This window comes from Barbus barbus (genome assembly GCF_936440315.1).
Source record: "Barbus barbus genome assembly, chromosome: 3".
NCBI lineage: Eukaryota > Metazoa > Chordata > Actinopteri > Cypriniformes > Cyprinidae > Barbus > Barbus barbus.
Genome location: NC_136731.1, coordinates 39484336 through 39606439, shown reverse-complemented (window position 1 = coordinate 39606439; position 122104 = coordinate 39484336). Strand labels below are relative to the sequence as shown.

The window sequence follows — 122104 nt, the reverse complement described above, 5'->3', positions numbered from 1 at the left end:
GATCGGCGGATGCATGACACATCACCATTACAAACGTCAAAGTGCTGGTTATGAATTCTGTTTAGCCTATATATGTAATAAGTTATACCTTAATCCCTGCACAATCTTATACAGTTATTCGCTGTGTTTATGTAATGTTGTGCTGTAATGTTGTTTTTCGTACAGTGCAAACTGCAAATGTTCCGACAGGATTTCGTTAACAGCATGCATTCTTAAAGCGGCAAGGCGTAGGGCGTTGGTTAAATGAATAATTAATGCAATAAAATATGTAACGATTTACTTCAACTGAAACTGTAAGGTAGCAAAACGCCACAGAAGTCTTGAAGAGTCTGAAATGTTACTCAGTCAAGAAATACAATTCACGCACCACAACATAATTCAGAGAAATAACGCTGAACTGCCTTCTATTACCACCCATGCACAAAATAAAATGTCATTCATTTTGCCTTTCTACTTTTGAGTTGAAAATACGCTAATAGCTTATTCTGCCTATTTTTAAAATATTTAGTCAATTCTTTTAGTCCCAAGTTACCCTCATGCAAAGGCGTGTTATAGACTAAATTAATGGTGCTCATAAAGGGCATGGACCCAGTATTTGTCCCGTCACGATTTATAGCCTACATTATTTAATTTAAAAACTAATTATTTTTGGTAACAATATCATTTAGGCTTCTCACATCCTATTTAATACACTTTAATTTAATATAAAATACACCTGTATTGTCGACCTCAGAAAATGTTATTTTAAAAATTGTATGATCATAACTCTGTGTAACAAAAAACGAAGAACCGCGTATAAGTACAGCAACAGCGTATTATAAACGTGAATAGGCTACATACCTGTTAGTTTATCAGTAAAACGCATGCAACACTGCCATCAAATAGCCTACTCCTGACTAACAGAAAAACGATCAGTCACGTCATTTATACAGAGCCATTCAAAACTACACCTTAAGTAAATATAATTATCAATATAATAATCAAAGACTGCCTCCAGCTCCCGTTTAGTTTGTGACTGCGGTCAGGCCAGCCTCCACTTTGAAAAACACGGTCATTCTAGCCGCCTCGTTATTTTGTGATGCGCGCATATACTAGGCGTTGCGGTAATAACCTGTAAAAACTCAGATCAAAGGAAAACCGATCTCTGGCATTCATTCAGCCAATGAATGAATGAATAAATTAATTAATAAATAAAAATAATAAGTTTAAAACGGTCTGATACAAATAAATAAATAGACCAATTAATATGAAAAAACAGTCCGATGAGAAATAACAAAATAAAAGCCTTTTACAACTTGCATTTAACCATTTTTCTTCTGTTTAAACACAGATATAAAAATAAAAACTAATTAACAGTATTCACTAATGTAATATATAACGAGAATGAACATTCACAATATTGTTATCGTGGGCACTTAAAAATACTGTGAAAATTATTTCTTACAAATTATTCATATTTTTGGATTGAATTCATTTGATACTTATTTTTATTATGTTATCAAGTTTGATTGTGGCAGTTAGCTGTATTTGTTAGTTATATTTTTTTTTACCTAATCTAAAAGACTACCTGTCTTTTTCAGAAATGTCCTGTTCACTTTCACACAGTTACACACCTAAGGGTCTTTCTCTAGGGCACCACAGTGGTATTGAAGAGGGAGTGGAGAAATGCTGTTTTTTTCACAGCTAAAATCTAACACGCATTTAATGCAGAAAAACTTTTACTGACATCAGATTATTGTAGAGTAAAATATCATATAATACACGTTGATTACTTTTTTCTAATGCTTCGTTCATAAAACGGATGCAAAATCTTGTTCCATTGTATTTTAAAATTAGTTGTAGGACCATGAAGACATTTTCATGTCCCAGTATTTGTCCCGTCACGATTTATAGCCTACATTTAATTTAAAAACTAATTATTTTTGGTAACAATATCATTTAGGCTACTCACATCCTATTTAATACACTTTAATTTGATATAAAATACACCTGTATTGTTGACCTCAGAAAATGTTATTTTAAAAATTGATCATAACTCTGTGTAACAAAAAACGAAGAACCGCGTATAAGTACAGCAACAGCGTATTATAAACGTGAATAGGCTACATACCTGTTAGTCATAATCAGAAAAAGGATCAGTCACGTTATTTATACAGAGCCATTCAAAACTACACCTTTATTAAGTAAATATAATAATCATAGACTGCCTCCAGCTCAGTTTGTGAAAGACGTTCCGGAAACATCATATCAAGGGATTGAAATTAACTTTTTCACCCACCAGCCAATTTGGCTACTAAGTTTTTTAAGTTACCGGCCATTCATTTTTTCTACTAGCCAAAAAAAAAAAAAAAAAAAAAAAAAAAAAATATATATATATATATATATATATATATATATATATATATATATATATATATATATATATATATATATAAACAGGGAAATAAGCCAACAGCTTGAGGCTCTCTACACTGGAATCATTTTATTTTGTGTCAGTATTAGGGGTGTGCGATATTGACAAAAAAAATAAAATAAAATAAAAATATCTCAGTATTTTCTGGGATTGTATTGATAAAGATAATTAGACAATATTTTATTTTTGTTATTGTGCTCATATCTTAAAGACAACTGTGGACAGCTGACTCCTAAAGTTTTTGATATTCTTGAGTCAAATTCTAATAATAATTATTATTTTAAATAATTGAGTCAATTATAATAATAATAATACATTTAGGCTGTTACTAAACAAATTAAATCAGTATCAAGAAATTTCATATTTACAGAAGATGCATCTGAAGTGGCATTTAGATGTATTTACATATATTAATGCAGAGGGACATGGAATGCTTTAACCTGCAGTTACAAATGCATAAATAATGTTTTAATATTTTAAACATGAAATGTTGAATACTGATATTTGAAATTATTCAAAAAAAATGGAAAGATACTTTAAATGTGAAATTAAAACCGCCAGTCTTTGCGATTGAATCGAATCGTTTAAAGGGTCGATTCATTCAGCAAAACGCCATCATGTTGCTCAGAGACGCAAAGCATTGGCATAGCTGTGTTTGGAATGGTTTTTTTTTTGGCGAAATAGAGCAAAAACAGCCAATATGGTGTCTAAAACATAAGTCTCTTGATATTAACTTATTGTTTATTGAACTGTTGTATAAAGTCAATATCACATTTGTAACCTGATTTAAGAAAAAACGGCACTCTTCGTGTGATATTCATTAACTATATGAACTGATATAAATATTAAATATATAGCCTACAATTTCTGCCCCCTTATCTTGAATTATGTGATTATTTTTCATGCATATTAATAGACTGAATCATGCAGTGAAAGAACTAAGTTATGTATCCACGCCCTCATTGTGTGTGCCTGTTCTAATCTGTGTACGAGATGAATGTAGATTCAGTTATTAACACTCGATCATTGTAGCCATATAATATATAATAGTTTCAGGACGCAGAAAAAAAAAAAAAAAAAAAAAAACTTTCTTGTAAACATCCTGTGCGCGTCAGTTGTATGTCAAGTCACTATAATAAGTTTGTTTTCCTTTTATCACTTTATTAAACCTTCAAATAACAAACAGGCATTGTCATTTTTCCTTTGTTAAACACATTAACAATAAATCCAAGCAGCATAAACAAAATAATACTAAAATAAACATTAAAATAATACTAAAAGCAAATTATAATGATATGATTGTTTTGTACAGCACTTTGGTCAGTGTAAGCTGAATTTAAATGTGCTCTATAAATACAATTTACTTACTATAACGCAAATTAAATTACAGTTTAAGGGCACTCTTCGTTTTTAAAATGTTTTATGGATTGAAATAAAATTCTGAAATAATTTTCGAGGAGAAACGTCAAATCTACATATTATTGCACAGAAACTCAATCTCTTTATATGCACTGTATAAACAATCATCCATATTCTGACTTGGTGAGAAAACATTTTATCTTAAGGGAACTTTCAGTCTTGTGTCTGACATGGTGATTATAGCAGCCGTGCTATACCTGCAACAAAACGCAAGAGCAGATGTATTAAGCTCATATTCTCAAGGAGCAGAATACTTTAAAATTATGTTTTTGGTTCACCACATGCATCAAATGCCATTCAAAAACAACACAACTGTGGCATGCAATAGATTATGTTTGGTACGCTGTGTCAAGCATTGAATTTAACCATTAGTCTTGTTTGCCACATGAATAAGCTGCATGTGACTTTACATGAGAAAGTTATGAAATGCAAATTTATAATAGTTTTTTTTTTTTTTTGCGTGGTAAAATTTATTTTTTATCTAAGCAAGTTCATCCTGGTCTGAACATATTGGTAATTTATTATTTAAAATGATTTGCTTCAGGAGTCGTAGCTAATCTTCAGCCAAATAAAATTTGAAAGCAGGAAATACAGTTACCAATAACATAACCATTTATGTGGGGAAAATATTCAAATAGTCCAATATTAATTCACTGAATTATACAAATATAAATTTTTTCTATTTATTTATTCTCATTTCCAATAACTCAATATTCTGGTTACATGGAGAAAGTTGTTTCAGGTTGTTTTTCTTTTGCTGTACAGGATAATTAATTTAAAAATTCAAATTTTATTTGTCACATACATATACATAAGTAGTACGACATGTAGTGAAATGTATTGTACGACTGTCCAACAAATTGTCCAACAAAATTAAGAAAAACCTCAAGCTTACAAAAATACAAATAGAAAAAGCACAGTAAACACAGAAATAAACTAGCAATAAAATAAAATAACAAATAGATATGAGAATAAAAATAGATATGAAGAATAAAAATAGAATATGATTCTATAAAAAGTAAAGTGTATGTCAGTGATAAAGTGTCCGTGTGCTGTGCAGTGCAGTAAAGTGTATAAGTGAGTAAAGGAATACTAAAGACAAAGACAAATGGTATGTAAGTCCCACTCATTTATCCTTACGTAACCCTTCTACAAATTAGTGCAGATTGTACTTGAAAAATGTGCAAAGTGGAAGTGTGGGGTGATGTGATTATAGTGGAGAGTGGTTAAGACTCCGAATGGCCTGCGGGAAGAAGCTCCTCCTCATTCTCTCTGTGTTCGCCTTCATGGAGCGGAAGCGTCTCCCTGAACGCAGCAGAGAAAAAAGTCCATTGTTGGGATGGCTGAGGTCCTTCACTATCTTCCTGGCCCTGGTCAGGCACCGCTTGCTGTAGATCTCCTGCAGGTCAGGGAGCTCGGTGTGAATGGTACGTTCCGCTGAACGCACCACCCTCTGGAGGGCTCGTCTGTCCTGCATAGTGCAGTTCCCGAACCAGGAAGTGATGCTGCCCGTCAGGACACTCTCGATGGTGCAGGTGTAAAAAGTCTTAAGCACCCGAGAGGGAAGTCTAAAGTCCCTTAAGCGTCTCAGATGGTACAGACGCTGCCTGGCCTTCTTCACCAGGGTGCTGGTATGACAGGACCAAGTCAAGTCCAGGTATCTGAAGCTGTCCACTCTCTCCACTGGAGTCCCGCTGATCGTGATCGGCTGGTATGACCGCTTCTGCTTCGTACTGAAGTCCACTATCAGCTCCTTAGTTTTGCTGATGTTCAGGTGTAGACTATTCACCTGGCACCAACTCTCCAGGTTCTTAATCTCCTGTATGTAGGCCGTCTCGTCGTTGTCTGAGATCAGGCCCAACACAACAGTGTCATCAGCAAACTTGATGATGGTGGTGGAGTTGGAAGTGGCCACACAGTCATAAGTGTACAGTGAGTACAGCAGGGGGCTCAGAACACAACCTTGAGGGGCTCCAGTGCTTAGGGTGTTGGAGGATGAGGTGTGTTTACCCATCCGTACGGCTTGCTGTCTGTCCTTCAGGAAGCTGGAGATCCATTGGCACAAGTATGTGCTGAGACCAAGGACCTCCAACTTGGAGGTGAGTGTGGAGGGAATTATGGTGTTAAACGCTGAACTGTAGTCCACAAACAGCATTTTTACATAATTCTCTTTTCTGCAGTCCAGGTGACTTGTTGTGGTGTGGAGGAGGTGTGAGATGGCATCCTCCGTGGAGCGGTTATGTCTGTATGCAAACTGTAGTGGATCCAGTGTGTCTGGTAGTGATGCAATGATGAAGTCTCTGACCAGTCTCTCAAAGCACTTCATCACCACTGATGTGAGGGCTACAGGGCGATAGTCGTTTAGGCAGGTGGGCTGGGGTTTCTTGGGGACAGGAACAATGGTGGACTGCTTAAAGCATGAGGGGACTATGGACTGTTCCAGGGAGAGGTTGAAGATCTCGGTGAACACCGGTGCTAGCTGGTCAGCACAGGCCTTCAGAACCCAACCTGTGATGCCATCTGGTTCTGCTGCCTTCCTGATGTTCACTCTCCTGAATGGGAGATAAAAAGGGCGACATTTGATGGTCAGAAGTTCAAGAGTCGGTGTGCAGGAGCGTGAGAGGGGTACAATGCTCGCGCTGTCGCACCAGTGTTTGTTCACCATCAGACATACTCCACCTCCCCTAGTCTTCCCCGAGTCCAGCGTTCTGTCCATGCGGTAAACCGAGAAGAACTCGGCCGGCTGGATGGCGTGGTCTGGTACCGCTGGGTTCAGCCATGTCTCGGTGAAGCAGAGAAGGTTGCAGTCCCAAATGTCCCTCTGGAACTTGACTCTTGCCCTGAGGTCATCGAGTTTGTTATCCAGCGACTGGACATTGGCGAGCAGGACACTTGGTAAGGGAGCGCGGTGTGCGCGTGCCCTCAGCCTGTTCCTGACGCCGGCTCGTTTCCCTCGAGGACGCCGGTACGGGTCGCGTCCATTGTTCCTCCTCAGGATCTCGCTTGGCCAGGATGGGTCCGGGTTCAAAATCGGCGAAAGGTTAGTGCATTGTGCACCAATAGAAATAAGAGTGGCCCTGTCGTATGTAAGAATGGCCATCTTACAAAAAGAAACCGGTGTTTATAGTTAACAATACGAAAAAAATAACAAAAGACAAAGTTTGGTCGGAGCAGTCGTGACGGCAGCCGATCTCACCGGCGCCATCTTAGGAACAGAAGGCTTGCCGTTCAGAAACAATGCCCTTACCCCTGAGACAGGTAAATGGAATGCAGTCTACCCTTGAGAGAAGCTATATAATCCTCTCTCAGGTTCTTTTCAAAAGACTTGTTAATCAGTGCCAAGAGACGGTCAGTATCAATGTCATCCAGGCTACTGTATCTGTGAAGAAAGAAGATCATCAGATGAGAGATAACCTACTAAATAGAAGAATGATTAAGCAAATCAGAATTTACTCGTCCACATGTCAGTCCAGTCTCATATGCGGATATTTGTACCACTGAACAGGAGACATTTTGAAGATTATTTATTCATGTCTTTTCCACACACAGTTTGTTTTTGCAACTGTGGTCATATTAAGTAGCCTATTACAATAGCTTTGCATGAAGAACAGACCACAATTGAAGTTGTTATTCACTGCTAAACTTTATGCCTGATATCAAGGAGTGAGTAAATAATGACCGATAATGGTATTTCTTTATATACACAGTGAACACAACATCTTAAAATGTTTGTTTAATAGCCAGTGGTCAAATGATACAATACTTCTGACTGAGAAACCCGACACCTGTTGTAATGAAAAGTGCTTGTTCATTCTTGATTATTTCATGACCCCTAAAAGCAAGAAGTGATTATGAAATAAGAAAAGCTTGAGTTGTACATTTAAACAGGTGAAAGGTTCCATGTGGTGGATGGATGGAAAGTTGCGACTCTTTTCTGATTGGGCAACATTTAAAAAGTAAACACTGAATTGCATCAATCTCATACCTGTGAATGGGATCTCCATTTTTAAAAAGGGTACCCGAGCCTGAAACACGAATAATAATAAAAAAAAGACACATTGTGGGTTTACGAAATACAAATAAGGAAAAACTTTGTTCTTTTTATTGGCCCGATATTCTGTTATCACTATCTCTAAATCGTTAGGCTGATGGTCGACCGTGTAAAATCCAGCAGCTGTAGTGGGTCATATGTGTGCCAACAACTGATGCCACGCCGGTCTGCGAGTGATCTCCTTTGACTTTGATAAGTCGTATTTGTCTAAGCAGGTGTGTGTTTTATCTCCCCTCTCACCCTTGTGGCTGAAGAGCTCAGTGAGAAGCGTGTCCGCCGAGGTGAGGACAGCCGAGCTCTCCCCTGGAAGCAGGTTGAGTAGCTGCGCTATGGCACTGATGCATCTGTGCTCCATGACACCCAGCCATTTCGCAGAACTCAGCCCTGACAGATCTCCTGGCAACGACACCAAACCCAACACCTGAACAAATAAAGCATAAATTTAAAGCGAGACACTGCAGGTGAATAGGGTAAAAAAAAAAAATCTAAATAAATAACTAATAATTATCGCCTTACCCAGCTGATTGATTACATTTATAATTGCAAAATGTTTTCTAAAATGTTAGGTTTACAAAAACCATTAGCTCTCTGATAAGCCAACCAGCGGGTGCTCTATGCTGATGTATCAGCCTCAAGCAGCCTTATGCCCGGCTAGTCCTTCCGACATTTGCCACTGGCTCTGATGTCTCTGTAGTGATTAAACGAGAATCAATTTGTTTGGTGTATATTTAACAGGCATTTGTGGTCTCGTGAATCTATTATTTGTTCTTGGTCATATCGTTTTGACTGAGCACAGAGTTTAACTTTATATTTATTTTGAACAGGTATTACAGCGCTGAATTTGTAGCAAACGTTTGAATGTGAATTGTTTGCTTTTGTCTTTATTTCCTCTTCTATAAGCCTCTTATACTTTGTACTTATACTTTTATAATGGCTATTATTGTTCATTTAAAGTGACATAAAAGAGGCAGAGTTGTGCTTATTGTCGCGCTTTATTGTCGATCGCTACTTTCTGGCATACACCACATATATCAAGTAAAGGGTACTGCTGGCAGTGGAAACGCAAGCCTGATCAGGGTTACCCGTGCCGAATCGTACTGTACTGAACTGTACCGTTCAGTGGAAACGAGGCACAAGAGGCTACAGGGAAATAACTCTGCCCTCACTACAAAACTTCGAAAAAAAATAATGTGCTCATGATTCAGGTGGGATACTTACATGGCACAAAAATCATCTAAGGTACCTGATTAAAATGGTTAAAATTGTGAAAATTTACTGATTTGGCTTGAAGTAAAATCTATCCTGCCACAGAATAATCTTTACCTCGGTGCTGTTTAAATTCATTACTCTCCCTGTTACCAAGAAGATCGCTTTCTGCAAAGAGACATCCTACACTTTCAGTCCAAAGGAAATATTCTCATATGTGGTAACCTAAATGCAAGGACTGGGAGAGAAATTGATTATGTAAATACCACAGATAAAGGTCTCATATTTGGGGACATCATATCTCAGTCAACACCAGTCATTACTCTGAGCTCCAGCTGTGACAATGTAATCAACGTAAATGGGAAGCAGAAATTAAAGTTTTGTAAAGGTCTAAGGCTATATCTCATAAATGGCAGAATCGGGAGAGATTCTTTTGGTAGATTTGCTTACTGCTCCAAATTAGGAGCCAGTATTGGTTATTCAGTTACAGACATTGACCCAAATTTTTATTAATGCCTTTACAGTTAGACCTCAACTTCCCATTTCTGACCATTGCCAAACAGTACTTTACCTGAAACGGTCATGTGACCGGGTCAGAACTCCTCTCTTCAAACATGAAACACTGGTTCCAGTTGAATTTTGGTTTTAAGGGGAACAATCTAATGCTGAAAATTTCAAAAGAAAACATGAGCAGCTCTGTAATACCAAAAATACTAATGGAATAAACTCAGCAACATTCCTCTTAATAATATATTTTAAACTTTGGCCAATACATAACATTAAACAATAAAACTAAATAAAAAAAGAATACGTGGTTTGATGACAAATGGAAATGTCTTATAAAAGACCTTCGACGACTTGCTAACAAAAAGCATAAAGAACCAGCCAATCAGACATTATGGCCTTCCTACTCCAACTGTTTGAACAATTATAAAAAAGCTCATTTGCATCAAAAGTATGGAAGCCTGTTTCCGCCACTGAATACAAAATAAAAAAAAGGTTATTGCGACTTTTCATTTCACAATTCTGTCTTTTTTTTACAGAATTGTGAGATATAAACTCGCAATTGTGAGTTAAAGTCCAGTTTTGAGGGGGAAAAAAGACTGATATGTTCTCAGAATTGCGAGTTTATATCTCACAATTCGGAGAAAAAAAAGTCAGAATTGTGAGTTTATCTCTCGCAGTTGACTTTATTTCTCAGAATTGCGACTATGTTGAAAATCAATGTTGAAAAGTGTTGTGCTGCTTTATATTGTTTTGAATAGCATGAAACTTTTTTTTTTTTGGATGAACAGAAACTTGAAAAGAACTGACCTCAAACTTAAAAATGGTATTATGTAACAGAGGGCAGATAAACTTTACACCCCGCACGCACGCACACACACACACGAATAGTACAATGCTTTCTGTTAGTCATATTCACATCTTCACCCTACCTTGTGGTTTTGGTTGCGGATGCCCCCTGAGCTGTTCAGGAATATGACTTTCAGAGGATGCAGTGACTGCGAGATGGCTGCTGTGACCTGGATCGGACTGAGCACAGAAGAGCGGCCAGCTGCGTCGCGGCCCACCGGACAGACCAGAGGAATCACCCTGCAGTCCAGAGTCCACTGCAGAAGAGCCAAGTCCACGGCAACTGAGGGACCACTGCTGATACACGCAGACAGAGAACACACAGTGAGAGAGATAGGAGACGCCATTATCGGCCCATTATCACTCGGTTAAAGTGGCTGCTAAACCTGCTCTCATCCTGAGCGTGCTGCAGTTGTAAGAGGGCCTCTGAGCTAAAGAAGGGCATCACATTGGCTGAGTTGTGCTGAAGTGCTTCTGTTAAAGCCTGACAGTGTTTCGCCATTGTAGTCCTGGCGAGGGAGGATTTAGTCTTGGTTTTGGCGCTATCCTCTTCCTCCATCTCAGGAGGCAATCCCATCACCACCACAAGCTTCATATCCATCCGCTGCAGAAACGAGAGCCCAAAGGCCAGACTCTGAACCATCTCACGGCTATCAAACACTGAAGGGTCAACCTGCAGACAAAGCAAAAATCAGCTTCAGACTCTACGTAAAAATAATATAATTTTAATATAAATAAAAGTCTAAGATATGTACATGGTAGAAATGCATTTTCCAAGTTTATTTATGAATGTTTGAAGATTATTGAAGTAATGTTTTACAAGAACATACTATCTCAATTTTTCTATGTGTTACTTGCAATTTTTTCTGCATCAAACTTTTTTTTTTTCAGTGTAAATACATTTTAATATTTGAAATGTCATGACCCCAAGGAACAGTTTTTAGACTGCAAAGTCTGCTTTGAAAGAGTCTGCTATTAAAAGGTCAGATATCTGCAATGTAGTCTACCTGATTAGTTAATTTTGTTTGACCAGTGATCCTGAAACAGAAAAAGGCTCAATTGTCTACAGAGTCAACAAACCAAAAACGGATGGCAGAAAGGATCTGTACACTCATGCACAATTTGTTCAGTAGCCTGGATGAATAGTCAGCCAAGATAGAATGAGTCTTCACATAAAATGTTCAAATTCAGCTTCTGATTAATCCTGGTTACAACACACAAATATTCCACTTTAAAACAATTAGACTTAATATTTATATGAATATTTATTACAAATAAATTTATATACATTTATAGTAGGCCTATATAAAGACATGAGATATAAACATTAAAATGTTATTTTATGAGCTATTAATCAAAGTACGTTGAATATATCAGGATGGATATAAGTATAACTGACAGTAAAATATATCTTACATTTTAACGTAATTGCAAATGTATTTAAATGTAAACGTAAATTTATGAAATAATTATAGAGAGGCATATATATATATATATAAGCCTATAATTGACATTATTGAAATCTAATATAAATATTAAAATAAAGACATGTAGGCTATTTAGTCAGTCTAAATTGCGTTTGACTCTCAGGTTAACTTTTTTTGAGCAATGGTGCTTGGGCACTTGGCACTTTCCTATTGAGAATGGGTAACAAATATCTATCTGGAGATTTTCAGATCAGTCGTGGGCCTTGTGTCTCACCTGGTAGCCCAACAACATTAACCAAATGCCCAGCAACATTGCTCAAAAAGTTGCCCCGTGTATCATCAGCCTCACTCTGGTCGCAGGACACGCACCTCCAGAACCGCAAACGCTGGAAATGTTCCGGCCCGCTGGAAGTGCGTTAACCAGTAGCGAGCCTCCTGTGGATCTCCTCCAATTTCATTGAGAAGAGCCTTTACATCTCTGTAGATCAGCGTGCGGTTGGACCAGGCGTAGTTGGGGAGCTCCTGCTGGCTCCTCGCCGAGTTTTTGCCCCCGTGGCCCGCGGCGCTGGATGCCCTCATGCGCTGGTTCACTGAGGCTAGGCTCCTCTGCTGCCTCAGGCCTGGCGGTCTCGTCCAAAACTGACCAGCCATGACCACGGCCCTGCAACCGGACAACCCGCTATTGACTTTGGCCATGAGCAGAGCCGCTGAGAGAGAGAGAGAGAGAGAGAGAGAGAAAGAAAGAGAGAGAGAGAGAGAAAGAAAGAGAGAGCGAGCGAGAGCGAGCGCGCGTCTGGTGCAGTCGGTGTTACGAGATTTTTGGTTTCTGAAATTTTCGGTTTCAGTGGGAGGAGCAGACATGAATATTTATCAATTCTAATATGATAATTAGTTTAATTATTTTAAGCTTTTAATTGCTTAAATAGACAGTTCAAAAAGAACATTGCCAAGGGACCACACACAAATCCATAAAATAATGACCAGTTATAAATGAAATGATCAAAAATCAAAAATGGTTAAAAAAATAAAATAAAAATAAAAACCTCTTAACATTGTGAATGACAGAAACATTTCAATGAGATTCAAACAATCATACATAAGGAAAGCATCTACATTAATGGATTAAAAAATAAATAAAAATAAATAGGCTATACTTCTCTAATATTTCAAGAATCTTTTTATTAATATTCTTTATAAGATCAAGAGATCAAGATCAATTTAAAAGTTTAATTCAGTTTTAAAAAGGAAATAGGATGGGGAACTATTTGCAAAATTTTTGTTTGTGAATGAAAAATTTACCATATAAAATTAAAAATAAAATGATAGTAAGTTCCAGGGGTTTATTTTTACTATTATTATAATAAACAAATATTATCTTTTAAACTAAAAGTGTCAGTCCTCTATCACGTGTCATGTGTTCCCGCCTCTTGTATCCATATTTGGTTTGTTTCCATTCCTTGTTTTATGTGATTATTAGTTCATTCTTGTCCAGCTGTGTTTGTGTAATTAGCCTGTGTATTTAAGTTCCTGCCTGATCAGTTTCATGTCTGCTGGTTTACTCCCCGGTGTTCGGTGTGCCTGTCTGTGTCTACCTTGCCTTGTTTGGAGTTATTAAAGAATGGAATTTGATTTTACATCCTCCTCTCGTGTTCCTCGTTGATCCTTGCTGTGTGTACCGTGACGAAAGGAGTGTACAACAATGGAAATATCAAACACATGAGAACCTCAGACCAAAACTGCTTGGATATAAGGCAATTAAAAACTAAATGAGTTCATGTCTCCTCTGCTTGTCTGCAAAAAGAACATGAGCTGTCTATGTCCAAATATTTAGAAACATTAGAATTGACAGGATATATTTGATGTAAAATGCGTTTAATTTGCCTTATTGGAAATATATTTGCCAGGTTCTTTTCCAGTCTATATCATCATCCAAGGAGGCACTTTGAAATCATTTTACATTTCTTATCTAACGAATCTATGCCTTCCAAGAGCAAAGCAGACCGAGTAGTAACTGTGCTCCTTAGATTAAATATAGAGTGACTTAAGGTAAATTAATCCATGTGAAATTGCTTTATCCACCTTATTACCTCTTTTGGAGGAATTGGGAAACTCTGGTATCCCATGAATTGCTCATATAGAGAATAATTCCTTGTCATCAAATAAGCAAAGGATACAATTAATATTATTTTGAAACCAGTCTGGAGGAAAATAGGGTAAACAAATAAATTGTAGCTAATTCTCTGGGACAGTCTGACACTTGCATATTATGTGCATCTTCTAAGATTTGGTTTCAGGAGGTTCTTTTGTAACAGATGTTGAAGTCAATCCCTAACCTCTCAAAACCCTCTGCATAGTTGATGTTTATTGGTGTAAATATGTTATATTGTGGACTATAATGCTAATTGTAAATGATTTGATTATCTGTATTGACTATTTGTCCTAAGCAGCAAATATTGACAAATGTTCAACAACATATGAGATTTTTGTTTGCAGCTGTAGTTTGTTGGTTATTATTTGCTCAAACGTTAGAGTATACCCATTCATGTGTGTCAGACAAAAAGGAGCAAAATGAATCTTATTTAGGCCATGTGAATTCAACTTGAAAGCTGTTTTTTCCCTGAAGAACGAGATATGCCAGTCCCCAGTTTGGTAAGCTGATGCTGTCAGTGAGAGCTCCATATGGCACCAAACACTCCCTGACCTGTATTTCTTCACTTTCTCTGTCCACACAAATCTGCTTAAACTCCAGAGGTTTAAAGCCCTGCCTGTGCCACAGCAAAACAACTGCAGATACAAGTCTTATTTTGTCCATATTTTGTTTTAATACAGATCAATGTAATAACCCTGAGGAGTTCCCCAAATGCAACGACACTAAATCTATCATTCAATTCTGATTTGAAAGTTCAATCAGGGTGAACCATGTGCATTAGCTGATGTGTAATCCTTTGACAGCATCTGCAGAGATTTGAGCTTTGAGGCTTTACAGCCAGCCAGAAGGAAAAGAATTTAACAGGATGTTTTGAGCACATAAGGACAGATAGATATCTGTCGGCAGAAAGGGTAGGAAATACGTTGTTTTTATTGTACTAAGGAACATAATTATTAACATGCATTCATTTTCTATTGAATCTCAAGATTGCAACTGAAGGGAAAAGCATTTGTTATGTAAAAAAAGAGAAATGTTAGAAGGCAAAAAACTGATCACAGGAAAGGAAAACTATTAAAAGAAAAGGGTTAGTTTTTGAAAGAAGTCTCCTCTGCTCACCAAAGCTGCATTTATTTGATAAAAAATACAATCAAAACAATAAGGAAACAGCATTTTTCCACTGTAATATATTTCTAAATGTAATCTGGGATGCAAAGCTGAATTTTCAGCATCATTACTAGGGATGGGTACCGAAACTCGGTATTAAATCGGTCTCGGGGCTAAATTATGAAAGACCGGAGTATCGATAAGCTCTGACGTTATCGGTACTTCTGTCGGTATTGGAGAAATTAAGAAAACACACATACATTTATTGTTTCTCTCTCTCTCTCTCTCTCTCTCTCTCTATATATATATATATATATATATATATATATATATATATATATATATATATATATATATATATATATATATATATATATATATATGTCGCCAGCTGTTTTTATGTGCAATAATATTCAAACATTTGTCTATGATGCATTTTTGCTATGCGCAATTCAGAAGCCAGATCGCGCTCACGCGGAGCTTCAGCACACGCAACATGAAAGTCCTGTTTAATTATGATAGAGGAGAGAACCAACTATTCAAACATCTGCTCACACTTTAGGCCTGTGGCTGTTATATTAAGCTAAGTATTTTTTATTTATTTTTTCGATTTTGGCTTCCAAGGATTATAGCCGCATTTCTTCTAGCACAACTCCCTTCCCTTCATAGCGGCGCGGATTCGTTCCTTCGAACCAAAACTTAACATCTGAATCAGCTCAATCAGTGATTGTTATAAAATGCCGTCTTTACTGTTGCTACATTGCAGGACATATTTGATAGTAAAACGTTGAAAGTACAATCTGCTGTTCCCCAGGCTGAAATGTGTGTGCGCGCGTGTGCCTGCGCGGCGGCGTGCTCCAAAACGGACAAGCACACTTTGAGCTTCGGGCGCGTCGAAATAACACACAAAAATATGCCAAAAAATACACACACAATGTGTCAAAATGGCCGGTTATGAGAGTCTTCACTTTTATGTTTTAAGTGGACGAGAACAGTTGGGAGAAAATCCGATGCGTGTCAGTATATTGTCTTAAAGGGTCAGACTGGAGCTTGAGCCATCAATGTTAATCAAAGAACAAAATGCAAAGAGAAAATCACCCACAGCTCTTAATCTGAACAACGTTATAGCTTTAATAGACATAAATATATCAGTACATACAGTGAAAACTAGGCAGTGCTCATTAACATTTGATTACTTTTGTAACTATTACTTATCTGAACTTTAATATTAGTAGACCTTCATGGAAAAATGAAAGCACTGTTTATTTCATTTCGTTTGTGTCTTTGTTTTATTGTATTTGTCAGTTTGTTTTACTTTGTTTCTTTGTTCATGTTGTTACTGTATCTTATCTTATGTATATAAAACACTAAAAATACCTGCACACTGGTGTATTTACAAATTGATGAAGTGCAGGCATTTTTAGTGTTTTATATACATAAGATAAGATACTGTAAGAATATGAACAAAGTAAAACAAAAAGTACCGATAAGAATACCGTTAAAGTACCGGATCGATAAGCAGTATCGATAAGAGTAGTAATACCGTTAAAACCTTAACGATACCCATCCCTAATGATTACCCTTCAGAAATCATTATAATATTCTGAGTTGATGTTCAAGAAACATTTATTATCATCAACGTTGAAAACAGTTAATAATTAATTATTGCATCATTTTCTTTCATGACCCTTAGATGAAAAGAAAGTTCAAGAACAGCATGTCTTTACTGTCCTTTTCTGATCAATTTAATGCATCCTTGCTGAATAAAAGTATTAGTAAAAAAAGTTCAAAAACTTTTGAACGTTATAGTGTAAGATTTGAAGGTTTAGCTTTTAATATGAGTTGCAAGCGGCAAAGAGATACACGACTAATTGGTTATCTAGCACAGTTTCTAATCTGAACACATCCTAGTTTACAAAACTTTCTATCAGATCTAAGTTACCAAATACTTTTGTTCAAAGTTTGCGAATTGCATCTTAAGAGTCTCAATTTCCATCACCACATCGACTCATTTCAGTGTATCAATCCAGTTTCTTGCTTGAATCAGGGTATTTGCTCTTTGTTGGGAAAAGGGATTTTATCTGTGTTACCTCATGCCTTACTGCTCTTGCGGTTCACCCTCATTCTGTTCCCAGTACTTTTGCTTCTTGCGTTTTCTCTCCGCCATGACCAAGGCACCAAACACGGTCACAATCACAGTAGCGGTGATGACTAACACAGTAACGGTCTCAGCCACGCACAACTGGCTGTCAACCCAAGCCAAAGAAGCTCCGGCGAGCTGCCAAGGCTCCCGACAAGTTACGTTGCGATAGTCGTCCACGTAGAGGTGCCGCACACTGAGCAGCTTGCTGAAGACACGGTGCAGGTCGCAGTCACAGTTCCAGGGGTTCCCAGCCAACTGCAGGTGTGTAGCAGCCGTGTGCAAGCTCAGGAACGTCTTGAAGTTCAGGTGCTCCAGATGATTGCCCTCCAAACCCAACAGAGACAGACTGTGCAACGGTGCTAGTGCATTGACCTCGATCCCAGAGATGTTGTTGTTGCCCAGGAGCAGGACTTCCAGGGCAGGCAGCATGGTGAGGGATCCGTCTCGCACAACACCCAGGAGGTTCCCTTGGAGGTAAAGGTGGCGCAGACGGGACAGGCCACGGAACGCACCTGGCATAAGAGATCGGATGCGATTGTGGCTGAGGTCCAGCTTCTCAAGGTTCTCCAGATGCTCAAGATCTGGAGGTTTCAACAGCACCAGTGCATTGTGGTCCAGACGGAGCTCACGCAGGGAAGACAGGCTCTCTGAGAAGTTAGGAGGGATCTGAGTGAGGTTATTACGGCTCATGTCTAGCTTCTCCAGGAAGGACAGAGAGAAGAAAGCCTGTGTGGGAAAACAGACATTTGGGTAATCCATGTATCTTCAACTCATAACTAGATTTCACAGTGCAACTCCCAATTGACAAAACTGGATTGAATAAATCAGGGGTGTCCAATCCTGTTCCTGGAGAAGTGGAGATATAACTTCCTGCAGAGTTCAGTGCCAACAACCTTGTCTGTTATCATCAAGTGTTTCTAAAGATCTTTAAGGAATAGTTCACTCAAAAATGAACTACTATTGACTAATTATTATACAAAAAAAAAAAATTCATCCTCAGGTCATCAAAAATTTAGATGAGTTTGTTTCTTCATCAGAAGAGATTTGGATAAATTTAGCATTACATCACTTATTTGCCAGTGGATCCTCTGCAGTGAATGGGTGCCGTCAAAATTAGAGTCCAAACAGCTGATAAAAACATAATAACCCACACGACCCTAATCCATCATCCAAAATAGTCCATAATCCCTAACAACACTTCCTCCAGTGCAACAGTCCATCCCTTGTCCTCTCAAAATCCACCACATTGGTTTAGAGCTGCTTTAGCCAGTTTTCACTTGTAAAGTCGTGGCCTAATGGTTAGAGAGTCGGACTCGTAATCGAAAGGTTGCGAGTTCGAGCCCCCGGCTGGCAGGAATTGTAGGTGGGGGGAGGGAATGTCCAGCGCTCTCTCCACCCTCAATACCACGACTGAGGTGCCCTTGAGCAAGGCACCGAACCCCCAACTGCTCCCCGGGCGCTGCAGCATGGCTGCCCACTGCTCCGGGTGTGTGTTCACGGTGTGTGTGTGTGTGTGTGTGTGTGCATTTGTTCACTACTCACTGCTGTGTGTGTGCACTTGGATGGGTTAAACGCAGAGCACCAATTTCGAGTATGGGTCACCATACTTGACAATACGTCACGACCTTTAAACTGTGCATATCTCTCTCCTAATTCAAACAAGATAACCTTTTTTTTCCAGGAGAAAGATCATATCAGGAGATAAAATCATCTTGATGGATTTGTTTCTTACAAACACACAGCTTTTTGTTTCACACAACATTACCTGATGGAATGGAGTGATGAGGATTACTTGTGTATTATTACGATCAGTGTTGGAGTTAACGCATTACAAGTAACGCGAGTTACGTAATATTACTTTTTTTCCAAGTAACTAAAGTAACGCATTCATTTTTAATTTACAAGAAAATATATTTAAAAAAAAGTAACGTCAGTTATTTTTTTCCCCATTTATTGACTGACAGTGCACTGTGTGAACATGCTGTTACTGTAGTTCTAGACTAAATGTGAATGTGCATCCCACTTGCAAAAAACTGATTTAGTATTCATCAAAATTAATACTCAGAATATGACACAAACCTGCAATAATTAAATGTTAAACATCACAAATATATCTAATCCCATTTTATTAACCAATGTCTTTGCTGCTGACCTTTGATGATCCAGTTCAACCATACTAATAAGCAAAAATGACTTTAGATAAACTAACAATTTTGGTTCATTGTTTTTTATTTTGCTGAAGAGTGTTGAGCCTTCTACACTTCTTGGTGTGAAAGGGCTTTTACATTTTCTATAATTAGAACTTCTTGTATTAAAAAAAATCAAGCCCAGCTCATATTTAAAAAGTAACGCAAAAGTAACGTAGCGCATTACTTTCCATAAAAAGTAGCTAAGTAACGTAATTAGTTACTTTTTTAGGGAGTAACACAATATTGTAATGCGTTACTTTTAAAAGTAACTTTCCCCAACACTGATTATGATGTTTTTATCAGCTGTTTGGACTCTCATTCTGACGGCACCCATTCACTGCAGACTGCAGAGCATCCATTGGTGAACAACTGATGTAATGTTAAATTTCTCCAAATCTGTTCCGATAAACAAAAAAAATTTTTTTAAAGCAAATATTCATATTTTTAGGTGAACTATCCCTTTAAATGGCTGGTTCAGGTGATACTTTGATTGAGCAACTTTACAAGGAAGGTAGATGACAGGATTGTGCACCCCTGGAATAAGTGATCTTACCTGTGTTTGAAGAGCTTGGATGCTGCTGTCTGAGAGCACAAGAATACGCAAAGACCAAAGGCCAGCAAAAGCTCGGCTCCGGATCTCCCTGAGCTTGTTTCCTCCCAGGTCTAGGAGCCAGGTGCCATGGGGAAGTCCATGCGGGACATCCTCAAAACCTCTGGCGTGGCAGTCCACCAGGTCTGAGTGTTCATAGCACCGGCACAGGTGACTACACAGTCTCGAGCTCCTCGACGGAGACAGAAAGAGGAAAAACAATGCGATGCACAGCAACATGATGTGATGACAGCTTCAAGAGAGAGAGAAATTGTTATCGGATCATACAGCTTTCTAAGGGAGATGAACGAGATCCCTGTGATAAACGCGTACAGTTTCTATTAAATGCATTCTGTGTCGAGACGGCAAATACAGATGTGCAGTGCAGCTGAAATGTCTATCAGCAGCATTTAATCGCCTTAAAACCATATGTGACTCGGTTTCTTTTTGTTTTTTCACTCTCACAAACGCAATAACACAGATACAAGAAAGTAGAGGAGAACTTACTGTCTTTGCCAAGGGAAAATAAAAACTGTGCTACTATAGTAGGGCTTCAGTGAATGCGTAGAGCATCGAGTCGTTGAAAAGTTATTGTTTTATTCCATTCCTCATTAGAAAGAAAAACGTGGTTCTCTTAGTCAATAACACCAGTCTGAGTTCTCAGTTCTTCAGTCCCGCTCCGCTCCAAGATGCGCAGCGTACTAGTGATGGGATGAGACTCATTTCTGCTAATCGGTTCTTTCAATCATGTTTCAAAGAACCGCTTAAAAAAATAAAAAAATACTGATTCTACTGCACGCTCCAAATCATCTCACAAAGCTGCATGTATAGCCTACAGGCTATTTATTTTGTGTCAGCTCAGTTGGGTGCAGACCACGGATTCATCTTAAAAAAAAAAATATTTAAAACAATTTACATTAAATTGTACAAAAATACTTAACCATCTGCTTTTGCTTGTTTATAAACAAGCTATTCTCACATTTGCTTCGATAAAATGTCAGACCTTGTTATATGTAGCATGCATTTCAAGATTTATTAAAAAAGATATGACTCAAAATAACAATTCGTGCACTCAGAAATGCAGCGGTCACATTTGGTCATAATCCAGCACGCATTAGGCCTAAATCTCGAGTGTCCTTGTATTACCCTTGTATTGTTTTCCTTTTTGCATTACGCACTATTGTCTAAATTTAGAAACATGTCAAGACCACACGTCTCAAGTCTCTTCTAATACATTTATTACATAACAATGAATTACTATTTTATATCCCTGTCTCAAGTGCGCGGATGACTGATTTCACCTCGTTATGAAACTTGAACGATTTTAAACCGGGCCGCCTAATATAGCAGCTTAAAGGAACAGCACACCTAAAATGATAAATGTATTATTTATAGTCATCTATATGCATTAAATGCAAACACATTTGAATTTCCTTTTTTTACACAATGACAGCCTCAGTCATCATTCATTGTATGTGCGTAAAAAATAAAACAGGGCCTACCAATAAATCTTGACTGAGACTGACAGTGCCAAGCTTTCTGACATTTATTTTTGTGTTTGAGCTATTGAAATAAATGGTACAATTGTTACATCTGAGTGAACCACATGCTAAATTTATGTGCTCACCTTTAAACTGCAAACTAAAGTGGCCCAACACGGTGTCCTAATAACCTGGATGTGCGATGGGGGCCAGGGGCAGAAACACGAGATGATGCATGATTAAATAATGCATATGTTTGTACGTGAATAATGGAAAAACTTTAGCATCAATGATTCATTCCAGCCAAGGCTGTAACTATTCATTCAAACTCAAACAATAACAAGGGATTCCCTTTGATTCCCTGACAAAATGAATCACTAACTTTTTCTGCACTCTCTACATGACCATATTGATATACCATTTTAATTATATATAGTCAGTGGTGGCCAAAAGTATAAGAACACTAGTATTTTCACCAGCTTAAAAATGGTTTTAAGTCAGCTGTTTTTATCTTTTGCTGTAGTGTCAGTAAGAAATATAGTAGCTTTGCAGGCAGGTTTCTTGAAGCATCTCGGAGACATTGCCACAGTTCTTCTGGATTTAGTCTGTCTCAGTTTGTTTCTTCATGTCATTCCAGACAGACTGAATGATGATCAGATCAGATCTCTGTGTGGAGCTCTGGCTGTTCTCAGACTCCTTGTGCAAACAAAAATCTCACTGGATTATTACAATTAATGGCAAAATGAATGTTTGGAAATGTAAACTGATATTTCCTACTGACGCACTACAGGAAAAGATAGAAATAAATTACTTAAAACCATTTTTAGCTGGTGAAAATACATTCTGGCCACAACTGTATGTGACCCTGGAGCACAAAACCAGTCTTAAGTATTTATTTGTAGCAATAGCCAACAATATATTGTATGGGCCAAAATAATAAATTTTTCTTTAATGCCAAAAATCATTAGGATATTAAGTAAAGATCATGTTCCATAAATATATTTTATAAATTTCCTACCGTAAATCTCAAAACTTAATTCTCATTAGTAATATGCATTGCTAAGGACTTCATTTGGACGACTTTAAAGGTGATTTTCTCAATATTTGGATTTTTTTTAACCCTCAGATTCCAGATTTTCAAATAGTTTTAACTCGGCCAAATATTGTCCTATCATAACAAAACATATCGCAATATTAAAAAAAAACGGACCTTTATGACTGGCTTTGTGGTCCACACACATATAGCTATATACCTCCTCATAACCAAATATTGAAGAATATAAATGATTAACACTCGTACAAGAGCGATTTTTCTCTTTTTTATTCCTTCATTACTATTTAAAAATAAAAAATAAAATACTGCGAAAGAAACCTATAGGCGAACAGCAACCCCATTAACACAGTCATATAAACTGGTATGTAACGCGGATGCCCGTCACAGCTTGGCGCCACTGCTAGAGCCTCCACCAGGCTATAAGGTTCACGAGGCTGGGACCGGGAGGATTTCTGCTTTGAGCCAGTGCTGCCCATGCCCCCTGTCCCAGTCTCTTAACATGGCAAATTTTCGCTTAAACATTTTCTTTTCCCAAAAAGGTGATTACAAATATTCCCGTTCAGAAAAGAGATCAGTCCTGTCACGAGAGATGAGCAAGATATGAGCCGTCTAACGCTGACACCGAAGCTGCAATAACGAAGAAATGCGAGTCTCTCATGGGTCACTGCATGTACCCTTCCAGTTTGGATGTGATCGGAAATAATAACAATAATACAAACATTGCATCATAGAAAATGGTCCCACTATGGAAGAGGTATTCAAAATGGCAAGGACCAAATACGGAAGAAAATTGCAACATAATATATTACACGTAAACTGAAAGGATGCTTACAGTACTCAAGAGTGTTACTCCGTCTATCACTTAAAAAGTGACATTTAAAAGTAAAACAAGGGAGTTTTATATTTAAAAACATGTTTGGGAAAATGAGATGCTATGGGTAGATGCTAAGTTCAATTTCCCCGTACTCTACCTTCAGCTCTCAGTCAATCTAAACCTAAAAATTAAAAACCCTAAACTCTGTTTATCCAGTCTGAAAGGCTTTATAAGCTAGGAAAATAGTTTTTGTTCTACCCTCACACACTTAGTGCCACATTTCGTAATGGTAGAAAGGAAGATTATGGATTAGAAGAGAAAATGCGATTTCTTTGTTGGCTATTCAAGCAGATGAAATGAACAAGTGTTTTATTTGATGACGGGAGGGGGAAAAAAACAAGGAGATCCAACGGGGTGGGATTGGGGGGTGAGTGATGTGATTCTAAGATGGCACTCTATTTTTGCCCTCTCTTTTGTCGGTGGAAGCAGTTTTTCTCTTCGGATGTGTAGGACCGTCATCCCTGCTCAAAACGCTGAGTATCAGCTATCTCAACCTTTGCCTGGCGATTGGTTAAAAAAAAACAAACACAAAAAACATTAATTTAAAACAAACAACACTTCCTTTGTCAGCATAATGTTCCCTCTCTGAGCCTGGGCTCATGATGATAAAGCAGAGTCTTTCTGTGTTTGTTGAGCTTGCTGTGAATGCTGCACTGATTTTTGGCTCTCCATCTCTCGAAAATGTTTCTCCACCTGTGGACAGAGCACAAAGATTAGCACAGCAAAACACCAAAACAGACATTATATCAATTCATATTAATAGTAAATGTTTAGGCCATCTGTCATTTGCATGGAATTGGAATGAAAGCTTGCACATTGTTACAAAATCCTGAGGCAAATAATACTGGTACATTTTTTATTTTAAAATTAAAAGCTACTTTCTCCAACATTAAGGACTCCTATAACAACCTGATTAATGGAGTTGTCTATCCTGTGCCAACGTATTTCTAAAATAACCTTTTTTTTTTAAGCCAGTAGTTTTTAAATGTAAATAATATAAATGAACCAACAATTTGCTGCTTGTCCAAGCAAACAGAATAACCATTTTAGTTACATTGAAAGGGAAATAAATGTAATAAAAAGCTACCTATTTGACAAAACGAATATCTTCGTGCAGATGAATAAATACTTCTGAAATGATATTTCAGAGAAAAGCAATATATTTTAAATGCAAACCATCTGATAAAAGTTTGCATCAAAGTTAACCAAGTACTACACTATCTAAATATTATAGAGTTAAATTCTAATTGACATGGGCGGAAGCTCACTAAAGACCATTTTTACAAGCATTTTGTTTTATACACTAATGTTCAAAAGTTTGGGCCAGGTAAGGTTTTTTTAAACGACGTCTGGATCTATTTGTTCAAAATACAAACACAGTATAACTATAATATTGTGAAGTATAATAAAATAAAACTTATGAATGCATTTTATAATGTAATTTATTCCTGTACTGGCAAAAATCATTCTAATATGCTGATTTGGTGCTCAAGTAACATTTCCAATTTTATCACAGTTTAGAACAGCTGCTTACGTTATAATTAAGAGCTATCAATTTTAACATTTATTAGACTTTAAAAATAACTTCTAATTTAAAACAATCTTCACATAAACCCATTATAATAAATCTCATTTATCTACCTGTGCCCTCCAGCAGAAATATACAGACATTGAATAAAGTTATCAAACATTAAATTCTAAACCAAATTCAAATGAATCTATAAAAGTTATTAATTTCCTGTTTTTTCATTTGTTCTTGATGAACAGACATCACAGCAGCTGGTTATTCGGTTGTTTTGGCTGCTGTTTCTTTAAGAGCTGCCGCTACCGAACATGAGGCATCAGGCATCATATTTTCATATTCAGGTCGGACCCATTTCAGTCACTTCTAATGAGCTGACGAGTTGAATCGAGTGTGTTAGATGAGGGAGACAGTGCTAGGATGCTCAAGGACAGTTTTGGAAAACCATTTCAGAGACATGTTCTATATAACATATATAATATAACATATTACATGCATGCACAATTTTATGGCAGCTTTAATCGCCTTTTTGGTAACTTCATGACTTAACGGATCACGACATTGCATGTTCGTAGTTTCTTTTGCGATTTGATATGAAATGATACAGGCTATGCGCGCGCTGGCACGCTATGTGCGTGTAATGAAGTACAGTTTCCGCGCTCGTTTGACTCGCGTCTGACGCTGAAGTGAAGTTGAAGCTGAAACATCTCCTGTTTTGTGTGCTCGTAAAGATGTTCTGCGACTGAATAAATGCACTTGTCAAGAAAAAAAAAAAAAAAAGAGACAGAATTAGCAGTTATGAGTGGGGTGGCCAACCCTAGGCCCGCCCCTGCATTAACGGCGTTAAACTGAAAAAAATAAATAAAATTAAGCAGCTACATTTTGAATGTATTTTATAATGTCATTTATTCCTGTACTGGCAAAAATCATTCTAATATGCTGATTTGGTGCTCAAGTAACATTTCTTATTTTATCACTATTTAAAACAGCTGCTTAATATTTAGCGATACATTTTTTCCACAAGGATTCTTTGATGGAATAGAATCAGTCGCAAGCACCCTTGCTGAAAAAAAAAAAAAATCTTAGACACCACTAGTGTGGAACAGACTTGAGACGACTTACTATTTTCCGCACGTGGCTTAAAGCGCTGCCCTCTTTGCCTTTACAGTTGTCCACTTGATATGGTGGACTGATGACCACCTCGTCCATCACTATGATGTTTTTCTCCTGCCATTTGCAGTCTTTGATGCTGCGGGTGAAGACGAAGAGGAAGAAAGTAGTTTTATCCACAAGACAGACAATTGTTAATAATAGTACTTATTATAGAGCTCTAACCCAAAGATAAGCATTTCAATAGTCCCAGCACTTACGTTTTATGAATGGTCTGGAACAGCAGTTGGCCCTCTACAGATACACCAGCACTAACTGCATAAGCTTGCGACAACTTGTCTTCCTTTTCAGCCCGTGCTCTATTTACAAGCTGCACAGGGATGAAGAAATAGAAAGATATTACAAATAAACAACACACAAATGGAATAGGTCATCATTTGACCTTACCTTGTTAAAATTAAGAGATGCTAAAGGGGGAGGAGTTTCAGCGCGGTCACTGATGACGACTACATCCGACACATAGGCCAGGTTAACAAGCACCACATCGCTCAGATTGGGTTTACCGCTGGACGGGGCACATTCTGATCACACAAGTCAAGGAAGCTGTTTGGCAAATATGTATTTATTAAAGCAATGCATGAGAGATGGAAGCCACCTAGATAGCTATTATCATGGGATCAGTGTTGCATATTAGCTGAAAGACACACTGTGTGTATTTCTCCACTCTAGTTTCATGTTTAGCATCTCATGTTAACAAACAGGATAAAATAACATCAGTTTCTGTCAGTAAGGAGATGAGTGTCATGGTGAAAGCTGCTTACTAGCTTGACAGCTTGCAATCAGATACGAGCCGCGTTCTCAACTGAGGAGAGAGTGTCCTGTGGTCACTCATGCTGACTTTAAAGGGGTCGTGAACTGCCTTTTTTTTGTACTGTTCTCTGAGGTCTGTTTATAAAGTTATCAAGATTTTTACACTAAGAAACATCATAATTTAGAATAAGCTATTTTCTGCGCTGTTTTGACCCCCCTTATCAGAACGCTCTGTTTGAATAGGCGTGGAGGATTGTAGACGAGGAAGTAAACGCCCACTGCTGTGATTGGCTAACAGTTGTGTATGTTGACAGCCTACGTCCTTCACAAATCAATCAAAGACTATAGAAATACAAAGACGGTTCAGTCCTATACTTATGAATAGGAGAAATATGGCGGGATAGTCCTGCCTTCTAAATGAAGATTGAATCAAAAACGTTGATTGGTAAAGTCATTGCGTCACTGCAGTGGCCGTTAGAAACGCCGGTTCCCATAGAAACTTGAGGCTGGACCACCCAATGCGCGTGTTACAAAATAACTTAACATATAATAATAACATGTTTTTTAAAATAGGCTCATTTTACAACTCTCCTAGAGTTGTACAGTTGAGTTTTACCGTTTTTGAATCCATTCAGCCGAACTCCGGGTCTGGCAGTAGCACTTTTAGCTTAGCTTAGCATAGATCATTGAATCTGATTAGACCATTAGCATCTCGCTCAAAAATGACCAAAGAGTTTCAATATTTTTCCTATTTAAAGCCTGACTCTTCTGTAGTTACATCGTATAATAAGTCCGACGGAAAATGAAAAGTTGCTATTTTCTAGGCCAATATGGCTAGGAACTATACTCTCATTCCGGCGTAATAATCAAGGAACTTTGTTGCCGTACCATGGGAGCAGCAGGCATAATAATATTACGTAGCACCTGAAAGTAGTCCCCAGCTAGGTAACTAGTTACGATAAAGCTGGGGACTATTTTCAGGCACTGCATAATATCATTGCGCATTGGCTGGTCTAGCCTGAAAAATAAGCTTCTCTGAACACTATTTGAACATAAGAAACAACATTCATGGGGCAGTTCATTTCAGATTTTGTTGCTGATTTGAAATATGCAATTTAATCGTGAGCTCAGCTAGCCGTTTTTGAGATTTCAGGATTCCCCCATTCATTCAGATAGGACTTGGTCTTGTTTGAGCTGCCCGGAGGCATTGTAAATATGGCGGCTGAGTGAACGTACTTGCCTTGAAAGGGACTTTGGATCAATGCTGCAGTGAAAAAGCATAAATACTTAATACATATCAAACGATCTGTTTAAAGCAATATTGATCACGTAATAAAAACAGTTAACTCACACTTGTGTTGCAATATTACTATCGGATCCAATATAGTCGGAACAGCATCGTCTTTTAGTTTCAATCTTTCTGAAAATCCCACGTCGAACTGTGCCTTATTTGTAAACGAATCCGCGGTAAAATGAAGTGAACAAAGGATCAAGTTCTTACTGATGTGGTCTGGATTTTCATTAAAAATAAAGTTCATCCGCTCTTTCCTAATGTTGGGATTAGAAGGAAGGCAATGCAAAGACTGCTTTTTTTCCACAGCTTGGCACTGCACAGCGTCTTGTTGTCTTCAGAGTTATCTTTATCGTTTGGTTTCTACATAGACCTATGAGCGAATCGGCGTCGGGGCTAAACAGGCAGTGATGTAGAAGCAGGCGTTGATCATCTTCTGCGTAGGTGGAGTTTATCCACACTATTACACACTATCGTTTTGGCAGATTGGCTTCAATATAAGCTGGTTTTAGACTAACAAGAACTTTTTGATTTCTGAAACTTACAAGATGTTTTTAATAGTACAATGACCTCTTATGTATCAAAAGATCAAGGGAAGTTCGGTTTCTCAGTTCATGACACCTTTAAGATATATTTAAGAAGTTTTGTAATGGTTTAAACATAACCAACCCTGTCTCCTGTCCTAAACCCTCAGAAGTAGATATGATGGTTTTGCTGAAGCATTAGGTAAACAAGTCGTCTTAATATTTTAAACAGAAAGAAAACTGAAGCAACAGAGCTAGTGATGATCATCACTGCTTAAGTTTTTAATTTTAAAACAGACCTGTCACTACTTCCATGTCATCATGACTTTAACATTACAAGATATGATTTCATTAGGTTTTCAATGGCTTTGGGAATCCTGACAATAATATCAATGCCATGGAGAGAGAGAGAGTTGTGTAATCGACAAAACGTAAATTCACAGAATTTCTTTAAATAAACCAATTTATTGTTTAATTGAATTAACCTGTGCCCAATGACCATTTAAACTACCAAAATGAGCTTCCTTTGGTGATTGGGTTAGGGTTAACTAATGCACTAGCAGCCTTAGCTAATCATCTGACAACAAAATCAGTTATATTACATATAAGTTTCTGAAATCTCCTTAAGGGCTTCTCGGCCAAAGTGTTCGGAGATATAGTGACAGTTATTTGAATGTTTAACAGGAATTACAGCATATCAGCAGGTTAGCAAGCAAACCACTGGGAACAACTCAATGTGACCAACGCCTGCATTGAACAAAATAGGGCATGATGCATGGGAGAAATAAAACAGCATATGTAAAAACGCACTGAAATGCTTCATTAAGATGAGTTATTGCACATCAGGATGCGCATTTCGTGTCAGGCAGAGAGACTGGGCTGTTAGCGTTCAGGCTAGCTGACGCCCCCTGAGCACGAAGCACGCTGGACGACAGAGCAGCAATGCTGTATTTGACAGCCTGTCCACTCCCATTCACTTCCATTATGGCTCGGTAACTGCAGTTCAAAAGATATCAAATAAATGCAATTAAACACGCTAAAACCCTTCGTTTAAGTCGGAAGCATGCAGGTAAAAATGACTACTAAACATGACAGATAATCATAAGGACGTTAAAACTAAAAATATAATTTTAGCCTATTTTGTCGTAATTTCTTCACAATTTAATATCCATCACTTTACAAAAATTGAGAAGTTAATAAAAAAAAAAATGCACGAAAAAAAAGCTGAGTTAGGCCAGCGAATTGATTCAAAAGATTCGACTCACTGAGATGAATCAAAATCTCCGCAACTAAAAAAAATGTCAATTTGACATCACCACGGCTTTGCATCCAGTTAATGCTCAACACAAGTGAGCAAAATATACCAACTAGACAATATATTCATATTCAGTACAGAAATTCTCCTATTAACGCGCATATTAAAAAAATCCTAATACTTCCAGGTGTTCCACGAGAACATTACTATCGTCTGAAACACTACAATACTTAAAAACAACCCGGCTAAATGCCCTGCTGTGTTATGGAGAGGATGCATGAACTAAAGAGCACGCGATTACCAATCGGAGGTTCAAATGCGCAGCACCTGACTCAGCACGCGCTAAACCCGGAAGCGAAGGGCGAGTGGACTGTCTTCGCCGCGCTGGAAATGTCTTTGGCTTTAGCCCAGACCAGGCCTCTTGCAGTGGAGGATCCCGATGACTCAATGACAAGCCGAGACGACAAAAGGATACTCAAAGTCAGCATCTTGGAAGGGTAGTCAAAAGCGACGACCTCTCCTTGCAGGCGCTGCCCCAGGCAGGTGATGCAGGAGACATGGCTCCCGACGCTGAAATACTCCCCTGGACCAGGAGCCGCCATCTTCTCCGCCAGGAAACGGGAGCCGTCGCCTCACGTAAACACGCGCAGCCGCATCAGCACTGGAGGGAGCGCGAGGAGGCGTTCCGCGCGAATGAATGAAGTGACGCTGCGAGCCAAGCCACGCCCACTTTACTACAGAGTAGTAGATCAGGAATATCTTACTAGTGCACTACACGCCCTCATTCATCCCCTCCTCACTTACTCATCTTCCTGGTTTATGCACAATGATGGTTGAAATCATAGGAGAGTCTGTTTTTACCTTCTGTGACCTAAATCAGGCCTTTTTAAAAGGTTTTGTTGCTCCAGACACCCAAATATGATGGTCACACTTGTAAAGGATCTCCTTAAAAGGCAGCTGAAAAAAATCCAAACAAACCCACATCAAAATAAAAATGTTATTTTATTGCATCAAACATTTTTTTTCCTATCCACCATAAAAGTAGGCTACTTTTAGATGAATAGGTAGAAACATAAAATGTTGAGTAACATGGTTCTCATTACTTCTGAAGAAAGAAGAAAGCGTAATAATGTCAAATACTGTAGTCAGCAATCTGCAATTTTTTAAAAAGTATTATTTTTTAAATTAATTTTAATAAATTATTATTATTATTTTTTTCACTGTAATTTCATATGGACAATTTTAAACCCCCTGACCTAAATGATGAAAATAATAATAATAATAATAATTAGAAGAATAACAAATATATATATATATATATATATATATATATATATATATATATATATATATATATATATCTGCTGCGTGATTATTTTGTCTAGCAATATAATATAATAAACAATTATTATTTACATTATTATTTAAATAATTATTAAAATACTTTTATATAAATTATACATATAATAAAATAGTAATATTTTATTAAAATTAACAGTGATTTAATTATTTTAAATAATCACTAAAATATTACATTAAATACATAAATGAAGCTGAAAAAATTAACCTAATTACACATCAGGAAGAAGGTAAAAAAAAATTATTCCGTGCATTGATTATTTTTAACCAATTTAAGTTGATATGACAATATTGCAGGAAGATAAAACAAAAAGAAAAATGTCTTGTATCTGCATGGCCACTGGCTCCAGTGTTTCCCTGTATACGTTGAGCTGTATTTAAACAAACTGGGGAAAAACACACACAAACAAACCACCAGCAGGATTCAAAGGGACAGCAATTTTTAATGATTAATAGTCACAGTAATAGATTGCTCAAATAGCGTGTATTGCACATGTGTACACATATATGCACCCTATATACACGTGTGTAGCAGTTAGTATACACACCTTTGTATTGTCGCAACATGAAAGCGTTGAAAGAACACAACAAATCAGGGAATGTGCTTTGATAATTTCAGATAACTTCTGCATATCAATATGACCAGAAGATAGACAAGAAAGAGAGGAGAGAGAGAGAGTCGAGAGCGAGAGAGAAAAAAGATCTTAAAAATCCAAGGTTAAAAGATCTCACAAATCGAAACACCCAATCACAACGAGTGATGTAGAACAGCAAAGAAATGAAGAGACAGTGAAGGAGACACAACCTCTCTTTCAAAAAAAGTCAAAAAATATACAAGCACTCTTTGAACCGCGGCGATCAAAGGTCACTACATATACACAACATATGAATTATCAATAAATATACATATTTACCCAATAGCAAAATATGTGGCAGAGACAGTAAAGTTATCTTCCACGGCGAATGTCGATGTCTTTACACATACAGAGGTTTCCCGGTGTCCATCGTAAGGCCCTGTTCATGCCGTTGACATAGTTTTCTTTGTCGTTGCGAAAGATAACGCCGTGGAAAACGTCCATTAAAAAACCCGAACCGTCTCCCTCAGCGCCTCGTTTAAGAAAGCCAAGCGTCGTACTGTATTACATCTGAGCGATCATTCCCCCTCTCTATGTACTGCTCAACCCAAAGAGAAGGTTTAGGTCTCTCCAGGTCAGCCGATTCATCCAGAAAAGTATAAAAGGAACGGAAAAGAAAAGGAGTAAAAGCGTTCACCACCAACTGCACGGTCAAGAAACTGTTCGACGCCATATACGGTGAAAATACAAAACTCTGCACAAATGGTTGGTGATCTACATCCAAACGTTACGAAACCTGATCACAGTAATTCCTGATTCAGACAGCACATCCCATAGCCACATAGAAGAGGGAAATTCTCTTAGTGTATATTACAGTATCTAAATACAGAGGCTAGTGTCAGCCTGATTTTCACAAAGTGTTTGTTTCCTGTTTCTCTTTAACCGCAGTTTGATGATGATAAAAACGACTGAAACCACACGGTTAGAGACTGAATGAACAGCTAGTGTTGAAAAAAACAGCATGTATAAATACTTTATCAGATGGTGACGTAACAAACAGACGACTGTTGTTGTGAAAAAAAACTGGCCGTTCACTTGTAGCTATTGTAATATATCTTTTAAAAAAGTTAAAGTTATTGCCCAAAGGCTATGAGGCCGTCGAAGAGACGTGATGTAATTTTTCATCGATTTACAATGAGACAAACATCGATCCGTAAGCAACGCAACGCAACTTTCAGCAGTCATTTCTGACTCCAAATAAATAAATCAAAAGTGAGCAGAGTCGAGAAATGTGCGGCGAAGTTCATCGGCGAATCAATGAACGCACAAAACGAAAAACGAGAGTTCACACGTCGCTTGCTGAGACAATTCAATCTGCTTTTAATGCCTCTTAATTTGCATCTGAGAACCGAAAAAAACAAGGTTCGGACCTACAGTATAGTTATTAGTGCAAGATGCTGGAGGCCCACTTCAGTCTCGTAAAAAAATAAAATAAAAAGTACTTGCCATTAGAAACGTCGTCACCTCTCAGACCGAGCAATGCTGCTTCTGTGACACTGCTAAAGGAAGAGGGTGACTTTAAATAAAGACGCAACGGATTCAATCGAATTTGGCCCCCAAAAAGCTGTTGACACACAGTGAAAATGTAATGAAGGATCATTATTTCAGGGTCATAAACAAGCCATTGCATTTCATCCACAAGTGCACAAGTGATTAACCAGCATACAGCTATTAGACGACTGTCAACAGTTATGAACAATACTAATTAGTCTGGTGAAAAATAACCGTATCCATAGCATAAAAGCTATATCAAAAGATGACGGAAATGTAACCAAAAGTTTGCAGAGTATTTTAGTGTCAAAAAAAAAAAAAAGTGGTAGTCACTCTTATTGCCGAAAAAAAAATATTGTTAAATCCTGAAAAAGGACAATGCCAAATGCACTGCACAGTGACATAAATCAACATCATTGATAATATCTGAACCACGCTGTACATTCCTTATCAGAGAATACTTCAAATCAAACGACGAAATTAACACTGATACAGACGTTTTTGTTTTCTTTTACATTTTTGTACAAAAAAAGGAAATGTAATTAAAAAAACCTCTCCGATAACACTCTCTCGCCAAAGGAAATAAAGTAAGTTTCAAATAAAAGAGCGTAAGGGAGCCAAACAAATAATTGCACGAAGGAAGGTGAGGCTAAACAAGTTGGTCACAACATCGTCAGTGTTTCCAAACAATCATGTCATGTGCTCGTCTACGGCACGGGACTGATAAATAAAACAATCACTGAATTTCTTTCGTTCGTTCCAAAATAAGTCAAATAAAAAAAAAAAAGTATCAAAAGCAAGAACACGACATTTACATCCCCTCCAAAAAACGGACACAAAAGAAAGAAATGGAAAGAAAGCGGGGCAGGAGGAGGATGATAATCATTTTGTGCTCTCCGTCATTCATGGCTAAAATTCGTTTTCTTTGCAAAAAATTAAGGCAATTTGAAAAACAAACAAATCAATGAAAGTTAAGTCTGAGGATTCTCGATTCGTTAAGTATTGGTGTAGTCAAATGTTTTCCTTAGTATAAAAGGCACCAAGTTCTTGGAAAAAAAGTCTTTCTGGAGACATTACCACAACGCGTCAGTCCTTGTTCTCCACCGAAGGTCGAGATGGACGCTTTGAAAATCCTCTCTTCGTATTTTACACCTTTGTCGTAAAACGGATGGGTTGCCGTTATTTACCTTTATGTGCGAGTATGTAATAGCAAAGCCGTATATTCCCAAAAAAAAAGTACTGTTTTCTCCGAGAGAAAAGAAATGCTTCTGGGAAAAAGGGCTAACCACCGTTCTTCCACTTCTGGATAAACGTCTGCAGGCTCTTTTACTGAATGTACAACCACAGCTGATAAGAAAATGTTCCATAGGGGATATAAAGTACTTATATATTTTTTTGTATATTCAAATGTGTATACGGTACACACAAACCTACATATATATGCTTATATATATATATGTATGTATATTAATATATATTATATACTTAAAGTTCTCGTATGTTTGTGTGCTTTTCATAACAGGCTATTATACAGATAAACAAGTATACCAAAAAATCGACACGGTACGGTGTAAACGAGTATACTTGTCTGCAAAAAGTGTTTCGACACAGCAGGTTCCTCTTTTGGGAACCGTGTTGCTTGTGAATGAGTGTATATGTGTGTTTTGTGCTGAAGTATTTTTGCTGCTTGTTGGCTTTTTTGGAACTTTGTACATATACTTTGTACAGAAAACAAAGCTTTTCGCGGCCCTCTGAGCGACAACATCCCTGTGCTGTCGCGTTGTTTTTCCCTTCCTCCTCTTCTTTTTTTTGCATTTTCTTCTTGACGTCCTCAGTCCAATACAATGAGAAAATGAAATCAAAGGCCTCTCTCGGAAGAGCAATCCATTGTTCGGCCGGTCCAGCTGCGCAACCCTCACTGGAGTGGTCCTGTAATTACTCATGCCTTGTCTTCCCCTTTCGGCAACAGTTTGCTATGCTTTAACCTCAGAAAAGCGAAAGTGGGTGGGCTGTGAACGTGTCAGTCAAGCACCTGGAAATGAGTGAAGGACCGAGGGAACCAATCAAAGAGCTGGGAGGAGGAACATGAGGCGTGACGTCAGGGTGACCAGTGCCGAGCACGCGTGGACAAGAAGGTTGGAGCAGTGATGCACTGTACTTGCTCTTCTACAACACAGGCTCCTCCTCCATCGGCTCCTCTGCTGATCTGAGGAAGGAGTGATTGGTTGATAGTTAATGAAGGGTTAAATTAAACAGTCTACATAACAGCGGACAGCAGGTTGTGGAGTTGCAGTACCTGCTGGTTTCTGTGGAGGTCTTTTGCTGATCGTTGTCCACAGTGAGAGAGGCCATGGCGGTCAAAGTGTCTGCCTCGTCCTTCTCCCGTCTCTGAGCGTCCAGTAGAGACTGACCCACTGTAGGAGCCAACCTCTGCAGAGACATCCAGTGTTTACCTACAGACCACGATAAAGATCGTTACGTCATCAAGACCTCAACGACAGAGTTATTATAGTTAACTAAAACTGAAACTAAAATCAAAACTTGAAAAAAAAAAAGCTGAAATATTAAACTTTATTAAAAAAAAAACAACCACCCTCTAACACTAGCATTCTCTTATTATTCTTCTGTTCTTTCGACTTGTTTCCTTTTATTTATTTAAAAAAAATTGACCTTCTAACACTAGCGTTCTCTATTATTTTTCTATTCTATCTACTTGTTTTCTTTTTATTATTTAAAAAATAAAACAAAAAACAACAACCTTGCTACGTGTACTGCATTAGACTAATCAAGACTTGTCACACCATTTACATATTATTGCTCGGTAACACTTTAGTATAGGGACCAGTTCTCACTATTAACTAGTTGCTTATTAGCATGCATATTGTTAACATATTGGCTGTTTATTAGTACTTATAAAAGCACATATTCTGCATGACCATATTCTACATCACTAATCCTACCAATACCTAAACTTAACAACTACCTTACTATTAATAAGCAGCAAATTAGGAGTTTATTGCAACAAAAGTCGTAGTTAATGGTTTGTTAATAGCAAGAATTGGACATTACAATAGAGTTTGACCTATTGCTCTTTTGTTGGTTCGAATGCTTCTATTGTCCTCATTTTTAAGTTGCTTTGGATAAAAGCATGTGCCTTAAATATAAATGTAAGCAATACAATCTTAGCCAAGTTTTCTTCAGTTTCACTTACTCTGAATCTCAATGACCCTCTCTAGAGAAGCTGTGGCTTTTGGACATGGTTTCGGTTGAAGCACTGTCAGTGGTAGAGGATCCAACTGCAACACACAAAAACATGAAAGTTAAAATAAATAAACTCATTTATGATTATTTCATAAATAGGAAAACTATTAAAAACTCATGTTCTGCTCATATTGACCTTGCTGTGTTTTTATGTTGAGGGTCCCAGAGACTTTAATAATGTATGTGTAAAAATAATAACACTAATTTTGAAAATAATTTGTTTTTTACCCTGCAAATTGTTCAAATATGTTCCTCTGGCCTAATTAAACCCAAATATTATTTAAGCTTTAAACTTTTGTTTTATAACCGAGACCCCAAAACGGAACATAAGGGGTTAAAACAGAAGCACTGAGTTATGCAGCTCAAATATAATAACATCATGTACTGTTCAGATATGTGTGAATGAATGACGGGCACCTCGTCTCCAAGCAATGCAGCCACGCAGGACTCGGATGCGTCACAGATGGCGGTGAGGTCGTGACCTCCTTCCAGCGCCAAAACCACACGGCCGCCAGCCAACTTCATCAACTGCTTAGTGAGATGGCCGAAACCTATGCAGAAGGCCAGGAGCATGCTGGGTAATTCATGATCTATAAAAGCCTTCAGCAAACCTTAACGCCCCCAATTTTAACAGAAATGTAGGTTAACGGTGAAAAAGACTATCATTCTATTGGTCTAGTTGTACAACCAGTGTGACACCAATATTTACTGCTCCCCCAAAGCAATGACCCAGAGCAACTGAGGTAGTCCAAGTTCAAATAAATAAATGGATTTTTTGTGTATAATGCAACCCATCTATGCAATCAAGGGGTACAAACAGCGGTTGTGCCATCTGACCTCTGGTAGTGGAAACAGAGAAACAGCAAACTCACATTTGGCGGTGACATTATATCCACCCAGGGGGGACTGATGGCCCTCCACAGCGTCAAAACCAGCTGACACTAGCACTACATCCGGGGAGAACTCATTGGCTATGGGCATCACCACCGTTCTGCAAGCACACAGACAGCAATATTTTTTTTTGCATTTACATATATTATTACGTAATTAAATATACACTGCCGCTAAAAAGTTTGGGATCAGTAAGATTTTTCATGTTTTTAAGGGAGTCTCTTCTGCTCATCAAGACTGTATTTATTCTGTATATGAAATCGTATTGCAATTTCTAATATCGGTTTCCTATTTTAATACACTTTAAAACAGAATTTATTTCTGTGATGCAGACTTTTCAGCATCATTACTCCAGTATTATTATCATATTGTTTTTTGGAACCTGCAATACTTTTTTCAATTGATTCTTTGATGAATACAAAGTTAAAAAGAGCAGCATTTTTTCAAAATAGAAACCTTTTCTAGCAATATAAGTCTTTACTATTACTTTTTATTCATTTAACACATCCCTCCTGAATAAAAATATTAATTTCTTAAAAAAAAAGAAAGAAAAACTGTACTGACCCCAAACTTTTGAATAGCATTGTATATTGTAACAAAATTTATTTTTTAAATAAATGCTGTTCTTTTGAACTTTTTATTAATCAGAGAATCTTAAAAAAAAATAATATATATATATATCACAGATAATAAATTATATTATAATAAAATCAATAAAAAAAACAAACAAAAAAACATCCTCAAACCATTTCATGGGGTCTAAAAATATTTTCAATGTTGAAAGTGGGGCTATATTTTGTATAAGGTTTCTTACATTTTCTCTTATTTCTCTGTGACAGACAGGAAGTGCAGATCTCACCTGAAGGCAGTTAGATACTCCACATCACCCATAGGTAGCTCCACTCCACCTGTCCAGGCAATGTTGACATTAAAGCCCTCTCCTGGACCTACACCCACCTAGAGAGGAGCCATAAAAGACAATTTTGGTCATGTGACTACAGGAGGCCACTATTCCCACAGTGAGTGACATGTTGTTACCTCCTCAGGAGCTCCGCTGCCTGGGAAAAAGTTGCCATCGTCATAACGGTGCAGGGAAATGTACAACACATTGGGGTCATTATAGAAGGCCTGCTGGGTCCCGTTTCCATGGTGAATATCCTATTAAAAGGATAGGAAGGCAGTTTTGTAACACTGAGTCTAGTTAGGGCCCTATTGTTTTTCTAAGGACTATTATTATTTTATTTTTTTTAAACATTCCAGGGGTTTTTGGGAGCCTTAACGTGCTCAAAAACTCTTGAAAATTGGCACACACATTGGAATCTGCAGACTCCATTGGAATACATTAGGACGCCGCAGAGGCTGGGACCTAGGCGTGGCACAGGGGCTCTACAGCGCCCCCTGGAACACAGTCAGAAAACGTGATGTATATCTCACACATACTTGCACGTATTCATATGAAACTCAGTACACATATAGAGCTCATTGAGCTGAACAACTTTCACGCTGCATGTCATCGGCTCCGCCCAACAGGAAGTCAGCTATTTAGGGCTGTTTAAAAAGTGCATGCTCTGGAATTTGATATACTCCTCTAAGGATTACCACCCGATTGCCACCAAACTCAGTGAACATGATCAAGACATTGGGGGTGCTAAATTGCGAAGGGATTTTTGATATCTCGAACGGTTTGCCCGTGGCGATGAAATTATGGCGAGAAATGAGTACTTGAACGAGTACTTTTCAACTAAATGAGTATGTTCGTTGTATGATGCCGATTGCATAGATGTGACTATTATGACTGAAAGTTATAGCGCCACCAACTGTCAGCAGGAAGTGTGTCATTTTCAAAATGCTTTGAATTCAGCATCTTAATTTAACTCAAACTTCATCAGAATAATGTCAAAACGATGAGAGTCTGCAAAGGGGTCCTTGATATATGGCCACGTACACACTGCAGCTAAATTCGGTTGTCAGTTCACCTTTTACTCCTTAATCGCGTTCTGTACACACATAATTCACTAAAGTACGGGATTGACAACCGCATTCCACAACCGCATTAACTCCCGAAAAATACAGGTAGTGACAAGCGCATTTAGAGAACTTCTACGCAGTGTGTACAGTGGCCAAATGCTTTATAAAGTATAAATAGTCCTCACTTTAGATGAGCTCACACAAATAGATGGCTGGCAACTGCTAAATGTTTTATACAGTAACTACCTGACTTAATCATGAATTACAGCAGGAATATTTGTTAATAAAGCATTTATTAACACACTGAGCAATTATTATGATGCGTCTAAATAATAAGATTTATAAATGTACATTTAAATAGTTTACTAATCATTTACTTACACTTTCTAAATGATCTTATGAACCACTGACAACTCCTAAATAACTGGTTTGTAAATAACGTAATAATTTAGAAATGTTAAATTGATCATTAATAAAGTATGAAAATACAATTATTAAACATTATATATATATATATGCTCAAGAACAAAGCATTTATAGCGGTATTTATAAAATGCTTACTAATGCCTATTAATGCTGGAACAATGCTTTATAAAGTACGGATTGCCTACTTACTAATACTTAACTAATGATTCATAGTGTGCAGTTATTATGTGTTACCCTGTTAATTAATCAAAATGTTCATGTTAATTCACAGTGCATTAACTAAAGTTATACGTTTATGTTTATAAGTTTTGAATATTAACTAACATTAATAAACCCTATATAAGTATTGTTCATGTTAATTAATATAGTTAATGTTAGTAACTGAAACTTTATTGAAAGTGTTACCAAAGTTTTATGTATTGTTGTGTGTCTTGATGGTTTGGATTAACTCTTTCATTGCTGAATCCCTCAAATCCAAACTGCCAGAGGGTTACTGTAATGCAGGTGCTGGCTGTGCACCGTTTTCCTGATGCCACCGGGGTGGCGGTTGCACTGACGGCTTGTGCCCGCCATCGCTGCTTGCAGCTATATTATGGTTTTATTCTTTGCTGTTCTATTAACAATCATTTTTCGTCTCTAAAATCAGCTAAACTGAATGAGTACAATAATATTGCTCATCACAAGTGGACTGTAACATCACGAGCCGCTCCTAAAAACTCACCCAGTCTATGATCAGGATCTTGCCCACTCCGAGTTTCTGCTGCAGGAGTTTGGCAGTGATGGCCACCGAGTTGAAGAAACAGAAACCCCTGCCAAGATACACACAGAGCAGTGGACGGTTACACATAAATGATTTATCCATCTAGATAACACAAAACTCACATCGAGACATAAAAGCCCACACATGTTAATATGATGAAGTAAACAACTTTCCATGATGCACAGACTACTTACATGGCGGTTGATTCCTCCGCGTGATGCCCTGGAGGACGGACCACTGCAAACCCGTTCTATCCATCAAACAAAAACAGAAGACAAGGGAGATGAGGACCACATAAGAGATGCGATATAATATAAGCACTGAATATTTATATCAGAATATCAATTAAACATGAAGCTGTGGTAAGAGAAATAAATCTGAACCTTCAGTTCTCCAGCAGCAACTTTGAATGCCAGCTCAATGACGCAGCCCACCGCCATCCGGACGGCACCCGACGAGTGCATCTCGTTCCACACGGTGTCACTGTCCACCTACAGACCATTAAATCATGTTACATACTGCCACAAATGGGTGAACTGATCCTGTTTACCTTAATAAGTGTCCATGGTTTTATTGCAGGACAATTAATCAGTGCAAAAACCCAAGTAATAATAATTCATATATTATAAAACATTATTATTTAAAAGTTTTGTTTTATTTTAATATTATACTGTAATAATACTACTAATAATGGTTATTATTTAGAAGTTTTATTTTATTATAGTCTATATATCTGTATATTTATTATATATAATGTATATTACAATCTAACCTAACAATAACAATGCTAATTTATTTAAAACAAGATGAAACATTTAATAATTTATCAAATGAATATATTATAAAACATTATTATTTAAAGGTATTGTTTTATTTTATTATAGTCTACAGCGTGTATATTTATGTATATAAAGTACTACAATCTAATCTAACAATAATAATGCTAATTTATTTAAATTAAGATGAAACATTTAATAATACTAACACTAATTATAATATTGATAATAATAATATTCTTATTCAAATATTTTGATATTATAATAATTTTTAATGTTTTATTTTAATATTATACTTTGATAACAACAACAATAATTTTGATGTTTTATTTTTTTATAATCTACATATTTATTATAATCTAATGTAACAATAATAATAATAATAACTAGTGTTGGGCGATATGCTCCATAGTCATATCGTCAGCCTGTGAGATCGCAGATACACAATATAAATATTGCTAATTTATTTGATTATTTACTTACTAAGTTTCATGGCCGGAGAGTGAACCAACTCCAGGGTAAGGCTAAACGAAGCCTAATGCTACTGTAATCGACTTATAATTAAGTATATGGATGTCATGTCAAAGTATTTTTCAATATGACTGAATTTGAATTTAACATGCTAACAATTTAGTAAAAACATTGTAAGTTACTAATTATAATGCTTACATTTCCTCAGTTATTCAAACAGCAGCTACAGAAAAGCAAAGAACATTTACATTACCAAAGAACATCATCACTGATTCCCGCTATAATCAGTGAAGCTATCTACATTGCATGATGAATAAATCTCTGATACTTACATTGCACGTGCATTTGCACTTTGTTGTTTATGATTAGAGAATTCAGTCAGCGCACGCGCAACGAACAACAAAACTCTGCTATTTCAGCGATGACTAATCTGAACGCCTCTGATTGGCCATTGCATTTGTAAACTCAACGGAATCGTGTGTGATTGGTTATAACATGCAACACTGAAAAAAATAGCTAATATTACATAATAATACTAGCCTGATGAAAATAATAATAATAATAATTAGTGCTGTCAAACCATTAATCGCGATCGCATCCAAAATATTTATTTTGTGTATATTTATTATGTATATATAAATACACAGCACACATACATATATTATGTAAACACAATTTTTTATTTTGGATGCGATTGATCGTTTGACAGCACTAATAATAATAATAATAATAATAATAATCAGCCACAGGCGATATCTCTGACTATCGTCGATACACAATACTATCATCTATCGGCACAATCCTAATAATTATAATAATAATAATAATAATAATAATAATAATGATGTTACATTATTAAAAAAGATAAAAGATCTAAAAACTACTACTACTACTAATAATAATAATAATAACCAAGTACCAAATGTAAGTAAGGTTGCACAGTCAAGGACAAAAATAATATAACTAATAACACCATAGCCTACTTTCACAATCCAAACAGACAAATTCCTGCCTACATTATTCTGTTTTGTTGGGAAATATCTCCAATGTACATTTACAAACATTATGAAAGCCTTTCATTCTTTATTAAAGAAGTGTGATGACTGCACAGATGAACGGACAAAACGTACCCCAATGCCTCCACATGGTAGGACAGCATACATTTTCTGACTTATTGGACCTAGAAAATAAAAATAAGGCGAATTAGGAGCTGATATGAAGGAGTGTTATGTTTAGGCCCACATCTGTTGTTCACACATTATATATTCAGTCAATGGCATAATTGGCTATGCTAATTTAGTCTCAAGGATGCTCATTGGATGACGCTGACGCATCATCTGTCTCGCTGTTCTACAAAGAGCACTCAAGGTCAAAACAGCCTGCACTTCTTCAAAGTGTGTCTCACATAAAAGTGGAGGTGGTGGAGTGATGGCAACTCTGTCCGCAGCTGAACCTTCTCACCCTCACTCACACACACACAAAGGCACAATCGCACACACTTCGCTGGTGACTCAGAAGCGGGGGTGGGCAAATGTCTAGAACCTAAAAAAAGCCTAGGCATCTGTCAAAGCAGATTTGCTTAAGCAAGCCATCAGATTGGAAGCAAGCAAGGGAAGCTTTTTGTGGATGGTGTACTAGGAGGAGAATCCTGTTTTGGTGTCCTAAAATCAAGACAGCAGCAACTACCTACATCCCAACAGAGAGCCACTAAAACACACCTAAAAGTTTCTTGCTGTCCAGCTTCTGTCGGTTCAGTGGACTGGTGCCGTAGAGCAGCGTGTGATACTCAGAATGCACAGTTTGGATTTCATCTAGCGTGGCTTTCCTTCCCCTGATCCTCTGCACACAAACAAACACAGAAACACATTAAGGTAACGTCTATGAATCACCAAAACAGTTCCCACTGTTCTGACAAATGAATTTACAGGACTCTTCAACACGGCACGTGCAGAAGGGGGGGCTTTGGGGGCTCAAGTCCCTGCCCTTTTTCAAAATTATTCAAAAAAGTCCCATTCAGACAAATAGCAATAATATTGTAGTCAATAAAACCAAATGCATTTGAATTATAATTAACATTACAATGTGTACAAATCGCTCAAAAGTCGGAAAGTTCCTGTTTATTTTTACAAATCTGTCAATCTGAGGCGTTGCTATGGGTTGTGTGTGTTTTGCTCGACTGACTGATATTCCAGTATGTTCGGAAACCTAGGCTCTCAAGCCATATATGGCTCTTTCAGTGAGTGGGTCGGCAAGGAAAACAATAAACCAAACAATATTTGAAACTTTTTTCATCAATAATCAAAGCTAGCGTGTCGATTTAATTACAAATCCATATATTATAGGCTATATTTTTGAATATTACATAATTCATCAATGCCCGTTCGTCATGTAGTTATAATACACCAACCAATCATGATCTGGCACAAGTTCAAATTTCATTGGACAATAATGTGAAGAGGAGCGGTCATTTTCCGTTCTTATTCATAAATTGGTTGAAAATGACATGGGCCAGACAAGCTTATTTGTGGAGCGATCCGGATTGGCGGTTTGTCTCATTTTATAAATCAAATTACTTCACTGAGAAAATGTATGCTAAATGACTACAAAAGCATGGCACAAAACCGTGCAGCGTCAAAAGTCGCAATAATTGTAATCAGTATTCAATTCACTTATGTATGATGCACTGTTTACTATTTGATGAAACTATCATAGTTATTTAAGCCCAACTGCCAACTACAGGCCTGTTATGTGAAGTGTAGGCTGGCGAACTTTATCATGTTACCAATTATGCAGCATCATGAAAGTGTCTCATCAAGCCTGCATTTATTTGATCAAAAAAACTGTAATATTGTGAAATATTATTCCAATTTAAAATAATGTTCATCTATTTTTATATACTTAAAAATATAATTTATTTCTGTGATGCAAAGCTGAATTTTCAGCATCATTACTCCAGTCTTCAGTGCATGATCCTTCAGAAATTATTCTAATATGCTGATTGATGATCAATATTGGAAACCGTTATTTTTATTTATTTAATTAATTTATTATTATATATTTTTTTGGAACCTGTGATACCTTTTTGGGGTTCTTTAATAAATAAAAAATAAAAATAATAGCATTTATTCAAAATAGAGATGCTTTCTGACAATCTTTACTATCACTGTTTCTATCGATTTAGCAAATCTTTGCTGAATGAAAACTAATTTCTTAAAAAAATAAAATAAAATAAAATACTGACCTCAAGCTTTTCAACATATATTGTAACAAAAGTTATATTTTAAATAAATACTGTGCTTTTTTAAAACTTTTTTATTAATCAAAGAATTCAGAAAAACGTATAACAGGTCTCCAACATTGATAATAAATCACAATTGCATAAAATGTATTTTAAAGTTTATTAAAAATTAGAGCAAATAAATGCAGGCTTGATGACCATAAGTGACATCTTGAAAAAATATATAATGGTAATGTATCCAGCCTTTTTTTTTTTTTTTTGCATTGCCCCTATTTTACATTTGAGCCCCTGCCCCTGAGGAACTCTCTGCACGTCCCTGCTCTTCTATGGTATTTTATCTGTAATTAAAGATTTTTTAAAATCATTTTGGTTCAGTGTCACTATAAATAATGCTTAAAATCTAATGATATTTTCAAGTTTTCATTCACTGAACTCTGGGGCTGTTAAATTGGCTGAAAAACTAAATTAGAATTTTGTACTAAATTATGATCAAAATTCGAATTATATTCGAATTTAAAAGGCATCATTTCTGTTAGGGGGAAAAAAAGCTTTTGGCTTCTCTCCTGAGGCCACAAGAGGGCACATCGAGCAAAGAATACCCTACTAATGCATGTTTCTTCAAAGCAATAAAAAACAACACTATCCTTGAAAAAGTGCATAAAAAAGTGCATATTTAAAATAATGTTTATAAACCATATATAATTAATTACGTTGCTTAAACAATTAGAAACAACCAGCATCATGTAAATATGTATAGTTTAATACTAAGGACCGAAAACCAATCACAAAGAGTAGCCTGCTTTTTCATTTACAAACATGAGATGCAGAAAAACTGTCTCGAGACATGTTTTTTAAAAGCTGTACTTACATTAATGGCTAAACATGCTGCTCTCGTGCGAGTGCAACGGTGATAGACGTCGCTCTAGAAAATGCAATAATATGCGTTCTGTGTGAACGGCTTGGTTCTAGTTGAGGTAAACAACATCTTCCCCACATTGATGTTCTCTTTTTCCGCAATATTTTGAACGAGCAGCGCCGCATCCAGTGGGTTAGACTAAAAAAAAAAACATTAAAATGCAACGACACCTACATCGTCATCGCATCTTGTGTGCCACATAAGGCTGCCTGACGCACGTCTAAAATTCAAATGCAGCATTTTTACATTAAAATGTGGATTTTTATTTTTCAATTCGACGAATATTCGAAATTCGATTTTTTGTGTAGCTCTGAAATCTTACCACTACATGATTGGTTAAATTATCTTGTATTATAAAACCATGATGCTGAAAAATATTTAACAATTGTGTACACTACCATTCAAATGTTTGGGATCAGTAAGACTTATTAAAGGTTTTTAGTAGTTCTTATGCTCAGCTAGGCTGCATTTATTTAAACAGTAATATTGTGAAGTATTATTAGAACTTTAAATAAAAATATTTCCTATTTTAATATGCAATTTATTCCTGTGATGCAAAGCTGAATTTTCATCATCATAACTCCAGTCTTCAGTGTTGCGTGATCCTTCAGAAATCATTCTAATATGCTGATTTATGCTGACTTTTCTCATCATCAATGTTGAAAACTTAATTTTTTCAGGCATTTGTTGGTGAATAGAAAGTTTAAATTACAGCATTTATTTGAAATAGAAATCTTTTTTAACATTGTAAATGCCTTTTCTGTCACATCTAATGCATCCTTGCTGAAAAAATTATTTATTTGGCTGACCATTCCAGCAGGTGGCACACTCACCTCACAGCGACCAAGCAGCCCTGTTTCCTGTAGCCTGGACCAAACACTCTGAATGCGACCGGCGTGTTCGGGATGGATGTTTGTGTTCCCACATACGCACTGGTGCTTTAGCATGAAGGTGTCGTACACCAGCCCTGCAGAGGGAGCGAGGAGATTATTACAAATTAAAATCTAGCAAGCCTATCGATCCCAGTATCAGTCCCACCCGAGTACAAATACAACGAAACACGAACTGAGTTTAATCCACTACGCATATTGTCTTTTAGATCAATTCTCCACTCTGTGACTGATGGACAGCGGAGCAGTATACCTGTCGTGAAGAGATGCTTAATGGGCACCTCGTTCAGGGGCGCTCCTTTAAGACTAGAAGTGACGGGGGACGACTGTGCCCTTCCCAGGGGTCTGTGGGGCATTCCCGTGATGGACAGAGAGGCCTGGAACACATTCAGTTGCTGCACATGCTGCTGGTCCAAATACTGCAGAAACAGCACACAAACATCATGAATTCAGTGGCTTTGAATCTGTTCTGTTCAGTACAGTTTAATTCAGTTTAGCAGTTTAAATGAGTTTTATTAAGTACAATTTAAATCAGTTCAGAGCAGTTTCATTCAAGTTTCAAGTCCTATTCAGACCAGTTTTGTTCAGAAGAGTACAATTTTTTTTCTGTTCTGTTCATTTCAGTTCATTTAAACAGCAATTTGATTTTAGTTTGGCTAAAAGAATAAGCTTTTCTTTCAGTTCTGCTTAATTCAACTGAATATTAGTAATAAATATAATGTTACATAATAAAAAATATTAAAATAAACATTGCCATGTTAAACTGATGGTAGCAGATGGTAATAGTGGCATGTAGACCTTGATACTATGGTATTTAAACTGTATTTTGAATGCAATTCAGTTGGGTTTCATTTACTTCGCAATTAACTAGTTTTAATGTAATTCAGTTCAATACATTTTTTTTTCTTCAACTTTCTCTTTTTTTTTTTTTTAAACCTTTGGTTTTTGTTTTGGAGTTAAGTCACGCCAAAGTGTTTGAAAAGGGCACCAGCCAAGATCATTTTCAATAATTGAAATGATATAAAATAATGAAATGACACAGATTAAGTAAATAGATTAAATAAAATTTGAATTTTATTTTATTCGATGTTTCATACAAGATAAAAAACTTAAACTTGCACAACAATGTTGCATTGGCAATTGGCTGAAATAAGGTTAAGTTGAAGTAATTAAAATGACTAAAACTAAAAAAAAAAAAATTATAAGTTTATCAAATAAATAACTAAATTTACGTTATAATATAAAAAAACTAAAAACGAATAAAAATGCCAAAGGTGCTAAAATTAAAATGAAGACCTAAACATGAAAAAAAAAGTTAATTATAAATATTATTAAACACTTATATAAATAAAACTAAAATAGCACTGGAGTATGTGTGCAAAGAGTAAGTTAAGATCATAGCAGACTAAACATCAGTCCAAGCACACGGTCTGGACCATCTCACGAAAGAAGCTCAGCAAACAATTGCCAAAAATCTACTCAAAAGTCTCCAGCAGTAAACAGCCTCAGCGTCTGCTCTATATCAGATGAGCAGAATGAATGTGTGTATGAGCAGCGAGACAGTCGCTGATGCAGGACAACGTGCGATGGCAGTACATGCGAGATGATGGGATTCTTTTTTATTTCTTGCATGAGACCTTGAGGTTGAAGGTATGCCAGCACACACAAATTCTCACAATTCGCTTTTTCATGCCAACTCCCTCTTTATTCGAGATGCTAAAGCCATGCAGCATCTGTCTCACTCACTATGGCAGGTGACGGGGGCTCAATTTGTATTCAAGACACTCAGGCAGACAAGTAGAGGCATTCGCACACACAAGGACGTAGGTGGGGGTGTTTTAATGAGAAGGAGAGGCCAGCTAGGGTCTGTGACTGACTGAAGTGACAACGAGTGTTTCGTGTATCGCTGCCTCAATGGTGACTGCATGTCACCGCACAACAGACACACACAAACACACACTGCGGCGTGTCACGTCACCAAGGTGGGCTGTGATTGGGTGTGAAGTGCAGGGCAGTGAAGGCGGGCGGGGTCCGGAGGAGGAGATGAATCACCAAGGAGAGATGAGTCAGAGATGGTCCATTCACAGGGGAGTATATGTGTATATGTGTAGATGTGTGTGTGTGTGAGTCTGCCACTGTGCGAGGAGGATGCAGTCTGAATTCTAATGCTGTGCTCTTTTGAAATTTTTTTCTGAATGATTGCAGGCAGAGTGAGCTTGAGCGAGGAGGAGGGTGTTGCTCTTTTTCCAATAACTCTCTCTCCTGCTCATTCACTCTCACTCATTCATTTGTTTTTCCTTCCTCCCTCCCTCACAGCAGCAGTGTATGTTTGTGGGGTCTCTGTTAAGATCAAATTGAGCTCTTTTTGAGGATCAAATCTGCCAGGATGTCATGCAAATGAATGGGCTGTAATACATAACGGCATGAATCACCGCAGTGGCACTATCAACAAAATATATATATATAACAAACAAAATGACGAATAAGAATTGAGCGATCAAAACAATGCACATTTCTCAATAGATTAATTACGTATCACAAAATTGCACATACATGAGGTACAAAAAGCCCTTATGAAAAGTATGATGAAGTATTTGCTGTACAGTGAAAATAAGTAGTTTGTAAAAGACTTTAATGGTAAAAAACAAGGTAATACCATTGTACTTTTAATAAGATGCAGAGTTATTATTGTGAACTAAAACAATTGAAAAAATGTAATAAACCTGAAATAACGTAAAATATAAATATTAAATGAAAAACTGAAATAAAATAATGAATAAAAATGACAAGCACATACTAAAAATGAAACTGAAAAATGAAAAATATAAATGTAATATATAAATAAAATATTAATAAAAACCATAACAGCATCATGGTTACAAATAGAAATAATATATTAAAAATATAACATTAAAATGTTTAATTGATACTATGGTATTTAAACAGTACTTCGCAGAATACCATGGTATTACTATGAGAGTTATGTAAAAAATAAAACAGTATAACCATTGTGCCAAATCCAAAATCCATGGTAATACAACAAAACATTTTTTACAAGATAAGAATAAACCTACTCAGTAACATTTTCAAAAGAACTCTAGTACAGTGCTTGTACCATGGTACTTTTTGCAAGATAAGAATATATCAGCTTAAGTGCAGCTCTTTGACAAATACTGATTTGACACTTCCTGAATAAAATGTGAGTGGCGCTTGAAGCTAAAAAGTGTTTTTAGAGCTTTGCTACGTGGTTGCTTACTGGCTCAAGTCACAAACGTTTACCTCTCCTTCCTATATGCTAGAGATTCACATTAAAGTTTAATAATTTGGAATAAGAGTTTGTTAAAAACTACGTATTAGCAATAGTAATACCTCAAGGCTAAACACTAACTAGGCAAACTTTAGTTCTCGGAGGAACCCCCCACCATCGTTCCAAAGTCAATTTCATTGTGTCTTCCGATCTAGCAATTATTTATGTGTCTCTCTTCCCCTCTTCTCGCCCGCTCCCCTTCTGCCTGCAGTAGTGAGTCACTGGTGGGAGGAAGAGAAGAGAGCAATCTTCCTTTTTAATCCCTCCTTTTCAGGGGGCGAAAAAGCTGCAAACGCTCTGGTTGAGAGGGATACCCTCGATCTCCAGTCACCAAGCCCCCGCATGTGCGTCCCAACACTCATCAGGAACTTGCCTACGCACTTAAGCCCTCGAAAAGTGCAGGGACAGAGTCATCGGAAAGACATCAGATGCATCTTAAAAGTCTAAAGACAACACAAAATCCAAACAGCTGCTTCTAGTTCAATAAATACAAAATAATACATTTAAGATAAAAAAAAATCCATCTTGTTTCATAACAAATGACGTTAAGCTGTGTTACGTGCATAGGTTTTGCACGGTGACTCATACAGTCACTACGCTGCTTTTTCATAACTGAAATTCGCTCAACACTAAAGCCGAAGTAAAATAGAACGGGGATGGGAAAAGACGATAAAGGTGAACGGGGGAAATATAGAAAGCTGTCTTAACATGGTAAACAAAGATAACTGCAATTTTAGAAGGTCAGTGATCCTTAGAAGTTCAAGAAAATAAATAAACCACGCAAAATACATGTTGGCAGCTCTGTAAATTACTTTAGAGGTGAAGTGTGTAATTTTTTCTATTTAAAATAGCAACGCAGCAACCTTGGCGTGGGACTAGCAGTTTGTGAGACAAATGGCAGGCGGAGGCAAGCTCAGGAAACCTTGTTAAAAATAGTCATTATTATTTGTTCACAAAGAGTTTGATTGACAGGCGATCTGACCAATCATAACGGTGAATCCACCATCTTGCCCAACAAACAAATCAGTCAGGAGAGTAGATTAACTTTGGTGAATTAAACTTGAAAAATGTTGTGCATTGATGTCTATCCACGGTTGTAATAAAATACGTTCTGATGTTCCTTCATGTTTACTTGGTGTTTTCAGTAAATATGAAAAGACGATTGGTTCACGTGGCACTTGAACTGAAGCAATACGGCAATCTGTCAAGACACATTAAAGAGCCACAAAACGGTATTTATTGTTTGAATTTCTTAAATAAAATGACAAAATTTAAAGACGAGACCTTGTTTCATACCAGAAGTAGCCTGCTTTGTCTTGTCTGTTGGCGTGTTGCCAGTTACCTCTTTGCTCCGCAATGTATTTTTTACTGCATGAGAACATGATGTGTGGCGTGTGAGCGGCATGACTTGTCGGACATAGCAACAGTAACTAAGGAGAGTGGGTTTTTGCAAAGAGTCAATTCCGTTTGGTGACACTAATAGCACAAAAACAACCAAAACTTTCAGTATAAAAAAGCTATAATTTCTTACCTGGCCATAGGGGGCGCCCTCTTCATCACATTCCCTCAGTTCAATGGCTTCGTCGTCATCATCATCTTCCTCCAAGTCACTTTCTGTGCTTTCTCCCTTCAACGGAACAAGACGTTCCGAAGGGGGTGTGGTCTCGCCGGAGCTCTCTTTCTGTAGCCCCTCCCTCACATGATCAAGCTCCTCCCCTCGCTCATCCTGCATCTCTGCGGTTTCTGTAAGCTCCTCCTCCGTCTCCTCGGGGTGCGTGGGAGGCTGCCTTGGAAGCTCCGCCCCTTTGGAGAGGATCTGAAAGGAAGTGAAGCTTGTAAGTATTTTTTTTGCTAAATAGCTCAAACAGCATCAAATATCTGATCCATATACCTTATTTAGCTGGTAGTGTTTCTGTTTCTCGAGGAAGTGCTGGTGCTGCTGTTGCATTACGAGGTGCTGCAGGGCCTGTGGTGTTTGCGGCAGGGGCGCTGATTGGGTACGGCTCAGCGGCCGGTGCCTAGGCAACTTATTCACTGTACGCATGCTGTTGGACACCCGTTCACCCGTTACCAGCGGAGATTGCCCGTACATGGGAACTATGGGATAAAGATCAAGATGAAAAGTGTAAGCTGTTACACCTACACATCAAACAATGTTTTTAACATTAATTTTCTTGTCAACTTGATATCGTAGTACCGTGACTTTTGACATTCCTTGTTAGCACACTGCAGACCTGACCTGCAAGCCCTGAAATGTACTTGAATGTGCAAGTGCAATTACTTGAATGTAGACCGTTCTAGCGATGCAAGTTTAATTTTGCACTTTGTTTTTTCCCATGGTGTACATTAGCATAATGTCCATTATAGTCCATTTGTATCTGCATTAGGTGTGGGTGATATGATCTAAATCTTATATCACGATTTGAGTCATTTTATTTCACGATAATGACATATATTCAATATAGTTATTATTGCTTTAAATAACATCTTTATGATATCAAAATTTGTGATACTATAGAAATTTCTTAATTTTTTTCACCAGTGTCAATATCACAAAAAACCTAATACCAGCCTAAATAAAAAACTCAAGCTCACTGAACACAAGTAAACAGCCAGCAATTAAATAAGAATAAGAAACTAATTACAAGCATTTTAAAACATAAGTGTAAATAACTCCATTTAATACTCCGGCGCTCTATGAGCACCGTCTTCACGTGTGCGCCTCTCTGACAGTACTCAGAAACAGTCTCTCAGACAGCGCACACATATAGCAAAATTAGTTTTCTTTCGCTGCTGATTGTGGCTTAAAGCCACTTGTTTTTAAACAGCCATGCTTAAAAAACGCATGTAAACGATACATTTTTGTGACCACATAGCACAGCAATGTCACATAAATGAGTAACCGTGATACAGACGATAGTTGAAAATCTCGGCCGGTTGACACATTTCTACCGGTTTATCATGTCTACCAGTATATCACCCACTCCTAATCCACATACTTGTGAAAAGTATGTTTCTTGCCTTAAGGCACTGATGCATGTACATTTACATTTACATACAACTAGGGCTGGGCGATAAATCGATAACGATAATTATCGCGATATAATTTTCCTCGATAAAATGATATGAAGAGTTCGATAAATGTTCGATATAATGTTTATGCGCCAAAAGCAGAACGAAACAGAGGCGTGCCACACGGACCATTTATCTGCTCGATCACAGTTCAAGCGCATTCTGGCTTCCCAGTACATTACAACATCAGCGATGAGAAAAAAATTAAATAAAAGTGGACAAACCATTCACTCTTGTTCAATGCGAGTGCCGTATGCTGGATTATGAGCATTTATTCCGTCATCACCCGGGTGCTGATAGCACGCACACATGTGAGACCTGAACAGCACACGCTGATATCGGTGTTTAAACTAAAGTCATGTAAATTTTGCCAGTTTAAACATTTAGAGCCAGAGGACGCGAGCTCGAGCGTGCAGTGAGAAGATTTGTGCGTGCGTTCATCCGAAGCGCAAACCCGTGCCTCAGAACGCGTGAAAATATGAAGCTCTCTCTGAAGTATTGTGTTTGAATGGACAAATTCACACAAAAAGTCTGTCAAAATGCCCATTTTGGTAAGTATCCTATAGCAGACATAGCCGGCTGAGCGTACAGCATCAGTGCACTGGATCAGTGCATTCTCTTAAAGTGACAGCACTTTCTTAATATTAATCAAACAGCAACAACAAAGAAATCACTCACTGCTCTTGATTGAATCGCTTTTGTAACTTTAATAAAGATTAATCTTTAATTTATACAGTCAAATATGCAATGCTGTTTTACATTTGATTACTTTATTCAATTTCTGTACCTAAAAACTAATGCTATAGACTTACCTAAAAAAAACCTGTAAATCACTGATTATTTTATTTGTATCTTTACTCTATTGTATTTTTATTTGTTGCTTGTAGTTAGATAGATTATTCTTATTTTCTTTGTTATTTGACAGTATAGTGTTTCCCTAGACATACCGAACCGTACCGAAACGGTGACTCTAAAACAGTGATACAAACCGAACCGTGAAAAAGTTGAACCGTTCCACCCCTAATTTATAGATAAAGATATTTATTTTATTAAGGAAAATTAATGGTCTGGTTTCTACAACTTTCACTTTGGAGCAAAAATCTGGCTTTAAACTTGAAATAAATAAAGATTGACATTTATCATGATAATTTTTTTAGCCATTTAGATGTATGCGTTTATAGCTTTTTGCAGTGCATTCAGGGTAACATGACTGTATTCTATGAATTTATGTGTACCTGCGAGAAGTGCGCTCTGTTGACGAGCCTGCTCCAGCAGTAGGACATGCTGAAGCAGCGAGGAATGGCTACTATGGCTATTAGAGGCGGAAGGGGGCTCAGAGTCATGGGGTGCCCCAGCGGGAAGCCCCGTCGGCAGGGATGATGTGCTGATGAACTTCCCTGTCAGTGCCCCACCTTGACGCAAACTCTGGATTGTCTGCCGCTCTGCCTCCTGCTGGACACTGAGTTTCTGAGGAGCCTAGAGTAGAGTTGAGAGAATGAGAATTTATTCTGCAGACTTGGGAACACTGAGCTGCTTAAAGCTGCAAGCAATGTACCAGCAGTCTACAAGGCTTTTTTCACACTGGGTTCGATAGCTTGGTCCAAACCAGAACCAGTTTGATTCCATTCCCTTCTAATGCCCCGCTGCTCAGCTTTCACGTTGTACTTTTGGGTCACCACTGTGAGAGCTTGTTTTATACCAGAGGTGTCCAATCCTGCTCCTGGAGGGCCAATATCCTGCAGAGTGTAGTTCCAATTTGCACTAACACACCTGCTTAGATATGTCAAGTAACCCCCGACGACCTTGATTAGCTGGTTAAGGTGTGATTAATTAGGATTGAAGGTAACTCTGCAGGACAGTGGACTTTCCAGAGAAGAACTGTACATGCTTTATACTATAATTGTGACTAGAAGTGTGCAAAGATGCAAATTAGGCATCATCAAAAGTGGTTCACTTATGCAATTTAGGACAAATAGCATTCAAACCAACTGTACCCGAGAATGGACTAGGGTTTGGATCAATGGTGTGCATCTTCTGAAAAACACTTTCACATCAATCAAACTCTTGAGTCCAGGCCAAAAGCTCTAGTGTAAAAGCATCCTAATGATCTAGCAAGCCCACTAGGGTTCAGCCTACACCACTTGCTAACTCTGAATCACCATCACGAAGCCACCAGGCTTTAGCTGAGGACACTCACCGTGATGTGCGCGTTGGCAGGCAGTCCAAGAGAGATGTTGGGCAGAGATGGAGAGGTGTAGAGGCTAAGGGGACTCGGTGTCCCATCTCCAGTCAAAGACTGATGCAGAGAACGCAACTGCTGCCGAAACAGAAAAGGAGAGAAAGACGTGAGTCCCGAAGGACAAACAGCAGACCTATATTTCAGGATGTACACTTCAAACAGCACAAAGAATCTGTTTTCTCTCGGGAAGGCATCCCAGACAAGGAGTTTCAGCTTGACTTTGGAAATCCTTACTAAGCTGTAACGAGTTGTGACGAGCAAAGCAGCATGTGGGAATGGACTGTCTGTATTTGGGACTGGATGAGCGCCACTTGAAGAAGACAACAGTTCCAGTTGCCATGTTAAAGAAAATGAGCTAAGCAGTCATAAAGATAATTAAAATGTTTGCTTTTTCTAATTTCTAAAGATTGAAAAAATGTCCCAAAAGAAAGCCATGTGAGAAATACGGAGGTGTTAGTGAGTACTGGTAATCCCATCATCTGACCCTATACTTGGAGCGCAGCCAAGCTAAAGAACAAAAACGAATGGATCTGCTTTTACAAGGCAACGTTTATTCATCCCCAAAGACCCAATTTAAGCCTTTCATTATAAGTTGTTCGTACAATGTACGGCATTCTCACTCAGACTCAAAGGTTACACTAAGAAAAGACGAGGAAGAAAAAGACAAAGCGGATATTCTGTGGCAGAGCGCCCTACCTGCAGAAGAGATGATTCAGCATTCTATTCTCCTTCACATTTATCCATCACTTCTCTCGAGGTTGTGCTGCTAGGCTACAGAGGCTCTGGAATAGCGATCTAAGACTTTTTGGGGAGTGGTGCGCAGCCTTTGCATGCTGGACAGAGCTAAAGAGGTGATTCTTAAGTCATCTCCACTGGAGCCTATAATTTTTTTCTCTGGTTGATGAGACTGACGAACTCCATTTCTTTTCTCTTGGACAAACTCCAGCACACTTTATCCTCTATCACATCCACTGGCAATAATGTAACACGTTAAAAGATGCTATACAAAGGGATGCTAAAATCAAATGTTTTGTACCCTTAAGAAAACAGAGTACCACTAGTAGAACTGGTTCAGAAAAAAAGTGAATGTCATCCAATTTCTTCAGCAAGCATGCAAAATTCACCCAAAATTTAAACATGGACTGCAATAAGGTTGGCATGACCAATAGCGTACATCACACTATGAGTAATAGTATACAGAGTGTCTATTTACACTAAGTGCAAATCAAAAAGTTGAAAAAAGTATCGGGTAGGTGTAGGGAGGGCTTTATTGTCCCAATAAGGTGGCATCCATTTAATAATTTGAATTAAAACTATAATTTACACTCAATACGTTATTATTGCGTACTGTTTTATAATGTACTACAATACTGAGGTGCAGATAATTGCCACTATTTGCAATAAGTAGTATAAATTGCAGAAAATCTTGCTATTTTAACAGTGTAAATAGAATCTATAGCTATTTGTTAAAAAATACTGCTATTTTCACTGTAAATAGTATCTATCGCTAAGAAAACACGCTATTTGCACTTAGTGTAAATAGAATCTATCGCTATTGCCAGTATATATGGTAAAAATGCATATCACAACATTAATTGACAAAAATCAAAAACATACATACAGATTATTATTATTAAAAATAAAAAATAAAAATGTATATAATTTTAGAATACAAGCAATTTAGCATTTTTTTTTAATTATTACAATAAAAATAGTTTTTTACAAAGTCATAAACTACATGTAAACATTGTAAATGGCATTATTTGTTTGTTTATATTCTATTTTAAGGTCCAATTCTCTCTATTAACAAACCAATAACTGACTTTTGCCTCAATAAACTGCTAATTTGCTTCTTATTAATAGTTCGTAAGGTATGATTAGGGATATAGAATATGGTCATGCAGAATATGTGCTTTATAAGTACTAATAAACAGACAATGTGTTAATAATAGGCATGCTAATAAGCAAGTTACAACTAGTTAATAGTAAGAATTTGTCCCTAAACTGAAGTGCATCCGTGTTTAATTTTGCATTTGATATGCTGGTCATTCAAATTTAAACACAAACTGGTTCATTCAAATTCAGCGTTCTTACAGCTTCAAGCCCTTGGCATGAGCACATACAATTTAATTCTCTCTGGCTTTCAAGGTTAAGGTGATCCTCAAGGCTAGCTGCTTAGCATGCAGAGTTGACCCCAGGCAGCTTTTGCTGCTGTCCATCCAGAGCAGCTGTGGCCATTCTTGAGCCTACAGATACAACTCACTGCAAGACTGACTCTCGGAACATGTGTTTTTTTGTCTTTTTTTTGGGATTAGCATACCAGTGTTATTCCAGGCCATCACAAGACTCCGTACGATAGATTGTTTCCATAGAAACAGTGTCATTATCTAGGTGAAGCCAATTTATTGTGTCTTTTTTCATCCCTATCCTATTGAGAAGCGAGGGGAGTGAGAGAGCAGAAGAGAGGCAAACGTGTAGGGGGTAAGTCTCTCACCTCAGCGTGGATGTTTGGGACGGATCCACTGGAGCCGTTCTCGGCAATGGCACAGTTAGAGCTGTTCGGAGAACTGGGACCTGAGCCAGGAGCACTGCTGCACATAGAGGACACTGAAACACACACACACACAAGGATTTCAACAATCACATTTTAGCTGCACATCGTTAGAAAATATAGCTGATGATTTCACAATATTTTGTGATTGATTAAACCATTTTTAATGTATCAGCAGGATGTTCAAATGTTCCCTTCCTCCAAGCTGCAGTTATATTAACAGCACAGGAATCACACAATACCTACGTGTTCATTACTTTTGTTTGCAAATCTTCACACATCTGACAGCAGAGGTCTTATTTGAACACAAGTCAGGTGCTGACATATAAAAGATTACATCTTCCATATAAACTCTATGTTTTGTGAAGCTTAATGCACAACTATGCCAAAACTAATGTTTATTTTATTGAATTTATAGAATATTTATATTAGTATTTTAATAATAAAGTTTTCTTTGAATCTAAATAGTGCAAAAAATACATTAATAAAAATAATAAAACAAAGGTAAATAAGTTCAAATTTACACAATAATGCCAAATTTACAGAATTGTGAAGAAATACGTGCATTATTATAAATGCGCATTATTACAGTGTTGTAGTAGAAAGCAAGTATTTTCCATATGTGACTCTGGAGCACAAAACCAGTCTTGAGTCGCTGGGGTATATTTGTAGAAATAGCCAAAAATACATTGTATGGGTCAAAATTATCTTTTTTTTATGCCAAAAATCATTAGGATATTAAGTAAAGATTATGTTCCATGAAGATATTTTGTAAATTTCCTACTGTAAATATATCAAAACTTAATTTTTGATAAGTAATATGCATTGCTAAGAACTTCATTTGGACGACTTTAAATGTGATTTTCTCAGTATTTAGATTTTTTGTTAAGTTGCATCTCGGCCAAATATTGTCCTATCCTAACAAAACATACATCAATGGAAAGCTTATTCATTTTTCTCGCCCTGGACCAAGGTTTTGTGGTCCAGGGTCACATATAACATTTTAAAGATACTTATGGGCCCCATCACAAAACATATATAATAAATATAATGTAATATAATATAGATTAAATATAATGTAAATACTTTTTCCAAATATATTTAGATGCCTTTATATTTTAATACAGGGGATCTGTCAAAGAAAGATCATCATATTTGGAAAGTCCTTAGCATAAAAAAAGTTTAAGCCAGAAAGTGTAGTTCTTGGTTCAAACCTGTTTAAATACTCATGAGGTTATGCAAACAGTTCTGCATTCACACATATGGTTTACCCGAGATCTCAATCGCCCTTTTCTTGAAGGTGCTGATCACAGTACCATCTTTCCGTCTAAGAAGTGGGCTGCTCCTCCTCTCAGCCACCTTCTGTTTTAACCGTGAACGTACCTTCAGATTGGGCTCAGAGGCTGAACAGAAGAGAGAAAGAAAAAGATTCAATCACTTAGAAAAGAAAAGCAAACCCAGCATGATTTGAAATATCACATACGGGGTGTGAGTTAAGCAAACTTCACTATATATGCTCAGGGGCTTGTTCGATACTCTTCACCCTAAATATAAGCAATTACAATAGTGATGTTTCACTTAAGCACCACTAATGAGGGTTTGCATCTGTCGTTCTTGTGCATCAGGACCATGGACAGCAACCGTCTGTCCCTTCACATTTCTATTTCTCTCATACACTCACACACACAAACTGAGCTATAGATAAAAGTTACATTTACAGCATGCCGATTTGATCTCTTGTTGATTCCGGAGACGCCAGGCCAAATTAACTGATTGAAGTCTAAAGGGATTTGAAAGAGAAAAAAAGAAAGGAATTGGGGCAACTATCCAAACACGCCGCATGTAAAGCGGCTTGACCGAGCCCTGTGTGTTTTTCTGGGCCCGTTCGTGCGTCACAGCCACACAGGGCAGAAAGGACTTTAGCATCTAATGCTATCAGTGACTTTAGTATGGATTTAATTAGATTTAAAATAAAAGCGTGAGACACGGAGGAGGGGACAGGATGGAAAGACACACACAAACTGAGGGCACGTTATGTAAGGAGATTGCTGTGGTGTTGCCATATCAGTGGTAATATAGAGTAAGCGCTTCACCCACAGTAACAGACCCGTCTGCGATTACTTTATCAGTGTGCTGAAGTCCATGCTAGAGGGCACGTGTGTGTGTGTGTGTGTGTGTGTGTGTGAGACCTCCTATTGTCCGGCTGGTATATGTGTGTCAGTTCTATTATAGAGAGCTTTATAAAGCAGCGTGGATGTGACAGTTTAAAAGATAGCAGTGTGTAAAAAGCAGATAGCAGATGTGTGTGTGTGTGTGTGTGTGTTTGCGGGAACAAACTCACTGAATCTGTGTGGGAGTTTTGGAGTATGGCTGGCGGCTATGAGAGTGAACAGCAGATGACCAGCAGTACTTTGAAAAAACCCTCACAAATATAGTCGAAAACATGTCAGAAATGATTTGAGACGACGTTTGAGGTGGCTTTCGGTATTTGAATCTCTCATAAACTAATGTGTGAAGGTTAAATTGCGAGGTAGACAATAATAAATATCATTATTTGTGTATGAAAACCATTCTCTCACTAATGTAGCTACTAATATGCAGTGCTATTATAGTTACCTAGAACCATGATATATGGTTATATTTATTTTAATATAAAATAGGGCTGAACGATTTTGGAAAATCATCTATTTGCGATTTTTTGTACCAATATTGCGATTATTTTTGAAAGCTTTTTATATTCTGTATTATTCAATAAAGACAAGTAATAAATCATTGTATAGTATGCAGTTTAGGGCACGTTACTTTAAAAAAGTAATTAGTTATTTTACTAGTTACTTCTCACAAACAGTAACTGAGTTACATCATTATAAAAGAAACTAATTACCAGGGAAAGTAACTATTGTTACTTAAAAAAAAAAGAAAAATTCAAATATGTCAAATAAGTTGGATGCCCCCAATATTAAATATGTTAAATGAATGAAATGGTCACTAAACAGAATCAATTATTATTATAAAACAGGGTACACTAATCTACACTATTTTAATGTTTGTGTACAACCTGAGACAATGTGAGAGACACCTATCAAATTCAATTGATTATTGTAAATATTATCAACCCTCAATAGACAGCTTGGCAATAGAATCTCCATTGGCCTGTAATCTCACTTCGCATCAGTCAGTCAAACATTATATGATATTATGATAATTAAATGACGATAGAACTTTAGTAATTAGAATAACCATGTATGAATGCATATTTGTCATGTTGACTGAACTTAGGTCTGGTTATTGTTTGTCATTTAATGTTTCTATAAAAAAAGGGGAAAAACTACAAATAATACTGATAAGATAAAACTACTACGAATTCTACAACTAATAAGAACAATATAAAACGCACTAAGGATTATTGAGCTGCTGGGTTCATGAATATTAATCAGGTTGTCTGTGTTCGCTTGAACTGATTCGCTGAAATCAAAACAGGGAGGATAATAGGTGAGCGCCAGCCAATGAGATTGCCGTTTGCGCATTAGCCCCGCCCACTTCCGGAAAACCCAGCAGTTCTTAAAAGCTGAAGAATTCCAAAGAAACTCCAAAAGACAACAAAGGATATCATTTACATGTAGTGCGTTAATTCTGCATGATATGCAAGACCGCTTAGACTGCTAAGGAAGACTGAAGACTGCTTAGATGTGTTCGACTTGAAGCAGCGCAGCTGGACCGATCACTGTGCGTCATCAAATACTGCGAGAGCTATAAGAGAGTGGACGTCTCTTTATGCTTTCTCTCGCCGTACTTTGATGTCATACACCGATCGATCTTCAAGTCGAACACCTCTTTACTCTCGCGTGTCACGTGAGAGTGTAATCGCAGCCTCTGCGGTTGAAAAATTTAATTTTTTCATATCGCGATATTATCGCAAATGCAATTAATTGCTCAGCCCTAATATAAAATATAATATAAATATATATAATATATGATATAAAATTATATATACGCACGCACACACACACACATATACATATATAAATAATACTAATTGAAAAAGAACTGAAAGATTATTAATAAAAACTATAATAGTATCTCAACGGTATTAAAGTAACAGAGCTCTAAGGTGTTGTGTGTAGGTCTGATGACTCATAATGACTCACACCTGCAGACTCCTCACTTCATCCCTACACACACACACACACACACACCCTTGCATCTTCTGTGACACCTCTGCAGTGTTAAACAGCTCAGACTACTCCACACAAAACCGCTGGTGACTCCAGAAGAGCGTCATTCATGCACAGAAAGAAAATAAGCACCATTTACATGCAACCGCTCATGCATTGGCTTATTCAATCCAGTGATGGTTTATAATGCAGCGTCAACGCCGCTTAGCTATTACTCATTAAAACAATTCATTAAGATAACAAAAATAACTACATTTGCATTTTCCCAGAGGAAATACAAGGGCGTGCAAAACAGTAAAAGGATAGTGTTTACTGGTAAATTGATCCAGAGGACTGGAAGAAAAGGCCACCCAGCTGAAGTGATCACTAGAATTTACCATTTAAAATAACAGTTTTCTAATATATACTTTAATATATTTTACATTGTAGTTTATTCATGTGAAGTCTTAAATGTCACATGATCCTTCAGAAATCATTGTAATATGCTCAAGAAACTTTTCTTATTTTCACTTTTATTTTAGTGGATACATTTTTTCAGGATCGTTTGATGAATAGAAAGTTCAAAAGAACAGCATATGTTTGAAATAAAAATTTTGTGTATCATTATAATTGTCTTTAATGTCACTTTTGATAAATGTAATGCATCCATGCTAAGTAAAAGTATCAATTTCATTACAAAAAAATCATAATGAATTGTAGTGTAACATTTACACAGTAAAGCAACAGTTTATTTTATATAAACAAGAAGCCTACTCACCGGTCTTACGGAGAGGGAAGTCATCCTTGCCCTCATAGGACCCTAACAGTGGGGGGAGTTTGTAGGAGGGTGGCGTGCCCGGTGTGTTGCTCTGTGGAGGGGAGCTCTGCTCCAGGGACGCGTGGTGAGACCCCCTAAAAACAACCAAAGACTCATCCATCACAATTCAAATGAGACCCATAAACTTCCAGCACAATGTGGCTTGATGTAATATCAGTATGTGGACATTTTACATCACACTGCAGGGAAATAGAGCACCTGTCTTTGATATATTAACTAAATTTATAAAAATAGGTGAAAAGATGCACTTTGAGTCCATATTGCTCAGAATAAGGCTGAGCAATATGAACTATGAGGATATGGACTTTCTCTCACCAGCACTTCTGGGGGAAGGAATGGTTGAGTCCACCGGGGCCGGGTTCCTTTTTACTCAACAGGAACTCCTGCAGCTTCAGTTTGACCTCAGTACTAGCGATAGCACCTGAGAACAGAGTCAAAGGACATCATCAATACATATCTGTATCTGTGTCTATATTTATTACAATTAAGATTTTAAATTTTTATTTATTCCTTTGATATCAAAGCTAAATTGTGATAAAAAAAAAAAAAAGAGTAAAAACACAAATATTTTGAAATAGTATTACAATTTAAAACAAGTTTTCTATTTGAAATAACATTTTAAAATGCATTTTATTCCTTTGATATCAAGGCTAAATTTTCTGCAGCCATTACATGACTTCATTATCAATGCTGAGGACGTTTTCTGGGCTGCTTAATATTTTTGTGTAAATTGTGATATGCATAAACAGGACATGATTAAAAAGTTCAAAGGAACAGCATTTCTTTGAAGAAGAAATATTTTGTAACATTATAAACGTCTTTACTGTCACTTTTGATCAATTCATTGTGTCCGTGCTAAATAAAAGTACAAAGTACTTTCAACTAATAAATAAATTAACCAAAACTTTTGAATTGTACTGCATAACTGATCCAATACCAAAAACAAATAGTAAAAAATAGTCAATTTAATTATTAAATATATATAAAAAATATATATATTTTTTTATATAAAATATTTTATATACATTTTTTTTATTATAGTGAAATTACCATACTTTGTCTTCCAGATTGTTAGCTTAGTAACATGCTAACATAAAACTCTACTGGTATTAATGTGAGTGCTGCACAAAACAGCTGCCTATGTGTGGACTTGTGAGGTTACTATAGGATACTATGCAGGCAGTAGGCAGCTTACTAGGTTTTGGAAATGATCCAATATGTTTATTTTGTGGTGCAATAATGCATACTGCATTGTGTCATTTTTAAATGTAAACAACCAAAGATGAGAATATTCTGTGCCTACTGTGCCTAAAGTACTTCAAGGGATATCCATGACCATGCTCAGCAAGGTGTTTATTCATTGAACCAAAAGGTGAACAGTGCATTTAAACTATCTGCATTTTGGAAATCAGCATCAGAATAAGCAACAGGAAATGATGAGCGACGACCGTGCCGTGAAACGAGTTCACTGTACTGTAGTGCAGGATGGATTAATGGAGAGATACGTACTCTCTTTGCCCTTCTCTTTGTTACGCAGCATGATGAGCTGTTGCTCCAGTCTCTGCTTCTCCATCTCTTCGTGACGCTGTTGCTCCAACTTCCTCTTCTGCTCCAGCTCCTGCTGACGCTTTGCGGCAAGGATCTCCTGCTGTTGCTGTTTAGGAAGAGTTCAGAGGTCAAGAACCAAAGTTCAAGGAGATGATGGGTACAGAGAGGACAGAAAGGGTCGTACCTTCAGATGTTCCTGCAGCTGCACTTCATGTTGGCGCGTCAAAACCTCGTGCTGCTTCTGGAACTCGGCGAACAGCAGCTGTTTCTGCAGCTCTTGCTGTTGTTTGAGCAAGAGCAGCTCGTGCTGTAGCTGTTTTTCCCTCAGCGCCGGGTCCACCGTGCTAACCGCACTCAGACGCGGGTCTGTACGCAGGTCCACCGGCCCTCCGCTGCTTCCGCCCTGTTCTCCTCCACCTCCCACCGGACTCTGCATCCCAGAGGGGAGCAAGGTCTTCACATCCACTGCTGGAGAGACAGAGACTGTCAATCAGAGTGTCATTAGAATTATGATAACCCAATAAACCTTAAAGATGATGCGTGGAATTCATGCACCACAACAGGTTCTTCTACATATTTAAAACTAAAATAATGCATTTATAGTAGTGTTGGCAAACAATTAATCGCAATTAATCGCATCCATGAGTTTTTGTTTACATAATAAATGAGTGTACTGTGTATTTATTATGCATGTATAAATACACACACATACAGTATATATTTTGAAAATATTTCCTTGTATTTCCATGCATTTATTTATATAATCTATATTATATATAAATATATTTAATATATGAACATAAAATTTTTTTCTTAAATATATGCATGCATGTTTGTGCATTTATATATAAATAATAAACATACACAACACTCACATATATATTCTGTAAACAAAAACTTGTATTTTGGATGCGATTAATTGCTATTAATCGTTTGACAGCACTACTTTATAGTCATTTAAATACCTGTAGGAGCCTATTTTGCGATGTGAAAATAAGCAGACGGAATTGCGGAATCCAGTAATAAAAATGGAATTTACTGTATAATACGGAATGCCAAGGAATATGCCAAATTTTTGATGAATAAATCAAAACTAGCTAGGTCAGTACACTCACATCAAAACGTCATATGGACTAGTGTCTGTGAATATTAAGCCCGCAAAAATGCTATTCAAATATGAATCCTGCATGTTCTGCGTGTCTGTGTGTGAATGAATGGCATAGAATTGCAGTTTTGTTTACTACACATACTGAAGCACACTTATGATTAAGGATACACCGAATGTTCGGCAACCGAAATTGTTCAACTGGAAATAGCAAAAAGACCTCTTTCGGTGTTCGGCCGAATGAATGCAGTAATGCACTAATGCAGCAAACACGTCTGCAGTGTGGAAGTATTTAAAACTGTGAAAGACGCAAATTTCATTACAAGCACGAAGCACCGACAGCGAGAGACTGCTTAGTGCTGCATCTCATGTCTCTGATGAGAAGAGGAAGAGGTGGTTGTTGCTGGTTACTGTGATGATTGAAATGGCCTTAAACGATTAGTAAATAAACTGCAGAATGTTATGCACAGATTGCATTCAAAAAGCACTGCACGAGCTCTCGACGCAAGGGTTCAAAGTTCAAATCTGATAGAATGTTAAAAAATGTTCAGTGTAAATATTTTTCAATTGTTGTTTTGTAATTGATTTTTTTTTATTTGAAAAGCAGGACAAAACAGTAAAAAGCACATTTTGGCTATTTAATTTATGCAATAATGAAAAATAGGCCTACATGGGGGAAAAAATGCAAAAAAAAACGTGTTCGGTATTCGGCCTTCGGCCCAGTGTTTCATTTTGTTCGGCTTCAGCCAAGAATTTTCATTTCGGTGCATCCCTACTTGTGATGCTTGCAGTGTTTTCAGCCTCAATATATGAGTACATGAACACAAAAACAATCTCTGGAGCTGCACTGAGAGTCACTTCAGGAGCATTTTACCATTTAATTTGAAAAAATTAAAGAAAAAAAAAAAAACAGTTGAAAAAACTTAAAGGTCTTTACAGCAGCCCATCAAAATAAAAGTTCGGTTTAACTTGAAGAAACTGTGCCATAAATATATTACTTAATGAAACGATAGTACTGCTAATAATAATATAATTATTAGACATTGTTTTTTAAGGACTATTTAGATAATTATTTACCAGAAAAAATGTAAATACACAACACAGTATTTCTAAAAACATAAATAAACTAAAAACAAAACATTTTTTTAATCAAATCTATTAATTACAGTTGCTTTTGATTATTAAAATTTGATGAAATCATTAAAATTGAATCCAGAAAATTAAAATGGAAGACAAATAATTTGTAAAAAAAAAAACAAAAAAAAAAAAAAAACTTCATAGGGCCTTAATATTATTTTTCTTAGACTTTTACTAAGTTGTAGGGCTGTACTCGACTAAGGATTTTTCTGGTCGACTAGTAGTCGTATATTTGAAGCATTAGTCAACTAATCGCATGTTTATAAATAAACCATTTAAATCATTATAATGAGCCTTTAATTGCCTAAACAGCCTAATAAGCGCTCAAGCACACGTATAAATCTTGCCACAGCACACTGGCAGAAGTAATGATTATGAATGTGTCAGGGAAAAACAGTAAGGAGACTGCATTAACATTTTAATTTGATAAACTAGTGCTTTCTTTGTTTTCGGATTAAGAGATGAAGTCGGTGACGCTGACTCGTCATCTCCGCCGTAGTGATGCACCTATGCATGTTTCACAAGGATTACATAATCTGAGAATATTTGTTTTCCATTTGAAAGTAGACATTTCACTGTCTGTAGATATATTTTTAATGTCTGTAAGGCAAGTATACACTGAGTTTCGCGCTCAAGTTCACAGAGACGGCACAAAGCGCATCATGTTTGCATTCATTATTTTACAAAAGTGCTGCGTTTTGTTGTTATTGCGAGTGCTCACAAATAAACGTAGAGTCTTTACAGATTTGAAAGGTGTATTACTCTTATCTGTCTGACCAAAAATTGCTGTGTATTTTAAGAGTGAGTGCACTGGTGTCTCCATCTTTCCTGCAGTGAGTGCGCTACTAGCTTCCACACTCCACACAGACATTGAATAGCACATTTCTCTAGGATAACATTAGATTGAGTGGCCATATAAAGTTGCTAATACTTAAATATTTCAGATGATAAGCCATATTTCAGGTCGCTGAATGATAGTCGAGCATTTGGACGTCCTGCCTGATGTACTGTATTACCATAGATTAGCCGTTAACGATCTGTCTGTCACGGACTGCGTGACTTCACCTGTGTTTTTTTTTTTTTTTAGCAAATAATACAATTTTTGGTCGACCAAGCCTCTTCTGAAACTGCTCCGGTCTTCATGTGACACTGAAGACCGGAGCAAACCCCAAACATTTGCTAATCTGTGTGTATATACATACAAAATAAAAATGCAACAAATCTGTGTAAGGCGTCACCTCTGCATGGGTTCAAACACGTTTCCTCAACCTCTCTGCTAGTACTACTTAAATTAGCATGTTGACACATAAACTTACAATCAGTTTAGAGCACACAGTTACATAAGGAAAGTATGTAACTCTTACGAGTGAATGGTGAACGTTTTCCCACCCCTATCCGAAATGCTGGATCCCTGTCAATCTTCAAGCAACAACTGAAAACTCATCTCTTTCGGCAGTACTTGACTTCATCTTTCTCTCCCTCCCTTACTAACTTGTACTTATTTGAACAATGACTGAGACTTGGTGTTACGAGCACTTCCTCTGTCTGATTGCCTCTTCAAGATGAATCGCTTTTTGTATTCCCCAATTGTAAGTCGCTTTGTTAAATTGTTAAATGTTAAATGTTGAAAGGCCATGGGTGCATTTGCAATGGAGACAGTACTATATAGTACATGTACGATGCATCTGCAAATGTTGGGCTGACATTTGTCTGTGTCTGCCCATGTTACCGTAACCAAATGTCTGGGCTCAAATGTCAACAGGCTAGTGGACGCTGCCATCTTTTGAATCACAAGCCAGTTGGGAATTCATCCAACTAAGCCAAGCCAGCTTCATCCAGGAAGCACATCACAGAAAAATACCAAAGTTGGTGTAAAATCAGTGTAAAAGGGCAACAGTTTCATTATAGGTCATGTGGAAAAAGTAACAGCCAAGGCCAGCCTTATGGTAGGGCACTGTACTGATGAAGAGGGCATGCAGTTATATAACCTAGTGGGGAAACCAAGGATATGCCCTGAGGCTTGGTCCAAAAAGCAGTCCAACCAATCACTTTTTCTCCATCTCTGATATTTCCAATAGCACCACTACCCAAAGACCTGAGCTTCCCAAAGATTCTCAGCAAATGTTTTTGGCACAAGTGATGTACTAAAAAAGGCCCGACAAACCCATCACTTCTGTGCTACTTGTTTTTCCCTCCTCAAATAGTCTTTTTAGTTTCACTGCATTTAAGGTGGCATTAATGAGTTGTCATGGGGATAGCGATGTGTTTTCTGCCACTTGCACAAGTTAGTTTAAGCTCTCTCCAAAGGAATTCAGTCAGGGAAACAGTGCTCCTATTAAAGACGACCAGGTCATAACAGTTTCCGAAGCTTTGTGCGTCTCAAAGACCAGTACTTCAAGACCAGTTTTGAAGATTTGCTAATTGGTGTACACTAATGTAATTTTTACTTTAATGCTAAATATGGGCACTTAGGACAGAGTACAAAGCTATACTTTGTCTTTTCAAACGCCAAAGAGTCATCAGGGTGTCCTTGAGTCTGCAGGGACCTCAAGTGTGAGGTAGGATAGCACTATGCATGGGCCCCTCACCGCTGAGAACACATTAACCCACATGTCACTCAGCCTTTACCGTCACCCGGCTCGCCCTCTCAGCATCGGCTAAAGTTTACCAACATGCTAATGATCCGGTTTCTTCGCTGGATGCCTGGAGGAAGCGTTCGGCTTACATGAAAATCAGATTACTCCCCCTTTATCAGTCGGGGCTAAATATAGCCTTCCTCGCACCCTCGAGGCCGACTGACTATGTCAAGCCTTTGACATCAGAGCTTGGCCAGCCGAGGTCGCCAAGGCTACCGCTCCTGTTACTGACCAGATGATCTTAGCATAGACTTCCCTAGACACCTTGTAGTCTTCCAGGTGAAGAACAGGGTGCTTCCCATATATGAAGTTCAATGGTGTCTGCAGCAAATGACTCAAAACACAAGTGCTAAAATAGTGAGATTATGGGTGAATTCCATGTAAAGAAATGCAGAATATACAAGATATAAAGATGATTTTAAAGATGGGTATTGTGAAATAAAACTAAGGCAAAATGGGCTTCAGGGGCTGCATGCAAAAACAAACAAGCTGCGTAGTCTGTACTCGCTGTAGTCTGATTCACAGTGTAAGTCTAGACGCTTAAACGATACAGTTACTGCTAGTTGACATCAAACTAACATAATTAAGATTGTTTATAGGCTTGTTATAATAAATATTATGAGAGAAATACCAATAAATATACTGACATAAAGGGCAGCATCGTGAATGAAACATACTCAACAACAGATGTTATACCAACATCTTAATGCAAACCTTAAAATAACGTATAATTGGTGTCAAGTTTTTCTTGCAATTTTGTAGTACAGGTAATACAGGTCATTTTCATACATGAGAATCGCGTTCAAACCCAGCCAAAAATGAAAATCCTGTCATTAATTACTCACCCTTGTGTCATTCAAGTTCAAGTTCAAGTTCAAGTCAGCTTTATTGTCAATTCTTCCACATGTACAGTACATACATACAGAGAATTGAAATTGCATTACTCTCAGACCCTTGGTGCATACAGTTAACATTAAACACGTTCAGATACAGATAATACAGTTTAAACATATGTACAACTATACAAATATACAAATGAGGATATTGTAGAAAAAAAAAATAAGAATTAGATCGATAAGTGGCATAAGGCGCATGGCAGATAGAGTGCAAAACCAGTTAAATAGAAACAACACTGTGTAGATATATTTGTAGTGCAAAAGAGCTTATCAGTCTGAGGACATTGTAGAAAATAATAAAAAAAGAGAGATCGATAGATAAAGTGCATAAGGCACATTCCAAACCCGTAAGACCTTCGTTCATCTTCGAGCACAAATTAAGATATTTCTGATGAAATCCGAGAGATTTCTTACCCTCCATAGACAGCAATGCAACTACCACATTCAAGACCCAGAAATTTTACTTTCTTTTTTTTTTGGGGGGGGGGGGGGGGGGGGGGGGGGGGGGTTGTTGGCCTAGTTACAACATTTCCATTTGATCATTAATAAGATTATTAATTACTAAATTAATGGCGTCTTTTTAATATGTAGCCCCGTCTTAGAACAAAGGCTTTTTACTTTGCTTACTATGTGAGTGCCTGGATGTATTTTGTAACGGGATTCACTTTGCAATAATACAATTATTTATGGAGCACATCCCTCTTTACGAGCCAGTTCTTTAAATAAATAATTAAAAAAGACTCACGAGTTAGCAATCTGAATCACAAATTCTGAAAACAAATTTCACGGTCTCCTTGTTGCAAAATTTACATTTATTTTACGTCTCTCCATATGCTATTTGGTAAAAACAACAAAAAAGAATATTAAATAAATATTTAACGAATACAAAGAGAATGGAATAGTTCCAGAGTGCACCAAGTATTGATGGTTTTAAAACACCAGGTATATAAATAAATAAACAAACAATCTGTGAGAATGAACATATACGACTGTGAAACATCTACTCTATTAATACAGAAACTTGGTTACAGCCATGAAATGTTTTAGCATGTCTGTTCACAGTCTAGCATGTACGCAGCAGCACCACAGATCAGTAATCAGTCCAAACACAACATCTATGTGACAGACTCCCACATCCCTACGGAAAACTCCTTTGAGGTGATAATTAGCAAGCATAGGGACTATTAAAGACAACATTCCTATCAACTCCTTCCTGTCCAACAAAAGAAAACGGCAATTCCGTCACAGCTAATGTCTATCCTTTTTCAAACTTCTCGTCCATTTTAAATATCACCCGCCTCCAAATTGGTAGTTACTCATCAAGGACCTGTTTTTAAGTTGAAAGGAGGAGATGAAAAACGCATGAAGGACAAAAAAAGAAAAAGGGGAGGTACCCCGAGACTGGAGTGTTCGAGGAAGTCCTCCGTGTGGAGGTTGGGCAGACTGAGGGGGTTTCCAGCCAATTTCCCTCGGTGAGCTCTAACCAAAGTGGAGACTCGCCTGATTACTGTAGCGCCCACACGTAGTGCACATACACAAACTCGCAGACCGATATAAACAGAATCAAGCTTTCATGATGTGCACTGTAAAAGATCATTTAATCAGTGCTTCTGTCTTGTTTTCTGGTCAAAATAGGTAAACACCTTTAAGATAAGAAAGTTGGGAAATGAGAAAAAATATATTTCAATTTTAAATATTGAAAATTTGCTTCTCAAGTAACACTTTTATAAGGATGTTTAGGTACTTTAAATGTAAAATAACATACTAGGGATGCATGATATTAAAATTCTGGATAACACCAATAAGCCGAGAATTAAACATTAAACAACTGATATTAAAATTCTATACTATTTTGTCCAAATAAATTAAATATAAAATACTAAATCAATTCTTTTACAAGTAAATGTATGCATCACCATATAATAATGTACAGTATGAAAAATGAATATTCGTTCTTTAGAGACTTGCTAAATATTACATTTTAATTAAATTATTAATGCTTTTGAGATTACATTTGAGTGTTCGATCACAGAAAAGGTAAATGTAAAATGAGCATGCACAATTAAATACCCAATAAATAAAGAGCTTGTCTGGCAACATTTTTAAAATGATTTGTGCACACATACATATACACATCTATCCATGTTGTATTACAGTTTCACTTTTTTTTTTTTTTTCATCTGATGCATAAATGAGGACAATGGTGATCGTGTCCCAAGGGAAAGGCATAAAAAAGCAAAATCCATTTCTGCAGTGGCACTTACCATGTATTAAAAACGAGGTAAGAGCATTGTAACCTGACAGGATGAAAATAGAAGAGTGAGAGAGAGAGAGAGAGAGAGAGAGAGAGAGGTACCTCTTCATTAAAAATAAAAGAGGGTGTTGCATAAGCTATGGGTGAGGTTTGGGGAGCGAGAGAGAAGAGGACCAGAATGAGAGACGACAAACAGAGTAAAACTGGGTGGTGTTATTTGGATAAAAAGCCAGGCAGGACTAATCAATGGAGTGTCTGGAAGAGGGCCAGAGAATGCTTGAGTAGCCATATATACCTTTCATCAGATTATATCGTACTCCCTGGATTACGCTAATCGCCTGCTGGAAGGACTAGAAATAGCTTGCTCTCACTCCATTGTCACTGGCATTAGGAGGAAGGTGCCAGTGTGTGTGTACTGTATATGTGTGTTTATCTACACTTGATCTCCTTATGCAGCAGTTAGCTGAAGTTTGCTTATAAGCAGTTGGGCATTGTTAATCACAATTCCCATCTGAGTCGGTGTACCGTTTACAGCACACAGTACTGTTTGGAATCGCAACACCCTGTGTCTAGATCGACAGTGAATATGCATAATGTGTCAAAAGTAAATAGTTTCTGTTATAATCAATGAATCTGACTACAATGGAAGTGGCCACAGAAAAAGCAAGTACTAACCAAATTAAAACAAATGTACAAGCATCTTCAGATTCATCGTCTGACATTTTTGCTGCGTCTCATTTTGGAGGCCGCATTTGCCAGCCTCATACTCCATCGACACAGTCCCTAAAAAAAATAACCATTTGATTCTAAAGAAAGAAATTACAGTATTTTACAACTCATGAGGAATAACAGTCAATTTTATTATGGGTACTCTTCTTAAATGAAGCTGTCTCCATGACGTATGTGGCCGACAAATGCGACCTCTGGAGGACGCAGCCTCCGAAATGAGGCAATTATCTATTGTTTAAAAAAAGAAAAAAAAACTTTACCCATATTATCAATGCCATTTCTACCATGAACAATTCCTGATTCCATGTGTATACGTAGTAAATAAAGTAAAAACTCTAATAAATAATAATAATAATTTAACAACAACAATAATAATTATTATTATTTATCTGATGCACTTATTTATTTATTTAGCTGGGATGACCATGGCCCATTTCCAGAAACAAACAAATAAATAAATAAATGTTATTATTATTATTATTATAAATAAATAATAAAAAATAATAATAATTGATATTGAGTTGGGTTGTTGGGTATCTTTCATGTGATGGAGGATCTGGGCTTTATTACGATCATTGTAGTTCTTCTATACAGGTGAAACATTTTTGGCATTTTTTTGGTCTGTCAAATCTGTCCATTCTCATTCCGAGGTTCAAGATGCCTATTTCCCCTAAACACTTTCCTACACCTACTTCCACAATTACAACAGACAAGCATCTGGAGAGACCCAAACGTGCAATAGTCAGCTTAGGAATAGGAAGTTGTTTATCACACTAAGGAATTCTCTTTAACATTTTGGTCAAAACAAAGAAATCCAAAGAAGAAATCCTTGTCTTTTTCAAGCTATGTATTGAAATAGCTGCCCCATTTCCACCGTAACAGGGGGTCTTTCCTGGCTTCAAACTCCTTCCCCGTCTTCCTCGCTTTCCTCTACACCTTCGCCTCCTCCTCATCCTCCCCGGCCCCCGTCCTCCCCTTCACTCCCAGAAGAGATTAAACACAAGCAGCGACAGAACACAGTCTGCCTGTGAAAAGCGCAGTTATAAATAGCCCTGGATTAATAATGCTCTGGGGGGAGTGGAGGGGGGAGGTGGGGGATGGGGGGCACGCTGCGCTTTTAAAAGTGCGCAAATCTATTTTAGGACGCTACATTTCCAGGCGGCTCTCTGTGCATCTCTCTCTCGCACACTGCTCGCTCTTTCTCATCTTGCTATAGACGTCGGTGATGAACGCAGTCTGCAGTTTCTTTACAAAGACGGCCTGTGACCTGGATACTCTCATGAAAAGCATGCCAATAGCCTGTCAATAATGTGATAAAAGCTCCACCCATGCAGGGATTGTAAGCATGGACATTCCATAGATGTTAACCGATGTGCTGTGATTTAAATCGGATAATATTCTGACAATGAAGTTGAAACAAAGGATAACTTTCCAGTGAAAAACAGTGTTTAAGTTGACATCTAACCACTATATCCTCAGGGACGTCATCCCTTATGGCAGCAACAACCTAACGCTCTCCTCTCCTCTCTCCCGAAGGGCTGTCCTTTTGTTTTCAGAGCTCAGTTGAAAGAGAAACTTACAGCTGACACAATTTGCTGACACCATTTCCTGCTTTCATTCCAGCCCGGGGAGCTTTATTTTAGCAGTAAGTCCAAAGCCCTGTTGTGCAGAGACAAAGAGAGACAGTGACAAAGAGTAATAGATGTGCAGAAAAAGAAAAAGAGTAGGGATGCTCCAGTGCGTGTGTGTATTAATGCTGTATATAATATAATAGCATATATATATATATATATACATATATATGAGAGACAGAGAAAGAAGACAAAGTGAGGACACTGAGGCAGGACCTCAAGGACAGTCATTAATAAATGTGCCTGCACTTCCCTCTGTTCTGCAGAAGAGTCTCTGTTGGTAAGCTTTGGGACACAGCAGTGAATCATGGGATGTGTTTCCCCAGCACATTAACAAACTAGAGGCTGAGAAGGTGCAGACCTGTGATATATTATAACAGAGACCGTGTATATACACACACACACAGACCAGCGGCAAAAGCAAGATAAATTTGTACTATAAACCAACAATCTTCAGGACAAAATGGAAAAAAAGCTAAATGTATTAGGAGTCCATGGTGGTTTGCCTTCAAATAAAAGCTGTCAGTGGAAACCACATGGCAATGAGCAAATAATCGCTGTAAGAAAAAGTTGCAATCAATCAATTAAGACTTTAGTGCAAGGGTGACGTTTTCTGAACCGACAGGACTGATCGCTTTTCCCTTAAATGTGCTTCATTTTTATAAATAGTTTGTGGTTTGGTATTGATTTTACAGCTTTTTTGACTGAAACAGGCTTCTGCATCCACAGCCTCCCTGGAGGAACCATTTATTATTTGAGCTCTACAGGCGCTTTCTACCATCCCCCTGTTTTAAAGTCTATTTTGCAGAGAGCCCGGCTTACGTCATGGTTATTTTCTTTAGCAACGGTACACCAGCTACGCTTCAGCGAAACGAGCGGGAGAGATGGAAAGGCAGAGAGAGAGAGAAAAAAGCATGAATATTGCTTTCCAGAAATAGCACACAGCGACGTGCGGTAGGCTGCCCTGTCAAATCGGTTCTGCATCCTCTCCTTGTTAACGGCACATAGATGAACGAGCGCGAGAGAACTCACGGAGAGAAGGAGAGAGAGAGAGAGAGAGAGAGAGAGAGAGAGAGAGAGACAGAGAGAGAGAGAGAGAGAGAGACAGAGAGACAGAGAGACAGAGAGAGAGAGAGAGAGAGAGACAGAGAGACAGACAGAGAGAGAGAGAGAGAGAGAGAGAGAGAGACAGAGAGACAGAGAGAGAGAGAGAGAGAGAGAGAGAGACAGAGAGACAGAGAGACAGAGAGACAGAGACAGAGAGAGAGAGAGAGAGAGAGAGAGAGAGAGAGAGAATCTAATGGAGTCGGTCAGATCCAGCCAATGGTTTGGTGACACTGCCACCAAAACTGTGCATGGGGAGGTAAAAAAAAAAAGATAAAAAAAAAAGAGGTGCAGAAAAGCTGGGTGATATTTACATCCTTTGGAAGAGCTTCTTGGCAGCTTAAACTTGGGGTTTCAAGCTGGTAAGGGAGAGTTACAAATAGCCAGTGTGATTTATGGGCCCCAGGAACCTCCGATGCCTTGGCAGGCCTAAAGGAGAGGTAGATCCCCTCGCTCTGGGAAAACAAGAAACCAGCAGTTCTTTGGTGGAAGCCCAAAAAAATAGACAGCTGTAAAAAAGGGAAAGAGAGGGCTTGTTCACCGCATGATGCTCGTTCATAACAACTCTTGATCTATAAGACATGCGCACGATGACGTCAATTAAAGTGGATAATGACACTGCTGGAAGTCAACAGCATTTATCGGCTAATGCATGTCGATTCGTTCACGTCACGCATGCTGAATGGTCCTATTCTCAATTGTAGCAAAGAGAACAGAGCTTTTTATTTCTGTTGTGGGCCTTTTAATTATTTACAGGACAGTTGAGAGATGATAAGAAATGATGGGAAAAGATGGGGGTAACGGTATTGGGATATCACGCCAATTCGAGCACATGCACTAATCGCTAGACTCAATTTTTATTAGTACTTGCATGCTTTTACTAGCAGACTAGTTAAGGCTGCTATGGCTGATAGATTGATATCAATAAATAGCTGGTAATTCAAACAAAAACGAATAACAAAAAATGATACACACACATATCCTATATATATATATATATATATATGCTGTCAATCATTCAATTTTTTTATTGCGTTAATCATTAATCGCGATTAATCGCAAATTTAAAATACTAGGATTTACCTGTAAATGTGTTGAAATAAAGGAATGCATGACAAACTAGTTTAAGGAAACAGAACGTTTCACATCTCCGCCAGGTACATAGGCTAATCCTTATTATACTTGTTTTTAATTCAGCCATTATCAGCCTTTATACTGGCAAAAGTATTTCTAAATAAATGCAACCAAACATTTTCTCGAGACCTTACATGAAGTATTATGATAAAATGTATTATGAAGAAGAATTGAACTGTTCTGCAGGTGTGTTAGAGCTAACATTAGCATCATGCTACATAAGACATTTTGATATTAATAATACACTTTTACTCATAACTCACTTTAAACCACCATCGAGTGTTTGTAATAACTTCCTTTTGCGATCACGTGTGTATAATTTGGGCGGCCGCAGTGCATTATAAAAGTAGCCAAAAAAACCGCAACCCAATTGTGCGGGGAAACCGCGACCCTGGCAACACTGGTTCGCTGTACCCTTATCAAATATGAGTATACAGACCTCTTGCGCTCTCTCTCTCTCGGACACTCGCTCTCTCTCTCCGCGTTCGCTTGACGTTTGTCGAACCCGGCGCCTCATAATATATATTATATACGTATGTGTGTGTGTGTGTGTGTGTGTGTGTGTGTGTAAAACCTTTTTGTTATTTTATTTATTTATTTATTTTTTCAGGATTCTTTGATGAACAGCATTAAGTAGAAATGTTTTTTAATAAAATGTATGTGGTCACTTTTGATCATTTTAATGCATCCATGCTAAATAAAATTATTAAGGTCTTAAAAAAATAAGATACAATAAATAAATAAAAACAAACAAACAGACAAACAAACGAAAATATAAATACAATCAATTGTTTTAAATGCAAAGTGTTCCTAAATTAAACTTGGCATAGTTAGTTAAAACTAAGTGAAATGAAATGAGCATGCACAATTAAATATCCTATGCTGGCTATGGATCAGTCAATACTGAAAATGTAATTATGCATGCATTTTTACACGTAAATTACCTTTGCTATCTAACGCTCACCTAATATTATGAATTCATAAAAGTATTTAAAAAGACTATTATTTTAATAACACTGTTAAATGTAATCTTCAGCAAATCTATTCAGCAAAACTACTGCCATTTCCCTGGTTACTGGTATCGGTAGTGGCAGAACTAGTCGACAAATTGGTGCAACCCCAAACGTATGAACTAAAACGGCATCCAACTCCATTGTCCTTTGTAGGCGTCACATGGCACTAAGCTTGGGCCACCAACTCAATTTCCCATCAACCCCCCCTTCCCCATCAGCCCCAAAACAGTGTCCCATTCAACAGTGAAACCTCTACCAATCATACCGTGAGCTGCGTATGCCCAACCGCCATTCCTTAGGGCTCTAGTTCAAATGGGACAACCTTTCATGAGCAGGAAAAAAAGCAGAGAAGAAGAAGAAGCCACATGCAAAGCATAAACATTCAGACGATGAAATGTCATCGCTAAGTAGCAGGCTGAGTGCAGGCTACTGTTTACAGGTTCTATAAATGCACCAGCATTGACGTCAAACGCTTGCATGAGAGGAATGTTGTTTTCTGGGTAAACTTCAATGTGTGGTGCGGAATTCATCTCACACCGCTTTTTAGAAAGAAGCAAAGAGGGGGTCGCAGAGTGTATTCCAGCAGAAAAAGAGGGGTTTTTTCTTCAAAAAAGATGTGAAATATATATTAAGGTGGTGAAAAGGTTATTATTGATTCATTTTCAAACACTGGTAGAAGGACTTTCACAGCACCAAAACTATTTTGAGAGCATTGTGTGGCTGATGGGAAAAAATTCCACCAGAACCAGAGCCTTCAGAAGTTATCATTTAATTATGACCATTTATATTAAGATTAGTAATTATTAACATTATTCCAATTCAAACTCAACACCAGAGAAACAGGTGGCTCAGAAAATGGACCATTCCTGACAAAATGCCACCAAAATAAGCGATTTCAAATGACTTCTCTGGAACCAACTGCTTCTGGAGGGAGCAAAAATTCACCCACAACAGCCCAAATTCCCACAGCACTTTCGATTCTTCTTATAAACCCTTTCACAACACTAGCATTTGGGAAAGCCAGAGCAGGAACTAGATCTTTGAATAGGAGCCTCTACTCTACACAGCTCCTGAGGGGTTTGATGGCATGCGTTGTAGAAAGGTTATTCCCTTTCTTATGAAACTATTTCCAGAAAAGGATATTAAAAGATATCAGGAATTTAAAGTCAAGGGTCATTTGGCAAGAGGCAAGAACAACAAAATGGCCCGCATGTATCTTTGAACAGTCTGAACCATGCTTTCTGCTATCGCTTATTAAGATGAGAAGGGAAATAAAGATGAGGAGGTACACGAAGAAGTGGCAAGTCATTCCTCACTAGCAGAATATCAAATAAACCATGGCTGGCGCATGAAAAAAAGCTTTCGGTGTGTGTCTCTATAGAGCCCTGGCATGTGACAAAGAGGAAATGCATATCCACAGACAGGTTAAATAATACAGAGTACCTTTCCTGCAGAATCTTACAGTACAAATGACTGAAAACAAAGAAATCGACACATCAGATGTAGCAATATAGAAATACTGGATGTGGCATTTGCATTTAAAGAGACATGCACAAAAACAGCCTGTTTCCACTTCCACTGAAAACAGCCATTTTCAAAACGATATAATAAATGATCTGTGGGTACTTTGAGCTGAAACTTCACAGACACATTCTGAAGGCTTATATTACATATTGCAAAAAGGGGCATAATAGGTCTCCTTTGAAAATCATTTTTAATAATAAATGTCCTTCTGTTGTTTGACAGCTTAATTAAAGCCTAAGCCACATAAAATACACTTTCTAATTCTTCTGTTTGCACAGCATCTTTATTGAATATTTAAAATTTCATCAGCTGTTGACTTTCATTCTAGTTCAGTGTGTTCTCTGCCTCTTAACCATGCAGTTTGTTGAGGAGAATTGGACACAGAGATTTCGCCTTATAAATGAGTAAATGATGATTAAATGGGCAAATAAATTACACTGGATTTACACCGATGTGGCACTTCTGACCTACAGTAGGTCATAAGGAATCACCCAGAAACCACCTAGCGATGCACTAGCAATGACATCAACAACAGACTTGCTGTAAAGAGGCCTCACCGCTCACCAAATTATACTGTTGTCTACAATAATATCTTGCCTCCAGAAATACCCCTGAGCACCATAATAGGACAATACTATACGAAAACCCAATAATAGACGATAGTAAAATGAGAACCAGTGAGTTATTATTAGCTCATGTGTAGGGTACAAACAGAACAGCTTGGAGTATATACATCTTCTATTTCCACTCGGCTGCACAATGTTCTCAGTCTAAACTGAAGGTCTCCAATGTCCGCTATGATCTCCTGATAATGAACTACTGCTGGAATACATTTTAATATTCATTGTTTTCCATGATATTTTTGCGTCATCCTCGTATTGTTGTCGATGAGGCACTTTGGTAACCTGTCAAATGAACACCTACACGAGAGAAACATCGATAACTGCAAGACAAGAAAGAGCAACAGATAAACAACTGATCGTTTGAATCATCCACTGAATCAATGTCTGAATCACTGATTGACTGACTCATGTTTGTTTCATTTAGATCGTCTGTCAGCCATGACATCAAGTGCACTGCAGTTTGAGAATAGACCTCAAAGTAGGTGCTGAAAGGCTATAAAGTGGGTGGGGCTGATGCATTCCCAAAGTGCCCTATAAAAGCTCCAGTTGCCATTCAAGACATGGGGGTTAGACCATAGGCCTGTAAACAGCCACGACATGCCTGGTGCTTATTATAGCACGGGGCATCACTGGGGAGACATAGTTGACTAGCTGTAGTGGGAACGATACGGCTAAATTTAGAGGAGCTCTTAATTTGGGTGACTAAGAAGTAGGCAAACTTGGTATGCAAATAATTGTTTAAGAGTAAAACGCTCTTGAGTATACTTTACACTTTGGGTTACAAAGTGAGAATTCACTGTATTTATTATTTCTGCATTATTCGTTCAAAAAAAGTCGTTCTGAAATGATTTTCCTTGTCCTCAACCTATCTTACTTTTTAGCTCCTCCACTCCAACCACGTGGCTCCATTCTGAAGCACAAATGAAAGTGTTAGTAAGAACGTGTTAAAAACTACATACCAATAATGTTTTCCAGTAGTGTGTTTTATTTCTGTGGCTACATTATAGCTGCATCATTTGCAGCTTGTTGCAAAAATGAACAAATGTAAAAATAATAATACAAAATCACCCCCATTTTGGGCCTCACAGCTGAAAATGACCTACCTAAATTAAAATAGTAACAGTTGCTGACAATAATGTGCTACACACGCAATTTAGGTATCTTTGGAAAGAAGACACTCTATGCTTTACTATCCATCATCCAAAGTTGATAATGCTCAAAAAGATAAAAAGTTATAGATTACAGTTTTTTTTTTTTTTTTTTTAACAACATACAGCAGGCAAAAATTCAAAGCCACTGTTGTTTTCAATGGTGTCCATTTAGAAATTTAAAGAGTGCACACAATTCTCTCATGCCACTTACATAATTTTCCATCAAATGCAAACGAACCTTCAAAATAAATAAATAAAATAAAATAAAGAAATAAAGTAGATAATATTTTTTCATAATAAATGTCTTTTTGTGGTTTGACAGCTTAAATTAACATTGGCTACATTAAAATAAAATGCATACTAAACATACTTTCTAATTTTTCAGTTTGCACAGCTGTAATGTCTCATTATTGAAGATTTTAAATCTCATCAGCTTTTGAGTTCCATCCTCATTCAACGTTCGCCCCTTCAGTGTTCTCTAACTCTAAACATATGACACCTAACATCGCACGGTTTGTTGAGGAAACCATTTTCTAGCAAATTTGAAGAAAAAAAATGTATTACTAAAAATAAAAATTGATCGTTCTCTGGTGGTGGGACTAGTGAAAATGTTGGCAGACAAGTAAAAATCAAAACTACTGGCTCAACTTGTAAACCAGCAGAAAAAACACAGTTAAAATGTGTTTAATATTCAAGAAATACAACAGATTACAGAAGTGCAATGGGTTACTACCATTGTACTTTGTGTTTCACATAGACTTTAACAGTGAGTCAGGACCTTTTTTTTTTTTTTACATGACCATCTATTGGCAATGTTTTCCCGTGCCAAATGGCAGCATGGGCTTGCATAACAATTCCAAACTGTTTGGCTAAATCCATTAGCTAGTTCTGGCATATAACTCAGATGCCACGTGCATGCTCAACACGCCACCCAGTATCGTTGATGTACGATGTTTGCATGTCCCATTTCTCACCAAAAAATATTGACATTGCCGCATTGACATTTAGGAAATTTGCCAGAGATATTAATGTGTGCTTCATGAGAGTAACACAAATTACCTCAAATCTAAAGCATCTAAAGAGTGTAGGTGAGGCGGGGGACCACCAGCATCAGGATGTGCCATCTTTATATCAAAGCCATGCCATTGATTCCAAAATCCGCACCCGATTCAATGCATTCACGGCTTGAAAGATACTGTTCTTTGCTTTTGTTTGAAGTGATTGACACAATACAGATGTAGATGTACAAATGTAGACCTTAATCCTGTCATTAAGGTCTACATTTCTGCAACGCAATTTAAACACAGACCACAGAACAAAGGAGGATGAATTGTCTGAATTTCTTTCCAATCACAGCCGTTTAATCTTAGCAGGGATTGTCTTCCTTTTGAATTAAACTGTTTAATGTTACATTCTAAAGTGTTCTTTTATTCTCTAGGGCTGGTTTACAGTCACATATTTTCAGTCAGATAAAAGCTCGGACAAGCAGCCACTGGTCAGTCATCAAATCTACAATCCACCTAATCCATAATGATTCAGCATGATGTTGCAAGGCTTTTTCCATTACATAACGCAGGTATAATTAATTAAAAACCTCCTCAGGGAGTATCGACTTATAATGATTCAATCCCAGTTCAGCAAGTTTAGAAGATCAGCTCAGCTTATCCAGAAAATTCGTCCTAACTTGCAAAATCTGCTAAGAAATGTCCCAAACTCATTTGGCCTCAATCATAAAAAGGTGCACTAACTATTTTTGGACCAATATCAGAACATTTGTTTGTAGAGTTTGCAAAGTCAAAAGTGTCTACTTGAAGAAAATCACCAAAACATGCAAGACACCCCCCGGCTGGATATTTCACAGAATGTCCTGCAGCCGCTTCACAGAGCAGCAGACATACAGTATGTCTAGATGAGCACAATAACGGTGCAATGCTACCTATATATTGTGTTGCATAATCAGGACGCATGCTGTACATGATGTGTTACAGCAGATGTGGATGAGTGTCGTGTTTCCTTTGGAACAATTAAACATGTCAGCACTCTATTGTGCACTAGTGTTGAAGAGTAAACAACTATGACACATGCTAAAATGCCTAGCATGTTTTGTTAAAGGACAAGGTTCTGCTTCGTTAAATATATATATATATATATGAACACATGCCAGTAGATGCAAAAACAGTGCGTATGCGCTGATTTGTGACTGCGTGTTTTGAGTTTGAGCTCCGTCAAGTTGATTCTTTGTCTATTTTCTATCTTAAAAACAATTTTATACACTATCATTTTCGTTTCTATAGCGTGTGAATATATCCACTATAGCATTCTAAAACAAAACCAATCAGAGCGCCTTGTTATCACTAGTTTTATTTAGATTTCTCGAGTCTGCTAATAGCTTATTGCCCGTTAGCATCGGCAGCGTGGCTGCCGCTAATACTCTATTCACACACATTACCATTGTTTCACAGTTACTTGCTTAAATGGCGGATTTGTGTCTATCCTGATAACGTTTGGGGTTCAGACACACTCTCTCTGTTTAAATCTAGATTAAAGACACATCTCTTTAGCCAAGCATTCACATAATGCATTTTATAATCTTGTACTGCAGTTATATCTGATCAAATGTACATTATTATTATTATTCTTTAGCTTGGGTTGAACAAATCATTTTTGCTTAGATGGAACAGCAGCTACGCTAATTATGTCTGTATTTGTTTCTCTGTTTCTGCCACGGGATGGGAATGACAGAAGCTTCAGTCTGGATCCAACCCTTAAATGATCTGAGATGACCGAACACCTGAGAAAAGATAATGCCAACCCCTCAGAGGACTTCGGAGGATGCCAATGCTCAGACAACATACAGAATTACCAAATTTTGCCATAAGTTAAACATGCTAAATGCCACCTCCGTCAAAAATGAGATAATGACATTGAGCGAATGCTTACGGCACATAATACACGTTCAACAAATATTTTTGCTTCAAATCCTCTAAATCTCAGCTTCAGCCCATTCAGAAATATCGGTTTGTTGGCAAAAGCCTCTAAACGCCACTTCCCTTTGGCAGCAAAAGCCGCTATGTTCCGAGAACCAATCAGAAGGTGAGAATCGAATCATATGATTCCGAGTGGTTTTAATATAACAGCGCGCTGAGGAGACGTTTTTTCTGTGGAGATTCAGATTCAGATTTTTAACATAAAAGATAACATAACAGAGCCTGTCCTACTGACATTGAATAGCAGAAGAAAATGTTATTTACCTCAAAACTCTACCCGTTATAAGGCAAAAGAAAGTAGATACAGTGGAAATGGCTCGGTCGCAAATGTAGCATGCACTCATAACAGTTTTTCATGCAGTGCCGTTACTTTGAAGGAATCTGATTTATTATACATCAAACAACAGCAACAACTATTTCACTATCGAGAAAGTCAAACAAGATGCCATTCTTCTGTCTCATATGGATGTTATGCCAGATCTATGTATTTTTAATGCCTTTTTAATGGTGGGTTGTTTGTGTAATGTCTGTTTTTTGTTGTTAAAATAAATATGCTGCCATTTTGTGCCATTGTGGTTATACTGTGTGAATCTCTTCTTTTTGTTTTTTATATTTTTGGGGGATTTTTGCCTGTATTCAGACAGGGTTTCTAGTTGCATCTTTAGTGATTTTACAACTATTTACTGTCTTGTCCCAAAGAGGTGGATTTAGAGATTTTTGCAACAAAAAAAAAGCACAAGTGGATTTAGCTGGTTTTGAAGAAAATCTAACTTGTTAAAAACCAATGGTTTGTCTAAAGTGATATTTTTGAAAAAAAAGTTATGTTATTCACCAACTAATTACCTTATCATTGCCTTTAAAATGAAACTACCTGAACCTGATCATAAGAGTCTGCTAAAAAAAATGCTCATTTAAAAGAAAAAGTCTGGTGGATTTAGAGGGTTTTGCTGAACTCTTCATCTATCTATATATATCTATATCTATATATATACACACACACACACATATTTAAAAAATAATATTTTTTCCTCATCATACTTTGGAATGAAGGAATCCTGGGAATTTTCGACATGATTATAACAAAGCACAGAACAAAAACTATGACTTTTTTTAAAACCATAATGGTAACTTTACAATAAGGTTTAACTGATTAACAATAGTTAAGGCTTCATGTTTCATTAACCAACAATGGACAACATTTTTTATAGCATTTGTTAATATTTATGAATATAATATTGTGCATTTTTATAAATAATAATAATTATCATCATCTCACATTTGTTCATTATACAGTAATTGATGTTAATTTATACAACTTCAAAGGTTTAAAATGCATCTGTACAATACCGTTTGGGGTCAGTAAAATTGTATTTTAAAAGAAATAAATACTTTGCATTTACGGTCCAAAAATCTTTAGAATAACTGCTGTGCTTTTGAACTTTCCACACAAAGAATTCTGACTAAAACACGGCATATTGAAGGATCATGTGACACTAAAGACTGGAGTAATGGCTGCTGAAAATTCACTTTCGTTATTACGACAACATAAATTACATTTTAAATTATATAAATATATTCCAATAGGAAATAGTCCTAGTTGTTATACACTTGATAATATTTTACAATAAATGCAAGGTGAACATAAAAAAAAAACCTACTGACCCCAAACATTTAAACAGTAGTGCACATGTAGAAATGAACATGAACTAATAAATGCTGAAGTAGTATTATTCATTGTTATTTCATAACACCTAATTCATTACACATGTAAGTGTTACAAAATTAACATTATCGATGGAATAAAATGTTGTAAACGTAAACAGTTCAGGATTTTAAAATTCCTATTCCTTGCCATCGCGTTTCTTACATTATCAAGATATTATTCCAATACAACAAAAAAATCAGTTTATTCAGTAGGATCTTACAGGAATCTTAAAGAGGATTTTTATTTGATCCTTTAGGATTGGTTCCAAATAGAGCAGGAAATTCCAATGGGAAAAAATTCCTTTAGGATTTTGTGCGATTATGCTCTCAGAGCGCTGGCTACATGATCATGGTACGCTCCGTGAAAAGTTGTGAACAACAGTCTATTTTCACAAGAGGGGTTTGTAAAAGAGAAGTGGAGGATTTTCTTTTTCTCTGTTTCAATATAAAAGTGTATGCTTTGTTAAGTTGTCAAGACATATGGCAAAGACGAGGAATACACCAATTAAAATAAATACAAAAGAACAAATATAAAGTCTCCACTTCTAAACTCTATTTAAAAACACAAAACAACGTGTCAACTCAGTAGTACTTCATTAAAAAGAATACAATTACAATTCTCATTTTCTTGGTTAGAACTGTCAACATTAGATTAAACCAGTACAGCAGTACATTCAGTGTAACTGATGCTCTAAATCAACAGAGAAGTGCCGTAATAAATTTCAAACCAGTACAAAGGAGTCCCTTTTTACAGTTAAGGAGGTGAATGGCTCGCAAATAACAGCGTATCTATCTATTTAAACAGTTGACAGATAAACAGGCCCGGTGCGAGGAAAAGAAGCGGCTGCACACCCACACACTGTTATATAGTCATTCCTCGGTGTTGATTCAAGCGCAGGTGAGAGATGGCCGAACCTCGCAAAGCTCTGACGGGAATGTTGACGTCACTTCTGACAAGTTTACTCTGCCAAAATAAGGCTGAGAGCCTCTTGAACTCTGAGGCACAAAATTATATCATTTTACACATCTTACAGCATTAAAAAAACAGTAAGACTTTATTTTACAGTTTCCTTGTTACACATTAAACGTACTTACTACAGTAATAACAGTAAATTATCTATAATTACATACAAAAACCCTACAGTAAGTACATGCTGTCGTTTCAAACCTGTATGAGTGCATTTCTTATGTTGAACATTAAAAAAATATATTTTGATGAATGTTGGTAATTAAACAGTTGATGGTCCCTATTGAATTCCATAGTATTTTTCCCCACTATGGAAGTCAAAGGCTACCAGTAACTGTTTAGTTACACACACACATTCTTCAAAATATCTTCATTTGTGTTCAGCTGTTAATGAGGTTAATGAGGATGAGTTAATGATGACAAAAATTTAAATTCTTGGTGAACCATTGCTTTAAACCCCTTTTAAACAAAGACACTGGAAAATAAAGTGCAACCAAAAAATAGTTGAAAGTCAAGTCCTTAAGTTGAAAGTCATTTGCAGCTGACACAACACATTTGCTTCTACCAGGTTAAACACTTACAGGAGCATTCGAAACCACATGGTTGACCGTATTAACTTAACAAACTTAAAAGATTAACTAGCCTAAGAGAATGCAATGAGAAAATGTGCAAAAGAGTGACGTTGATCGCGGTACCGCGTAAAGGAAAAGCAGCCACCTTTCAGGTTTACACCATGACCCTCGTGGTTTTACCCAAACAGAGTTTGACCCAGACAAAACAAAGTCAAAACGTAGCCACAGCACGACTGTTGTTCTATCAAACAAACATCAACAACCTTTGACTTCAAAGAATCTTCAACTGCAAGCAACGCAAGTACGTTTCTACCTCCCAACCCTCTTTCTCTTTTTCAAAACAAGGCACGTTTCTTCACGCACGCTTGCGTTTGTGTATCTGCTCCTCTTCAACTCACCGGTACTGGGCATGCTGGTGCTTCCGGACTGAGAAAGCAGCTCCACGGGTCGCTCTCTGCTAGACGTGCTGTCTGAGGAGAAGCAGGATTCTGTCTCATAGATCGTCTGCAACATCGCGCACAGTCCCGGTACGGTTGGCTTCAAAAGCATGCCAGTCTCAAAATATCGCCACTCAATTAATGCAAAAACAAATTAACATGAAAAAGGAGATGTCAACCCACTCTCTATAAAAAAAAAGCAAGAAGGGAAAAAAGCAGCGCATCCTTTATCGAAAGATACATGCATGCAAAAAAATCGACAACCCCTTTGCCTATTAATTCCATGGTCCTAAAACAAAAAAATTTAAATAAACAAATGCAATCAGAACAGGTATCCGTGAAAAGAAACGCTGCAGACAAATCCTTAAATCGTCAAACGATCAGCTTTACGGCTGCACAAAAGAGTCTATTCATAAACCACATCACCTTCTTGTCTAATTGTCGATGTCAGAAACAAACTGCTAATTCACACCGACAAGTCCAAGTGTGGCTTGCATCCAAGACCCCGGTCTGAGCGTGCCTGGATCCTGAAGTCACGCATGTGGTATCGGCGGACTCCGAAAGAGCGACTTCCCCATGACGAAAAGCGACGGGACGAGATGAAAGCGACAGAACAGGAGAGACGATCACTGGGAGACTTTTGCCTGTTCCTTCCTTCCCCTCGCCTCTCCGTACAAGTCGTTCTCCTGATGAATGGGCTTAAAGTGAACCGTCTGACTGCTCCGTTTAGTGCGACTGTGTTGCTTTTATGTAATTGTTCAAAGCCGAATCTCTGCACCCTCACCCGCGGTGTGCAGCGAACGAGAGAGGAGAGGTATAGAGACGTGGAGTTTACAAACAGACTGGAGCTGCTTCAGCCTGCTGGAAATAGCTGCCGAGCGACAGGGGAGGGGCGGGACTGTGCTATAAATAGAGTCGGGAGTTGAGAGCTCCCTTGGAGAAAGAGAGAGAGAAAGAGACGGAAGATGGAAGAGAGGTGTCTCTTCCATCCATACATGGTGTCTCCCCTGCCATACTTACCTGGCAGGGGAGACACCATGATCAAGAAGGCGGTTCACCCAGACGAGGCTTGGCCATTGCACGGTTGTGATGACCCCCTGCGAATTCCCCAAATGTGGGAATCTTGACTGCATAATTTATGGTAGTGGGGGACTGCGTTCGTGCTCTCCCCTGATTTTTTAATTTTTAATTTTTTTTGGGGGGGGGTAAGTCGTGGCCTAATGGTTAGAGAGTTGGACTCGTAATCCAAAGGTTGCGGGTTCGAGTCTCGGGCCGGCAGGGATTGTAGGTGGGGGGAGTGAATGTCCAGTGCTCTCTCCACCCTCAATACCACGACTTGATCAAGGCACCGAACCCCCAACTGCTCCCCGGGCGCCGCAGCATAAATGGCTGCCCACTGCTCCGGGTGTGTGTTCACGGTGTGTGTGTGTTCACTGCTGTGTGTGTGCACGTTGGATGGGTTAAATGCAGAGCATGAATTCAGAGTATAGGTCACCATACTTGGCAGTATGTCACTTCACAGGGGATGTTCGATTGTTTATCACGTAAATAAAGGAGCCAAAAACAATAATAGGAGCCAAAAAAGGAGCCAATCAGACACAAGACCGTGACAAGACTGGAGGAGTGAGACCAAACTGAGTTTAACTCGATAATACGAGCCAACACGAGGGCAAATAAGATACAAAGCAACACGAGCGCTGCTAAATTTGTGCCAATGCACGCTATAATGAATGGAACTAATTCATGCATCTGAAACACAAGCGTTTAAATCTTTCGTTTAAATACAGAGGACTGGTTGCTTCTTACACAAGGAATCTGCGTCAGCACTATTGACACAGAGAACACAAGGGTCACCGTTTCACAAGCGCATGTGGGTCAAAAGACTGGGACGACCAATGGAGCATTACCAAACCTGTGACATGCCAAGCGCTGTAAGGACACTCTATTTATCATTCAAATCAACAGCAGCTGCAACAAATAAACAATAATATAAGTATCGATTAAAATATGGGAATAATTTTTAAACAAATTGTGTTCAAACTTTATTAAAAAATAAAAAATTTTACTGAAATATTTCACAAAAGTGTTAGAATTATATAATATATTTAATTTATTGGCTTATTTAAAAATAAAAAAATTTAATCATAAGAAATAAATATGTTTATACTGTATGTATTAGCAAATATAACAAGCATATATAAAATTGTATAAATTGCACTTTATAAATTTAAAATAAATATTTAAACACAATGTAATACTTACAAATGTAATGCATTACAATTATCTAATGTAGTGTGCAAAAATGAACAAGTTTTATTTCTCTTATTCAAGATTTATTTCTTTTAATTTTTATACTTAATAAATAAATAAATAAACTCCCTTGAATTAATAAAAACTCAAATAAAAATGTAAACTAATTATTATTATTATGCAGATGTGTGCAAAATGAACAGGGAAATTTAATATTTATTTGTAATATTTTTTTTATTTAAAAAATACAAACAACATTTAACAAAATAAATTTTGTATATCATTACCGTATTATCTAATGAAAATGTACAGAAATGCACAAATGCATTAAATTATAAAAATGTTTTTATATATATTAAATGTATCATGGGACTCCTGTGCTGTTAAAGAAGCAAAGCAATTTTCTAATTGATAATGAAGACCTACACCATTTCAATATTTAAAAAGACCACAATAATGTGAATTTAAATCAGTAATGCACTAAATGTTTCTGATGTAAGGTGTGTGATTGCACCATTGATTTCATGCCCTTTGGGTTGACATATGACAAGGTTATCGGGCATCGATGTTCTGCATCATTTGAGGGACCCAATGCCTAATGCATGCTCATCGCATTTATTATCCAAAGACGGACTGACCTGTTGCAAAGCTCCAGGAAAGACGCATCAAGACTAAATAAGAGAAAGAATTAAATCTGAGACCGCACAGTTTCACAGTTTTCTTACAATGATGGCTAAACATTTGTTTCATGCAAGGAAAGTTGAACCCAGACCAATATTAAAGGCTAAGATTTATCCAGAACGCCTAAATTAGACCTCTGACGTGTTTTTCTTGGAGCAGTCTGTCACCATGACCACTAGTGTGTTGGAGAGTTAAAATGGATTTGGCTCAAGAGCAGGCAACGATCAAAGAGAAGCTTTGTCAAGCACTTGTTTGAAAAAAAAAAGAAAAAAACAACATGGAACAGATGTGCATGTACCCAGCGTCTCCTATCATTGCCTGGCCATAGGGCGTGATCTAAGAGGGCAAATACAGGTTGTGTGTGTGTGTATTTATGCAGGCAAATTCTAAGCACACTCAACTTTCAATGTTTTGTCACCCATGGCAGGGCTAACACATAATTTGAACCAAGGCTGAAAATAGAGGCAAATTTTGCAAGGCAGCATGATAAAAAAAAAAATAAACAAAAATAATAAAATAAATGAATCAAATTTAAAATAAATATTAAAACATGTATTTGATAAAACAAATGTAATATACTATTATTCTAATGGAGTGTGCAAAAATGCATTTAAATTTCCATGTATTTTTTAGATTTTTAAATAATGAATCAAATTTAATAAAATATTTAAACGTTTAACACAAATGTAACATTATTATTTATCATTAGACTAACTAATGAAAATGCTTTTAAAATGCATTAAATTTAGATGTTCAAATTAAAAAATTTACCTAAACTATTGCATCCAAGTCAAATTAAACATAAATATTTAACCATTTAATACAAAAAAATTATGTATTAAATAATTCTCTCTCTCTCTTTCTCTCTCTCTATATATATATATATTTAAATGTGTGTGTGTGTGTGTAGTATGCAGCGCATGCTCGCATCTTGAAGACCGCTTAGACTTTGCACTTGTTGCTCTTTACGCTTAAATGCTATCAGTCCCACAGCTGCATGGACGTCAAAGATGTTCACACTCTTTTCAACTTCAGTCTCGTCTGTTGGCTTTAGTCTCCAGCCACCCCCGTTATTTATAGGTGGATGTACCTTTTGGGCTTTCTGACGTTAGTTGGGCTTATATTTAGCTGTGAGAAGGTGGGGGAGCACACCACTTGTTTTTTAAACCCTTTTTTTTACGAGTGATGAACTCATATTGGTAATGTCAAGGACTTTGGCAGCAGACTTTGTTTGACAGCTAGTCTCTCGCCTTTAGCCAGACCTGACCCAATTATGGCCAACCCAAAGCAAACCATAACCTTTTGCCACCGGGTGCTGAAGGAATCTTGGACGCTGGAGAAGAATGGTAAATAAATGTGGCCGTTCCTCACGGTGGCTGCGGACAGATGGGCTAAATGTGCGCTGAAGCTTCAGGAGCATGTGAATTCTCTCTCTCTCTCACCCTGAATAACATGGACCATATTAGCTTACACTTACAAGCCCACAAAAATGGTCTCGGTTTGGATAGGATTAATTAAAACAAAGCCAAGAAAAAAACAGCGGTTTCTCACACAGATAACCAACTCTCTTACTAGGAAAATGTATTTTAAGTATGCTGAGTAAAAGCATCACTATTGCTGTTGTTAGCGGTTTGTTCTAAATCCCCAAACCCTAAATCTTCAACTTTTACATTTATTCATTTAGCTTTGCAAATGACAAAACCCATAACGCACTGTATATTACCTCAAACTATGCAGATTGTAGTCAAGAGGTGTGCAACATATATTCAAAGTGATCTGGCTAAAAACATTCACTTTGAAAAAATGAGTGAAAAATACCAAAAAGACAGAGCAGAGCCATGTGTGAACTGTTTCTAGCCATTCAATAGGACTATATAATATTAATAAAATTATTTTGATAAAAAATTTAATTATTCTGTTATCATTTAAATGATACAAATCAATACAGAAATACATACAATATTACATTGCACCGTACAATAAAATAATAATAATTATTATTACTAAATATTTGCATGCTTGAGCTTCTGAACGCTATAAACATAGTTCGCTGATCAGTGTTTATATTTGAATAAATGTATAAATCGTATGAAGTGATTGTGTCTCTTCAGAAGACTTGGATTAAGGCACTCAATTCATATAGATTCATTTCTTTATGAACATTTTGAAGCATCAGGGTTTTGGGTCTTTCAATGGAGGAACAGAAATCTTTCAGTTTTTACTAAAAATATCTATCTTGTGCTCTGAAGATGAACACATTTCTTATGGATTTGGAATGACATTAGGTGTGGAAATGATGACAATTTGTTTTTGGGGTGAACTGTTTTTTTGTTTTTGTTTTTTCTTTGATCTACACAGTTAGAGTGGGTTATATTTCCAGGTTGGAAAATACTTCAGTCTGTATAAAATAGGGATCAAAATACCACATAAACTTGGCTTTGGGCTAGTGACCACCCACAACACCCTAACATCATTTTTTGTGCATTTCACCTTTGAAAGGTGGCATGCCACTGCATCGGATTCTGGCCCGGGCGCTCAACAAACTCGGGATCGTTTCACTGCAAGTCGATCCAACACAGCACAGACAAACCCGGAGCCTGTCGATATCGCCTGAATAACAACCGCCTGATCGATGAGCAATTTGTTACCTGTCTTGATTATGAGCAAAGAGAATTTCTCAGGTCTGCTAAATCCATTCTGAAAGTGCTGTCAAGTCCAAAAACAAACCCAATAAAAGAAATTAAACTGAACCTGAGACATTAGCTCCAGTTTGCAAAATTGTTTCTTAAATGTCCTCGTTTGAGCGACTGCCAGACATTCCTGTGAGAGAAAGGCAAAGAGAATTAGCTTTCAGTTCTGCTCTGCAATGGGGTCTAAAGGACACACACAAACTCACACACAAACACAGGCGCAAGCCTTCAAACAAAATCCTTCTAAGCACATACATGAGCAAATGCGGTCAAATGTATCATTAAACTGCCCATGAAAGCCTGATATGGTGCCTGTATACATTTACACCGAGAAAAACAACCTTTTTTAGAATCGTCATTTGATGATTCATATCAAGGCATAGACTGATGCACTTACACCGAAAGTGAGGATTCACACACACATACACACACACGGCACAGGGGACGCATACAGATTCTTTCTCCTCAAATAGAAAGCTGCGATGACTCATTCTCTGCACAGCCCCAACTGCAATGCTCCTCCCTGCCAGCAAGCACACACACGCTCTCATACACATACACACTGGTGTGTATTTATTCCACCGATTCAAATATTAACACATACAGTTAATGACAAGATCCTCCGTGTTGGAGGAAGGCCTCCTGTGGTATTCCAGAGAAATCAATGTTTCGAACAGGGTGACTCATTTAAAGCGCGGTTTACTGACCCGTGTCCCGCTCACTTTTCGGTCTAATTATAATGCGAGTTCAGTTGCAAATGGAAACAGAGGTTAAAAAAATATATGGATGCAGAATAGCGCATGCATATACATGACTAAAAGATTTAAAGTGTGCATGTCTATTTATGCTTTCTGTAGAGATCTTTCTTTGACCAATACTTTTCACAGTTGCACACACTTTTTAACAGGTTTATCTGTTCTTTAATATCAGGTCTATTGATAAACTGTGCAATTTTTACTTTACTGTGTCAAAAAGCAGAAACGAAAACAATTAAAGATGCACTATGTAATATTGATGGGCAATGCAGTCCAAATTCCAAATATTAGAGAGAGTTGTTTCTTCCACCCCCTCATCCTCGCACTCGATACACACACGGGTTGCCAGATTGAGGACATGCAACAGAAACAAGCACAACTGACAATGGAAGATGACAAGCCTTATACACTGTGAGCTGATGAGTTGATTTATCCATATTTTAATAAGCCTCTGGTCACAGAGCTTTTTAGATGGATGTAGAGGCTTTTTAGTTTGAGTAGAGTCTGCAAACTCTGACACAGTTCGTTTGCTGGCTTCCATGGCTGTGATACGCTGTGTTTTCCACCAAATAACAACCCGAAGTGTCAAAATACTACTGGGTAAATTGGTAGTGGGAGAAATTACACAGACAAAACAAAAACAGCCATTTTGGCAAACACACACACAAAACGTATGTGAGATTAGCATGTTTCCTAAATATCTGCAAGCACATTATGGAATTTATGACTTAGTATGGTCAAAAAATTGCAAACAGCACCTTTAAACTCAAACTCAAAAAAGTTCATATTGCACACTTAAACATTAAAAAACAATCTGACACTGTAAGAATCAATTGACTAAAATAAACAACATTGGTTTTTAGCCATACATTTGGACTCATTTGCGAATGCACAAATTTAGGATGTTTAATTACAAATTAATTACAAATTTTACACAGAACTACAGCAAGGGTTTCCACATGATGCACATTTTTACAGACATGACAGCAATGTACGCATGTTAATGTAATAAGAAAACTCTCATTATTAGGTCTACACAACTATCAAAATAATATAAAAACTGCTATTTGGGCAAGTGCGATCATTAAAGGAACACTCCACTCATTTTACAATTTAATTTTGAATCGGATTAGACCATTAGCATCTCGCTCAAAAATGACCAAAGAGTTTCAATAATTTTCCTATTTAAAGATGGACTCTTCTGTAGTTACATCGTGTACTAAGAGTGACGGAAAATGAAAAGTGATTTTCTAGGCATATATGGCTAGGAACTATACTCTCATTCCGGCGTAATAATCAAGGAACTTTGCTGCCGTACCGTGGGTGCAGCAGGCGCAATGATATTACGCAGCACCTGAAAGTAGTCCCCAGCTATGTCATATCTAGCTGGGGACTACTTTCAGGCGCTGCATAATATCATTGTTCCTGCTGCACCCACGGTACGGCAGCAAAGTTCCTTGATTATTACGCCGGAATGAGAGTATAGTATAGAAGTATAGCAAAACCCTTTGGTCATTTTTGATGACCAAGTGCTAATGGTCTAATCCGATTCAATGATCTATGCTAAGCTAAGCTAAAAGTTCTACCGCCAGACCCAGAGATCGGCTGAATGGATTCAAAAACGGTAAAAGTCAACTGTACAACTCTAGGGGAGTTGCAAAATGAGCCTATTTCCAAAAAAAGTGAAGTATTCCTTTAAACCAAAATCTGAGATTTTATTAATAAATGTATTACATGTAATGAAATCAATATAATAATATTTATTATTAGAAAATAATGTATTATTTTAAAAAATATATACAATTATCATATAATTACTATAATAAAAATATTAATTTGTGCAATCAAAAACTGTGATTTAATTCAATAATAATAATAATACATTAATAACTGTGACACCTAGAGCAGAAAAAAAATAATCGCAATCACAATATGATTTTTTTGGCCAAAATCGTGCCGCCCTACTCATTAAAACTAAAATGAGGAAGTTGACATCAAGAGCGGCATTAACTACACAGAGCTGTAGATCACTGACAAGCTACGCAATATCACATTCATTATCGAAGGCAATTCATCTGCGATAATGAACTCGATATTACGTAGTTTGTCAGTGATCTACGGCTCGGTGTAGATAATGCCACTCCATTTGAAAACAGGTGATAGAGATTTACCGCTAATCAAGGAACCGGCTTTACTGACGAGATGCGCATGACAATCGCATATGATATATATCGCCCAGCCCTGAGCTAACCCAAACTTAAGAAAATATTTATTAAAACTTCAAGGGGGATAAAAACAAAGAAATGTTCTCTTGTTACTCTACAGTATCTCTGAATGTTCTTGCACATCCTTTTGTGTTGCAGTGATAACTTCATGCAAGATCACAAGCTACTGATTTACTTCAGCAAGACATGGACACACAGTAAAGTTCAAAAAGAATGTGAAAGGAAACATCTTAAAAACACATAAACCCCCAAAAAAATGACCACAATAGAGCGAGAGTGCACAACGGTTGGCACGTGTGTCCCTGAACTTGCCTGGTGCAAAGCATGGAGCCCATTACAGTGAAGGGCTTCTGCAGATGAAATTACCTTTTATTGGAGGAACAGAAGTGTACGACATGTCCCCAAGAGAACAAAAGGCCTCGCTGCATGGTTGAATGGACTGACACTCGTTTTTCCTTGATGGGCCTGTATATGCTGGATCACATGGAGCTCCGGGCTCACTGGACATCATCACAGACAAGCTCAGCAAGGTCCTTTGATACTGCACAACATCAAAATCATCCTGAGATAATTAACATGATGATATCTGATTATTTCAGCTTGGAGCACTTGGCTAAACTATGACAGACAGCTCTATAACACAGCAATATGCCAAAAGAGGTGGAACATTACAGAGATTTGATAGCAATTTAAGGGGTGTAGTTAGGCACTACGTGACGTTTTTATAAAATACCAGCAAAAATAAAATGGTTTAAGTAGGGACGCACTGATTTTGGTAAATATAATTATTTTCATGCTAGTAAAATTACTATGCCATTTTGTAAAAAAAAAAAAAAAGTTACAATTAAACACTAATATCTAAAATAAATAGTTTGAAGTTAGACATTACAATATTATAATGTACAAAGGATAGACATTCCTTTAGACGTTTGCTAAAAGTAAATTTAATAGTGGTAAGTTTGTATTAAACTAATATTAGCCAATAACTAATATGGTAATGATATGTTGTGCATCCCTAGACACAACACAGTCAGCAATGTACAAAAAAAACCTAAAATGTATAAACAAAAAGTTTTCACAACTATTTTTATTAAAACTAAAAATAAATCAAATCCACGCTTTCTGTTCGAACGCCAAAATCCAAACTCTTAATTTTGCCTCATTATACCACCACTGTTCATAGTGGTTTTCAAATCCAATAGAATTACTAAAAGACAAGATGTAAACCTCCTGAATGTTATGATTTTGGCTATATTTAATTGAAGGAGGCGTGTGCATGTATCTTTACAAAAGCAGTGCGGAGAGCTGCTTCAGACACGTGCGCGACGTGCCTCATATAAACACAAGCATAGACTAGAGTAGCTGAGATCAACTCCCGTGGCCGTATCAGAGCCACACTGCGCCACAGATGTGTGCAGTGTAAGTTATCTAAGCATGAAATTATCAAAGCCCCTTATACTTGAGATCGGCCACGTATTAAGTGTTTCTTGGAAGTTATAGTACATTGAAGACTGATCGTATGACATTTTACGTACACCATGTGACCTGTAATTGCGAAAAAAAAAGTTTCAATTGCAGTTTTGCGAATAACTTTTTCACATTGCCTGAAAAACCACCTCATGCGAGCGTAAAAACTTTTTTGCGATATATGGGCGTTTTTGCGAAATTGACACGTTTCCATTAGGCGTATTTTCAATTTGCAATTTCAATTTGCGCAGTTTGAAGGGCAATGGAAACGCGCCTACTGACAATCAATGTTACCCACAGAATTCAATTAAATTCAAGTTTATTAGGTATAGCGCTTTTCACGATACGAATTGTTGCAAAGCAGCTCTACATAAAAAAAGGAAAAGGGAAGTGGTGTGTGGCCAAGTATGGTGACCCATACTCGGAATTTGTGCTCTGCATTTAACCCATCCAAGTGTACACACACAGTAGTGAACATACACCCGGAGAAGTGGGCAGCCATTGCTGCAGCACCCGGGGAGCAGTTGGGGGTTCGGTGCCTTGCTCAAGGCTCTCACCTCAGTCGTGGTATTGAGGGTGGAGAGAGTGTTGGTTATTCACTCCCCCACCTACAATCCCTGCCAGACCCGAGACTCGAACCCACAACCTTCAGGTTACAAGTCCAACTCTCTATCCAATAGGCCATGACTGCCCCCCAATAAAACATAAAAAATTCTACAATATACTACTAGTAGCTTATCAGAGGTGACTATGTCAATTTGATGTACATATGGCAGAAATATACGGTAAAAATCAGTTAATGATGTAATCAAACAGACGATGAACACTATTAAACAGCAATGATTATATGTTGCAAGAATCACAACACTCCATCTGCTGTTATTAAGAGCACCTTCCTGAGCTGGTTTCACTGGAGTCGTACGCTCAATAAAATGTCAATCACACACACACACACACAGAAAGAATACGTAAAAGAACCAATGAGTTTGCATCACGACGAGCAAACGGGCCAATCTGTGAAGAGCCCTCGGGCAGTGTTGATGTGGAGTGGGGCGCAGCGTAGAAGGTTGCCACGGCATCCACTGACATTCAAAGACGTCATGAGGGGGACAGAGGGTTAATAGAGGTTGTTACCGGTTCTAATTATAAACGGCAGAGAGTCAGAGAGAGGCAAGCGAGGAGCGCTGGGGAGGAGAGAGCGGGGGCGGGCACAGGGCCGAAAGTATGAATTAAAGGAGCATTAAGAGGGGGCTGATGGGAAAAGAAAGGGGCGAGGATGAGAAGAAATCTGCAAAGTACGCCAACAGATGCAAGAAAGATGGACAAAATCCACAGGTTTTGTTTGCCTGCGTCAAGAAATCCTGGCTAAGCTTCACCTGGGACGAGACGATTATATGCAATTATGCACACAATCATAACAACGGTTTACTCGCCCGCTGACAGACCAAAAATCTTCTTCCAAACGTGATCTGTAATTGCTACAGCTGTGAGTCACGCTGCACTACTACTACTACTACAACAAACAAACGCCTTTAAATAAAAGCACGCTCATCAAATCATTTGTTTTCCGAACACAACGCTAATACATTCAAATGATGCCATGTCACCAATTACAGATTTGGTGAGGACTTGTTCAAAAGTGCAAAACCATTCATTCCAGGTAAATTGGCATAAAATGAAAACAGAAATGGACATTTTAGCCACTGTATAAGGCGATGTGGCTTGTTTAATTCATGAAATTAATTACTTGTGGTTTAATATGCACAATCAAAACAATACAGCTACTGGGAGAAAATAGTATCCATAGTCAATCATCTAAATTTGTTTTCATTACAGTTTATGGGCTTTGCTTTTTTTTACCAAATCCAACCAATCAATAAATAATAACAATAATAATAATCCACTTGAAGTGAGGGTTTTATGCCAAAATGCAAAAATATGTGGCTGGAAAGCCACCTAATATTAGAAAAATAAAGGCTAAAATATATACCGAGCTATCCAAATCAAACAATCAATAAAAATAAAATTAAATATCCTCGCAGGTCAGGTAAGGAAAAAGCACAAAAGTTGCTGAACCAAATTGTGCAGATATACTATACTTTATACTAATCTGTCCAAGTCAAACCAGGGGAAACAACAACACTTTATGTGCAGAGCGCTACCAAACTCAAACGTTCACATACTGCAGCTCTTGTTTGTAGGCCCAGATGGGATCTGAAGACTTTTGAGCTGATTCTGGAGTTACAGCTGTAGAATTTTGCAGAATGAAATTAAGACTGGAACACACCACACAAACTAAACAAATGTAAAACACTGAAACTGAACACATTTAAAACACTAGGCATCATACGCTTGCTGACTTTGTAAATGGTTACAGAGAAAACGACAAACGAGGATCACACACACTACCAGACTTTCAAACACCACAATCTCACAAACAAAGATGCGCCGCATTTCTAGAAGACACGTGAAAAACAATGTTTTTTTTCAACTGCCTCCAAATATCAAACGTGTTTGATATCCTCAAACTGGACTGAAACTAAAAAAAAAAAAAAAGTCTGCACCCTTCATTCTGTGAAATCAGTCAACTCCTACTGCCCAAAATCTGCAAACTGGTTTGGTCTTTCAGCAACTAGCGCTGCCTCCTGCACACTGCAAATCTGACCAAAAGTCATGTGTGTATTCCACCCTTTAGCATCTGGAAGTATTATCAAATGCAACAAAATCCATTATCAAACACCAGTGTTGCAAAGTGCGACATGAACGAGGAAAATCTCTTACCGGGTGTGTTTGGTGAATTCATGGATGACGCCACGTGTTTTCTCTGCCTCTGAAATTCTCCAAGTGGCAGGAAAAGATGCTTTATGGAAAAACCTCAGTGTGCAACCTCAGGTTCGTCTGGTTTCAGAGGCAAAGACGCCGAGCTCTAAAGGGGGTCCTCGGCGTCAGCCATGACCATAGACCTCACGAGGAGGACTGTGATGCCCAGCTGAACACCCTCACTGCAACAGACACAAACACACTGACGTTAACGTAGCTGAGAAGTTTTGCCAGGCAAGACACATGCTCAAACTTCCAGTAGAATGAGGCTGTGATTGGTCTGTAAAGCAAAAACCATTTAAATAATAATATAAACTAAAGCAAAACAGCTCAGTTGTTTTTCAAAGAGAGTATAAAGTCCTCTAGCTGGCTATTAACGGGGCTTGTAAGAGTCATTAATGCCTGTGTCAGAATGTTGCGCTCGTAACAGGGTTGTATGTTTGCCGCTTCCAAAACAGATCCAGAGGATGTTAATGGATGACTCACCCTGCCTCTAAGTCAGTGGAGACGCACTACAATACCCACGCTGCCTAGCAGCGACTGGATACGCAGCAGGGTAGCACATTACCCCGCTGCCTTATCATTCTACCATGAGCCCTGCCCCAAGCAAAGAAGAGAGAGGCTCTGGACCGTCTAGTTTTAGCGATTATTAAAAACACTGGCCCATACTTCCTGAGCCTTAGGTCTGTTAAGTAGTCAAGTAGATAATGTTATGCGCCGAAAAGCATTCGGGTGTGGGGATTTTAACATTCTCAAACATATTTTTATGTAACTGCTTTAGTGCTTTTAATATTTTTAATGAAGCTGCATTACATTATGGGTAAATCTGGCAGCTCTGCACTGAGGAGACCATGGCAAGCTTTGAGTTGCCTTGCCTTGGATGCACTGAGACAGTAGCCTCACCTGCTGGTTAAATCATGCAAATGCATTCTGGCTGTCCTCCTGCAGTGTAAGTTGTCTAAAGACCCAGTATAACCACAGCACTTCCTTTGGTATGGAATAGTTAATGCAATCAATCACGTTTTAATCATTCTTTAATTATTAAGTGGTCAACAGTATTCTAGGTGAGTATGAAGTTCCTACTAAAATGAATCATTATCTTTATGAACACAATGTGTTATCAGCTGAGAGCCAATAAACTGTAATGAGTAACTGATAAATGTCAGAAATAGTCTTGCTGTTTTGCTTTGACGCACTTATTACGTCATTTGAATTTTATGGTAGCTGGATTTCTTGTTTTGACTGTTAATCTCAAACCGCAAATGCCCAATTTATAAGTCTCAAGAATGTGGCTCAATATAATGAAGGCCCACAGGACTGTTCCTAAGTTGTGCATTCACAACCTGCATTCATTTTTGAGTCAAATCTTGAAAGGCAACTTCATTCTATAAAGAAATAGACACAATGCAAATAAAAAGTGTTAAAATATCAAAGCTGCTTCTTTCATAATTAAATAACATTTAAATGATGAATTATTTATAAAGTATAGAACCACAAAAAATAAAAAGAACAGTTGTCATTTTGAATAGAGACATATACATTGGCCAATACTGAATTCATCCCAAATAAATACTAAGATTTTTTAACAAATAAATTTGGAAATTAATATTGTAAATTGGATTAAAATAAACAGCAAAAATAGCTTCAATCCAAGTAATTTATTATTTTGTTAATCAATATCTGGGTCTAATATTATGACTTTAGTATGACTTTCTACTAAATACCACCAATGTAAAATGCAAACAGTAAATTGTATAATAAATATTCAAAGATATTAAAATTTTGTCTAACTTAAATTCCTGAAAACTAAAATCAACTTGGCATCACAACATTAAAATGTACTGGATGGTATGAAAAATGGATATTCATTTTGAGATTTGCTAAAGATGACATTGAATAGTGCTAAATGAGTGCATCTATTGTAAATTAGTGCATTTAAGTGTTAGATGAGGACAGCGTTAAAAACGGTAGGGAACATGAACGTGCACAATTAAACATCAAATATCATCAAACTGCAAATATGCATATATTATGTTACATGTATACTATATTTGTATATTTTCACTATTTAATAAGGGAAATTAATACTTAGGACTCAAAAAAAAAAAGCCAGCAACCTTAACTACCAACCACAAAATAATTAAGCAAGGTTATTATAGTTTTGAATTTTTAAATTGGTTTTATTTTAATATCGTTTTCGAATTTGCCATAAAATTCAGTTTAGTTTTTATTAGTTTCAGTCATATTTTTGTTAGTTTTAATTTTGTGAACACATTTTTATATAGTTTAGTTTCAGTTTTAATTAAAAAGTTTAGCAGAATCAACAGCTCACTTCCAGAACGCAGGTCAAAGAAAGACAAGGGCATAATTAGTAAGGCAAATATTTAGCGACACAAAATTAACGCATGCTAAGATTGTCTAGATGGTAAAAGTATACAAATATACACAGCAGTCAGCCCTTTTTACTAAATAAATCTACACAAGTTGCGCTTAATGTCATATCTAATGGTGTGTTGAATTATTTAATATGAAAATAAATGTAGCTTAATTTTTTCTTATTTAACCATACTCATGATATTGTAACTGTTGTGTATTGTTCACTTTTCCGTGAACAGCTGCATAAAAATAATAACTGGGTCTAATGAAATTCAATAATAACGGCAATCATATTTAACAGTAAAGGCTCATATTTGAATATGTTCTTTTCTTTATTTATGAAGAAATATTAGCGTGTGCATGATGTGATTTAGCCTATGCATATTTGTTCGAAAGCCTGGCAGAGTGATCACAAGATGCTAGGCCAAAGTTTTGTATTGTTTACAGAAAGGATGCGCGTTCTCATCTTTTTTTCTGTTAATTATCAGAATACTTAGAATGCCTAATGTTGGTTTGACTGCTGATGTTGTAGATTAATGCGGGTGCAGTTCGGCTCGCGACTCGCGGTCTTTATGTCAAACGGTTCTGGTATGGTACAGAAATAAACTAGTGCTGCTGTCGGATAACGGATAATTTCTCACGTCATTCTGAAAGGCTTGAGACAAGAGTCTTTGGCCACAGCCAGCTCTGACATGTCTCAGGGCCTTGTGGGGCGCTAACATGCTGGTACAATTCCTGGAAAGCCCTGTATTGACTAAAGAGGAGGCTGAAGCTGGTCTCTAAAGCTCTGGCAGTCATTTAATGGAAGAGCCGAAAGCTCCTCCGGTCCAAATCTTTGTCACTCCTCTCTCTCTCGTGCAAGCAGTCAGGCTTGGTGCCAAAGCGCTGATCAGCGTTTAATACTCTTAAAAAGGATGGGACATTTGAGGAGAGTTTAAACACTGGCTCGCTCGTCAATGTGCCCGCTTGAGAGAATCATCCTTCCCGAGGTGCTTAGCTCTCTTTCTTTGAGGCGGAGAATATGAGACGGCACCAGTCACTCAACGAGGGTGTGAATACCGTGGGGGTGGAGATGTGTTGATTAGCGCTCGCTAGCGTCCATGATTGATGTTAAACCCTCTCTGAATGAAGGTTTCCAGACCATCCAGGTCCACTAATTCTCTCCATCTGTGTCTCAAAATGGTGACACAAAAATGGCACTGATACAGATTTCTTGATTCAATTCAGGTTTATTTATTTATATTTCAGTTATAAAGTTGATTTCGCTCACATATGAAAAAAATCCTCTCTGAATTGTCCAATAACTCGTCTTTTAGAGCTATCATTAAAAGAACCGACTCACAATCATTTCAGGATTCAGGCTACACTGTTTTCGATTTTTTTAAAAATCGCTTATTGAAGTTAAATACAAGTAAAATAAAATTCTCTCTGAATTTTCTCTCAGTAAATGTTTCAGACTTGTTCAAACCAGTAACGTGTTTTTGAACTAGGCTATTCATTAAAAGAACCAACTAACAAGTGTTAATCATTTCAGAAACTGGTTCACTGAGGTAAAATAAAAGTAACATAAAATTATAAAATAAAATATAGATCACTATGTGACCACACGTGCGTCGTAATACTCTCCTGAACGAGAATCAAAGTCTGACACGGAAAAGAAGAAATTGTTGAATAAAGTCATTTTGTTTTCTTTGCACACAAAAAGTGTTCTTCATAGATTTATAAAATTATGGTTGAACCACTGATGTCTCATGGACTATTTTAACGATGTCCTTAGTCCTTACTACCTTTCTGGGCCTTGAACATTGCAGTTGTGTTGCTGTCTATGGAGGGTCAGAGAGCTCTTGGATTTCATCAAAAAAATCTTAATTTGTATTCTTAAGACGAACGAAGGTCTTACAGGTTTGGAATGGCATGAGGGGGAGTAATTAAGGATAGGATTTTCATTTTTGGGTGAACTATCCCTTTAAAAAAATCACACAACCTACTAAATTGACCATTACAGCCTCATTTTCCTGCGGTTTCTTAATAAACGTCTACCCCGACTATGGTCCATTTTCTAAGTCACACAAAAACCATTATAAGCTGCGGCAGAGAGCGGTCACAGAAATAATTGTAGTATTTAAAACCTTTAACCACTTCTAACTGCAGTCTGGAGCGCTGCGGATGCATTATCCAAGTGACGTGTGAAAATTAAAATAATACAACAGATTTAGCATGCTCTCCCACCCCCTGGGACGGACGCACAGACGCGGCGGGGAATAAACGGGGCATTCGATTGCAGGGCGACAGGTGAGCCGTTCCACGAGAATCTAGTGACCCAGGAAGAGCTCGCCTAGGAGACGAAAGCCCTTGCGTCATTCCCCCGAGATAAGATCAAGAGGTTTGTTTGACTTGATGTTAAAGGAGGCCCTTCAGATTCAAAGCTGAGAGCCAGAGTAAACACTCATTTAAACAAATACAGATATAATCAGCGTTGTGTCGTCACGGAGTGAACATGTTACAACATATAAGAGCTGTAATATTTACACCTTTAGAAGCAGGTGCACGTAGTCAGCTAAGATTACAGAGTCCTTGCCACTGCAGAGCGGTCAAACCGAAAGCCGAAATTGGTCATTAGCATGCAGCATGTCAGGTATGGCAGCCGCCCAAGAGAGTGCTGGTGTCCTCCATCAGACCTCTTGAGTCTCTGCCCGCTGTGCTCCAGGATCCTGTGTGGCTCATCCGCAAAGACTAATTGTCTTTGCATGACAAAACATAGCTATTTGCATGCATTAAGGCCCATAATATTGTACATACATAAATGTGTAAATATTATCTGGAAAATATGAATATTAACTTTCTATTAAGGCAAGACACAACATGTAAAACAGTTTTTTCATGCACTGGACAAATTTGATATTTTGGGAAAAAGAAAACTAGACTGCAAAATAGACTTTTACATACTTATTTAAATTGCAGAAAAAATTGTTTCCTCCTTGCAGGCAGCCAGAAATCTTCACTTCAATTGCACTTTTCTATATATTAGGTTCTATTTAAAGTTTTTACAGAGATATTTGTTCATATGTCTTGAAAACATGGTGAACATTTTTTATTTTAATTTTATAAAGTGATAAACCAAAATGATTGAGATATCAAAAATTCCTTCTGGAGAAACCTTTCAGTTTGATAATAATAATAATAATAATAATAATAATAATAATAATAAGTCAACAAAGTGAAAGAATAATTTTGAACATGGTTTTACTTAATGTTCAGATTTTTCTTCTGGAAATGTTTGCAATTTATTTATTTATTTTTATTATTAAATAATGCCTGCTTTGCATAGTTAACGAAAACTTGTAATACAAAAAAAGTGCAATTCTTAATGGGGAAGTACACGCTAAAAACTATGGCCCAATGTCCGATGTTAATATTAATATGTTTTTAACAGGTGTTTTAGCTGTATTTTGAATTTAATGAAGCTGCCTTAATCTCTTTCTTTTCCAACCATTAGAGTACTGATGATTGCTTAACATTCGAGTAATGGTAAACATAATGACATATGTACAATTTAACACTTAACAAAAATGATCAAATAAATACATATATTCATAATAAGCAAATTTTCTTTTTCTCTAAGCTTCCCCAGACATGATGCGTCTCCCTAACACTCTTTCTGTAGTTTCAATCCAGTAGTGCCGCTGTGATTCATTGCAATGTATTATCATAATGTAGTTACCACTATTGTGCCATTAAGGGTCATGGTATAGCCTACTTACTTCTATTTCAAGCAAAACTCTGAAACACACCTTTGATGTAGTCACTATTACTCACCGCTTACATGGCACTTAGCTAAGTTGTTTTTGAACCTGTAATGTCCAGAGCAATCACAAAAATCACCACTCAAATGCACCAGTGCATCTTGTGAAGAGGAGAGTGGATTTCTCAAAATTAATTTGGCTTCATGCCCCCAAAATTGGCAATAATGCTCGTGGTACACTGTAGCCTGCTCACAGCAAATTCCAGCAAAAACCTTGAATAAGAGACCTATAACAAATATAAACCCAGAAAACTGCCAGATGTCTGTTGGGAAATTCTGTCTGTTCTTTTCAATAACCTGCTGAAATATAGACCAGTGTAAAACAGAAATGTCTAAAATAAGCTGGGTGACACAGTTTGCCAAAAGACTGCTATTCCCCACACTCAGTACTTCACTACATTTTGACAAAGAATGATATTCAGACTTGCACAGAGCTCTGTTGAGCAACACCACACAATCCAGAGCATTACTAAGAATTACTGTGAAGTTCAAATGAGACGTCAGCGAAACCAACAGGACCACTCACAGACAAATACACACAAGATATGACTGCATACACAGAGGTCTGGGGGGAGGCTGAACTGTGCGAGTGCTTTAAAGGCATGGTTCACCCAAAAACAAAAAATCTGTCATTAATTACTCACCCTTATGTCGTTCCAAACCCGAACGAACACAAATTGAGATTTTGGATGAAATCCAAGAGCTTTCTAACCCTGCATAGACAGCAATGCAACTGATATGTTCAAGGTTCAGAAAGGTAGTACGGACATCGTTAAACTAGTTAATGTGACATCAGTGCATCAACCATAATTTTATGAAGCAACGAGAATACATTTTGTGCACAAAGAAAACAAAAATAACGACTTTATTCAATGATTTCTTCTCTTCTGGGTCAGTCTCCGCTGGATTTCATGAAAAACATTGTAATTTGTGTTCTGAAGATGAACGAAGGTTTTACGGGTTTGGATCGACATGAGGGTGAGTAATGACAGATTCTTCATTTTTTGGGATTACCGTCCCTTTAAGAATTCAGAATCGTTAACAAAAACACTAATGGTCTGACATCACCTGATAACTCATCCATCTCAAAGCCCTGACCACAATGCACCTAAAGAAACCAATCAATTAAAATAAACAACTCACTAGTTGATTCTAATTTAATGGTGGTGCTGTATTCAGTCATCCTCTAAATTTAAATCTACAACCATACTTATTAAGAGGAAGGTCTTGAGTGTTTTTTTAAATAACCTGCTACCCTGACTGTTCTGTTGTTCCATCTAGTTTGCATGGATCTTATATAAATGCCCCCCCTAAGAAATGTGTCCATAGAATAGCCTAAATATAATAGTACATCCTTAAGACCTTAAAGGAGCACTCCACTTAAAAAAAAAAAAAATAGGCTCATTTTACAACTCTTAAAGGTCATTCTGTATTTTATTAAATTTATTATGTAAACTATATTTAACTAAATTAATTTCTTGTTTTTATAAATATTTTTGGAGTTAAAACTATATAAAAATGTCAGGAATAAAACCTACTTAATTCTGTTGTTAAGGATTTAGCTATTCATTATGAATAATTCCAAATAGAGAGAATATTGGATAAATCCCACATGATTGAAATGAGCTGTTTTCAATTTACAAGCATTTCCTGTTCCAACGCGCGGTTTAATCAGCTCATGAGCACGAGACGCGCATGCGCTGGAGTTCCCGCTGACAACCTGGAGGCAAGGCTGATCGCTGCTCTTTTTCAGTTCATTTCCCAAAGGTAAGTTGAGGGCTATTATTTTATTTATATAGGAAAAAACTGTAAATTATTCAAATGGTCTACTTTATCAGATATAGGCGTCATTCATAATGGTCGGCTATTTAAAATCGATTGGTGGTAGTGCAAGTTACAGTACTCTTGAAAAATAAATATGCTAATTTGTTAATGTAGCCTATATATTTGTTTTGTAGCTTACTAACGTTATCTTAACCAACGGGCAGCATTGTTTAATAACGGCTGTAGTGCGATCTTGGGCAACGGATTCTTATTTCGTGGCCTAACGTTAGTGTTATTGTTATATCCACATCCTACATTTGAACTAGGGTGTTGCTCCTAATGTATGGGTAATCATGTTTTACACCGATTAATGGCTGAAGGGCTTCATCTTAAAATGATTTAACGTTAGATCTGCTGTTGAACAGTCACTGTTCAATTTTATTTTTATTTTTTACACATCTGTGAGGACCTGACATGGTGATCTGCCAAGACGTTCCGCGCTAATCTACAGTAATCACTGGCACGCGTATGTATCTTATTTAAATAAAGTCCCTTGAACCTAATCATTCCTCATAGTTACACATCTTGTTAGGAGCTATTAATGAGATTGAACGGTCACGGAACCCCTGAACTTACTACTTACTACTAAAAATAACAAGTGATTGCTATAAATGTTAGTTATTTTCATCTACTGAATTATTGATATTCCACATTTCTATTAACATTTTTTTTTTCAGAATTGCAGAACAGAACAATGAAAAGATTAACAAAACATTTGCATGTCGACGACACAAAATCAATGTCCAAGTGTGCAAGACACAAAGGCTGTACTTTTTCAACACAAATGCAATGAGTTTTCCTTCAGTGCAGAGTCTGCATGAGGCCGTCTGCTTCCTGTCCAGTTTGATCCATACCATGCTCACAAGCTCATTACACAAACTCTTCCAGGAACTGGAACTCACACCATCTGAAACACACCTTGATTACTCAGTCACTAGATTACACATTGATTACTTGCCATTTTACACAACTGTTTCTGAGCCTGTAATGTCCAGAGCGATTACAAAAATCACCAATCATCTGCACGAACTGTGGCAGAGTGGATTTCCCAACACTCAATCTGGTTTGAAATTTAGTCCTAACCATAAAAGTTTAAACACTCAGCAGGCTGCTGAAATCCTGACAGGGAGTTGCTGGACGCCTCGGAGCGGCCAGGATCGTGAAAGAGGGTGCAGGTCATCCGTGTAGCGTAACATCTGTTTTTGACGCATCTAAATATTTTCGGATTTCCACACTCCTACATTCCACACTCACCTCCTGGCCCAGAGGGGTTACAGTCGTATTGTTAAGCGGCTGAAGGAGCTGGTGTGGCTGTGGGTGGTGCAGAGCTTCGGGTCTTTTCTCCGTCATTCTACACCCAGAGACTATTCATTACCAGGACTCACCGTGCCCTTCATATAGAACGCAGAATAGACCAGCGTTCTGCATTCCATTCTGACAAGCGACGTCGTAAAGATGAGGGTGTGAACGTGGACGTGTAGGTGAGCAACAAGACAACCAAAGACGTGGAACAAGTTTTTATCACAAACACACAACTGAAAGAACTACTGATATCCAGAGCAAAAATTAACCTTTAAATGTCTCAGTTGATTTTTATTTACCCATTTTGAAAACAGAAAGCACTCACAAGTATCTATGCGACTATAAATTACAATTACCTTACATTTACTATATAAGCAATGTGTAACTCAGCTTCTCTGGAAGACCGGATCAAAGTCCAAGCGCCTGTCAGACCAGACTGAGCCAATCAAAACGAACCACAGAACAAACAGACAAAAATAGACAAAACTAAGCATACTGTAAGATAAGAGCAAATGCAACTGAGTCAAACTTCCAAAATATCACAGTTATGCAACTTCTTAATGCAACTGCAGTGTATATATTTATCGACTGCCTGATCACATTAATTGGTCGGGACAATGTGAATTTTCTTGCTTCTATCTAATCCGATCCACATTTGCTTGAATCTCTTCTATCAAAGCAAAGGTGATGTGTTTAAGACAATACAAGGACATTCTTTACTTCAGAAACCACTGTCTGTTCTCCGTTTCTTCTCTCCTCACAGACTACTGCTGTGTCTTGACTACAGTGAAAATTTGCTTAAAATGTATTCGTCCTCAGATCATGTAGAATCAGAATCAGAATCAGAATGAGCTTTATTGGCCAAGTATGTTTACACATACAAGGAATTTGTTATAGTGACAGAAGCTCCACAGTGCAACAGAAAGACAGCAACAGGCCAGGACACAGGTAATGAAACAAAATAACAGGAAATAGCCAATAACCAATGTACAAAGCAGCAAAAAAAAACAAAAAAAAAAAACACAATATATAATATAAGCGACTATATATGTACAGGTCAAGTATGTGCAAATTAGAATGTAAGACTTAGATGAGTTTTGTTTTCTACTTCTGAACAGATTCTGACAAATTCAGCATTACATCACTTGCTCAGCAATAGATCATCTGCAGTGAATGGGTGCCGTCAGAATGAGAGTTCAAACAACTGATAAAAACATCACAATAATTCACAAGTATACCACTCCAGTCCATCAATGTCAACTGAAAACTGGCATGTTTGTAAAAAAAAAAAATCCTTCTATTGATTCTGGCCAAAATATGAGTCCACAATCCAAAGTAACGCTTCCTCCAGTGAAAAAGTCAATCCCTTGTTGTCACACATCTCTCAAATCAAAATCCACAGATATATCTGTTTTGGATGAAGCGTTATAATGGATAGAGGAACTGTATTTTAGCCTAAAAGCAACAGATTAAAGTTAAAAACATCTTGATGGATTTGTTTATTACAAACACAGCTTGCATTACTTGTGGATTATTGTGATGTTTTTATCAGCTGTTTGGACTCTTATTCTGACGGCACCCTTTCACTGCAGAGCATCCATTAGTGAGCAAGTGATGTAATGCTGAATTCCTCAGAATCTGTTCAGAAGTAGAAACAAGCTCATCTAAATCTTTGATGGTCTGAGGATGAATACATTTTAAGCAATTTTCACTGTATTCAAGTCCGTGAGGAGGGAAGAAACGGAGAACAGACAGAATAGTAGAGATTCAAGCTAATGTGGATCGGATTAGATAGAAGCAACTAATGTGATGCTAAATTTTTCCAAATCTGTTCAGATGAAAAACAAACTCATCTACATCTTGGATGGCCTGAGGGTGAGTAAATTGTCAGCAAATTTTCATTTTTAGGTGAACCATTCCTCAAATATCCACACCTTAGGTTTACATCCAAAATAAAGAAGCACAGTCCAAGAGTCAAATATGAAATCCAGGTGCATAATTGCATAACAAATCAATCCTGAGGATATACAACCATTTCATAATTTTCAAAATCTAAACAGGCCCATCAGTGTACCAATCCCTAGACCTATTGCTTCGCCACTACTAAAACCAGATTTTTAAGGAACAGTTTTTTTTTGGCAACAACAGATGGTGGTCCTTCACAGATCCATAAGCAGTGAAGAGGGTGTAGTTTCCTGGCGTCAACTCACTAATAAACGTGACAAAGGCAGATTGAGCTTGTATCCTTGAGCACTGTCATTTCCACTATCAGCCGACCCCTCTCACATCCTAGAGCAAACACAGCTTTTTAAGCTACTTTAATGGTTGCTCTAAACCACCCATTAAGTCAATAATCTTCTAAATGCACATTAAAAAAAAAGTCACTACTTGAGAACCTCCGAATTCAGACGCACCACAATAAAGTGCCACCAAAAGTATTTGTTGATGCCTTTCAACTAGCCCAATTACTGTTACATAATCAAACCTGACCTGGCAATGCTAACCTACTATGAAGTGTTATTTGGTACACCCATCTGAACTCACAGCATAATTATGCTCTAATAGCATCACCTTCCATTCACACAAATCTTGACAAATGAGCCACATCCTGCTTTAGCCGAGAGAAAAATGAAAGTGCATGAGATGCATCAGCCTATTCCTGGGACTGCTGAAGTCATGATTCAATTTAATGAGTTAATCAGGAGGAAAAAAACTGAGAAAAGATTACTTGACGTCTTCAGTCAACCCACTTGACAAGAGAGGTGAAAACACTGAACAGCGGAGAGCCATGACTGTGAAATACAGTTATTATCTCATAACCAAATGATAATCACTGGAAATATCACTGCATCCAGATGAATCGCTGAATACAATACTTCAGACATCGCTCATTTATTTCCTGATCACTGTAAGTGATTATAGCCTGGAGGTAAAACAAAATGACAATCTCACTCGCGTGATGATCTGATTCGTTTTCATTTATAGTTGCGCAATAAAAGAAGATCATGATGAATATGATATAATCGCTCAGCTCCAGAAACAACATCTACGCTATACTGGAGTTCAACCTTCAAGTGACTGTACAAAACCCTCAGATGAGACACTGGGAGACTGATGGCCATGAAAATATGAAACTCATCCCGTCAGGAGATTCCCACGGGTGAAGAAATGGCGATAGTTTTGCACTAGCGCCAGGAACTCGGACTAAATCTGACAAAACTCGTGATGTTTGTTGAAGCCTGTCCTGCTGCGAAGCTGTCTAAATGCACTACACAATCAACCTAACGTGTTTCCCTGCGGGTGAGACCGCTGCCTGTCGGTGGGTGTCAAGCCCGGGAGGGAACAGACAGAACATAACCATCACTATCAGACGATGTCAATGTTTCTTTTTACTTTACCTGATACTTGTTGTCGTTCCGACGCGCCGTCACGGTCCGTCTTATTTCAGCGCCCGTCTTCCACTTTATCACTTTTGCAACACTATTTTCCTCCTCTGTTCATGAAAAGTACACATTTTCCTGCCTCAACTCTCTTTCCTCCATATTTGCAGCTTCTCCACCAACAACAACATTAATGACGTGCTCTCGACGGTCACGTGACCACCACGGCTGTGGGTTCTAAAAATAGCGCGCGACACGACAGATGAGAACCCACAGAGCGGGTCTCGCGGGTCTCAAAGATGCCGAGCTGAAGACCGCTACAAAGCATGGCCCGGCCCCAGTTTCCCGGGAGTTTTCTATTTTTTACATATGTATTTTTGAACAGGAACTAAACTGGTTTGTGGGGAAGAGGGCGCCCCTTTCGGTAGGCTGTGGAGGAGTGTGATGCGTGGGGAGAATGTGATGGGGCGAGAGACGATGCGTGTGCCTATTTCACGTATAACATTTTCTTAAAGGTGCTGTGTGCGATTTCAGCCGTTTTTACGGACTTATACCAGACTTAAGGTCATTACACATTGTGTCACATAGTACACATAACTTTTGAGTAATATGCTTAAAATGAGGCAGACTCACATTAGCTGAAGACAATCTGACTGGCTGATAAAAAGCAGGCAGCTCTCTTAACTCTTCCATATTTCATTATTTCCTTATAAGAAAATATTTATTTCATTTTTAAGAAATTATAGAACAAACTACAAAACCATTTGCTCGATCCTTATGAGTCATAGTTTAAATGTTATGAATGAATGATGCATTTATATAGGGCTTTATTCTGTATTGCTGTACACCCAAAGCACTTTACAATCATGTGGGGGGGTCTCTCCTCAACCACCACCAGTGTGCAGCATCCACTTGGATGATGCGACGGCAGCCACACTACAAAGGCGCCTGTGCGCTCACTGCACACCAGCTACAGGTGGAGAGGAGAGAGAGTCAAAGAGCCAATCAAGTGTATGAGGATTATTAGGAGGTCATGATAGACAAGGGCCAGTAGAGGGAATTTGGCCAGGACACCGGGGTTACACCCCTACTCTTTACGAGAAGTGCCATGGGATTTTTAATGACCACAGAGAGTCAGGACCTCGGTTTAACATCTCATCCGAAAGACGGTGCTTTTTGACAATATAGTGTCCCCGTCACTATACCGGGGTGTTAGGACCCACACAGACCACAGGGTGAGCACCCCTGCTGGCCTCACTAACACCTCTTCCAACAGCAACCTAGTTTTCACCGGAGGTCTTCCATCCAGGTACTGACCAGGCTCAACCTTGCTTAGCTTCAGTGGGCAACCGGTCTTGGGCTGCAGGGTGATATGGCTGTGTGGTTATAGTTCACCCAAAAATGAAAATTCTGTCATTACTCACCCACATGTCTTTCTGAACCCATAAAACCTTTGTTTGTCTTCGAACACAAATTAAGATATTTTTTATGAAATCCGAGAGCTTTCTGACCCTGCACAGACAGCAACGCAACTGACACATTTAAGTCAGTAAGGACAGTGTTAAAATAGTACGTGACATCAGTGGTTCAACTGTAATCTTATGAAGCTACGGGAATACTTTTTGTGTGCAAAGAAAACTACAATAACGACTTTATTTGACAATTTCTTCAGATGTCACATGACCTATTTAAACGATGACCTTAAGTTTTTGAGCCTTGAATGTGTCAGTTGCATTGCTGTCTATGCAGGGTCAGAAAGCTCTCGGATATAATTTGTGTTCTGAAGATGATGCGTGTGCATTCCTCTGCTTGTAAACAAGGCACAGCACATGCGTGTTCTACGTCAGCAGCATCACATGCATGCGTCGTGGTACTCTCCTGAACGCGTGGCGTAGACTGACACGGAAGAGAAGAAATCGTATAATAAAGTCATTATTTTTATTTTCTTTGCACACAAAAGTATTCTCGTTGCTTCATGAGATTGCGGTTGAACCACTGATGTCACATGGACTATTTTAACGATGTCCTTACTACGTTTCTGGGCCTTGAAAATTGTCAGTTGTGTTGCTGTCTATGTAGGGTCAGAAAGCTCTCGGATTTCATCAAAAATATAATTTGTGTTCTGAAGATGAATGAAGGACTTGCAGGTTTGGAACGACATGAGGGTGAGTAATTAATGACAGAATTTTCATTTTTGGGTGAACTATCCATTTAAGGATATAATTTAAAAACTATATTAAATAGAAAATTATATAAAATGTGTATGTGTGTGTGTGTATATATACTGTATATATATATATATATATATATATATACATACAGGCTATGTGTGTGTGTGTGTGTGTGTGTGTATGCATGTGTACGCATGTATGTATACATAGTTTTAAATTTAAAATTTAAAAAATTGAAATATATATATATGTGTGTGTGCAGGCCTAAGCAAAATGACACTTCATGGACACTTATTTAGATCAAAAAATGAACTGCAAATGACAAAGAAAATGTTTGACTGCCTGATGGTGACAATCAACATTTTCTGAAGGCTACACAGCTCTTTTCAATTAGCATTTGTTGAAACAGAAAACAATACTTAAAAAATATATAATAATAATGAAAAAAAAAAATTCCATCCTATTCATGGAAAGTGTCAGAGCCTTCATTTCTATTCACACTTCACACTTATTCCAATGATACAGAAACATTGTATGTGCAGTATTTCAAAAAATGCTTCCAGCACCATAAACTTGAAAAAACCATAATGAGACTTTTTAGTAAAGCTTTCCGAACATGGGAGATTCCTGTCAAACTGTGTAACCCTCTACTCTGTACTCAACCAAAGCTTTCTGGATGGAGAGCAGTGAATCTTCGCGTAGGTTCTGCATCCTGCTAGGGTTTGACATCTTGCCCCCACACCCACCTGCATTGTGTTTATATTCTATTCATTCAAATGCTGCAATGCTCTCGAACGAGTTTTTACATTGGTAATGCTTTTGACATTTCGTTGTTATTACCGTTTCAGGAGGTGGAACGATGGCTTTTTGTTCGTGGGCGGTTCATCTTAACAATTCATTTCAAGTGGTTCGCTATTGTGTTCTCCAGTGTGCAATTACCCTACATATCGCTAAGATCACGTCTTATCGTGGTGGTCTCATAAATGCACTCTCTCTCTCATGCACATAGCCCATAGTGGTTGTTTACTCTGCTCTGCACACTCACCAGGATGCCATGGATGCATCTGGCTTGCGTGCCTCATTCTAGTCCACAGGTCACTACAGAGCCATGCCTTAAACATAAACACATATGCTTATGCACATCTGCACATACACATGCATTCACTCTTCCCTTACACACATAAACACAGTCATTGCCCTTAGACTTCAGACTGGTCGAGAGTGAAGCAGTGCATCAGAGCAGACTGGAATTCCAGGCAAAGCGGGAAACAGATCTTTGTGTTTCTTGTCCCACCGAGCGGCAGATAGTTTGCTCTTTTACGTCAAAGGCTCATTCATGTGAAGGTGGTGTGGAGCGATCGATGTGCACATGTTGACAGATAAGAAAAGCAGCTAAAAATAAACCATCCGCAGCAAAATCCCTCCACCACCTCACAGCCGCAGGGACAAACACGTGAATTTTTGTTCTCTTCCTGGTACAACAAGAGAGAAAACAGGATAAGAAGAGGATGAACGTAGAACAAAGATTGAGGAAATGTCACCGAAACCAGCCCTTTCTGTTTAGCAGTAACACTTACAACACGCTGCAGGAGGGTAAATGCGTAAAAGTCGTAGGTATGAGGTTATTGCATACATTTAAAAGCACATTTGCTCTAAAAATGTAAGAGTTTAATGGGAAAAATGGGTGTTAGCAATCTAAAGCGAATTCCTATGGGATTTCTTTTCTTGATCTGGAGCCTGGTAATGGCATTAATGGGCAGTCCAGTGGGTAACAATAACAACACTGCCATATTAGAGCTGAAAAACAATAGGCTTCACCATGCAGCCTTAAAGGGTTAGTTCACCCAAAAATGAAACTTCCATCATCATTTACTCACCCTCAATATGGAAGTCCGTTTTTGCCATGAAAAAATAAAACTGAGAAATTGCGACTTCTTATCGCTGTCTTTATCTATTTTCTCATCTCCTTAATTGGGACAAACAAAAGAAGGCATTTATTTTATAGAATATTTCTTTTGAAGAGTGTTGGTAACCAAACAGTTTTGGTGACCATTGACTGTCATTGTATGGACAAAAAACACATTTTTGAAAATATATTCTTTTATGTTTTACAGAAGAAATAAAATCATACCTGTAACAACTTCAGGGGGAAAAAACAGCAGTTTGGATCGCACCCTTGGGAACTGTGGAAAATCCACAATTTTAAAGTGGAAATATAAAAATTTTATTTTGTCTTTTTAATATATATATATATATATATATATATATATACAGTGCCCTCCAAAAGTATTGGAACAGTAAAGACAAAATTGCTCTGTTGGCTGTGGAGTCAAGACATTTACAAATATGATTAAAAGATGAGTATGAGACAAAACTACAGAATGTCACATTTTATTATTGGGTGATTCAACTCATAGATGTTTTACCAGCTAAGAAGTTCAGCACTTTTAGAGTTCATCCCTCTATCTGATGTGAGCATAAGTATTTGAACAGTTGCCTCACAGGTCTTTCTAAGTGATCAGCTGTGTCCTGTTGCATTAATTCTTCAGATATTAAAAGCAGGGAATGTGTTGTATCAGTTATATCCATTACTTCTGCATTCTGAATCTTGCATTCGATGATGACACAAACCAGGATGAAGATGAGGGAGCTCCACCAGGGGTGAACCACCAGCGACACCAGCAACCAACAATGACCTGATCGGCTGAGAAAACAACAGTAGTTGATGACAGACAAATCATAAAAGCTGTGAAAATGAACCCTAAAAGACGTGTCTGTAAAATCACTTACAACTTCCAGAAAGCTGGGGTGATGCTCTGACAATCTACTGTCCTCAGGAGACTTTGACACAGAATTACAGATGCTACACAGCAAGATGCAAACCTCTGACCAGCACCAAAAATAGAAAGGCAAGATTAGACTTTGCAAAAAAGCACAAAGGTGAGCCAGAAGAGTTTTGGAACTGTGTTTATGGACCGATGAGACAAAGATGAACCTTTATCTAAGTGATGGGAAAGCAAAAATGTGGAGGAAAAAAAGGGAACTGCAAATGATCCCAAGCATACAGCCTCATCTGTAAAGCATGGTGGAGGTGGTGTCATGGCATGGGCATGCATGACTGTCTCTGGAACAGGCCCTCTCAACTTTACTGATGACTTAATGTATGATGACAGTAGCAGAATGAATTTGGAAGGGTACAAAACCATCTTATATACCAATATTCATGAAAATGCCACCAGACTCATTGGGAAGTGCTTCGTATTGCATCAGGACAATGACCCAAAACACCCTGCCAGTTCAGTCAAGGAATTTATTAGGGGAAAGAAATGGAAAGTCTTAAGTCAATCTCCAGATTTAAATCCGATTGAACATGAATTTCACCAACTGAAGAGGAGAGTAAAGGCAGAAACTCCCCAAAACAAGCAATAATTGGAATTGGCTGCATTAAAGGCTGGGAAAAGTATTTCAAAGGATGAGACCAAGAGTCTGGTGATGTCTATGGGTCACAGACTCACTGCTGTGATTGTGCGCAAGGGATCTGCAACTAAATAATAGCTTTTAATCTTTTATATCTGCCTTATGTTCAACTGTCCCAATACTTATGCTCACATCAATGAGTGGGATGAACTCTAAAATTGCTGTTCTTTTTATTTGGTAAAACATGTATGTGTTGAAACGGCTAATAATAAAATGTGACATTCTGTAGTTTTGTCTCATATTCATCTTTTAATCATATTTGTACATGTCTGGACTCCACAGCCAACAGAACAATTTTGTCTTTACTGTTCCAATACTTATGGAGGGCACTGTATATATATATATATATATATGTGTGTGTGTGTGTGTGTGTGTGTATATATATATATATATATATAGCTATAAGTTACTTGAAAATTAAAAATTGCCAATCCAAATCTTTAAGAGACTGCTCCAGCATCACGTCTCCATGGAGAACCATCTCAGTCCTAACAGTTATGACTCACCATTAGTGCATTGAATAAAAGCATGAAAACCTCCGCGGTCGGTCAGTCCTCCCAGAAGCATCTGTGACGTTATTCCTCACAGAGATTATAGACATCCATTGGACATCCATTTAGTAGCCCCTATCACTATAATGCAAACACACTATTTTATTGCACTATTTCACACAAACAAATTTAAAAACAACTTCCTTTCCCAAATATTTTGATATGCTTTACTTACATAACCTCTATAAAAATATCTACATGCATCCACTCATAGGCTATAGGTTACATAGCCTATAGTAATGTTTTGGGTTGTCTTGGGCTCAAAAGAGTCCAGAGAAAGAGGTAATTAGGTAACATCAGTCAAAACTGACCTAAAAGGCCTAACTACTCATGTCTTGTTATTCAAATTACAAAAGGAATTAAAATAAAGAAGTCATTATTTGGACTCCACTTGTGTCTATTTTCAAATGTGCTCTTTTGCATTTTATTTTTAGCTGTATTCCTGTCTCTCTATGTTGTGTTCTTGGCTGCTGTTGCTGGAGTGCAGAGAGCCGGCTGTTGTCATGGCGACATGAGGTTACTAGTTAGCAGGTTAGTGTGCTCTGGAAGCAAATTGAAACACTGTATCCAATTTAAGCTCCCTAACGCTAACCAGTCTCTCAAACACCTCCCAGTGGGTCTTTTCTGAGGAGAGCCAGGGGACCACGCAATTCCCATGCATATTCATGGCTGTCAAACAAGGTCAAAACAGGACAGTCATCCATATAGATACATGTCTGTGAGAAATCCCTCCATCCTTGTGCAAGTATGGCCTATCAGAGCGGTAACTTTCCCAGAGGACGCGTTTTAATAACGCTGCAGTCTAAAGTCCTAAAATGGTCTTGAGCACAAAAGGACGAGAAAGAAATGACGGGGAGAGAAAGTTTCTATATTTGTAAGCGTAAAACAGTGAATCAATTGTGAGTCACTGCTTTGTGAAGTCATACTGGAAATGTCATCTCCCGTCCCCCAGCAGAAAGGCAGGAAATGAAAGGACAGGGAAAGTGAGGGATAGAATGGTGTTATTGACGGGGAGCAGGATTATAGCTCTGGAGATAATGTCAGTGTGACACATGCATACACATTATGTCAGCATGAGCTTTGATATAGTGACCAGAAACGAAGGGAGAGACTGCAGATGAACTGCAGCTAGATCCACAGCTCACTGCATCCCTCTTGTGGTTATTATGCGACATGATCGAAAGAATGATATTCAAGGTTCAGTTGGTAAGAATGCTGATAGTTATGCAAATCAACTCAGTAGATAATTCTGACCCTGCAAGGCAAACAGATATAGAATACCTATAGCATAGATATCATATAGCATATGACAGCTTACACACACACACACACACACACACACACACACACACATATATATATATATATATATATATATTTTTTTTTTTTTTAAACGTATGTATTTTATTTTACATTTGAATATTTTTAAACTTAAGCCCCAACAAGGGCAAATATATTTATTTAAAATGAATTTTATTTATTGTTTATTTATATTGCTAGTTTTTGACTTCCATCCTCCATATTCCAAACTGTTTTTTTTTCTAGGATCACATTTTGCCTGAAAATAAATAAATACAAATGAAAAATAAATCAATGTGTAACAATAATACATACAGTTTTTCAAGGAATTGTTACTTTTTTTTAGCATATTTTAGACATTCTTACTTTTATTTAAATTGATCAAAAGTGGCAGTAAAGACATTTATAATGTGTATGTATATGCTGTTCTTTTAACATCAAAGAAGCCTGATGTATTAAGGTTTGTATATAAATAATAATATAGCAGCAAAACTGTTTTCTACATTGATAATAATAATATTTCTTGAGCACCAAACCCGCATTGTGATGATTCACATAGGCTTTCCGAAGACTGAGTAATGAGATTAAGCTTTGCCATCAGGAATAAATTACATTTTAAAATATATTAAAATAGAAAACAGTTTCATTTTAAATTATAATAATATTTCACAATAT

General features: G+C 37.5%; 4 protein-coding genes across 6 annotated transcripts; all 4 read right to left on the bottom strand.

The window, feature by feature from the left end:
* Window positions 1–7075: 7075 nt before the first annotated feature.
* LOC306858896 (N-acetylglutamate synthase, mitochondrial-like) lies at window positions 7076–12565 on the bottom strand (the record flags this gene model as incomplete). The annotated part of the gene is made up of 6 exons (XM_079399682.1): window positions 7076–7211; window positions 7818–7857; window positions 8124–8304; window positions 10526–10739; window positions 10829–11115; window positions 12239–12565. 6 exons carry the CDS (start codon window positions 12563–12565, stop codon window positions 7076–7078), a joined length of 1185 nt encoding a protein of 394 aa, XP_079255808.1.
* A 2566-nt stretch (window positions 12566–15131) lies between these two features.
* On the bottom strand, window positions 15132–20402 carry LOC306860199 (uncharacterized protein). Its single transcript, XM_079401770.1, has 3 exons — window positions 20008–20402; window positions 16703–17991; window positions 15132–15252 (listed from the first exon to the last, which is right to left on the bottom strand). The coding sequence occupies exons 1-2, from the start codon at window positions 20281–20283 to the stop codon at window positions 17221–17223; spliced, it is 1047 nt and encodes a 348-aa protein (XP_079257896.1). The 5' UTR covers window positions 20284–20402; the 3' UTR covers window positions 15132–15252; window positions 16703–17220.
* A 2422-nt stretch (window positions 20403–22824) lies between these two features.
* On the bottom strand, window positions 22825–30636 carry lsm12a (LSM12 homolog a). The gene is made up of 5 exons (XM_079380899.1): window positions 30440–30636; window positions 26532–26665; window positions 26345–26454; window positions 26097–26223; window positions 22825–24145 (listed from the first exon to the last, which is right to left on the bottom strand). The coding sequence occupies exons 1-5, from the start codon at window positions 30564–30566 to the stop codon at window positions 24050–24052; spliced, it is 594 nt and encodes a 197-aa protein (XP_079237025.1). The 5' UTR covers window positions 30567–30636; the 3' UTR covers window positions 22825–24049.
* A 4495-nt stretch (window positions 30637–35131) lies between these two features.
* Window positions 35132–114120, bottom strand: hdac5 (histone deacetylase 5). Of its 3 annotated transcripts, none has more exons than XM_079379798.1 (26): window positions 113950–114120; window positions 101209–101429; window positions 64940–65223; window positions 64717–64861; window positions 63523–63628; window positions 63148–63281; window positions 59487–59618; window positions 58159–58271; window positions 55623–55742; window positions 54661–54901; window positions 52245–52450; window positions 51885–52169; window positions 47300–47465; window positions 46990–47123; window positions 43721–43841; window positions 43133–43182; window positions 41139–41246; window positions 40950–41005; window positions 40717–40804; window positions 38640–38759; window positions 38461–38558; window positions 37583–37701; window positions 37128–37261; window positions 36661–36745; window positions 35746–35902; window positions 35132–35655 (listed from the first exon to the last, which is right to left on the bottom strand). In XM_079379798.1, exons 2-26 carry the CDS (start codon window positions 101228–101230, stop codon window positions 35616–35618), a joined length of 3264 nt encoding a protein of 1087 aa, XP_079235924.1. In that variant the 5' UTR covers window positions 101231–101429; window positions 113950–114120; the 3' UTR covers window positions 35132–35615. The 3 variants fall into 3 exon arrangements, with proteins under 3 accessions (XP_079235924.1, XP_079235925.1, XP_079235926.1); XM_079379799.1 differs by having other exon boundaries at window positions 55623–55739; XM_079379800.1 differs by lacking the exon at window positions 101209–101429 and having other exon boundaries at window positions 113950–114079.
* Between the last annotated feature and the right edge of the window lie 7984 nt (window positions 114121–122104).

Excerpts from the sequence above, each read along its gene's own strand:
- LOC306860199 (XM_079401770.1), bottom strand. The coding sequence starts at position 20,283 with ATGTTGCTGTGCATCGCATTGTTTTTCCTCTTTCTGTCTCCGTCGAGG. Across the intron at positions 17,992-20,007 it reads TCCAAGCTCTTCAAACACAG|GCTTTCTTCTCTCTGTCCTT; the intron begins GTAAGATCACTT and ends TTTCCCACACAG.
- lsm12a (XM_079380899.1), bottom strand. The coding sequence starts at position 30,566 with ATGGCGGCTCCTGGTCCAGGGGAGTATTTCAGCGTCGGGAGCCATGTC. Across the intron at positions 26,666-30,439 it reads TTCCAAGATGCTGACTTTGA|AATGTGCCCCGTCCAGCGGT; the intron begins GTATCCTTTTGT and ends TTGTGTGATCAG. Across the intron at positions 24,146-26,096 it reads TAAGCCACGTGCGGAAAATA|GTGGAGAAACATTTTCGAGA; the intron begins GTAAGTCGTCTC and ends CTCTGTCCACAG.
- hdac5 (XM_079379798.1), bottom strand. The coding sequence starts at position 101,230 with ATGAATTCACCAAACACACCCG. Across the intron at positions 63,629-64,716 it reads CAAAGAGAAGGGCAAAGAGA|GTGCTATCGCTAGTACTGAG; the intron begins GTACGTATCTCT and ends CTCTGTTCTCAG. Across the intron at positions 43,842-46,989 it reads GGCTGCTTGGTCGCTGTGAG|AGGATCAGGGGAAGGAAAGC; the intron begins GTGAGTGTGCCA and ends GTTTGTGTGCAG.